Here is a 128,797-nt window from a genome sequence, read left to right as displayed (position 1 = left end):
TATTCAGGAGGGAACTGAGGAGGAAGGGCGTTTTTGTTGCTCATACATCTTTGAAAAAAGTCCCCAAAGTTTTCTGATTTGTGTTTTAACTTCCCATGATCCTCCTGCCAATGTCACCTCATTTCCACAAGTCAGAGTGTGAGCCAGTTGTCCACGTTGATGTTGTAAGGAACTAGCTTGGAGGACGGTATCAGTTGAGAAATGTGTGTCAAATGGCATGGGAAAGCTGCTATAAGGGATGTGGGGATATGAAGCTGTGTTATGTTAGAGAGCAGAGATTTTGTGTTGTGTATGGAAGTAATTAGTGCGAAGGGAGCAGGCCAGCCATAATACCAGATGTCGATTTAGAACCCCCCCATAACCAGAGAGGATTGTAAAGTATTAGTTGTATAATTTTGTTGCTTTTTTTAAAACTTCATTCCAATCCAATCCAATCAAATCAAATTCAATTCAGAGTCCCAACGAGTTGGGACGTTCCCGATCCAAGCTGACAAGACAGGGCTCTCACCTCCTGTCTTGGGCTTGCTCTAGATATTCCAAGCTGATTGGAGTAGGTGTAGCTCCTCCTCCAAGGTTTGATCTTATTTGCATCTTAGCCAAAAGGCCGAGATGCCGCTTTAAAAAAATTGCTTCAAGTGAAGCTGAAATGTAACCTAATGACTTCAACCAAGCGCAGCATGTCGATACTACACTTGATCTTCGCCAAAAGGCCGAGATGGGTGTGCTGGTGCCCAAACCTGAATTTTCTCAAGCCTTATATAGAGTCATAGTTATAAGGCAAGATTTAGCAGCAACATCAGCCTTAGGCACAAATTCCATCATGGCTGTTAAATCTCACATTAGCCAGAAACAGGATTGCACCAGCGAGAATTCAGATCGCAATCTTCCCCTATGACACAATCAGGTTCACGTCAAGGAAGGGCGTGAGCGTGACTTGCATGAATTTGAATCATTTACCATGTACTTAGTGTGGTTACCGGAGCATCTTCAGCCCTCAATGAATCTTCCCACACAACTAGGGGGTGAAAGCACAAATTACTACTGCTTTTAGTACTACTACTACTCCAGGTGCTGTGACCCCCAAGAGGGGGGTGGGGTGGGCGGGGGCAGGGTGGGGGGAGGCGGGGGTGGTGGGGGCGGGGTGGGGGCAGGGGGCGGGGTGGGTGGTCAGGTCATTGAGTGTCTTTAAGACAGGGATGGATAGGTTCTTGATTAATAAGGGGATCAGGGGTTATGGGGAAAAGAGCAGAAGAATGGGGATGAGAAAAATATCAGCCATGATTGAATGGCAGAATAGACTCCGTGGGCCGAGTGGCCTAATTGTGCTCCGATGTTTTATGGTCTTATGGGTGTTGGAGAAAGAGAAGGGAAGGTGCTGGGTGTATAAGGCTGCAGTAGTGCAGCAAGTCTGGGGGGGGTGTCAAGATTGGTGTGGTGGTCTTGAAGACTGCTGTCTGCTGCTAAATGAGCTTTCAGTATAGTGTCAGTCTGCAAGAATGGGCGTATGGGGTGGGAGTGTCTGCGGGGCACATCGGGTGGGGGAGGGGGGGTGGGAATGTGAGAGATAAGAAGCCCGGCCTAATGGTTCGGGTGGATAAGACCCTGAAAGTGAAGGTTACACGTTATCCACCTTGGATGGGGGGGTGGTTTGGGTTGGGGATTTGGTGCACAGCTTCTAGAGTGTCTGTCCTGGTCCTGTCCCACCCCACCACTGCCCTCATACGCTGACTCCATCTCCCATTCAAATCAACCACTTTATGGCAGGTGTCACTGGTCGTTCCCATAAATAGCTCTTGTATCCCCCGTGGAACAGAATACTCAGAAATGTAGCCAGACCAGGAATAAAAACAGGAAGTACTGGAAAAACTCAGCAGGCCTGGCAGCATCTGGGGAGAGAGAAACAGTTAATATTTCATGTCCAACATGAAACCGAGAGAGGCAGGAATGTGAAAAGGGGAGGGGCAGATGAAGCAAAAGGGGTCAGGAATTGTGAATGAAATTATATTACAAAAATATCATAAACCAAAGGCAAAAGGAGTGAGAACGATAGTACTAAAGAATAAAAAATTGGTCATGAAGAGATGTGAATAGCAGAATAAAGGTCAGCACTGTCTGTACACAAATCTTCAGGATCTTTATCATTTTGTTGTTAGTTTAGTAATACCCAGGGTTCAACATTGAACATTGAACTTTCAACATTGATTCAATTATCATTGAATCGCTTGGAATATAGAATGACCTGTCATGTAACGCACTTTACTTTGAAAGATAGAAAGTAATAACTCTACCAGACTGAAACCTTAAAATACTGGATACATTTATTAAACATTAAGCAGGAATAATGCTCAGTGCCAAACAGTATTTTAACAGTAATTACTATTCTTCAGAATACTAAAATAACAGCCACTACTACGTCTGCTAACTAGTAACCATAAAATTGGTCTCCAAAGCAGTCACTACTTCCTATGTGGCTAATTGTTTCATAGAGCCACAGTATCCTACAGTGTAGAAAAAGGCCAATTCACCCATCAAGCCTGCATTGATTCTCTGAAAGAGCATCCCATCCAAGCCCTCCCTTCTGCCCTATCCCCATAACCCTGTGCATTTACCATGGTTAATCCACTTAATCTACACATCTTTGGACATGCCGGGGGAATTTAGCATGGCCAATTCACCATTTTGCATGGCACATTCCACGATGCGCTTTGAATGAGGAGCCAAATGCAGGAAACTAAATACAAATGCACAATTGGAAGCTCTTTGATAAAGAACTGCCTGTTAATAAATCATCTATCCAAATTCCTCACAAACCTTTAATACAGACATGGCAGACAATAAAGCCTACTATCCCCTGTATTTTAAAATGACCCCTATTACGTCAATCACACAATACGTTTGTATTAAATAAAACGTTAGCCCATTCCAAATACAAGTATCAACATGTCAAACCTCTGTTTTAATTGAGAAAAATCAAAATGTGTCCGTCAAGACGCTCCTAAACTACGCATGTCTCTACCTTGTCCTGTGGTGTGAATATCAGACATATTTTTGTATATATTCTGTACTGCTAGGAAAGTGAGCTCACAGACCTAACATTTAACTTGCTATGTACTGTAACCAAAGGGAAAGAATCCATCAAATAATCCATTAGGGACAAAAAGACTTGATTCTTGTCACACTTCTTTTATTCATTCATTCATTCATTCATGACATGAGAGCATCACTAACAACAGCAGCGTTTATTATCCATCCCAAACTGCCTTCTTGTAATAACACTTGTTCACCAGGTAAGAGGAAAAAAACACATTTATTTACAGCGAAGAACAATACAGAGGCTTACAGCCTCATGGCTGCTACCAGCTCCTGAGAAGGTTCTGAAACAGAAACACCTGTTGACCAAGGTGATCCCTCATCAAGTTCTCCAATTGTTTCCCCAACTCACATGACCGTTACTTTGCAGATTGATCCTTAAAGGGACAATCACTAAATCCCTCCCCCTCTGATCCCTTTATACAAATGTCAATACTCAAGTTACACAATCCCAGATAATTCATTTAATACTTGAATCTAGTCCATTATAAGTTAAGTGTTTCTGGTGGTTTCCGATTACTAGTGGCATGAAATAACTCCTTTGTCTGGGGTGCTTCCACTGGAGCGCTGTCTGTAGAAACTACAATCTTCAGGCACAGGCACATCAGTTTCATCCATTTCCATAGAGATGTCAGTTGTGCCCTATAGCAGGATGACCTGGTGCATCAATGCTGGGGTGGTCAACAACATTCCCAGATGGTAATATCGCTCCTGCTGGCTGTATTAGCTGCTGGGACAATGCTTGCTGTTTCAAACGGTCCACGTGTTTCCAGCGGATTCTTCTTTCCATGTGCACTTGATAAGTCAGGGCTCCAGTTCTGGATACAATGACTCCATGGACCTAAAGTGACCCACTTCCAAATTTCTCTCGTACACGTCTTCATCCACTGAAAATGGCCGTGTTGGCTTACGTGAATCATGGTTTGTCTTCTGATTGCTTTGGCTGATCTCTACCCTTCTCAGAAAATTTGGAAACATGAGGCTCAGTCTCATTCTGTGATGATGGCTCATTCACAACACTGCTGGTGGCAGTCCTGCTGTTGCATGTGGAGTGGTCCTGTAGCCCAGAACAAATTGTGATTTGGGTCTCCAGAGTCTCTCCTGACTGCTTCTTTAGGCCAGACATTAAAGGTTTGGATCGTGCATAGTTCAGCTAATTGGATACTGGATGGAAAGGTGCAGCCTAATGTGCTTGATGCCATTGAGGGTGGTAAAGTTCTGAATCTCAGCACTGGTGAAGGCTGCTCCATTAATAGACACAAAGACTTCTGTGGGTGGAAAAACATTGGGGTAATTTCTCAGCTAATACTTGTGGTGTTGGAGACTTCACATCAAACACCTCCATCCACTTTGTGTATCAGCAAGGAGGGAAAATATTATGCATATGAATAGATCAATATAATCAATATGGACTCATACCCATGGCTGACCAGACAACTCTCAAGGGTGCAGTGGGGCTGCAGCAGGCAACCTTTTTACAGTTGGCACTGTTCACAGTGGTTGATGAGTTTCTCAATGTCAGCATCAATGCCAAGCCAACAGACACAACTCCTTGTGAGCATCTCCATCTTAAGTATACCCAGATGGGCACCATAATTCAATTTGGAGCAACATTCTTCCTGGTTCAGAGACGACTAATCTTGATCCCCAAAGTATGATGCATTTTGGCAATTCATCTCATCTTTTGGTATAAAATACGGTTTCATCTCTTCAGAAACTGGCTCATTATCTCAACCTATTAGTATTGTGTTTCTTACTTTGGACTGCAGTGAATCCTGACTGGCCTTGTACTTGATTCTTTTCTCCAAGACTGGCAATGTGTCCAAGAAGGTCAATGCCATGACAATTTCCTGCGGTACGGGGGAGGTGCAACATTTTCTTACAAAGGTAGGTGACTATGTGCATCCACGTTCATTGTATGTGTTCCTGGCCAATGCTTGAAGGTATATTCGTAGGGGGAGAGGATTAACACCCAATGTTGAATTCTTGCCAATGTGATTGGTGGAATCATCATTAAAGAAACATAAAAGTGACTTGTAGTCAGAAACAATGGTAAAGTGCCTACCGTATAAATTCTGGTGAAGTGTCTTGACGCTAGAAGTTACAGATGATCCTTCTTTCTCAATTTGTAAGCCATTTTATCTTCTGAATCTGTTGCTGAGACATATCCTTTTGGCCTATCAGATCAATTGGCATGGTACTGACCCTCACAAAAGTTGGTGGACTGAAAGTTAATGCTGGTTAATTCATTTTTCCAGTGGTGTTGATTTCACACAATGAGGTAGGCATGCAGAGATGAATCAGTCTTGTAGGTGATGCTACAGAAGTCCTTGTAGAAACAGTGTAAAATGGGGCTTGCTATTCAAACATGGCCCCTTCTCTGCAAGGCCACTTATAGGATAGTAAATAGCAAACTGAGCCTGCAGTTCCGCAAGGCAATATTGCTGGTTTCACAAAATAATGGTCCATGTCACATGACTCCCATCTCTCCTCATTACCTTTGATGAAGGATGTGTATTCCTTGACTGGGTCCTAGAGATTGTTAAATGTCCCAACCGTTAAGAATTGAAGGGAAGATTATGGGATCCTTTGTCCTAGCAGATGCGTAACTCCATTTTGCCAGCCTGGGTTATTAAATGCAGATGGGCTTTGTACAGTTCCCTTTATATTTGGTCTGTGCAGCTCCCAGGGGACTGTTTGTGTCTCTTCAGAGATAACGAGGTGTGAGTTTCTTCGCTATTGCTCAGGAACTTCTTTTGTTTGAACGTTGCAGACAGAAATAGCTTCAGCCATTTTAAAAGATTTTTGTTCAGTTTTTGAAACTTTAGAAATAGGCATGAGGATATATATATTATAAAGATATGCAGTGTAAAGTCTTAGTCCCCTCACATGTCTGACAAACCTGTTAGTGTTTTTTGAGGATGTAACTAGCAGAATAGATAAGGAGAAACTCAGTAGATGGGGTGTATTTGAATTTTCAGAAGGCTTTCAATAAGTTCCCACACAAAAGATCAGTAAGCAAAATTAGAGCTTATGGATTTGAGAGTGATATAGCCATATGGATTGTGAATTGGTTAACTGGCTGAAAACACAGAGTAGGAATAAGTGGATCATTCTTAGATTGGCAGCTGTGACTAGTGGGATACCACAAGGATTAGTGCTAGGGTCTCAGCTATTCACAACCTGTATCAATAATTTGGATGTGGGGACCAAATGTAATATTTTTAAGTTTGCTGATGAAACAAAAATTGGCAGGAAAATGAGTTGTGAAGAGAATGCAAGAGGATTCAAGGAGATTTAGGCAGGCTGCGTGAGTGAATCAGCAAAAACATGGGAAATGGAATATAAGGTGGAAAAATGTGAAGTTATCCACTCTGCAAAAAGTTCCTAAAGGTGAGAGTTTGAGAAACATTGATGTCCAAAGGTACCTGGGTATCCTTGTTCATAAGCCACTAAAGCTAACATGCAGGTGAAACAAGCAATTGGGAAGGTGAATGGTAAGTTGGCCTTTATTGCAAGAGGATTTGCATACAGGAGTGAAGATGTCTTGCTGCTGCTTTATAGAACTTTAGTAAGACCACACAAGGAGTATTGTGTACAGTATTAGTCTCCTTAACTAAGGAAGGATATACGGCATAGAGATGGTGCTGGAGGCATTAGTGATGGAGCTGAACAGGAGACATGCCATGGTTTTGATGAAGGGTGGCCACTGGAAGCAGAAGGCGCTCAAGGGCCATGCTATGAAGGGAGTGGGAACAAATGGCTGGGGAAGTCAATGCCCACCTTCTGAAGCCACGGGTGTGGCAAGAATGCCAGGAAGTCTAAGGACCTCACATGGGTGGTCTTACTAGTGAATGTATCTTCCCCAGATAACTCCTACCAACATATTGCCAATCTGACATGCTACTCAATGTACCACACCCTCAAGATGCTGGGTACAATGGATGATTTGCCACTCAGCCTACTGTCACTATCAATGACTATGAATGATTCTGGCTCCAAGTTGTCAGAGGTCTCATGCAGTACTTTCCTGTCCTCAGTCTCTTCTCCGCCTACTCTGATGTGTTGCGTATACAGAGACATTGTCATTGCTATCCCCATATTTGCTACAGCCTTTATGTGGACAGATTACCCAAATCAGCTGCTGTGTCTAGCAGGATGCATCAACATCCTCTGTCAAATCCAGGAACTCACAATACCAGCTTCACAAAAAATACAGGCACTTTGGAAAAAGTAGAAGTTCTTAAAAGTGACCTTACCTGCAAATTAGGTACCTGTCGTTCTAAGGAATACAGATTCTGGGTCCATCTTGCACCTTTATTGGTCAGACCTTAATGATCCAAATGGGTTTTTCTGGCATTTTATTAGCTGCTTGGGCTATGAGATATCAAGATGGCAGTGATTCAGAGCCTTCCGGCATGTATGAGTGATAAATCCTCATAGTCCTGTACCCGATGGGATGCAGTGCAGGCCATGCAGGAAGTGGCTGACAGGGCCTCATGTCCAAGCTTGCACTCATTCCACATGTTCCCTCATCTGCACTAGGCAATGCTACGTGATAAACTTCTACCCCTTATATCAACATTGTGGTAGGTAACAATCACCAACTCACAAACATTGTAAGAGGAAGTCTACAAGGATTGAGGACTTTAAAAATCTTGCAAATTATCAGCTTGGGCAAGATATACATTCTGAAGAAAATAATGAAGCCCTCAGAGACAAAGTCCAGTATATTTAAAACTTTGGGCAGCCAACCAACAGAGAATGTTGACTAACCTCCGATGCCATAGAGACTAAAACCATTTTGAGGGCTAAAATTCATTTAAATAGAACCAGTGACCCACTACCTAAGTGGGCCATTTTTCAGATTAGGGATAACACAAGATTAGGCAGCGCCGAGGCCACCTAGCATTGGTGCAAGGGGATGGATGAGTGGGGGCAGGGGGGTGGTTTGAAGGAGGAGAGCCCAAAGTGCCAGCGCACCAGATTATTTTGTGAGCCTGCAGGAATGGGAGGTAGCTACAGAAATAAGGTAAATGAAGCCATGAAATGGCTTGAACACAAGGATGAGAATTTTTAAATGACAGATACATGTGTTAGGTAATTAAATCCGTACTATTTTTTAAATAACAGATTTATAAAGCTTGAGAAAGTAACATGTCCTGCAACTAACTTCATTATTATTGTTTCAAAATGATCATCTGAAGACTGCATTCAGGGTAGCACACACAGTCCAAATCTAGAAACCTCCACGTATAGAACTTGCTGAGAATTTTGAGCAATACTTATCCAAAGTTGTTCACAATGCCCGACCTTGAAGGTAGCATAGTTCCTATAGAATTTTGTTTTGTATCTGTCCTTTATACTATTTTGAAAACAAGCTTTCATTGTCCAATTCTTACTGAGGTTAACTATGTTGGGTATTTTATTGCCATAGGCCATTGAACATTTAGTGATAAAGATCTCAGGTCCTGGTTAATATTGTGCCACACTGTCTAGGAAGGGTTTTAACCTTCATCAACCTTAGCTTCCTATGTTTTCTTTTTCTGAGCTAGGGCTTTTGGCCTGGGGGTGTCACTGTGATCCGAAGATAGGATCTGCCAGCATACAGTTTAAACCAGTTCTGATTTACTCACATGGTTTAGCCATAGTTGCTACAAAAGCTGTTCTGTTTTAAAATAATGGAAAAGCATATCTACATACTTATATGTAGGGACCAGAAGCTATTGTAAGTTAATAAATGCAGGAATGCTGGACAATTGGGATTTGATGCATGATACAATACAGTCAATAGACATTTGGTGAAAGCTGGCCTTCATTCAGATATTATGAAAAATCTTAATCAAATGGGTAGGTTATGAAAGGAGCATCTTAAAGGTGGAGAGAGAAGTTGACCTGTTTAGAGAGGGAATTTCAGGGTTTAGGACCTATGGTTGTCAAGTGTGCACAATTTAAACTGAGGATGCACAAGAAGCCAATATTGGAGGAGAACAGAGACTTTGAAGGGTTACAAGGCACAAGAAGCTTACACCAACACCCACCTTCAATGTAATTAGACATCCCAAGGCATCTTATAAAGCAAAACATGACACCAAGCTACATAAGGAGATATGCAGGCAGAAAACTAAAAGCTTGGTTAAAATGAACGTATTAACAGGGGAAGGGGAGGTGAAGAGGTGAAGAAAATTAAGGAGGAAATTCCACAGTTTGAGGCCTAGACGACTGAAGGCATGACCACAATTAATGAAACAATTGTCATTAGGACTGCACAAGAGGCTATAATAAGAAGAGCATAGATATCTCGGAGGGTGATGGATCTGAAGGAGATTAATGCATGGTGAGTGCTGCCTGGCTGTGAGGAGTGCTTTGTAGTAGGATGAAAACAGGGAATTCGAAGAAACAGGCAGCAGAGACCACAAGGGAGAGCGCTGCCTGGTCAGTAAGGGAGAGCGCTGGCTGGTCAGTAAGGGAGAGCGCTGCCTGGTCAGTAAGGGAGAGCGCTGCCTGGTCAGTAAGGGAGAGCGCTGCCTGGTCAGTAAGGGAGAGCGCTGGCTGGTCAGTAAGGGAGAGCACTGGCTGGTCAGTAAGGGAGAGCGCTGCCTGGTCAGTAAGGGAGAGCGCTGCCTGGTCAGTAAGGGAGAGCGCTGCCTGGTCAGTAAGGGAGAGCGCTGATTGGTCAGTAAGGGAGAGCGCTGATTGGTCAGTAAGGGAGAGCGTTGCCTGGTCAGTAAGGGAGAGCGCTGGCTGGTCAGTAAGGGAGAGCGCTGGCTGGTCAGTAAGGGAGAGCGCTGATTGGTCAGTAAGGGAGAGCGCTGCCTGGTCAGTAAGGGAGAGCGTTGCCTGGTCAGTAAGGGAGAGCGCTGGCTGGTCAGTAAGGGAGAGCGCTGGCTGGTCAGTAAGGGAGAGCGCTGGCTGGTCAGTAAGGGAGAGCGCTGGCTGGTCAGTAAGGGAGAGCGCTGATTGGTCAGTAAGGGAGAGCGCTGCCTGGTCAGTAAGGGAGAGCGTTGCCTGGTCAGTAAGGGAGAGCGCTGGCTGGTCAGTAAGGGAGAGCGCTGGCTCGTCAGTAAGGGAGAGCGCTGGCTGGTCAGTAAGGGAGAGCGTCAGTAAGGGAGAGCGCTGATTGGTCAGTAAGGGAGAGCGTCAGTAAGGGAGAGCGCTGATTGGTCAGTAAGGGAGAGCGCTGCCTGGTCAGTAAGGGAGAGCGCTGGCTGGTCAGTAAGGGAGAGTGCTGGCTGGTCAGTAAGGGAGAGCGCTGGCTGGTCAGTAAGGGAGAGCGCTGCCTGGTCAGTAAGGGAGAGCGTTGCCTGGTCAGTAAGGGAGAGCGCTGCCTGGTCAGTAAGGGAGAGCGCTGGCTGGTCAGTAAGGGAGAGCGCTGGCTGGTCAGTAAGGGAGAGCGCTGATTGGTCAGTAAGGGAGAGCGCTGCCTGGTCAGTAAGGGAGAGCGCTGGCTGGTCAGTAAGGGAGAGCGCTGCCTGGTCAGTAAGGGAGAGCGCTGCCTGGTCAGTAAGGGAGAGCGCTGCCTGGTCAGTAAGGGAGAGCGCTGGCTGGTCAGTAAGGGAGAGCGCTGATTGGTCAGTAAGGGAGAGCGCTGCCTGGTCAGTAAGGGAGAGCGTTGCCTGGTCAGTAAGGGAGAGCGTTGCCTGGTCAGTAAGGGAGAGCGCTGGCTGGTCAGTAAGGGAGAGCGCTGGCTCGTCAGTAACGGAGAGCGCTGCCTGGTCAGTAAGGGAGAGCGCTGGCTGGTCAGTAAGGGAGAGCGTTGCCTGGTCAGTAAGGGAGAGCGCTGGCTGGTCAGTAAGGGAGAGCGCTGGCTGGTCAGTAAGGGAGAGCGCTGCCTGGTCAGTAAGGGAGAGCGCTGGCTGGTCAGTAAGGGAGAGCGCTGCCTGGTCAGTAAGGGAGAGCGCTGATTGGTCAGTAAGGGAGAGCGCTGATTGGTCAGTAAGGGAGAGCGTTGCCTCGTCAGTAAGGGAGAGCGCTGGCTGGTCAGTAAGGGAGAGCGCTGGCTGGTCAGTAAGGGAGAGCGCTGGCTGGTCAGTAAGGGAGAGTGCTGGCTGGTCAGTAAGGGAGAGCGCTGATTGGTCAGTAAGGGAGAGCGTTGCCTGGTCAGTAAGGGAGAGCGCTGGCTGGTCAGTAAGGGAGAGTGCTGGCTGGTCAGTAAGGGAGAGTGCTGGCTGGTCAGTAAGGGAGAGCGCTGCCTGGTCAGTAAGGGAGAGTGCTGGCTGGTCAGTAAGGGAGAGCGCTGATTGGTCAGTAAGGGAGAGCGTTGCCTGGTCAGTAAGGGAGAGTGCTGGCTGGTCAGTAAGGGAGAGCGCTGATTGGTCAGTAAGGGAGAGCGCTGGCTGGTCAGTAAGGGAGAGCGCTGGCTGGTCAGTAAGGGAGAGTGCTGGCTGGTCAGTAAGGGAGAGCGCTGGCTGGTCAGTAAGGGAGAGCGCTGGCTGGTCAGTAAGGGAGAGCGCTGGCTGGTCAGTAAGGGAGAGCGCTGGCTGGTCAGTAAGGGAGAGCGCTGGCTGGTCAGTAAGGGAGAGCGCTGGCTGGTCAGTAAGGGAGAGCGCTGCCTGGTCAGTAAGGGAGAGCGCTGGCTGGTCAGTAAGGGAGAGCGCTGCCTGGTCAGTAAGGGAGAGCGCTGGCTGGTCAGTAAGGGAGAGCGCTGGCTGGTCAGTAAGGGAGAGCGCTGCCTGGTCAGTAAGGGAGAGCGCTGGCTGGTCAGTAAGGGAGAGCGCTGGCTCGTCAGTAAGGGAGAGCGTTGCCTGGTCAGTAAGGGAGAGCGCTGATTGGTCAGTAAGGGAGAGCGTTGCCTGGTCAGTAAGGGAGAGCGTTGCCTGGTCAGTAAGGGAGAGCGCTGGCTGGTCAGTAAGGGAGAGCGCTGGCTGGTCAGTAAGGGAGAGCGCTGCCTGGTCAGTAAGGGAGAGCGTTGCCTGGTCAGTAAGGGAGAGCGCTGCCTGGTCAGTAAGGGAGAGCGCTGCCTGGTCAGTAAGGGAGAGCGCTGATTGGTCAGTAAGGGAGAGCGCTGATTGGTCAGTAAGGGAGAGCGTTGCCTGGTCAGTAAGGGAGAGCGCTGGCTGGTCAGTAAGGGAGAGTGCTGGCTGGTCAGTAAGGGAGAGTGCTGGCTGGTCAGTAAGGGAGAGCGCTGATTGGTCAGTAAGGGAGAGCGTTGCCTGGTCAGTAAGGGAGAGTGCTGGCTGGTCAGTAAGGGAGAGCGCTGCCTGGTCAGTAAGGGAGAGCGCTGATTGGTCAGTAAGGGAGAGCGCTGATTGGTCAGTAAGGGAGAGCGTTGCCTGGTCAGTAAGGGAGAGCGCTGGCTGGTCAGTAAGGGAGAGTGCTGGCTGGTCAGTAAGGGAGAGCGCTGGCTGGTCAGTAAGGGAGAGCGTTGCCTGGTCAGTAAGGGAGAGCGCTGGCTGGTCAGTAAGGGAGAGCGCTGCCTGGTCAGTAAGGGAGAGCGCTGCCTGGTCAGTAAGGGAGAGCGCTGATTGGTCAGTAAGGGAGAGCGCTGATTGGTCAGTAAGGGAGAGCGTTGCCTGGTCAGTAAGGGAGAGCGCTGGCTGGTCAGTAAGGGAGAGTGCTGGCTGGTCAGTAAGGGAGAGTGCTGGCTGGTCAGTAAGGGAGAGCGCTGATTGGTCAGTAAGGGAGAGCGTTGCCTGGTCAGTAAGGGAGAGTGCTGGCTGGTCAGTAAGGGAGAGCGCTGATTGGTCAGTAAGGGAGAGCGCTGGCTGGTCAGTAAGGGAGAGCGCTGGCTGGTCAGTAAGGGAGAGCGCTGGCTGGTCAGTAAGGGAGAGCGCTGGCTGGTCAGTAAGGGAGAGCGCTGCCTGGTCAGTAAGGGAGAGCGCTGGCTGGTCAGTAAGGGAGAGCGCTGGCTGGTCAGTAAGGGAGAGCGCTGCCTGGTCAGTAAGGGAGAGCGCTGCCTGGTCAGTAAGGGAGAGCGCTGGCTGGTCAGTAAGGGAGAGCGCTGCCTGGTCAGTAAGGGAGAGCGCTGGCTGGTCAGTAAGGGAGAGCGCTGGCTGGTCAGTAAGGGAGAGCGCTGCCTGGTCAGTAAGGGAGAGCGCTGGCTGGTCAGTAAGGGAGAGCGCTGATTGGTCAGTAAGGGAGAGCGCTGCCTGGTCAGTAAGGGAGAGCGTTGCCTGGTCAGTAAGGGAGAGCGCTGGCTGTTCAGTAAGGGAGAGCGCTGGCTCGTCAGTAACGGAGAGCGCTGGCTGGTCAGTAAGGGAGAGCGCTGCCTGGTCAGTAAGGGAGAGCGCTGCCTGGTCAGTAAGGGAGAGCGCTGGCTGGTCAGTAAGGGAGAGCGTTGCCTGGTCAGTAAGGGAGAGCGCTGCCTGGTCAGTAAGGGAGAGCGCTGATTGGTCAGTAAGGGAGAGCGCTGATTGGTCAGTAAGGGAGAGCGTTGCCTGGTCAGTAAGGGAGAGCGCTGGCTGGTCAGTAAGGGAGAGTGCTGGCTGGTCAGTAAGGGAGAGCGCTGGCTGGTCAGTAAGGGAGAGCGCTGGCTGGTCAGTAAGGGAGAGCGCTGCCTGGTCAGTAAGGGAGAGCGCTGCCTGGTCAGTAAGGGAGAGCGCTGCCTGGTCAGTAAGGGAGAGCGCTGCCTGGTCAGTAAGGGAGAGCGCTGGCTGGTCAGTAAGGGAGAGCGCTGGCTGGTCAGTAAGGGAGAGCGCTGCCTGGTCAGTAAGGGAGAGCGCTGCCTGGTCAGTAAGGGAGAGCGCTGATTGGTCAGTAAGGGAGAGCGCTGCCTGGTCAGTAAGGGAGAGCGTTGCCTGGTCAGTAAGGGAGAGCGCTGGCTGGTCAGTAAGGGAGAGCGCTGATTGGTCAGTAAGGGAGAGCGCTGCCTGGTCAGTAAGGGAGAGCGTTGCCTGGTCAGTAAGGGAGAGCGCTGGCTGGTCAGTAAGGGAGAGCGCTGGCTCGTCAGTAAGGGAGAGCGCTGATTGGTCAGTAAGGGAGAGCGCTGCCTGGTCAGTAAGGGAGAGCGTTGCCTGGTCAGTAAGGGAGAGCGCTGGCTGGTCAGTAAGGGAGAGCGCTGGCTCGTCAGTAAGGGAGAGCGCTGATTGGTCAGTAAGGGAGAGCGCTGATTGGTCAGTAAGGGAGAGCGCTGCCTGGTCAGTAAGGGAGAGCGCTGGCTGGTCAGTAAGGGAGAGCGCTGATTGGTCAGTAAGGGAGAGCGCTGCCTGGTCAGTAAGGGAGAGCGTTGCCTGGTCAGTAAGGGAGAGCGCTGGCTGGTCAGTAAGGGAGAGCGCTGCCTGGTCAGTAAGGGAGAGCGCTGGCTGGTCAGTAAGGGAGAGCGCTGGCTGGTCAGTAAGGGAGAGCGCTGGCTGGTCAGTAAGGGAGAGCGCTGATTGGTCAGTAAGGGAGAGCGCTGATTGGTCAGTAAGGGAGAGCGCTGCCTGGTCAGTAAGGGAGAGCGTTGCCTGGTCAGTAAGGGAGAGCGCTGGCTGGTCAGTAAGGGAGAGCGCTGGCTCGTCAGTAACGGAGAGCGCTGGCTGGTCAGTAAGGGAGAGCGTCAGTAAGGGAGAGTGCTGATTGGTCAGTAAGGGAGAGCGTCAGTAAGGGAGAGTGCTGATTGGTCAGTAAGGGAGAGCGTCAGTAAGGGAGAGTGCTGATTGGTCAGTAAGGGAGAGCGTCAGTAAGGGAGAGTGCTGATTGGTCAGTAAGGGTTACTCTTAATTCTCTGAAAATGACAGTGAATTCGGACTAAAAAAACTTAAAAGTGGCATCACAGGAAGGCTGTGATTTCATTGGCTAACAAGGAGCTGTGCTAAATTTAAAAATCCATTTAAATTACCGGATTGAAATTGCATTGAGACTGAGCTAATAAGGAGATTATATTAAAAAAAAGTTTCTTTAAAAAATTTAAAACCCAAATTAAAAACTAATCAGATAAAATAGAGATGGAAGGTCAGGTGATGAGTTGTTCATGCATGGGAGCTGGTGGACTCCATTGTGGTTCCCAGTGATCGTGTCTGTATTAAGTGTTGGTTGCTTGAGGAACTTTGGCTCAGAGTGGCTGAGCTGGATTCTGAGCTTTGGATGCTGCAACACATCAGGGAGGGGGAGAGACACCTGAACACTGTGTTCCAGGAGGCAGTCACACCCATTAGATTAAATATCTTGAATTCGGCCAGTGGACAGGAACAGGAGGGTGTGGCTGTGAGCGAGGCAGATAGAGGGATCCAGGAGATTGGAGCCTCAGTCCCGGAACTTGTCCAATAGGTTTGAAATTCTTGTTCCTTGTGTGGACGAGAGTGGTACTGCAGGGAAGATGAGCAAACTGACCACAGCACTGTGGTACAAGGAGCCGTTCAAATAGGGGAAGAAAAAAGAAATGTAGTTGTAATTGTGGATAGTATAGTTAGGGGCATTGACACTGGTCTCTGTGATCAGAATCGAGAGTTCCGAAGGCTATTTGCCTGCTTCGTGCTCAGGTTCAGGATATCTCATCTGAGCTGCAGAGGAACTTGGAGTGGGAAGGGAAAGACCCAGTTGTCATGGTCCACATAGGTACCAATGAAAAAGGTAGAACAGGAAAAAGGGTTGTGCTAAGGGAGTATGAACAGCTCGGAGCTAAATTAAAAAGCAGAACCAAAAAGGTAATAATCTCTGGATTACTGCCTGAGCCACGAGTTAATTGGCACAGGGTCAATAAGATTAAGGAGGTAAATGTGTGGCTCAAAGATTGGTGTGGGAGGGATGGGTTTGAATTCATGGGACATTGGCAGCAGTATTGGGGAAGAGAGGACCTGTTCCCATGGGACGCGCTTCGTCTCATCGTGCTGGGATCAGAGTCCTGGCGAATCATATAACTAGTGCTGTAGATAGGGCTTTAAACTAATTAGTGGGGGGGGAGGGTTCAGTTTTATGGAGAATTAAAAACTCAAAGTTAAAGGAGAGGGTGGCAGGTTAATGGAGTTGAGGCTTAGGAGAGATTAGTAAAGTTTCAAGACCATGTAATAGAACAGAGAGTATAGAAGGTGGCATGGATCTAATCTGAGGCAGAGCAAAAAAATTGACAAGCATGAGAAGGGAGGTGGTCAATGCAGGACTGTGGATGTTGTACCTAAATGTGCACAGTATATGGAACAAGGTAAATGAGCTTGTTGTGCACATTGAAATTGGCCAGTATGATGTTGTGGGCATCATACAGAAATGGCTGCAAGGGGCTGGGATCTAAATATCCAAGGATCTGTGTCCTATCAAGACAGATGGGCAGAGGGGGTGGTGTTGCATTGTTAGTAAGGAATGAAGTTAAATCAATAGCAAGAAACAATATAGGATCAGAAGGCATAGAATCTCTGTGGGTAGAGTTGAGGGATCACAAAGGTAGAAAGACCCTAATGGGAGTTACGTACAGGCACCTGAGAAGTAGTCAGGATGTGGGGCAGAAAATAAATCAGGAAATAGAAAAGGCATATAAAAAAAAGGCAATATTACAATAATTATGGGGGACTTCAGTGCGCAGGTAGACTGGGAAAATCAGGTAGGTAGTGGATCCCAAGAAAAGGAATTTGTGCAATATCTGAGAGATGGTTTTTTACAGCAGCTTGTATCAGAGCTTGCTAGACAATTCTGGATTTGGTGATGTGTAATGAGGCAGACATGATTTGGGAACTTGAGGTGAAGGAACCCTTAGGGAGTAGTGACCACAATATGATAAAATTTACCCTGCACTTTGAGAGGGAGAAGCTGGAATCAGATGTAACGGCATTACAATTAAATAAAGGTAACTACAAAGGCAGGCATGAGGGAGGAACTGGCCAGAGAAAGGGAGCCTAGCAGGGAAGACAGTGGAACAGCAATGCAGGAGTTTTTAGGCTTTATTCGGGAGGCACAACAGAAATTCATCCCAAGGAGAAGGAGACATGCTAAAGGGAGGACAAGGCATCCATGGCTGACGAGGATAAAAGCAAAAGAAAAAACTTACAAAGTGCCGAGGATTAGTGGGAAGCCAGAGGATTGGGAAGCCTTTAAAAGTGAACAGAAAACAACTAAAAAAGCATTAAGGGGGGAGAAGATGAAATATGAATGTAAGCTAACTAGTAATATAAAAGAAGATAGAAAGAGTTTTTTCCATATAGAAAAGGTAAGCGAGAGGCAAAAATAGCCATTGGTCACTGGAAAATGAGGCTGGAGAAGTAATAATAGGAAACAAAGAAATGACAGAGGAACTGATTAGTTACTTTGCATCAGTGGAAGTGGAAGAAAGCAATGGGATGCCAGAGTTCCAGGAGAATCGGGGACATAGGTGAGTGTAGTTGTCATCACTAAGAAGTTCTGGGGCAACTGAAAGGTCTGAAGGTGAATAAATCACCTGGATCAGATGGACCACACCTCCCAGGTTCCAAAAGAGATAGCTGAGGAAATTGTGGAAGCTGTCAGGGTTCCAGAGGACTGGAAAATAGCTATTGTAACACCACTGTTTAAGAATTGAGGGAGGCAGCAGATGGGGAGTTATAGGCTGGTTAGCCTGACTTTGATCATTGGCAAGATTTTAGAGTCCATTATTAAAAATGAGACCACAGAGTACTTGGAAGCGGATGATAAAATAGAACTGAGTCAGCTTGGCTTCTTCAAGGGGAGGTCACGTCTGACAAATCTGTTAGAGTTCTTTGAAAGGGTAAGAAGGAAGTTAGATAAAGGAGAACGAGTGGATGTGATTTATTTAGATTTCCAGAAGGCCTTTGATAAGGTGCCGCATAGGAGACTGTTAAATAAGTTAAGAGCCCATGGTATGGATAGAGAATTGACTGACTGACAGAAGACAGAGAGTGGGGATAAAGGGGTCTTTTTTCAAGATGGCAGCCGGTTACTAGTGGTGTGCCTCAGGGGCAGTGCTGGGACCACAACTTTTCACAATATACATCAACAATTTAGAAGAAGGAGCTAAAGACTCTGTTGCTAAGTTTGTAGATGATATAAAGATATGTAGAGAGACAGGTAGTATTGAGGAAGCAGTGGATGCTGCAGAAGGACTTGGACTGGTTAAGAGAGTGGACAAGGAAGTGGCAGATGGAATACAATGTGGAAAAGTGTGAGGTTATGCATTTTGGAAGGAGGAATGGAAGCATAGACTATTTTCTAAATGGGGAAATGCTTAGAAAATCAGAAACACAAAGGGACTTGGGAGTCCTTATTTGAGATTCTCTTATGGTTAGCATGCAGGTGAAATTTTAAAACTCAAACACCTAGAATTAAAACCTGAAAACCATGAAACCATTGTCGATTGTTGTATAAAACCATTGGTTTACTAATGTCTTAAGGGAAGGAAACTTGCTGTCCTTACCTGGTCTGGCCTACATGTGATGCTAGACTCACAGCAGTTAGGTTGACTCTTAAATGTCGTAGAAACATAGAACAGTACAGCACAGAACAGGCCCTTTGGCCCTCAATGTTGTGCCGAGCTATGTCCAAACCCAAGATCAAGCTATCCCACTCCCTATTATTCTGGTGTGTTCCATGTGCCGATCCAATAACCGCTTGAAAGTTCATAAAGTGTCCGACTCCACTATCACAGCAGGCAGTCCATTCCACATCCCAACCACTCTCTGAGTAAAGAATCTACCTCGGACATCCCTCCTATATCTCCCACCATGAACCTTATAGTTATGCCCCCTAGTAACAGCTACATCCACCCGAGGAAACAGTCTTTGCACGTCCACTCTATCTATCCCCCTCATCATCTTATAAACCTCTATTAAGTCGCCTCCTCCACTTTAAAGAGAAAAGCCCCAGCTCCCTCAACCTTTCCTCATAAGACCTACCCTCCAAACGAGGCAGTAGCCTGGTAAATCTCCTCTACACTCTCTCCACTGCTTCCACATCCTTCTTATAGTGAGGTGACCAGAACTGAACACAAAATTCCAAATGTGGTCTCACCAAGATCTGATATAGTTGCAGCAGAACCCCATGACTCTTAAACTCAAACCCCCTGTTAATAAACACTAACATACTATAAGCCTTCTTCATGGCTCTATCCACTTGAGTGGTAACCTTCAGAGATCTGTGGATATGAACCCCAAGACCTCTCTGTTCCTCCACATTCCTCAGAACCCTGCTGTTGACCCTGTAATCTGCATTCAAGTTTGTCCTACAAAATGAATCACCTTGCACTTATCAGGGTTAAACTCCATTTGCCACTTTTCGGACCAGCTCTGCATCTTGTCAGTGTCTCTTTGCAGCCTGCAAGAGCCCTCCACCTCATCCACTACTCCACCAATCTTGGAGTCATTAGCAAATTTACTAACCCATCCCTCAGCCCCCTCTTCCATGCACTCTGAAATGGCCTGTCAAGCCACTCAGCTCCAATCACTGTAAAGGAGACAAAAAGGAGTGAAACCAAGCGGACTACCCGGCATCAATGTTGGCACCGGAAATAACAGTGGCAAACCCAGCCCTGTCAACCCTGTAAAGTCCTTCTTACTAACATCTGGGATCTTGTGACAAAATTGCCAAGCAACAGCCTGATTGGCAAGAATTTTCAGCCAGACATGCTGAATGGATAACCCATCTCAGCTTCCCCCAGAGATCCCCAGCATCACAGGTATCAATTTTCAGTCAATTTGATTCACTGCACATGAAATCAAGAAATGGCTGAAGGTATTGGATACAGCAAAGACTATGGGCTCTGATAACATTCCAGCAATAGTACTGAAGATGTATGCTCTTTAATTTGCAGTGCCCCTAGCCATGCTCTTCCAGTACAGTTTAAACACTGGCATCTAACTGGCATTGAGGAGAATTGCCCAGGTATGTCCTGTACACAAGAAACAGATAAAATCCAACCCGGCCAATTATCACCCCCACAGTCTGCTCTCGATCATCGGGAAAGTGATGGAAGGGGTCATCAACAGTGCTATCAAGCAGCACCTGCTCGGCAATAACCTGCTCAGTAACACCCAGTTTGGGTTTCATCAGCGTCACTTAGCTCCTGACCTCATTACAGCCTTGGTTCAAACCATGGACCAAAGAGCTGAATTCCAGAAGTGAGATGAAAGTTAAAGCCTTTGACATCAAGGCAACACTTGAATAAGTATGACATTAAGGACCCCTAGCAAAACTGAAGTCAATGGGAATCAGGAGGAAAACCCTCTACTGATTGGAATCATACCTAGTACAAAGGAAGATGGTTGTGGTGATTGAATGTCAATCATCCCAGCTTCAGCACCTCACTGCAGGAGCTCCTCAGTATCATGCCTACGACCCAACCATCTTCAGCTGCTTCATCAATGACCTTCCTTCCATCATAAGGCTAGAAGTGGGGATGTTCACTGATGATTGCACAATGTTCAGTATTATTTACCTGCCTACCTGCCTCTTCCTTCTCGATGTTCTGCCCCTCAATGCCCTCCTGTATTTATTCTTTTATTAATGGTATCTGCAGCTTTTCTTGACTTCATATCGCCTTCCATACTGACTGTGATGTTGGTACCTTTCCTCAGTGGTGTGGCTGATTAACCACCAGGAACTCTACATTGGCAACTTACAAGCTTACAATGTTATTTAAGATATGGAGCTAGGAGTTTGCATAACTGTGAAATCAGTATTCCTCTGTTGTGTAATAGTGTGCTAGCTGTCGATCTGGGAGGGCTAACAGTAACAGTCTGCAGGATCTTCCACCCTACAGGAACTTGTGCAAAAGGCGATCTTCAAGTTTAAACAGAACTATCAAATAAATAGTGAGTTGTCATTTATTTTTAACAAAACTAGCCATAGTGTCATTGACAAAGAAACAAGATCAAGAACATAGTTCGGCTCGAGCAAGGTTAAAGGGGAGGAAAGATAGGTAAATTGGATCAGGGTGAAGGAAGAAGAGAGCCAGGCACAGAGAGAGGGGAAAGGAGGTGAAGAAAGGAAAGGATAGGATGTTAAAGAGAGAGGAGAGATGGTGAAGGGAGGCAAGAAGAGGAGAAGAAAAGGGGGAGAAACTATTCAGTTATATCAGCGAAGGCCAAAGAATGGTTTAGAGGAGATTGGAGTGCTGAAGACTGGATGCTCTTCAGTAAGACCTGAGCTGAATCCTGCACAATGTGGTGTGTGTGTGTGTGTGTGTGTGTGTGTGTGTGTGTGTGTGTGTGTGTGTGTGTGTGTGTGTGTGTGGGGGGGGGGGGGGGGGGGGCGGGGGGAGCGGGGGGGGAGCGGTGGGAGGGGAGGTGTGGTACGGTTGCGGGGAGATTATTTCAAGGCCAATTGGCTTCTCAGTGGATGTGAGGAGGACTCAAATATACTAGGGGTTGAATTTTGTATTGCAGCCAGCTCCACCTCCCCCACTCCCCACCCCCATAGAAAAGTCAGTTGTGAGCTGACTGACTTTAAAAAAGGCTGCCCACAGTGATAATATGATGGAGATGGCCTTAACAAAGTGAGAGCGGGACGTCTGCCTCTCAGGGACAGGAGGTCACGCCGTTGAGAGCGGATGGCTAATCTGGTTGGCTGGTAGCTGAGTAGTCGCAGCAGCGCCAGAACTCAGTTAGTGGGCTTGCCCATGAAGAAGATCATGGCGACTAGACACAAAGACCCAAGGCTTTGGATGAGTGATATTGCAGGGAGGCACATCCTGGGAGCTGACCTTGGTGCGTACAGGTCACCCCTTCCTTCCCGCCTTTTTATCTCAGGTGATGAAAAAAGCAGGCTGGGCACCTTCCTCGATTGCCCACCACTGACTGGTGGCAGAGGCAGAACTAGGTCTTTAAATGTCAATTAATTGGTCAGTGAAGGGCCTTAGTAGGCCTCAGGGTGAGCAGTTTGGCTGATTCCTTACCCATTCACCATTTTATGGTACATAGTTCACAGGAGGGTGGAAAGGTGGTGGCTTGCCACCCATCCCATTTTACATGCCTCTCTCCACCTCAAACCTGCCTGGAGGGAGACTATAAAATCTCTGCCCCCCCCCAACCAGATTATTGGAGTTTTGAGTTGGAGTTAGTGCCAGGATTGGAATTTGTTGCCAAGAGCTCCAACCTGAAAATTCATTGAAGAACAGAAGCACTGGGCTGACAGGAAGTCTTCTGGATCAGCTAGGTGGGTAGACAAACCAAAGCCACAGCAAGAATGCATGTCAGAGTGTAAAACATTGGGCTGGAACAGGTCTGGGATCTGAGAGGTGACAACATTAGACCATCTAGACAGCAAGGACCTAGATTTTGGCATTCAGCGCAGCAAAGAAAGGATGTGGAAGTTACTATAGCTAAAATAATATCAATATAATAATATTGATTCTACCTGTAATTGAAGATTTTTACCCATTCTTGGTAGATTATTTAAATATTTAGCCTTGCCAGGCTAGCATAGTTCCTGATCCTAATGTCCAAGCACGTGTGCTTTGAAGCACAGGCTACCTGATGCCAGTCAGAAGCAGGAACATTTCACAGAGCCAGACCTGTTAGTTTGTGGCTCCTTCTTATTTCTCACACTTCTCCATGAAAGACAATTCAAAAAACCTTTGAAATTTGACACTACACTTGTAAAATTCTTAACACCTTGACTCAACCAAAATTCAGTGACTATTCTCAATTCAAACCATGTAAGTGATTTGAGACTGATAAAAGCTAAACAATTGGTATGCAGTGCTCACCCCATGCAACAGGTGACACTTGCTTTGCGTAAGGGCCTAAGATCTGTTTGAAGTCCCCACTGCAAGATGCCCTGCTGTAAGGCAGCCAGCACCAGCAGTGTGTCAAGAGGTTTTCTATCGTGATTGTATGGATGGAGTGGGAGAAACTTCAAAAGAAGATCTTATTTTTATCACTGGAGCTTTGGGGTTAAGTATTGAATATTAACCATGTTTGCCCTATTAGAGGACAAGTAACTGCAAGTTAACTTCAAGTGCACCCTTAGCAGCCAGCTCCAGATTGACATTGGCAGAAGCCTCGAAGTGGGTCAGATTACAAAAATGCCTCCAAGAAGTTCTTATTAATACTTGTAATTATTTTGAAATGATACTCCTGTCTAAAACCTTCTATTGCAATTCTTTGTCTCTTCCTTTCTTTGAAGCCTGGCCTGCTTTACTTTTTTTCTGTTGTTTTGACTATTTGTCTGCATCTTGGAGCATTTCTCTTTCCCTGCTTTCTCCTGTAAGATACTTAAACGCTAGACAGCTGCTTATCAGTTCCAACACTCCACTGACTGGCTGTTGTGCAGGCAGCAGATTGCACAATTTACTAAAAATAGAAATATCAAGGGTTAAGAGACAGGCTAGAATTCTCCCCAAATCATTGCATTTAATTGTGCCTTTCATGCTCACACGCTACAGTGTTTCACAGCCAATGAATGATGTTCTGTTTCTATGAATTACGTTTGAAGTTTAGTTGCTGCTGTAATACATGGAACTGCAGCAAATAATTTGCAACAAATAGGCCCCAAGATTCGCACAAAGGTTGTTCTGATACCAGTTGCATTTTCAGTAGAATCCCAAAATAAGCAGGAGCTGAAAATGGCTAGTGTGCCCTTTTTCCAGGGAACCATCAAGGCTACAACATGAGATCAGGGACAATTCTGTGCAAATCCAGAGCTGCAATTTCAAAGAGCGGTTTGGTGTACAGAACTTGAAAATTGCTGAAAAAAGAGACATGTTGTTGAAGCTTTTCATCTCAAACTCATCAGTTGGCAAGATTACTAATTGTAAAGGGAAGAACAGTTGTTCAACAAATCATGCGGACTAACTTGTTGTCCACTTTACAATTGGTATTCTCTTGAATCTGTTATGACGAATGCAAGATGAAAAGCTTTGTTATTTTCTTATGGTGGCAATGTTCTTAACAGAAATTGGATAGCCAGCCTTTCTGAAGATTATCCTATTAATCATTGAGAGATGGAAGTAAATGGCAGTTCCAAAATGGCAATTGAAATTGCACCCCTGAATTTGCACAAAATTGTCCCTGATGGTTCGCCAATGAAAGGACACACTAGCTATTTTTAGCTCCTGCTTATCTTGGAGTTCTACCAAAAATGCAACAGGAATCAGGACAATCTTTGTTGGAATCTTGGGGCCTATCTGTTTTAATATCCAAGTGCATTACTACGCAAAATTTTTATCTGAGATTATCCATGAATGTAAATAGAGTCATAGAGATACAAAGCATGGAAACAGGACTTTCAACTCAACTTGTCCATGCCAACCAGGTTTCCTATACCAAACTAATCCCATTTGCCTGCATTTGACCCTATCCCTCTACACCTTTCCTATCCATGTACCTGTTCAAATGTCTTATAACATTGTAACTGTACCACCTCCTCTCATAGTTCTTTCCATATGGTTAGTATGTTTGCGGCTGACACCAAAATTGGTGGTGTAGTGGACGGTGAAGAAGATTACCTAAGACTACAATGGGATCTTGATCAACAGGGCCATTGGGCCGAGGAATGGCAGATGGAGTTTAATTCAGATAAATGCGAGCTGCTAAGTTTTGGTAAGACAAACCAGGGCAGGTCTTACACAGTTAATGGTAGGTCCTGGGGAGGGTTGGCAAACAGACGGTGTAAAGATAGACATAAAAACAGGCAAAGGAGAGATGGCAGCTTTATAATAGTGTCATTCGACTAGTAATTCAAAGATGTGCAGGTTAGCAGATTGATCGTGCTAAATTGCCCCTTAGTGTCCATAAATGTGTAGGTTAGCTGGATTAACCATTGTAAATTTGCAGGGTAATAGGGATAGGATGAGGGAGGTAGGGTGGGGGGCGTGTTGCTGGGTAAAACGTTCTTTCAGAGAGTGGTTGCAGCCTTGTTTGACTGAATGCCTCCTTCTGCATTGTAGGGATTCTATGGTTCAAAGGTCCAGACCTCTAAGGATCTAAGGATAATGGTTGAAATCCCACCATGGGAGTAGGTGGAATTTAAATTCAATTACTAAATTTGGAATTGAAAACAAATTTCAGGAATGGTGATATTGGAAAAGCTGCTGTCCTCATCTGGTCTGGCCCACATATGACCCACATCAATGTGGTTGACTCTTATCTGCCCTCTATCTAGCATGCCAGCCACTCATTTTGAGGGCAATTAGGGATGGACAACAAATGCTGGGTTTGCCAGTGACATGCACATCTCAGAAAAGAATAAAGAAAAAAATCATTACCAGCTCAAAACAGTCAAACCATTTCTTATTTGATTGTAATACTCTTTGAATAGTACCTCGAAAATAATATTATTAATGAAGCATTTAAATTCATAACACTTTAAAATTCCTCAGTAAGTTAGAAGTTCACATTTTAAATTTGCAAGTTCTCAAGTATCTGCACATTTGCAACAGGCTGACCGATGCTGTGTGTCTGACAGCTCTTTTCAATGGTTATAATGATCTGATAATAAAAATCAATTTATTTTCAAATCTAAGTAGTTCCAGGAGGTGTACTTTCCTGAGCCAAGTTTCTCCATGAAAAGTGCATATTTTATTTGATTGCAATAATGATCAGTCTCATAATGTATTAAGCAGGGAGAATGACTAACACAGCTTGCTGCCAGAGAAAAGGTTGATTCTCTTTGAATCCCTTTGAAATGTTGAGATTAGTGCACGGCACATGTGGTGTTTAAATTCAAGCAAACTTCCTCATTGATATTCACATTAGCTGGAATTTAATCTTGTATTTTCGATGTGGGAGAATCCACCAGTGACTGGCAACTTGTGGAAAATATCGTTACAAAAGTGGGGAGCAGTCAAAATCGGAGCAATGTAGTAGACTCCCATTGGGGTTGGGCCTCCTGTCGATATCTTCTTGGGAAAACTACTACTAACTTCTTTCATAAGCTGATCTTACTTGATTTGTGGTGCGCAACATGCAAGATAACACCACCCAAATGCATTTTGAACCATATATTTCTGTCTTTTGCATGGGTGTTTTAGAAACTGGTGAGTTCCTTAAATCAGCGAAATCACCAGCCAACAAAGGTAGGTAATTCTTAACTCCACAGCTATAGACAGTACTTGTGCTCTGCCTGCACTCCCAGGGATAACTCTCACGCTCCCGCCATGTGACCTCATCTGGAGCCACGTCATCACGTTCTCACGTGACCACTCAGTTTACAGCTGCTTCATCAGTCTCTTTGACAGACAAATTTCATAAACCCAGTTCTGTAGAAATGTAACGTGGACTCGAAACGTTAACCTTGTTTCTCTTTCAACAGACGCTGCCGGACCTGCAGTATTTTAAGTTTTATCCAGTATTTTAAGTTTTCATTTCAAAATTAATAAATACTCTGATAAGACAAGGTTAATGTCAAATCAACAAGTTGGTTTATTTTGCGGAATCTTTTTGCATAGCTGACCAAAATCCAGATTTTATAAAACTTCCTTTAAAAGCACAAAACAACAAAACACCCCGGCCTGTTCTGTATAACGTATGCTATATTCACATGGTTTTCTTTGGGGAGGGTGGGAGCTTGGATGTCAGCTTCTGACTAGAAAGCTGACTCTATTTGATTGATTTGGTCGTGGCTGGAACCGAGCGCTGCAGTTTCACAACCGGTCCTTTGCCATGGATTTCTTTCTCGTTAGTTATTTTTCAGTTCTTTCTTGTCCTCACAGGAAGTTGAAACTTCTTTGATGACCACTCCACCCCCGTAAAGTTTCATGAGAAGACTTACCTACAAGTCATACTACTTATCACATCTGTTGTCACAATTCCCTTTCTTTTGAAACTGGTTACCTATAGAAGTTAACAAGAAGGGATATTTGATCCTTAGATAAAAAAACCTGAAGCCATCTTGAGTAAAGAGGGAGCTTTGATGCATTAGGCTAGACTGTTTCTGGGCTGCTTGCAGTAATGGAGGAGCAAAGTGTTATGAAACTCAAGCACTTAATTCAGAGGTCAGAGATTCCAGTTTCAAGCAGGCTACAGGCGTTTTGTGCATGTACCAACAGGGAACTGGCCACACCTACAAGTTTGTATATTTTACAGAGAATGGGCTCTGCGCATTTGCACAGAAGGAAAGAGGTGAAACTGTAGGTCAGGTGACTTCAAGCAGAGAGGGCCATTACCAAACAATGTGTCCTGAAGAGCAGGAAGGGAACAGGGAAAGGTCCAAGAAGATAGTCCTGGGCTGGGTCAAAGACAGGGATCAATGAAAGGCCCCCAAAGTCAAGTGAAAAGAAAGGAGTAGAGCAAAAGGATCCAAGTTAAAGATGCAGCTGGATGGAGCATATCTGAAGCAAAGCAGACTTGAGAGAAGTCCTGCAGGGTCGAAGGTGACAGTCAAAGGTTGGTGCTGCCTTACTGTGGGATCTTTGGAGCATCAAAGTTCTGCTTTGCACAGCTGAAGATATGAAATTGTGCTTGAAGGTGAAGCTTGAGTGTAATTGGAGATCCAGGGGAAAGGAAGAAAGTAATCTTGGGCGTTGAGATTGAAACCCTGGAGTTGGATTCTTGTCAAAGCAATCTAAGTGAATGTTTGAAGAGAATTCCAAATGTGGAGTTTGGAAGCCTAGTGAGAAAGACAAAGTTTCAATGAGGGTAGTTGGCTTGCAATGTGACAAATGTCTGTGTGGGCCATTGAAAAATCCATGGAATCTGCTTTGGTTTCATCTGTAATTTACTCTGGCATGTGGTGCATCTGATGATAGTTTGCCTGTTAATTCACATGCACCTCTTACTTACCCTGAATATTAGAGTTTCAGATAGATATTGTAAATTGTTTTATCTTTCTCGTTCTTTTTTCTGTAAATATGTTACTAGCATAAAGAAATAAGAATGTTTGAATCAATTTTCTTGTATTTCAAATCTTTTGTCTGGTATAATGTAGTTCATTTTTCTTGTTGAATAAATACATTACTTTTATGTTAAAAGTTTATTGGCAGACTCCTGTGAAGTTGTTCAGTAACTTTCTTCACAGTTTTTAAAAAGTTTAGGGGATGGAATTCTCCCAAAAAGTTCTAACTGTCAAAATCACGTGGAAACTAAAGTAATACACTGTTTATTTCAGTGTAAGTTCAGGGAAGAATCTCCCATTCTGCGCACTGCAGAAGCCACCAGTGTGAATATCATTAAATTTCAGGGGGCAGGGCCTATGCCCACTGGAGAGACTAAAATCAGTGCACTGAGCGGGCCACTGCACATGCGCAGATCGGTTAGTGCCAATGTTGGTGCACATGCACTGATGGCCTCCCGATCGCTGGCCAGTTCCACGACCTCCACAGTGCCAGCTCTCCACCTCCCCCATGGCCCGATTGCTGCCCCCAACCATTCCCAGGCCTAACCTGAATTCCTCCCCCCTCCCACCCCGGCCCACCGCAATCTCCAGCCCCTCCGCGACAGTAACCCACCCCACCCCACAATTCCCTCCCCCACCTTTCCCTCTGCAGTGTCATCCCCCCAGCAGGCTGACCGTGCCCCTGGCTGACCCCCCCCTTCCCATCCTGCCCTGATCGCTGACCTCCCTGCTGATCTATATGTAGGGTGGCAATGGGACCCCCACCCTCATCGATTGCCTTGCTCCCAGCAGGCCCCATCCCTGAGACCATGCCCCCATATGTCCCAACTCCTTGGTATTGTCCCATGCTTAATGGGCAGTGCCAAGGATCCCCTGGGCATTGGCACTTTGCCTCTTGTGCAGTGTAAGGGGGCATAGGCTGGCACTGCCAGGATGCCAATGCCCAGGGGACACCATCCCCCTACTGCCCGACCCTTTAGGAGGGCCCTTATTGCACCACCACCACCACCACCCCCCCTCCCGCCCCCCGGCACTTCACTCAAGTAGTCGGACCACCAGCTCCCCGCTGGAGTGAAATACTTTGGAGAGGTAGAAGATGCTAGCAGGCCCAGAGACTTCAGTCCCGAGCCCTGTAATCGTATTTAAATTCTATTACAATGACCATGTAAATGGTCTTTGTGCCTCCCCACCAATTTCCAGTGCGGAGCAGACACTGCTGGAAATCCGGCACTGGGAGATGCAAGCGGGGCGCGAATGCTCATAAAGATCCCATAAAATCGGCCAACGTGAGAATCTCCTGGCCTGCTACATTGAAGAATTAGCACAGCGGGATGGGAAAATTGCAGCCAGGATCTATCTAACAATCTTCCACCCTGAGACCTGACTTGTTCAGTATTAACTTTAGTTGGGATCATAACAATAGTTTAGCAGTTTTGTGGTGAAGTGGCTGTCAGAGGAATAGGACATAAATTTACCTTAACCACTCCGACCAGTAGGCTCCAGTCCCTCTCCATGTGCCCCTTAGCCTAATCCCTGACACATCCACAGCCCTTTGTGCACTCTTAGGTTTGCCCTTGAGATGTTCCTTTCTTGGCTTTCCATTCATCTTTGCCCTGAGCAAAAGTTGAGGCTAATGATTTTTGAATGAGACCATACACTCATTTTTTTAATAATTATTTTGTTTTAAATCAATGTTTAAGAATTTTGTTAAAAATATTAGCCTTCTCTGAATTGGAACAAAAGTAATTTTCTGAGGGAAACAATTTGAAGTTCCGACACAGTTTCTAGTGAAATCAGTGGACCATTGATAAACATCTGCTCTTGAGATGTTCAGTCAAGTCCAAATTCAACCAAGCACAACCCACACAGCTACTATTATCTGGCAGCTTCAATACTTTAGCCCACAAATGCAAAACTATCTTGACCAAAAAAGGAAAAGAAATAAAAAAAAACCATTGAAAGGAAAACAACCAAAATAACAAGATTGTTAATATAACTTACTTTTAAGAAAAGGAAATGACTTCATAGGAAGTGCCAATGAAGAGTGGCGATGTGAAACATTAACCGACTGCATTTGTTTTAAAACCTTCGAAACTGATTACTTCTGCTGAACTGTACAAAGGATCACAATGACAGTAAAGATTTCAAGAATTCAGCTCTTTACCTGGCTTTCTATTGTTACTGGTAAGTAATACAGGAAACAAAAGGTATCAAAGGCCCTCAGATTGGAGATGAGTTGAAAATGATGCATCAAAATGGTTAGTGTGGGATCCACTTATGCTATCAATATCTGTAGATTATTTGAACTTGAGCATAATTGTCATTAAACTAAAAGTTGCAAAAATTATCAATTTTTATTACAAAAATGTGTGCTAATAATTGTTTCAGTGTCTCCAAAGATTCCAAAATTGAATTTATTACTAAAATTTCAGTGTTTTCATCTGTTACTTTATAATATTTTCTGGTCATTTTAAGAGATGCTTATGTTACCAAAGTATTTTTCAAATTTCTTTCTCACTGTCAGCACCTTCAGGGTCATTGTGTATACCAAGTGTTTAATAAATTCCCCGCTCCCCAAATCTTTAGCACATCTTAGTACCAGTATCAGCATTGTATCTCTTCTCTCAGCACCTGTGTGAATTGTTCTATTTCCCATGCAGTTGAGTGTTATTACCAGTTACTGCTGAATTATGTGCAGAACTACATCATGGAGATATATCAATTCGGTTTTAGGGTGAGAATGTTCAGATCTCTTTATGGAGGTGTTAACTAAGAATAACGATGAAAGGGCGGTTTTCCTTGTGGCGCCACTTAGTCCCCTATACGCTGTTGAACTTGCATAAAGCAAGAATTGACCATGTTAACAATAATAAAACTGGTACATAACCACAAAAACTAACATCATTTGATTTTTAAAAGCATACAAAAAAATCTCTTCTGACTGCTAACTTCCTAGAAGATATTTGTTAATAAAGTCCCCCAAAATGTGTTGCATTCTCCGATTACAGAGTGGTGAGGAGTAAGTCTTCTGGTCTCCGGACTGTCAGCCACTGGATTTGTGACTGGTGATGTTTGTCAGAATCCTATGAAAGTATTTGTGAATGGATCTATGTGGGAATTGCCTGGAACTTTCAACTGGGGCAATTCCTCTGCTCCCCAAGCCCACCATAAATGTCTCTGACTCTGATTGGAAACTTGGGAGTGTTCCACACGGTATACCTGGATACATGCCCAAGAAATGGTAGACAGATTAAAATGTAATCTAACACCTAGGTAACCCCGTGCCTCTGAACTTGACTATTCTCGACCACCCAACTACCCCCGATCAGCCAGCTGACTCCTGACCGAAGCTGACTCCACTAATTCCCCACAACCCAACCTCACTGCACTTTGACACAACCCAACTACTTTCTGACTCGTTTACCTACTTACAAATCTCATCCATGTAGCACCTCACACACCTACCCATCTGGCAATCATTGTCATTGCCCTGAAGATTGGAACCCCTGTTTCCTTTACTACAATCCCCATAGAAACCGATAATGTTTCAAGAGAAAGAAATCCCCATACACCATGGAAATTGCTGAAAGACAGGGTTTCATTTCATAAGGATTTTACTGTAACAAGCTAAAATCAAAACAGATCAAACATTAATTTTAAGTTAACTGATACATCAAACTAAATGAAATGGAACCATATACATTAATGTAAATGCACCCGAAACAGGCTTTACAAAAGATTACTCAATATCATGCTTCTGGTAGTTATGTGGCATCAAAGGGTCAGTCTCAAAGTTGCTTCTAGCTCTCTATCAGAGGTTCACCACACCCCATCATTCTAGGTCAAAACTTTTGGTGTCCCTCAACTATTGTTCCACTGTGTCTGAGTTTTCCAAATTTAGTTATCACCAGCAAGACACACCTCGATGAAAGCCCTACTCCCTCAGGTTATGGCAGTTTTAACAATGCAGAATTACAGAGATTCATAGCCTGCATTTTTAGTATGTTCCCCGGAATCGGAAGTCAGCATATGTGAGTCAACACACCCCTGCCAACTTCAAGAGCACTGCTGCCGTTTAATATTCTAATACACGTTGATAGGCATAAGGCAGGACTTCTATTGCTCAGTCTGGAAGAAATCTGACTTTGGACAGCCAATCAGAATGGCCTGCTGCCCCCCCCCAGGTCCTCCAGAAACAGCGCTACAGTGGCCAGAAGAGACACTGCAGAAAGATTCCTGAGTCTAAGTGCTGGGACCAGAGGCCCAGCTAGATGTCAGTGGTCATAGAGCCAGGAGGGTAGGGAAAGCCATGAGAGTGATTGCAGTCTCTGAGAAAAGATCAGAGGAGAGAGAGCAGTCATGAGGTTGCCAGCCCTCAAGCAGAGGGCACCCCACTGCCATGCCTCAGAAGCTGCCATGGGTTTGTGTATAAGTCTAGCCTTGTGTTCAAACACTTAAAAGGGTTTAGATGACTCTATTAAAATCATTTACTCCAATAGAGGCTTTTATTTCCGTCACCATCAAGAACAGAGAAGACCTTTTCCTAGCCCTGCCTACATCTCAGCAGCAGCTTTTCTCTGTTCTGTCAGCTACTTGTGAGAGGTGCTAAAACTGCCATTCGACATCCCAGTGAGTTTCTATTTGAGTTTCCCTCCCCATGGCAACGTGAGATCACATGGACATTTCTTCAAACCGTGGTGTTTACCAGGAATTCTAGTTACACGTGCGTTTCCAGAATTTTCTGTTTTACTTTAGGTTAAAGGTACGTATTAAAACATATTGTATTGCAAAGTTCATGACACCCTTTTCTACTCTCAGTCCTCTCAGCTTTAACTCAAAAGGTTGTAGATTTAAGCCCCACCCCAGAGACTTGACTGTGTAATTACAATAACATTTCAGTGCAGCATTGAGGGAGTTCTGCACTATTGGTGTCACTGTCTTTTGGATGATTCATTGGTCCAGATTTTCCCATTTCCAGCTAGTCGAAGAGGAGATGTATTCCACAGAATGTGCAATGGGACCCCTTGGAAGTCCCAACACGAGGAATTTTCCCGTCCCTCCCATCACGGGAATTGTAGCAGGTAGGGGTGGATCATGCAAAGGTCCATTGATCTCGGGCAGGATTTTCTGGTCTTGGGGCGAGATCGGCCGAAAAATCCCGCCCCATACTTCATGAGTATTGACTGGAAAGTTTGAACTTCCAGTGGGCAATTGCCCTGTTTACTGGAACCCCATAATAACATTCTGAATTAGAGTGGGAGACTTTGGACATTTTAATTTACTCAGCTGGACAGTTACTGAAATGTTGGATAAAGAGAAACCTACTCTGACTCTGGGGTAACTATACAGCTGATGCCCCAATCACTCACACTAACTGCTCAAACTCTTGATTCCCTAATTACACTCCAAACCGATGTGACCCGACCCTACGACCTGACTCACCTCTTGGCTCCCCGAGTCTCCCCTGATCCTTCCTGACCCAAACCCACCAGATTCCCTGTCCCTCTGATCTGACCTAACTAGCCTTGATATGACCTGACTAACCCCTGACCCAACTACAGCCCAACCCACCTACCCAATAAACCATCTGCTTTCCTGCCATGCTACTGACCTGCCACCCTGCCACCTCACCCACCTGTCCTGCTGCTCTGCCACCTCATCAAACTGCAGTCTACCTACTTATCAGGATCTTGGCGACTAGTGCAATAAAAAGGGGGGTATGGTTTCTTCATGGATTCTGTCTGCTGCTCCCTCGCAGGATTCCTACTCCAAATCAGTTGTGAAGGGTTCTCCATCAGAATGCTGCCCTGTAAAATTGGAGGAAGGTAGGTGTGAACTTTGCCGCCTGTTCAGAATCCAAAACAAAGATCCCAGCCCTGAATGGAAGATTTGGGCCATTATTTCAATGGCCTCTAGTGGGATAGGAACAACAACGTTGTACTTTTGGTAGGGCTGTTCCCCTGGTGTTATGGCCAACATTATCCCTCTTACTGTTTGTAAGACCTTGGTGTTTGCAAATTGGCTGTTAAGTTTCCCATCACTCAAACAGCGACTACATTTTAAAATACTTTGTGGCTGTAAATCGTTTTGGGACATCTTGAGGTTATTATGAAAGGCACAACCTGAAGATAAGATAATTTCTATCCTCAATATCTATCATATTAACTACAATAATATATACTATCATGCAAGTAGAACTCCTTGAATATTCTCATTAGTTGTTTCTCACTAGAATCATGGAAACCTGACAATGAGATATCTGGGTAAGCCGGTCCAAAATGGGCTCACTGTAATCTTGGACCACACTTTATTGATGCTTCAATTCCATCCACAATCTGAGAATTCAGTGTATACCATTTAGGACAGAGGTGAGGAGGCATTTCTTCCCAAAGAGTAGTGAGCCTGTGGAATTCATTACCACAGGAAGCAGTTGATGCTAAAACACTGAATGTATTCAAGAGGTGGCTAGAAAAAATACTTGGGACAAATGGGATCAAAGGTGGTGGGGTAGAAGCAAGATGAGGCTAATGCGTTGGATGATCAGCCATGATCGTAATGAATAGTGGAGCAGGCTCGAAGGGCCAAATAGCCTCCTCCTGCTTCAATTTTTCTACATCTCTATTATACATAACAGATCTGAGTGAAAGAGAATGATGTTACAAGTTGTATTAGAAGCATTACCAGTATGATTGCAATCCTCTGACTTTAATCTTCAATATGTTTTAATGGGAGAGTGAATTTGACATTATTTTCAGTCTCAGTGACAAACTTGATCAAACGTATGTGGGTTTCATTCTCTCTTTGCATTGATGGCAGTGTGGAGGCATAGGGGTTATTGAAACTCATCAAAAATTGACTGAGTCCCCAAGATGTCCATGTGAATGTGGAAAGTATTTTAAAAGACTATTACCCTCCCTTCTGGTATAATTGGTATGTAAGTAGACCTTATTCTGAAATCATTTAAAAATGTCAGGAAAATATTTTGTAAAATAAAGTGGAAATTCATTATTTAGAAATTATTTATCTCTCTGCTTGTTTCTTTGCAGTTTCTGTTAGTCAAGCGCAGCTAAATAAGGTGAATGGGTCAGTCGGGAGAAGTGTGTTGCTCCCGTGTTCTTTCAGTTTCATTCATCACCAATTCACCAGCTTCAGTTGGTTGAAGAATAATTCAGTGTTCATCATGGGGACTGCTGTTAATAATAGCAATTCTAAAGTCAATGTTCAAGATAAAACTTATGGGAACAGGATTCAACTACCAGGAAGTTCTTCATCTGGGAATCTCTCACTTCTAATCACTCAGCTAAGACTGGAAGATCTTGGATTGTACAGGTGTGAGGCACATGGCAAGAACGAAAGTGTCAGATCTAAAGAGACTTTCCTTATGGTCACCAGAGGTAAGATGGCAGGTGTTCAAAGAAAACTATTTTAAAAGACTTTCACTAACTTTCTCATTTTATTTTTCCTGCTGCATGATGTGGGAATGCAGCAAAGTTTTAACATTTCCAATGATTAAAGGGAAATGTTTCCATTGACACGTCATAGAACCTGAAATCATTTGATGGGAGACATCTGCACATTTCCTGGTGCCTTTTATTACTGAACCTTGCTGCAGATAATCCCTTGTAATTGTGACCTTCCTGTGATGTGTCTTGATTAAATTCTTCTGCACCAGCAAAAAATGAGTGGATGGTGGGCAGTGGAGAGAACTTTCCTACTCAACGTCATTGGCAAATAACTTCGTACTCACTTAAGGGCCAGGTAAAAAAATGTATCATGGAATCTTTATTATTTTGTTACTTATGGAGTCATAATGCTCGTCCTAGTCAAATAACAGTTTTCACGCAGCTTCTGTAAACAAGAAGACTAAGGAAATTTGGCATGTCAGCTACAACTGTCGCCAACTTTTACAGATGCACCATAGAACGCATTCTTTCTGGTTGTATCACAGCTTGGTATGGCTCCTGCTTTGCCCAAGACTGCAAGAAACTACAAAGGGTTGTGAATGTAGCCCAATCTATCATGTAAACCTGCCTCCCATCCATTGACTCTGTCTAAATTTCCCACTGTCTCAGAAAAGCAGCCAGCATAATTAAGGGCTCCTCCCACCGTGGACACATTCTCTTCCACCTTCTTCCATCAGGAAAAAGATAACAAAAGTCTGAGATCACGCATCAACTGACTCAAGAACAGCTTTTTTCCTGCTGCCATCAGACTTTTGAATTGAACTACCTTGCATTAAATTAATTTCTCTCCACTCCCTAGCTATGACTGTAATACTACATTCTGCACCCTCTGTTTTCGTTCTCTGTGAATGGTATGTTTTGTCTGTATAATGTGCAAGAAACAATACTTTTCACTGTATCCCAATATGTGACAATAATAAATCAAATCAAAAATAAGGAATAACTGATAGTGTAGATTGTTTACAATAAACTATTCATTGGTCAAAGTTTTATTTCTTCCCATTTTGAAAAATACCCTCTTTTTTTCAGATGCCGTTTCAAAACCCATTGTCAGAGTTTTTCACACTCAAAATATTACCGAACAAAGCTCAGTGGTATTGAAATGTGAAGTTTCAAGAGGCTCTTTACCTATCCTTTATATGTGGCACAGGAAGGCCAGCAAGACAGCAAAAGCCAAGAAAATAAAACATTATGAACAAACGCTGGTGCTTAATCCCAGAGTGAAGGAGGGGAATGGCCTTTTCTTCTGTAAAGTCAGTAATGATCTTGGTACTGAGAAAAGCAACCTAGTGGAAATACCAACGTCTGGTAATCTACCTTATTATTGTATTCTGACATCTTATTTAAGAAAAGTGAATTTCACAGAAAATGATTTAGCTGGGATTTATTTCTGTAGGTTCTGTCACATCCTCAGTGGAAACCACACTCAGCACGTCAAACAATACCAGTGAGACCGGAATTCCATGGCTGGTGATCACCAGCACTTCAGCAGTCGTAATACTTATTGTTTGCATAATCTTGACAACAATAAGGATGGTTAAAAAAAGAATGAAAGGTACTAAAATAGTACTATCAGTTTAATTTATTGATATGACAAACAATTCTACTTTCTTCCCTGTGTCCTGATGACAGGAGGGTGCTGGAATTAATTTTGTCGGTTTTGAGGATGGTATTATTTAGGATCCATCCTGAAATCTGTAAGTGACTTTCTAAGAAAATACTAACATTTGTCTAGATAACCATATTGACTGCACTTCACAATAAAGAAGCATTCGCTGTTAAGCACTTATGAAAGATGCTACATTAATGCAAATTCTCTTTCAGTATTATTAGTTTTTATATATATATATTCATGGATAGGAAGAAAAAATACTTGTTTTCCCCCTGTTTCTTCACTCCCTTTCTCTCTAGTTGTGGCCCAAAAGATAATTGAGAAAACAGCTATTGCTGTCAAGGGAACCACTGGGATAAATTCTCCTTCATTTTATCCTCACTTTTACAGGGAAGAAAACAAAGATTTGAAATGTGTGCCTCCAGAGCACATTTTATCAAATATTATCCTCTCAGAATCGTGCATGAAGTATCCAAATGATCATTGAATTTACTTGACTGAAAGAACTTTTGAGTAATAACTCTGATGACACTGTGGGGATTAATTTGAAAGTTTCTTCTCCTGGAATGCACACTTTGACACTTACCCTTGTGAATATTAGTTCAGTCAATATTTAAAGAGTTTTTTCATTACCACTAATCTCATTTTATAAATGGAGAGACTTAAAATTCTTTATTCAGTTTTCTCTCAAGAATTTTAAGAACAAGGAAAAGATTAGAGTCTTAGCTTCAGTTGTTTTAGCTAAACTAGCTCTTTTAATCAAACAGAAAATACTGGGAATTCTCAGCATGTCTGGTGGATGTGTGAAAAGAGAAACAGTGCCTGTAATTTTCAGGACATGGAGTGCTTGGTACCTATCATTCGGGTAGGGGCCTATCCCCTCCAACTCTGACAGGCCCACTGCCATTTCCCACTCGAATGAGCATTTATTGGCAGGAGGTGGGACTTCCATCTGCACATGGAAGGAAATCCTGTCTTGGAGAGCTGTCAGCCAATCAGATTGGTGGATACCTCTCCAGCTCATCCATGCACAGTGCTGCAGTGGTTGGAAGAGGTACTGCAGTGCCATGCCTGAGACTCAGCACATAGCCCTGGGCTTTGAAATGTGCCAGTCTGCAATACTCGGTCGAAGACCCAACAAGTTTGGACAGACTAAAAAGTGTTTTTCACCTAGTAGATAATCGCACAACAAGAGCAGATGTTTGTCTCGGTGTGCATCCCTGGGAACAGCCCGTAGAGCTCAGAATCCTGCATCACAGAACTGCTCGGAATGAAGCTTGACAAAAACCACCTCATCTCTCTCCAGGCCTTCTTTGCAAGGACACATTCCACGAGGAGGTGGACAAAGATCTCTTCCGCACCCCAGTCACCTCGAAGGCGGACTCCAAGCATGTAGGAAGGATCTAACAGGAAGAGCCTTTCTCACCACCAGCCACACTAGGTCTTGGTGCTTGTTTGAAAGTTCTGGTGATGAGGCATTCTGCCAAATTACTCTGCTAGTCTGCTCAGGGAACCATTCGACAGGATCCACTGTCTTCTTTTCCAGTAGGCCCTCTAGGGTGTTATGTGCAGACTACTGCCTTTTGGACTTGTGGTCAAAGATGTATCTTTGCATAATTTATTCCATGAGGGACATGTCCAACTACTTGCAGCAGCTTGGCCTGACCCATCCTTCACAACACTGAGGATAGATAAAATCTCAGTCCGTAATGCACTTGGTGTTTGCGTTATGAGGATCTAAGCATAACTTGATACAGCCACACACAAAGATGGCCGTCAGGATTATGTTGGACATGTTTTTCCCTCTTTTTCAAAAGACTTGTACATTGTGTCCCTGCAAACATGATCCATTTTTGAACTCTAGATGAAGCGAAAAATGGCTTGGGTGATTGCTCAGGAAGGAATGGGCCAAAACCTGCACTATGTGCAGTAACGTCAAAAGTGCCTCACACCTAATGATTAGATACTTACCTGCAGTGGAGAGGGAGCATCGTTCCCATATAGCCATTGTTTGTTCTATTAAAGCTAGATGCTCCTTTTGGTTTCTAATGCGTGTCCTGTTCCCTCTGAACTATACCCACAGCTCTATCAGGCATCTTTGAGCTATGTGAGAAATGGTGATAACTGACAGGATAACAAAAAATAGGAGATGACTATTGGGCATGAAAGATTAGTGCTGGAGGATGCAAGTTTGTTGTAGCTGACAAAATGATTTGGCCATCAATTGCTCGGATCTTCCCCATTCAGGAAATAGGCTGAATAATATAAAGTTTTTCATTTAGATCCTAAATACTTAACATGTGCCAGTGGCATCTTTGATCTCATATAAAGGGATACATTCATGTTTGCATATGACTGAGTTGCATGATATCAATACATGAACCAAAGAATCAATTCTAATCTCAGATTTGATGATGTTTCCTTTGGCTTTATAAACATTGTTCTTAATTTCCACTCATTTGCCAACAACATCTTCAACTTTTTTAACACTTTATGAAATATGTTAAGTATTGCCTCTGACAAATGTCCACAGTTTCTAACTACAGTACTATACAGTACTCAAGGCTTCAGGTGGTAGCTAAGACGTTCTCTGATCTTAAGATCACATTAATCATTCATCACATTCATCAAAAAGATGTAAATGACAAAATCAGAAACTTTGTGGGAGTGTATATACTACAAGTCCTAAGATGTTTTATGATGTCTAACTTATTATAGAAAGACAACAGCCAAGTTCAATTCTCCTACTCAGAGACCAAAGAGATATTGCCGTACAAACCAATGAAGAGGTAAATCCCCACTTTCCACCTTTCAAAAAATTGTAATGTATTTTATTGAATTGGGTTAAGTAATGTTGCTATCTGTGTTGCTTTTTTAATCATTTCCCTGCTTTCCTCTTTCCATTCTCTTTCCAAAGGTCGATGATGTAGTCAGCAGCTGTCCAACACAGCTATTGTAGACTATTCTTCATGTTCATGTTCAACTTCCTCTGCTTCTTTAAGATACTCCTTAAAATTTATTCTCACCTATCGTAATACCTCTTTTTGTGACTTAGTGTAAAATGTTTCTGATAATGCTTCTATGAAGTGCTGTGGATTTTTTCCCACAATGTACAACCAGTGAAGAAGGCTATTCAGTCCATCATGCCTATGCTGTACTATGATAGAGTAATCATGCTTGGTCCCAGATCCGCATCTTTTCTATAATGAGTAACTGGAGATATTCATACCCTGGACCACGAAGTACCATTACAACATTCAGAACAAAATAATACTTATCTAGATCTTTTTAGCCTGATTCCGCTCTTTCAACTTCAAGACTAAAATTGCGTCAGCACCCGAATTATGTCTTTGAATCCTGACATTTGTAAAAAGTTCAGAAGTTAAAATCTGGTTGGGGAGAGGAAAGCAGGAAGGGGCTAGCATTGAGAAAACATAGCAAGTTCTGCCTGACCACCATCTTAATACTTTTCCCAGACCTCGAGTATCTGGCAGATCATTTAATTGTACTGTGTCAGTGTCAAGCAAAACCCTGGCCTGACCTGACATCTGCATAATATATACATCTCATCAAGGATAGAAGCCAAGAGTGGCAATCCTGGCTGAATTTTCTCCTTACACGGGGCGGCACGGTAGCACGTGGTTAGCTGTGCTGCTTCAGAGCTCCAAGGACCTGGGTTCAATTCCCGGCTTGGGTCACTGTCTGTGTGGAGTTTGCACATTATCCTCGTGTCTGCGTGGGTTTCCTCCGGGTGTTCCGGTTTCCAACAGTCCAAAAGATGTGTGGGTTAGGTTGATTGGCCATGCTAAAATTACCCGTTAGTGTCTTGAGAGGTGTAGGTTAGGGATTAGCGGGTAAAATATGTAGGGATGTGGGGCTAGGGCCTGGATGGGATTGTGGTTGGCGCAGACGCGATGGGCCAAAGGGCCTCTTTCTGCACTGTAGAGTTCTATGATCTATGATCTATATAGGATAGCACTGGATATATTGCATGGAAACAGGCTGTTTGCTGCATTCAAATCTGCTCCCATCTTTCTTCATCTAAGTCTGTCATTATACCCCTCTATTCCCTCATATGGGCGGCACGGTAGCACAGTGGTTAGCACTGCTGCCTCACAGCACCAGGGACCCAGGTTTGATTCCCTGCTTGGGTTACTGTCTGTCTGGAGTTTGCACGTTCACCTCGTGTTTGTGTGGGTTTCCGGGGGTGCTCCAGTTTCCTCCGACATTCTGAAAGATGTGCTGGTTAGGTGCATTGACCCAAACAGGTGCTGGACTGTGGTGACTAGGGGAATTTCACAGTAACTTCATTGCAGTGTTAATGTAAGCCTTACCTGTGACTGATAAATAAACTTTTAACTTTAAAAATACTTTATTTCCCTCTCCCTCATATGCTTGTCTAATATGCACTTATGCTGTTAACTCCTTCTAGTAACCATAGGATTCCTACAATGCAGAAAGAGGCCATCCAGCCCATCGAGTCTGCACCGACTTTTGAAAAGAGGATCCCACCCAGCCCCTCCCCTCTACCCTATGCCTGTAACCCTGTGCATTTACCATAACTAATTCAGCTAACCTACATGTCTTTGGACACTAAAGGGCAATTTAGCATGGTCAAGCCACCTAGCCTGCACATCTTTGGACTGTGGGAGGAAATCACAATACCCAGAAAAAACCCATGCACACACTGGGGGGGGTGAGGGGGGGGGAATGTAACAAGTTCCATGTTATCACCACTCTTTGGGTGAAGAAGTTTCTTCTGAATTTCCTATTAGTTTTCTTGGTAACCATTTACATTTTAAGATTGTAATGCAGTGGTTATGCTCCTGCTTGCAAGAGGAAATGTTCTCTATCCACTTATGGGGAGGTAGCGTATTATCACTAGTCTAGTAAACTAGAGACACAGGATAATGGACCTAGGGACCACAGCAGATGGTGAAATTTGAATTCATTAAAAATCTGGAATTAAAAGTCTAATGGTGACCATGAATCCATTAGGTTCACCAGTGTCCTTTAGGGAAAGAAATCTGCCATTCTTACCTGATCTGACTTACACATGACTCCAGATCTACAGCAATGTGGTTGACTTTTAAATAGCCTCAGAATTGAATGCCGGCCCAAACGAGTGATGCCCACATCACATGAATCAATAAACGATAAAACTCAAAAAAAATCTCTATTATATTAGCCCTCAGCTTTCTTTTTCAAGAGGAAAGTGACACATTTCTGGTAGCACCCTTATAAATCTCTGGGGGATAGGACAGATGAGTTGGCTAGATGGCTAGAGTATGATGCAATATGACACCAAAAATGTAGTTTAATTTCCATACTGGCTATGGTGGTTCACAAAGAGCTGCTACCTGCCCCATGCTTGCAGAGTGATGCCTCTCGAGAGGGATAGTGATGCTTTTTGTAAATAATGGATAATGAGCTAATTACCTTGTAAAGCTTTCCTGCAACTTCTTCAGTACCTCTATATCCTTTCTATAAGACCAGAGCTACATGCAATACTCCTCTGTGTGTTCTAACCAAGATCTAATACAGGTTTAGCATAACTTACCTAATTTATAGTTTCATCCCTTTGGAAATAAAGATTACTGCTTGGCTTTAATTTTGTGGCTTCACTGGCCTGTGATGTAATTTTTAGTGATTGGTACATTAGTACTCTAAGATCCCTTTGTTTCTCCAGCCCACCTATATTTGCACCATGTAATAAATGACCTCCCTGTTCTCCCAACCTAAATGTTATTATCTCATATTGTTAATCTTAATTTACCAATTATTTGTCCACTCTGCAAGTTTATCAAAATTCTCCTGTAATCTGTTACAGTTCTTCTCAGTGTTAACTATCTCCCCTCTCGCCCAATTTGATATCATCCACAAACTTAGAAATTATATTTTGATTCCACATCCAATTCATTAAATTGTGAATAGCAGTGGTCTCAGCACAGATCCTTTTATTTCTTTATGCCCACTCTGCTTTCTGTTTGGAAGCCAGCTAGTAATCCATTCAGCCACTTGTCCCCCTAACTCCATATTCTCTGATGTGAAGATGCTGGAGTTGGACTGAGGTGGGCATAGTAAGAAGTTTCCCAACACCAAGTTAAAGTCCAACAGGTTTATTTGGAATCATGAGCTTTCGGAGTGCTACTCCTTCACCACTCACCTGATGAAGAAGCAGTGCTCTGAAAGCTCATGATTCCAAATAATTCTGTTTTGAGTTTAACCTGGTGTTATGAGACTTCTTACTGGTCCATATTCTCTGACCGTATTCATTTGTCTCTTAGGGGGCAGCTTATTAAAGGCTTTTCAAAAATCCAGGTAAATTACATTTGCCATTGCCATTGTCTACTCTTTTAACTCAAAAAAAGCTGGTTATTATTAAATATTTCATTTCTATGTGTTGCTCTACACTCTTTTAGACGAGATTCCATTTTTCTTACTCCGCACATTAAAATAACTGGTGTATAAACTTCAGATGTGACTTGTCCCCCTTCATAATATAGGAATTATATTAGCTATTCTCCAGCCTTTTGGCACTCTTTTTCAAACAGATTATTCAATTTGTGTAATATCGCTGACATCCTGATATCATTTTAAAATACATGACTGCAGTTCATCTGGACCAGGGCTTTTACTCTCCTTTTATTTATTCAAGACAGCCCTCTTTTTTATTTTAAATGCAATTATTTCATTGCTTAACTCACCTTTCATTTGCAAGTCTACCTGTTCCATCTTCATGAAATACCGAAGGTAAATATTTATTTTGAAACAAAACAATAATTTAACATGTCTGTCATCTATACCTGTGGTATTAACCTGGCTATCCATTAATGGTCCCGTTCCAATCACCATCATTTTAAATTAATGTGCCCATAAATAAGTTATTATATGTGCTTCGATAATTCAAAGCTATAGTTTCTTTCTGCCTTCCTTCTCGACAAAGGGATGCAAAGCAGAAGCCAGTTGTTGAGCCCCAGTTACAATCAGCAGGGAGCAGAATAAAAGCTAAACCTGGGACAGAATTTTCTGTGCAACTTATTACACCATGCAATATAGTGACTCAGTAAGCCATCAAATGAGTTGTTGGTGACAGGGTGAGGGGGTTTACCAGGTATCTCTATCTCCATTTTTACCAGTTTTTTTTTCCCCCAATTACAAGCCTATTTTTGTAAAGAATGTAGCTGTCAACGTCATAACTTTTTTTGGGGAATTGGGCTTTTTTTTTTCTTTTTGCTTCTTTCCAGGTTCTTGACATTGTCAACTTCCGATCTCTGATGATGTCTGGTTAGCATTAGGAATCATGTCCAGTCAATTTCCATTTGAAATGAGATAGTTCCAAAAAATTGTTGTTTGTTCTTTTATTATATAGAGTGTACACTACAGAAGCAGATCACTTAGCTCACTAGTCCACGTCAGCCCTAATTTAATCTCCACTCATCCTTCCCCTAACTTTCAGCAGAACTCTCTGCTCTCTGAAATTAATGTATATACTCTCAACTACTCTGTGTCAGCATGTTCCACTCTCTGGGTAAAGACATTTCCTCTAAAATCACTATTTGACTTCTTGGTGACTTTCCTCAATTGAGGGCTTCTAGCCATAGGTGGAAACACACTGGGTGGCATTTAACAGAGGTGATGCAGGACTCACTAGCTGGCTGGAAAGCCAGTGATAATTCCATGTTCACTTTGTTCAGATCGGCTGCTGGATTAAGAATCCATCAGACACTAAACTCTATACTGATGGGCCTGTAGAATCCACACCGCTTGAGAGTTGCTGGTCAATCAGAAGCCAGCAACTGTGTTTTGCACAGCAGCAGCACCAGGGGGAACTGCTGCCGGAAATGCATTCACCCAAGGCCTAGGATCACTAAGATCCACACCACAGGTGAGTGATGGCGGGATGGTTTGTCCAGTAGCAAGATCACCAAAAATCATATGATTTTGGCAGCATGCCATTGACCAACAAACCCTTTAACCCTCCCAGAAATTTGCAAAAAAAAAAGGATTTGTTTTTTGGTTTCCACATGGCAAGTCCGTTACCTGTATTGGTTGAATATCAGCATTGGCAAGGTATCAGGATAAGACCTTTACCTAGGCATTAATTGCCTTCTTGAGGACCTCAATTGGTATCAGGATAGAAAGGTTGTCTGTAAATTTTCTGGCTGTGAACTTAATCCAGACAATGCAGTATCCCCTCGCACCTGCTTAAATGCATCCACTCTATGGTCAAATTTTAAAAATGAATTCAAAGACCTCCATTAGGTCACTCCCCCATTTCAAGAGAAAAGAGACCCTGACTGATTATACTTTACTGATAAGTATGATTTCTCAGTTCTGCAACACCCTTCTATATCTGTTTTGCATTCTTCAGTGCCTCTATATCTTGTTTTCTCCTTAATGTAGCAGCCAGAATGGCACAGTACTGCAAGCAGGACCTAATCAAAGTTTCATACAAATTCAGCATAACTTCTCCATTTTTCAATTGTATCCCTCTGGAATCAAACCTGAGTGCTTGGTTTGCATTTGTTAGTTTTATTGACCATGGTGACAACTGTTAAGTGATTTACATATTTGTACTCTCCACTCCCTTTGCTTCTCTAGTCTATTTAAATACCTACTTTTCAATATGTGATTTGAACATTTCCTTACCAAAATGTAATACAGGTTGAAATACATTTGCCAATTACATGTCCATTCAAGTTTATTAATGTAATAAATAATATTTTCACATGTTTTATGCACTGTCAATTGGCATGTGACTTGTAAAATACATATATTCTTAACATTCTTTTTAATAATTTCCCATTGAATTGCCACTTTGCTCCTCGTGTAGGATTTGGAATCTAGAGATTTTCGGAAAGAAAATAATGACGTCACTTATGCTACCATTGACCATACTAGACGACTGCCTAGACTACCTGTCAATCCAGGAAGCACTTCAATACAGTTTACTGAAACTGCCTCAACAGTCCAACAACCATATACCAATTTCCATGTAATGTACTGAAGTACAAACTGTGTACTGTGAAGAGCATCAACTACATTGTGCTCAACATCTAAAAACTGTGAAATGAAATGTATTTTAGTGCATTTACTTATCAGACTAAAGATCAAATACTTAACCCAATTGCTTTTCAGTTATCAAAAAACAATATTTGTTCACTTTTATATTACTAACAAAAGTCAAATAAAATGCTTCAAAAACTAACCTATTAAAGTCCTCTCAGTACCAACACCCTTTTCTGGACAAATCAAAAGTGTCTTTCAGAAATTTAAGATTTGAGAGAAAATATTTCCAACTTTTACAGGAAATGCTCAATTTTTTAAAGGTTAAATGGGACCTCAAATAGAACACAGTTGGGTGTTCAGGCTGTGATCTTATGAAACAACAGTTCTGGTAGAGGAATTTGTTGAGATGGAAACAGAATGCAAAGATTCAAGCTATTTAATATAATCATGAAAGAAATCTTGCTAATTTTCTGTACAGAAGGACAGGCATCACTAAACTAGAAATCCCTCACATAGGAGCAGGAGTACCCTTTCAAGCCTGCTGTCATTCTGGAAACCCAGCCGCCCTTAATGTCAAACAATTTTGTGGTGGGGCAGGTTGGGCCAAGGGGCAAACTCACCCTTGCCCCAGTTAAGCCTCTTATGTGGCCATTCAAGGGCCATTTCCTGCCCAGCCTCATTTTCTAGGTTGTGGGCAGATGACATATCAGGTAGGGAGAATGTTAAAAACTTACATCTTGGGCCAGAAATGGCACCTCCATCAGAAACCCTCTTCTGATGGTGACACCCTCCCACAATGCCTCCCTTGCTCCCTGGCCTATCTTCTGGGATCAAACCAGCCCCAATGCTATCCACTACGCTCCTCTCATAGAATCACAGAACTCTACAGTGCAGAAAGAGGCCCTTCAGCCCATCGAGTGCACCAAACACAATCCCACCCAGGTCCTACCCCAATATCCCTACATACTATACCCACTAATCCCTCTAACCTATGCATCCCTGGATACTAAGGGGCAATTTCTTAGCATAGCCAATCAATCTAACCCTAATCTTTGGACTGTGGAAGGAAACCGGAGTACCCGGAGGAAACTCACGCAGACACGAGGAGAACGTGCAAACTCCACAGTGACCTGGGCTGGGAATTGAACCCAAGACCCTGGAGCTGTAAAGCAGCACTACTAACCACTGTGCTGCCGTGCCACCCCATCTGGACCCCCTGCCACTTACCTGTCCTCCATGTCCAAGCTTGTCACTGCAGCACTGCCTGGAGAGCTGCTAGCCAAACTGATTGGGCAGCAGCTCGCCAAGGTATGACATCATCCCCACAAAGGATGGAAGCCCAATTTGCTGCCAAACCATCTGTTAGAACATAAAGTGACAAATCTATTGGGAGTCAGCTGGGATATGTTACCTGCCAACTCTCCTGGTGATGGGGGTTTGGTCCCTGCCATCCAAAAAGGTCAGGCCCTCATTTCAGTTCTAAGTAGCTTCCCCCTTATTTTGTAAGTGTCCCCTGATTCTAGACTCCTTAACTGGGAAACAGCTCAAATGCATGTTCCGTCTGTCCCTTTAAATATTTTGTAGGATTCAATCAGTTTGCCCTTCATTCTTCAAAACTCTAGAAAATACAGGCCCAGTTTCCTAATCTCTCTGCCAACCCAAGATGAGAGAACCTGGTGAACCTTTGTTACGCTCCATCTATGACAGTATCCTTCCCAAAGGTAAGGGGACCAAAATTGCACACTACTTCAGGTGCAGTCTACTCAAGGTTCTATGCATTTGAAACAAGACTTGACTATCCCTCTACTCAAGCCCTCATGAAAAGAACTGTTGCTAAGTTTCTGTACGCAAGGACATATGTTAACTCCTTGCTAGAAATACCTCATATTGGTATTAATAGAATAGACCATTCAAGGCCACCATTAGCTTTCCTAATTGCCTGCTGCACTTGCATGTTAGCTTTCAGTGACTTACTGACAAAGGCACCTAAGGTCCTTTTGTATAGCTACACTTTGAATCTCCTAATTTAAGAAATCCCGTGCATCGGTTCCTACCAAAGTGGATAACCTCACATTCTTCCACTTTATATTCCATCCGCTGTTCTGCCCACTCATTAAGTCTGCCCAAATCCTCTTGAAGCTGCTTTGCATCTTCCTCATAACATATTCCCATCTGTGTTACCCGTGAACATATAAGTATTACACTTGGTCCCCATATCCAAATCATGGATATCTATTGTGAACATCTGGTAGATAATCAGCTTTCTTTTAAATGCTGACACTGTCAATAAATAAATTATCTTTGTGTTCTTTATACATAAAGGGAATTTCTTAAAACATTTCAAATATATTACAAACATCAAAATTCTATTTTGAAATTTAAAAGTGTAAAATTCCACGTATTCATGCATTATGTTGTAAATAAAAAGTGCTATTTCAAGAAGAAATTGAACTTATGTTTTCCCACGAGTTCCATCCCTGAGCATTCATTGTCAGTAATTCTAACTGGGCTGACCCTATAACCAACAAATTTTGAATACCGTGATGTTCACCCTAACATTTTTGATACTTTCATAACCAGCATGGTTAGATGCATGCATTTCGATTTTAATTTTTGGAAAGCACAATTACTGTGAACAAGTTTAATTTTGTTTGGCAAAAGAACTGTGGAATTCTGGAAGACTGGTCAGCTGAGACTCTTAGAAGTATTAAGACTGCCCTTTTCTCTTTTAAATGACTCTATTGCATTCACATCAAAGCCAGAACTTAGTTATATGATGAGAAAACTACAAGATTGGAAAATACACATTAGAACTAGACTCTAGATAAGAAGCTCCCAACATTGATGGCTATCTTACTGTCTTTTTATGAAAAAGTTCACATGTTTAACAAAGTATGATGTCAGGAACATGATGGACAAAGTATTCACACAGTACCACATATTACAGAAGTTATCAAAACATTATACGATGCATTAAAATTAAACCTCAATACAGTCTTTGCCTAATTAGCAGTCAATGCACCTTGAAATTATTTCATGGTGTGAAGTGTTTCCAGGTGTCTCTGCATGATAAGGCACGATATAAACAAGTTTTGTTTTATTATAAACCATTTGTACATGCTCAATGAGTTTTACTTGAATACAAAATATTTTGGTCACCCATTCCAAGGATGTAACATATGGAACATTACAAAGAGATGCCTGTTAAATGTACAGTATTATATTGTGAATAGCTGCATCCCTCAGTTGCTTAGTCTCAGCAAACAACTTTGTCAATTAAATAGGATTTGGTAAAAATAAAATACATTCATAGAATGAAAACTTCGTACTTAAAATTGCAAGTTACAACAGGTAAAAGCACGTTAACATTTTCGTTACCATTTCCCATATACAACACAAAATTTTAAGTACAGTAAAAAGACAGATTTAACCTATCAATACTGACTTCACGTTTCCCTTACGTTACTACAACAAATATAACTTAATTTATAATATACAATGTACATGATAGCTTAACAATTTTGAGTCAGAACAACATCTAGCATTCTTAGTTATCGCCTTGTTCTTTTTGGTGGCACTTCAATTTTATGTTGTCCCCTTCTTCGTTCTCCTGGACTTGCTTCACGTTTGCGTCCTTGTTTAGTCACAGGAGATGGCTGACTCCTTGATCTGTGAAACAACAGAATTGTGACATATAGTAGATATTGTACTTGGATTTAAACGTTCTGTTTAGAATTTTATTCCTGATCGCAATTAACTAAAAGGGTCATATGGACTCAAAATGTTAACTCTGTTTGTCTCTTCACAGATGCTGCCCAACCTGCTGGATTTAGAGCATTTTCTGTTTTTATTTCAGCTTTTCAGCACCCACATCATTTCTTTTATCACAATTTTCTATACTCCATTACTATGTGATCCAGATTTTCCTTAGTGGTTTTATAGCCAAATCTTTGATGGGGCACAATTTCATTCTCACTTCATCAAATTAGTACTCATCCTGTTAAATTGTCCAGTATCAGTCTGATTTGCATTTTTCAAGTGAGCACCCACAGAGATTATTACCTTTAGAAAGATGTTGCTTACACCAGCAAAGTGGGATCGGCCAGCTATTAAGCCGGGAAAACTAAGGTATGGTTTACTCCTTAAATTTCTAAATTGTAGTCAAAAGAAATGAATTGATCAGCAAGTTGCTAAAATTCTGAAAGGCTTTCCACTGATGTTAAAAACAGACTTCCAATGCCATAATCCTTAATTGAATGATCACCATCCAATGATGGTATGAAAAATGGGAGGTTGACCATGAGTGTATATACTTCAGCAACAAAGTACATTTTTCTTTGTATATGAAATTACATGCAAATTGCATTTTTTAAACTGATGCAGGTAATTTAATTCATAACAGATGACCCCAGGAAATCACAAAAATGATTCTGCTGAGCTAAATCCTATTCAGTTTTCGATTCTAAAATTAGGTGACCTGTATCAGTCAAAAAAGCAATTTACACCATGTAATTACTGAACAAAGAGAAATGTACTTGCCACTGAAGTATATACACTCATGGTCAACCTCCCATTTTCACACTGTAAAATGGTGGTCATCCAAAATTCTGCTGCTCATGTCTTAACAATTACTTTGCTACTAATTAGTAGCACTAGCAAAGCACACTACTGATGAACTCAGTAATCATATCAGCAAGTGGTACAGGAGAAATTAGTTCAAATCCCACTTGGCGGCTGGGAAACTTGAGTTCTATTCATAAAAACATTCCATCACCAATGGTGATCATGAAACTACTGGACCATCATAAAAATCCATCTGGTTCACCTATGTTCTTCAGGGAAGAAAAACTGCCGCCTTACCCAATCAGGCTGTTGAGCAACTCCAGACCCATAGCAATGTGGCTAACTCTTAACTGTCTTCTGAAATGTCCCAGCAAGCCATTCACTTGTAGTCAAGGTGATGGCTCATCACTAACTTCTCAAAGCCAATTAGCCATGGCCAATACATGGCAGCAATGCTCACATCCCATGAATGAAACAAAAAAAAAAATCAGGGAACAGATAGGTCATCTGGCCCAAAAATTTATTATTCCATTTAGTTATCCATCTCAAGTAAGTCTATCTGCAGCCATGATTTCTATAGTCTTGCAAATTTGTATAAATAAATATTTTTCCTGAATTTGTATTCAACGATTACAAGCTAATGCCTCTTTTCTGGATTACTTTACGAGATAGAACATTAGAGCATAAGAAATGCAAGCAGCAATAGATCATATGGCCCCCTCAAACATGCTCTACCATTCAATACAATCATCAAGGACCTCTGGCTCAATTCTACCTTCCTGACGTCTCCCCATTTTTCTTGATTTCTTGGGAGATCAAAATCTATTTCAACCTAAAATACATTTGATAATAGAGCATTAGGTGGGGGGTGCTCTTCAGCAATGTGATGGGAAGTCAGGCTTTTTCCAAGTTTGTGTCCAGTTTTTATTTTGTGTATTAAAATGCTGTGTTCATCATACTACTAATCTTTTATATTCTGTTTATTTCCCCTCCACAGAGGCACCAGACAGGGTCATCTATTAGTCCAATTTCTTTTTGATATCGTCATTGAACCACTGTGTCCTTTAGATTTAAGAAGGATGTCACTGGAATTAATAGGTCTCCTTTTATGCTGGTGACGTTTTGTTGGACATAACAGACCCTGTGTGAATACCCAATATTTTTGGCACTCTGCTCCAGTTTGCTAAGTTTTCAAGCTACAAATCTTCAAAAAGGTTTACTGCTTCCAATTAATTCATTTGCATTCAGTCTAGCTTTTAACTTACTCCCCTGTAATTTGGCTTCTGATAATCTTAGTTACTTGGGAATATCTGAGACATGCGAGTTCAACAATCTTAAGTATAACTTCAGACCTTTGGTAGAAAACACAAAGCAAGACTTTGCTCGTTGGCCAGTGCTGGTCATATCAAATCTGTCAAAACAATGATTTTACCTAAATTTTCATATTTATTACAGACCATTCCTATTTTTAAAATATTTTTAACCTCGATTAATTGATTTCCTCTTTCATTTAGGAGAAAATAAACACGCTTGAATTCGTAAAATCTTTTTGAAAAGGCCAAAATTTCAAGAGGGTTTTGCTTTGCAAACGTTTTGCATTATTATTGATCTGCCAGTATTCATAAGCTTACCTAATGAGCTCATTTATTTTTAAGCAATAACAGCCCTGTTTGGACAACTATGGAACATTACTCTTGCCTGTCCATCTCTCTTGTTTCCTTATGTTCACATTTAACTGGCTTGTATATAATGTTACAAATAGCATAGTGTTGAATTCCCTTAAAAAATGGTTCCAATACAGAAAAGGGAGGAAAATGGGGCTGAGAAACTTATGAACAGTATGCTTTGTCTGTATAGCACACAAGAAGCAATACTTTCTACTGTATGTTAATACATGTGAAAATAATAAATCAAACTTTAAAAAAATCAGAGGAACAGATTCAAATAGCCGGGCATCGGAAGTTTTAAGTCTAGAGGAACAATGGAGTGAAACAGGATTTCGGTGGCATCAGAAGCAAGGCAGAGAAATGGGGGTGGAAGAAAGCAATATTAGTGATGGACTGAATATAGGGTTTGAAACTTCAGCTGAAAAAGATGCCCCCCACTCCTCAACCAATATTTGAGACATTGTTTGTATGAAGCTGCCTACAACTTGTGTGCAGCTTAATTTATTAGTGATAGTGGTTTGCTAGTAAAAGATTAAAACAACTGGATCTGTTCTTCCTTCTATTCCTATCGATCCTAACCAAATTTTTCTGCCTTCTCTAATTGATTCAACCTTCCATCTTTGATCCAGATATGGTTTGAAATTTTTGGAAGACCTTTCCTCTGAGGGTTTGCTTGCTCCTTTGCTTATCCAGTAATGGAGCCTTGTGCTCCCAAATTTCATGTTTTTTTTTAGGTACCTGCAGGTTCACAGTTTTGCCAGTAAATATTTTACTTCCTTTCCTTCTCTATCTCCTGACAGTCCCATTGATCTTTGTTCAGATGTTAATCCCATTTTAAAAGACTGCATTTATAACATTATTCAAAAATTCTTTGGTCTGTCTTTAGCTAATATTAAAATATCTTGGGAGCAGGACTGGAACATTAAGCTTTCTATTGGTCTATGGCAGTCAATTCCTTTCAGAGTGCATTCTTCATTGTCATGTCTGTTGTAGGTAAAATGTCAGAATCCGTCATCAAGGAGGAAATAGCTAGGCATCTTGAGGGGAATTGCTTGATAGAGCAGACGCAGCATGGTTTCGTTAAGGGGAAGTTGTGTCTGACAAACTTATTGAAGTTCTATGAGGATGTGTCTAGGGCAGTGGATAGAGGAGAGTCGGTGGATGTGGTCTTTCTTGATTTTCAGAAGGCATTTGACAAAGTACCTCACAAGAGGTTATTGCAGAAGGTAAGGGGGCATGGAGTTGGGGGTAGGGTGTTAGCGTGGACAGAGGATTGGTTGTCAAATAGGAGGCAGAGAGTGGGGGTTAATGGGTGCTATTCAGATTGGCGGTTGGTGACTAGTGGAGTGCCCCAGGGGTCGGTGCTGGGGCCTCAGCTATTTACCATTTATATAGATGATCTGGAGGAGGGAACCGAGTGTATGGTGTCGAAATTTGCTGATGACAACAAGATTGGTGGAATGGCAAATTGTGCGGAGGGTGTGGAGAGTCTGCAGAAGGATCTAGATAGGCTGGGCAAATGGGCCAGGAACTGGCAAATGGAATTTAATGTTGGCAAGTGCGAGGTGGTCCACTTTGGTAGGAATAATGGTAGGAAGGACTATTACTTACGGGGCAAAAAACTGCAGCAGGCGACGGTGCAGAGGGACCTCGTGCATGAGTCGCAAAAACCCAGCCTGCAGGTGCAGCAGGTGGTCAGGAAGGCTAATGGGATGCTGGCCTTCATAGCGAGGGGGATTGAATATAAAAGTAGGGAGGTCTTGCTGCGGCTGTATAGGGCATTGGTGAGGCCGCAGCTGGAGTACTGTGTGCAGTTTTGGTCGCCGTACTTACGCAAGGATATTTTGGCCTTGGGAGGGAGTGCAGAGGAGGTTTACTAGGCTGATACCGGAGTTGAGGGGGTTGAGCTATGAGGAGAGGCTGAATAAACTAGGCTTGTACTCGTTAGAGTTTAGAAGAATGAGGGGAGATCTCATTGAGACATATAAGATGATGAATGGGATGGATAGGATAGAGGTGGAGAGACTCTTCCCGCTCAGAAAGGACAGTAGGACTAGAGGGCACAGCCTCAAGATGGGGGGGGGGGGGGGAAGCGGTTAGAACAGAGTTGAGGGAGAACTTCTTCACTCAAAGGGTGGTGAATCTCTGGAATTCTCTGCCCGTTGAGGTGGTGGAGGCTGCCTCGCTAAGTATTTTTAAGACGCGGGTTGATGGGTTTTTGATAAGCGAGGGGATTAAGGGTTATGGGGAGAGGGCGGGAATGTGGAACTGAGCCACGACAGATCAGCCATGATCTTATTGAATGGCGGGGCAGGCTCGAAGGGCTGGATGGCCTACTCCTGTTCCTATTTCTTATGTTCTTGTGTTCTTATGTATTAGACATGATCAGCTTCAATTTAATGTTTCTTGTCAGCTCTGTATTTCTAGGGCAAGACTTGCCTGAACAGGTGCCAGAGTGTGGCGACTAGGGGATTTTCACAGCAACTTCATTATAGTATTAATGTAAGCCTACTTGTGACAAATAAATAAACTTTGCTCAGATGAATTCCGGACTGGATCGCACATGTGCACAGATGTCTTTTGGCTCTTGCAACACTTTTGGTCACAGCCAAGGCAGCTACTTTCTGGTCCACTGTGTTCTTAGTCTTTTGTACATATGTAGCAAATTTATTGAATTTAACTGAATTATTGGTTACTTTGGGGTAATTGCTGGCACGTTAGCTGTAGATCACCACCAGTCAGATGCCTTGGCCTTTGCCTCACCTCTTGCACATTTACTTATCTTATTCAGTTGGATGCCTGCGGCTTTACCCTGCCACTTACATGAGTCAGAGAGATGACGATACTTCTTAAACTTGAAAAGATTAAATTTACTTCATGCAGATCAATTAAAAATTGATTCAGTCTGGCAACCTTTTATTTGTTACTTTAACAACTTTTCTTTTTCATCTACAAGCTGCGTATTTCTGTCTATTCCTTTCTTCCTTTGTCTCTTTTACTGCTTTTTCTTAGCCTGCATTTTACAATGCACTTTTTTGTAACAACCATTAAAGTTTTAAAAAAGGAGCATCCACACATGAAGTAGAGAATTCTAAAGACTCTCAATCATTTAGATCAAGAGATTTCTCATCACAATCCTAAAAGTCTTGCTTTGTGTTTTCTATCAAAAGTCTGAAGTTATACTTAAGATTGTTGAACTCATGTCTCAGACATTCCCAAGTAACTAAGATTATCAGAAGCCAAATTAAAGGGGAGTAAGTTAAAATCCTTTTACTGCTTTTTCTTAGCCTGCATTTTACAATGCACTTTTTTGTAAAAACCATTAAAGTTTTAAAAAAGGAGCATCCACACATGAAGTAGAGAATTCCAAAGACTCTCAATCATTTAGATCAAGAAATTTCTCACCACAATCATAATCAATCCCTTATCCTGAGATGGTACCAGTGTTCTCAATTCCCCAGCCAGGAGAAGCAATATGTGTCTATCATATCCAACTTCTTCAGAATCTTTTACATTTCAATGATATTAACTCTTGCTTTTCTAATCTCAAGCATATAGGTTCAATTTACACATCCAATTATACTATAATCCTCTCATCCCTGGAGCCAATCTAGTGAACAGTTTCCAATGCAGGTACATCCATTATTGATCCAAGAGATCAGACTGTGCCTAGTACTCCAGTTGTGATTTCACCGAAGTCCTGTACAGTTCTAGCAAGACTTCCTTGCTCCTGTACGCCAATTCCCTAGCAATGAATGCCAACATTATTTGCCTTCCTAATTGTGTGCTATATTTGCAATCTAGCTTTCTGTTCCTTGTACAAGTATGAATAGGAGTTGAATCCTAGAGGTCCTAACAATTTTCTTAATTAAGTTACCCGATGCGATCATTTCTTAATCGTCTCAGCTCCTGTCAAAATAATCCAGGTTTATCCAGTCTACCATCAAAGTTTTCTCCAAAGTCAGTACATCCTTAAGATACACATCCATATTCAAAAATAGTTTGGCTTCTACTCCGTAAAAATGTAGAGGCACCTCATTGTCTTCACTTCAACTATCTGTTCTGATGAAGTCCAGCATCTTAGTAACATCCCTGCTTACTTTTTTGTACCAACATTACCTCCCTTGCCCCCAAAACATACTCGGAAAGCTACATATTGAATTTGGCACCTTTCAGGATTGACATAAACTGTAACTTTAACTTGCTTTTAATTGCAAATTTACTCGACAAATATCACTCGAATCAAGTTTACACCCCAACTTGTTATGGTATGCAAGCACATTAGCTAAAATTGGTGACAAAATCAAGATAGCCTATTTAATAGTTGTAACTTGTGACAATAAATTTAACACAAATGTTCTCCACCCTCCAAAAAATTGTGAATGACAAAATTAAACATGTGGTAACTTTGTTGGCGATAGAGTGCTAAGTCCAAATGAAATGCGTCAATAGAAAGTTAATTTAACTATGCACTACATTTCAACAAGAGGGATAAATAGATCGTTATAAAATGAAGATTTGCTTTATGGCTTTACCTTGTAATCGTCATTGTTGCTGGAGGATTCCCAGCCTTTGCATCAGAAGTTAGTTTCTCTTTTGCTGAAACTGATGAACGTCGGTCTCGTTCAGTTACTGGCAAATGCTCAGGGCTGCTTAGTCTTTTGGCTGCACGAGTGGTTGGTTTATTCTGAATGCTCAAACCAGATGTCTGGCTTCTACAAAATGGATAAAATATCAGAACTGTATGTACTGAACTTGCGAGTAGTCTGTCCTTTGTAGTCAAGATTCTAAATGTCAGTTATGATAGAAGGTTATGGTTATAACATTTTGTTACTGCCAAAATTCAAGCAGTAACATGGACAACTAATTCCTTCATTACTATGCGATTATTACAGTTATTTCCAAAAAGATACTCAACGTTTGAAGGTCAGTTATGTAACTAAGTCCAAAATGGATAAACCTATATACTGATGCAAGAAAAATTACTAAAACCTTGGATCTCTGGAAAATATTAAAATTGCACCAGGAGTTGGTATTATCTGAAACAGAAAGCTCTAGGCACAAAATTCACTGCAGAATTTGAACACAGTTCTGTGTAGGTGCTGTGTTGCAATGCTGCAGGTGCACTTTTCAGTTAATACATCAACCAAGACGTTGACTGTTCTTAGCTATGCGTAAAAGGTGCAATTAGAAGACAAACAAGAATTTGCCCGGTGCCCTGATCAACCTCCTTCTCTCATGAAAGGCCACTAGTTCATACTGTAGCTACTGTATCTGATTACAGAGCATTAGATGAGTTAAGTTTGTTCTTTCTGATGTAAAAGGCAAGTGAAACTTTGCTAACCTATTAGGTCTCTCACAATTCATTGAAGTTTTAGACTTCAAGAGTTAATGGCATCAAGGGGTATGGGAGGAATGTGGGAATATGACATTGAGATAGAGGATCGGCTGTGATCAGAATTGAATGGTAGAGCAGGCTTGAAGGGCTGAATTGCCGACTCCTGCTCCTAATTTCTCTGCAAAGTAGCTCTAACCAAAGACTATGAAGTAGTAACATACATCAGTCTTTCCATGTCATTCAGAAGCAACATTTAAGTAAATATCATTGTAATTGTACAAAGTAAGTGTTGCTTTTAGGTTTATCCCTAAATAAAAAATGAATACATTAAAAATGGATATCAGTAGAAGGGATACAAAAAATGAATTTTTCCCTTTCCAAAGTATGCATCTTGAAATGATAGCTATACAGGAAAATATTACCTTGTTTTTTCTTCAAGTTTAGTAATTTTAGCTTCAGATTGTGTTGGTTTTTCTTCATCTTCTAACTGAATTGGTTCAGCTTCTGCATCTACTTCTTTTTCCTCAACTGCAGTTATCTCCTCTAAAGGCATTAAAGACACAAAGAAATCTCTTAACACTGATAATAGCAGGCTTAGATTCTTTCGATATGTTTTCAATTAAAATCAAACCCTAAAAGGATGTGGAGGCTATGGAGAGGGTACAGAAAAGATTTACTAGGATGTTGCCTGGCATAAAGGACATCAGCTATGAAAAGAGATTGGAGAAACTTGGTTTGTTTTCACTCGAATGACAGAGGTTGAGGGCCGACCTGATAGAAGTCTACAAGATTATGAGCATGGACAGAATGGATAGTCAGAAGCTTTTTCTCAGGGTGGAAGAGTCAATTACTGGGGGGGGGGGGCGCACAGGTTTAAGGTGCGAGAGGCAAGGTCTAAAGGAGATGTACGAAGCATAAAGGGTAGTGGGTGCCTGGAAGTTGCTGCCAGGAAAGTTGTGGAAGCAGGTACAATAGTGACTTTTAAGGGGTGTCTTGATAAATACACGAATAGGATGGAAATAGAAGGATATGGTCCCTGGAAGGGTAGGGGGTTTTAATTCAATCGGGCAGCATGGTTGGTGTAGGCTTGGAGGGCCAAAGGGCCTGTTCCTGTACTGTAATTTTCTTGTTCTAAAAAGGAAAAACGCATGAAGCCGAGATGATTGTTTATACCTGAACTAAGATGTCTTCGCTTGGGGGGATTTTCTACTGGAGTGTATGGGCGCTTGGGTTTTCTTTCTCTTCGAGAGGGTGTTTGCTCTTCAGCAGACTGCTTCACCTACATTGGGAGGAAAACCTGCATTAATATATCATATTTAACTCCTTCAAAAAGCAAGATATACATCTGAGCAGAAAACGGAGTTGCATAAAACATACATCCAGAGCCCTCAAAAAGTTCATCTGCACAAGACATGTGCGTTCTGTTCATTAGAAAGTGCAATCATTACAATGCATTATTTTGCTTATATAACTATGACAATTTCAAAAGTAATTGCGCAAAGCACCGATACTATTAGATGCAAACGCACAAGTATTTTTGATTTCCAGGAACAATTTTAATGAGTTTATGCAGTGGCCCATACTAGCAGTGCAACTGTATGAATATCGGCTGTTCAGAGGATTGGCATCATCTGTTGAATAGCCTGCCAACATTCACCAACTAGGATGCCATGAAGAATGGCTACTTTGGTGGCACAGGGATAGTTGAGAGTGACAATCTTGGTATGGCATAGACTAGAATCTTCAGAAGGATGAATACTGGAAAAAGATAGGCAAGAGTACTTGGCAATAAGAAAACGACTGGCAGAAATCCAAAAGATTCATGTGCAATCAAATCATAATAAAAAGAAAAGTTTTAGATTCAGTCTTTTATGTATCTTTCAAAAACAAATTGCACATTCCCTTTTACTTTAAATACCAGAACACTTAACCCATGACAATGCTGATCAGATTGATATCTATACATCCAACATGAGACCAATATTTGAAAATTTGAATAGAAAACCATTAAGTTTCTCCAAATCTTCCAGATCATTGTGACAAAATCATACAAAGCAAGTACCTATGCAGCAAAATAAATGAGGCTCAGCAAAACAAGCACTCCTACTTGTTGGATTACCTGCACCTGGTAGTTCCTTACAACTATAACAAAAGCCATAAAATATTTTTAAAATAAAAAACTTGCCTCCCTAATAAAAGCAAATATTTTAATAATTAATGGAAAACATTTAATACCAACAACTAGAAAAACAAACAACTCATTGCTTGACAACACAAGATCTGAATTTCTTTGTGGGGACAGGGACAGTGTGCATAAGGTATATTCCTTTCTACTTATTGAAGACGGAGCCACTTTGGTGAGTGAGGGTGTACAGGCATGTGTAAGTGGTAATAAAGCAGAGCAGAGAAATGGTTTATTTCCTAATTGGGATTAAGACCATCTCTGTTTGCTGATTATATGTTTACTTCAGAAAGATATTAGGTAAACTAGTTAAAATAGTGCCATAATAATGAACACTTTAATGTAAATAGTCTTTCAAGGATGAAAATAAGCAGAACAAAAATGAATCGAGAGACATTAACGCAAAATCAAGATCAGGGAAAAGTAGTCAGCACAGAGCACAATTTGGTGCAAGGGGAAATTCAGTACTGATAGCAAATGCGATGCTGCTTTTTGCTTCAAACGTTTGGGGAAGTTTCTGTAAGCTTGAGGCAGAACATATTTAGAATTGCTGTCCTTCCTAATGCAAGTCAGTACACAGAAAAAGAAAACAAATTAAAGTGGATACAAATAATCTAGACTAAGATTTGGCAAAGTAAATTAAGTGTCCAGACTGCAATATGTAGGTGTTTGTGGACAGGTAGGCTGCCCAGAGTGAACACATTCGTTAGTAGATGTCTCAAATCTTGCTTGGAGTCATTGAGATGTGGTAAGTTGAAGGCACCCGAACACAATGGAGGGGGAGCAGCATCTGGACAGTTGCTCCAGGCTTCGATCACACCTAAAGGTGTAGGTTCAGAATGGTTGGTATGGCTGTTAGTGTGCAGTTAAGAGGAATCAAGGAACGCAAGGGATAAAATAGAGAACAAAAAGAGCGATCGGTATCAACACGCAAGATGCATTTGCTACCAGTGAGGATAAGGATTAAGACTGTTGGAAGAACAGCTAGAATACAGGCCCTAGCATCATGGAGCAGGAGTTTGCCCAAAAGGAGGGAAGAGCAATGTGGTAGTTGCATGTGATTCAATACGTAAGGAGACTGATAAACATCCTTTCCTAGCAGGATGGTAGAGCCCCACATGATACGTTGCCTATCTGTTGCCAGAGTGAAGAACATCTCAAACAGACTTGAACAGATACTGGAGAAGGGATAAGATCCAGTGCAGTTTGGACCACAACATGGGGACTAGTAGGCAACAGACCCTGCTTGGAGAACATCAAGAAATGGAAGATAAATTAAAAAACAAGGCGTCAAAGATTATATTCTCTGGATTATTACCTGAGCCATATGCAAATTGGCATAGAGATAAGTAAATAGGAATAAGGAACCTTGGTTCTCAAGGGAGATTGTAACACTGATTAAGAGGAAGAGAGAATTGTATGAAATGTACAGGCAGCAAGGAACAGATCAGATGCTCGAGGAGTATAAAAAATGCAAGAAACTACTTGAGGGAAATCAGGACAACTAAAAGAAAACATGAGGTTGCTTTGGCAGACAGTGAAGGAAAGTCCAAAGAGCTTCTATAGGTATGTTAGGAGCAAAAGGATAGTGAAGGATAAAATTAGTCCTCTTGAAGACCAGAGTGGTAGGCTGTGTATGGAACCAAAAGAGATGGGGGAGATACTAAATGGGTTTTTTGCATCCTTATTTACTGAGGAAATGGGCATGGAGTCTACGAAAATAGGGCAAACAGGTAGGGGGGGTGGGTCACGGAACCTTTACAGATTAAAGAGGTGGTGGTGCTGGCTGTCTTGAGGCAAATAAGAGTGGATAAATCCCCAGGACCAGATAGGGTATTCCCACGGACCTTGAGGGAGGCTAGTGTTGAACTTGCAAGGGCCCTGGCAGACATTTTTAAAATGTCAATATTCACGGGGGAGGTGCTGGATGATTGGAGGGCGGTTCATGTTGTCCCGTTGTTTAAAAAAGGTTCCAAAAAATATCCTGGAAATTACAGGCCAATAAGTTTGACGTCGGTGGTTGGCGAGTTATTGGAAGGTGTGATAAGGGATACGATCTACAAATATTCGGATAGACAGGGACTTATTAGGGAGAGTCAACATGGCTTTGTGTGTGGTAGGTCATGTTTGACCAATCTATTAGAGTTTTTCAAAGAGGTTAACAGGAAAGTGGATGAAGGGAAGGCGGTGGAAGTTGTCTACCTGGATTTCAGCAAGGCCTTTGACAAGGTCCCCCATGGGAGATCAGTTAGGAAGGTTCAGTCGGTAGGTATACAGGGGGAGGTTGTAAATTGGATTAGACACTGGCTCAATGGAAGAAGCCAGAGAGTGGTTGTAGAGGATTGCTTCTGAGTGGAGGCTTGTGACTAGTGGAGTGCTGCAGGGATCAGTGTTGGGTCCATTGTTGTTTGTCATCTATGTCAATGATCTGGATGATAACGTGGTAAATTGGATCAGCAAATTTGCTGATGATACAAAGATTGGAGGTGTAGTGGACAGTGAGGAAGGTTTTCAAAGCTTGCAGAGGGACTTGGGCCAACCAGAAAAATGGGCTGAAAAATGGCAACTGGAATTTAACGCAGACAAGTGTGAGGTATTGCACTTTGGAAGGACAAACCAAAGTAGAACGTACAGGCTAAATGGTAGGACTCCAAAGAGTGCAGTTGAACAGAGGGATCTGGGAATATAGGTACAGAATTCACTAGAAGTGACGTCACAGGTGGATAGGGTTGTAAAGAGTGCTTTTGGTACACTGGCCTTTATAAATTGGAGTATCGAGTATAAAGTAAAAGTTGGAGTGTTATGGTAAGGTTATATAAGGCATTGGTGAGGCTGAATTTAGAATATTGTGTACCGTTTTGGTCATCTAGTTACAGGAAGGATGTAAATAAAGTTGAAAGAGTGCAGAGAAGGTTCACAAGCATGTTTTCGGGACTTGAGGAGCTGAGTTAGAGAGAGAGATGGAATAGGTCAGGACTTTATTCCCTGGAGCGTAGAAGAATGAGGGGATATTTGATAGAGATGTGTAAGATTTTGATGGGTATAGATAGGGTGAACGCAAGCAGGCTTTTTCCACTGAGGCTATGGGAGAAAAAAACCAGAGGGCATGGGTTAAGAGAGAAAGGAGAAAAGTTTAAAGGGAATATTAGGCCGGGGGGGGGGGGGGGGGGGAGCTTCTTCACGCAGAGTGGTGGGAGTGTGGAATGAGCTGCTGGATAAACTGGTAAATGCGGGGTCACTTTTAACATTTAAGAAAAACTTGGACAGGTTCATGGATGAGAGGGGTGTGGAGGGATATGGTTCAAGTGAAGGTCAGTGGGAACAGACAAAAAAATGGTTCGGCACAGACAAGGAGGACCAAAAGGCCTGTTTCTGAGCTGTAATTTTCTATGGTTCTGTAAGATTAGGTAAGTAAACATGTGGCTGAATGAGTGCACTGGGAAGTGGGGGGAGGTGGGGTTCCATTTAGACTAAGACACTGGAGCAGAAGGCAGCCATTTGGCCCACCGAGTCTGCTTCACCAGTAAATGAAATCATAACTGACTATGATAATCCTCAACTGCACTTTCCCATTTTGAAGTTAACCATAACCCTTGATTCTCCCATCTCCATAACCCTTGATTCCCTCGCTCATTAAAAATCTACGTAACGATCCAGGCTCGACAGCCTTCTGCAGGAAGAATTCTACAGACTCACTAACTTCAGAGAAGTTAGTGAGTCTGTCAAATAGGTGGACCCTTACTCTGAGATTATGCCCTCTGGTCATCATCTCCCACAAGGGGAAACAACTCCTCAGCATCTATCCTGTCAAGCCTCTTGAGAATCCTATATGGCTCCCATAAGGTTGATTCTCATTCTTCTAAACTCCAATGAGTGCAGCCTTATCTACTCAACCTCTCCTCAAAGGAAAATCCATCCAAACCCAAGATCAATCTAGTAGCCCCCAATGCTAATGTATCTTTCCTTCAATAAGGTGGCCAAACAACAGTTCACAGCATTCCAGCTGTAGTCGAACTAGTGTCTTGTATAATTTAGCAAAACTTCTCTTTTTTAAATACTCCATTGCGTTTGAAATAAAGGCCAACATTCCATTTGCTTTCCCTGTTACATGCTGAATTTGCATGCTAGCTTTTTGTGATTTATGCATGAGGTCCCCCAAATCTCTGTGCTGCAGCTTTCTGCAGTCTTTCATTTTAATAATATTCAGTTCATTTATTCTTCCGACCAAGGCGCATAACTTCAGATTTCTCTACACTAGATTCCATCCTCACCACTTGCCTTCCCACCCTATTTTTGTGTCATCTGCAAACCTGTCAATGTACAGTCACTTCCCTCGTCCATGTCAGTAATATATATTGTAAACAAATGTGGCCCTAGCACTGATCCTTGTTTAAGTTACATACGGTCACCCTGAAAGTGCCCCTCTTATCTGTCCTTCTATCAGTTAGTCAATCCTCCGTCCATGCTAATGTACTATACCTATTGCCATGGGTTCTTAATATTACATCTAACTTTATCTATCCTGCTCCTTATATAATGATAAATTTGTCAGGCGTTGTATCCCCATTTTCATAGGACTCTGACACCAATATTGGGGCAGGAAGGAATTTTACTACTGGGATGGGTTCCACCTGAAACAGGCTGGGACCAGAGTCCTAGTAGAAAGGAAAATAGATAATAAGAATTAAGCAGAAAAAAATAATTTCCCTATAAGAATAAAGTGACTTCAGCATAAGGGAAGCAACTATTTATTTAAATCTTAAGGGTTTATTTAAATCTTAAGCCTATTTCTCTTAATTTAGTATGTGATTTAATAAATAGAAGCATAGCAGTACACCTCAGTCCCACCAAATTCACATCTTATAGCTTTTGTGAACTCTAGGATGGTTTTCCTGAACAACCACATGTGCAGGAACTGTCGTCAGCTGGAAGGGCTCAAGCTGAGTTTCAGAGCTTGAGCAGTAGCTGGTATCACTGGAAGATAATTGGTGAAGCAATAGTGATAGAGCTCCAGTTAAGGGGAGAGGTGGGTTTCTCTGGAGACACAGATGTGATTCGAGGATGATATGTTGCTTCCCAGCATCCAGGTTTTCACTAGGCTGCTGCAGCGGGAGTGGTGTGGTATTTTACAATCAAAGGTTTAGTCCATAGCAGTACCAAGAACATAGGTAGAGAGGTAGGCAAGGTCCTGCAAGCCAACTTTAGGAAGCTAGCAAAGAGATCAAGAAGCAAGCCTTCAAAGGAAACAACTGCTAGATTACTCCTGGTGCTACTTACCAATAAGTACAGAAACAGAAGATAGTGCAGATGAATGCCTGGTTAATAAGATGACACAGGAAGAAGGGCTTTAGATTTCTAGGACACTGTGAGCAGTTCTGGGGATGTGGGGACTTGTACAGACCTGATATCGAACATCAATAGGCCCAGAAGCAATGCTGTCAGGGAGGTTTGCCAGTGCTGTGGCAGAAATTTTAAACTAATTAGGCATGGTGATGGGAATTACAATGTAGCATGAGAAAAGAGAACAAGGTGCACAAAAGATTGGGAGAGATATATAGCTTTTAAACAAAGAAATACTTCAATATTATTTTGTGGCAGACTGAAAGCAAAGATGATCAAATTCAGATTTACTTTGCATATATATATAAATTGACTGAAAGACCTGAGGGTGGGAATTGTGGAGATACTGGTTGTAATCTTCTAATCCTCTCAGATAGGTATAGTGTCAGTTTGGAGACTTGCAAATGTTAAATCATTCAAAAAATGATGCTATGCTAAACGCAGCAATGATGTGGAGATGTCGGCATTGGATGGGGTAAACACAGTAAGAAGTCTCACAACACCAGGTTAAAGTCCAACCAGTTTATTTGAAAGTAAACCCACAAGCTTTCGGGTTTGCCCCTTCATCAGGTGAGTGGAGTGTTCTGGCCAGAACTATCTTTACTATCAAATAAACTGGTTGGACTTTAACCTGGTGCTGTGAAAAACAGCAACTACAGGCTTGTTACTTTGATTTTGGTTGTTGAAAAATTTTTAGAAAAGATAATCCTGGACAAAATTACGTCACTTGGCCAAATGTGGATTAATCAGGAGAAGGCAGCACATTTGTCAAAGGCATATTGAGTTTAAACAACTTGAATGAGATTTTTTTGACGAGGTAATAGAGAGGGTTTGATCAGAGTAGGTAACACAGTTGATGTGTCCATATGGACTTCCAAAGGGCATTTGATAAAGTGCCAAATATTAGACTTGCCATCAAAGTTGACATGCAGAGAATAAAATTAAGAAGTGTCACAACACAAGGTTAAAGTCCAGCAGGTTTATTTGATAGCAAAAGCCACTAGCTTTCAAAGTGCTGCTTCTTCATCAGGTGAGTGGGATCCTAAGAAACAGAAGAAGCAGTGCTTCGAAAGCTAGTGGCTTTTGCTACCAAATAAACCTGCTGGACTTTAACCTGGTGTTGTGAGACTTCTTACTATGTTTACCCCTGTCCAACGCCGGCATCTCCACATCAAGAATGAAAAAGGAGAGAGGTAGCATTGATACAAAGGTGGCTGAACAACTGAACAGATTAGTGGCCGGTTTTTGGAATGGAGGAAAGTATCCAGTAAAGTTCAACAAGGGTTGGCATTAGGACCACTGATTTTGACTACTTAATGTCCTATACCGGGCATATATAGCAATTTTAAAATTTGCAATGACAAGGATTTGGAAGTATTATGAACTGTGAAGAGGATAGAGGTAGACTTCAAGACAGACAGACAGTCTGACTGAATGGGCAGGCATTTGGCAGATGAAATTTAATGCAGAGAAGTGTGAGGTGATATATTTTGGCAGGAAAAATGAGGCAATTTAAACTAAGATATACGATTCTGAAGAAACAGACACCTGGGGATGTATGTTCATAAATCATTAGAAAATGAGAGTGCAAATTGAGCAAGTGATTAAGATAAACAGAATTCTGAGCTTTATAAATACAGGTATAAGGACATTATGAACATTTATAAAAACACTGATTCAAATGGAATGTTTAATCCAATTCTAGGTACCATTCTATACGAAAGATACAGAAAAGAGTGACTTCAGTTGAGTGGATAGATTGGAGAAGTTGGGATTATTCTTGTCAGCAAAGAGAAGGTTTGAGAGCAAATTTGGTAGAGATGTTCAAAATCATAAAAGGTGTATTTAGAACAGATGGAGAGAAATTTACTCAGCAAGTGGTTACAACTTACACTACCAGAGAGGCTGATGAAGGCAGATTAAATTGTGGCCTTCAAAGACAATTGGATAAGCATCTGAAGAGGAATGATTTGAATGGCTATGGGGAAAGATCAAAAGAGTGTGATAAGTTAGATTGCTCCTGCATAACTGGCATATATACAACGGGCTGAATGGCCTACTTCTCTGCTATGCATTTTTTCACAAGATGAATTTGGATTGTACATTCACAGAGCTTGTTTTCTAATGATATAAATTATCTGATCATGAGGGACAGTCCGTTTCAAAATGTAGAAGTGAAATAAAGTATTCCTTAGAAAATGACAAAATAAAGCAAGATTCTTGATTATATCTTGAATTTACATTTCAGCCAGGCCCCTGCTGGGAGTAGCATGCAGAGCTTTGGGCCCTCCATAATAGGAGCTTGAATAGGAATGGAAAAGATAGTGAGCATTTCACAGATTAATCCATGAATTAAAGGCTATTTCATCCAAACCTGCTAATTCAAAGTCATTTTTTAAATCAAAGTCTTTAAAGAATATCCAAACATTTGAATTCATTTTAACAAATGAGTACATGCCAGGAATGCTAGAAAATATCAAAACATCAAACGTGATCTAAACCTGAGCACTATACAATGCATAATGCATAAATTCATTTTGATATATTCTCAGAGATGCTTCCTGCCAACAGCCAGAAGTATTTTGGCCCCTTCAGCACGCACATAATTATAAAATTGTAGGTAGGAACAGAAGATTAATGGTCATTAGGTTGTTTTGCTGTCCTAAAGAACTTAACTGGTTATTTAACATACTTCTCAGAACAGGGAACCTGCCATGGCTATCCCATCTGGCCTACGAGTTGGATTCACTCTGTCTGACTCTGAAAACTCTTCTAATATTCAGTAGTCACTCAGGAGTTCAAACTAGAAATGAGCAATAAACGCAACGCTTTCAGCATTATCCATGCCCTGAGAACAGTAAAAAAACTGGAACCATGCCAGAGATGGAGGGTGGTTCTCCATCATTGCCTGCTCATCAAATGCACTTTGGCCTCTTCCTCAATCTCATTGAGCAGCAAACACTGCCTTTCCCACAGCATCAATTATTGGGCAGCAATCCCTCAACAACACTGAAAATGAATTCACACTCCAAGTCTATTAACAGTTGCAAGAGAACCCAGAAACTTCCTGCCTCAGAAACGACTGCTTGTCCTCATGTAGAATTCATGGCAGTAAGATAGAGCTGGACAGTTGAATTTACCGTGGCAAAAGCCATTTCAAACAGATCTACTTTTAGATGAGGGTACACTTTTCATCGTTTCTGTAGGTTATACAGAAGCAACAGCATCATGAAAAAATATGTGGGGAGAGGAACTAAACTCCTAATTTGAAGCAGTTTTTCTTTACCACCCCTACCCTTCACGGCAAGTTCGTGCAAACCATAATGTTTTGCAGCTCGGACCTTTTTCCACCTGAAAATGTTTTATTAAAGTTAATATCCTGCTTCGATGCTGTTTTTGAGGGCGGCTCAGGCATTTTATTTAGCCAGTTGTTGACGCTTCCTGTGGAAATATTGTTTACTACCCCAAGTGTCAAATCTTTGGTGAATTCATTCATCTTTTTCTATAAAGTGAGGTTGGGTAGTCCAACTACTCCACCCTGCTTGAATCAGTCTGAATTAAGCTGCAAATTTTGGCGTGGAGAGCAACTTAAATTCAAATGATTGGCTTATTTAATTTCTAGGTAAGCAAAATTTTTCATAAGGAAACATTTTTTCAATTTGAATGAAACAGCTTTGAATCAAAAGTAAACTGGAGTTACAAAGTCTTAAAAAAGGGTTCATTCTCCCACAGGAACAGACAAAAGGTGATTAATACACGTTTTCAAAACCATGCAAAGTTTTGAAAGGATTTTGAAAGATTGTTTTCACAAATGGCCTGAAACTGAATATCTGTAATTCCATTAGATAAGCAGAATACATGCCAGGTGCTGTATCAAAGGCAGACAGAGAAGAGCATGGAAGAGGAAGCACACTTAAGTCACCCCTAATAGTTGAACCATTTGGCATTTTATTTTCCACCAACATGTATCCTTGCTATAAAGCTACTTACCACAGCTTCATCTTTCCACTCACAACTTGCACTTGTGATTATTTCTGATACAACATCCTGCTGAACTGGCAACTCTACATGAATGGGTAAAGAAATTTAGTAAGGAAAACTCTTTGCAAGATTGTGTTATTAGTTCTGTCATTGGTTAAATCCATAAAAAGCAAGCTACCTGTAGCAACGCTGCAAAGAATATGTCTCACTCTTGTGCACTCTTATCCAGTTATCAACATGAAGTTGTTTTTTAAAACGGAATAAGTGCACACATATATTTAACTTTCAGTAGGGTCAATAACTTCAGGGGCACATCCAAGACAAAACAACCTGCTTAATTGACACCCCTTTCAACTTAAATATTTACTCCCTCCACCACGTGTACTGTTTACACAACTCACCAAGGCTCCTTCGACAGCACCTTCCAAATCCATGACATCTACCACTTAGAAGGACAAGGGCAGTAGGTGCATGAGAACACCACCACCTGCAAGTTTCCCTCCAAGCCACACAACATGTTGACTTGTAACAATATTCCACTCTAACATTGTCATGAGATCAAAATCCTGCAATTCTCTAACAGCCCTATGGGTGTAGCTGTACTTGGTGGACTGCAGCAATTCAAGAAGGTGGTTCACCACCATCTTTTAAAGGGCAATTAGGGATGGGGAACAAATGCTTGCCAATGATACCCACATCTCAGAAGAGTAAAAAAACTAATGGTGAAGTCTAAACAGCTTATAGCCTACATACAGTTTCAGAATCACTCAGCTATCCACTATTTTGAAATATATACTGTGGAGATCATGTGAATGTTTCCCCAACCATCAGGTTCAGTTCTTTTCAATGGCAACCTGTAGGTTTGACATGACAGGGAATAGGGAAATAATATAAATATTCCTACTGAACTGAGAAAGCCAAAAGAACTGATCGAAGGCTTGCCTTCAATAACACAGGATGGGGAGAAAATCAAGTTGCTCTGAAAAGGTAACAACACGCAAAAACTCTAAAGCTATACTCCACAGTAAATTCCCAATGTTGGGTCCTATTTCTGAATGAAAAACTCAATTAAACTATTTTTAAAAAAATAATTCTGTGAACACTCAATAGGTGATCTTTGTACATTTTCTTCTTACCTTGCATCTCCACTTTTGATGGGTCACATTTTGTATCAAGTTCTTCTGCTTGTTGTTCTTTACATAAATCCTCTTTAATGTTTTCTGAAGTATGAGATTCTTCCTTTCCAGAACCTTCTACAGGAGGTTCAGTTGCATCTTGGCCAACTGAGGGTGTCTCATAGCTAAAGTTTTCATCAAGTGTTGGAGTAGCTGGTGAAGAAGGATCATAATGAACAAAATGTGCTATACTTGCAATGGTATGTTGAAGACCTGCATCATCCAATGTTGGAGTATCAGGAGAAATGGCCTCATAAGGGGAAAGTAAGGATCCACGCTGCTCTACACTTAGAGGAATATTTAACTCATTTGGCCTTGCTGCTTGGTCAGCAGCTGCTTCCTCAGTTTGCTCTTTTTGCAACAGAGCTGTGGAATCACCAGTTTTGTTCTGTGCAGCTTCATGTTCTTTTTCACCCGGAGGCATGTTGTCCATATGCCTGCCCTCACTCTCTTCACTTTCCAAGGTTTCATTTCTCTCCTCTAATTTATCTTCAGTTTTCAGAATCTTTTTTGCTTCCATCTTGAAGTCTCCTGTGCAATTGTGCGCAAATTGTTTTGAATCCAGTGTGCATTCTTCTGATTTTAACTGGAAACTTTCCATTTCAGTTCCCTTGTCGTCATCAATCTGATCAACTTGTACTTCTTCCTCTGACTTTGATTGCAAGCCTTCAGATTTTTCCCCTGTATCACTCGCTTTGTCAATGTCTTTCATATGCCATTCTGTTAATTTAATTTCAGTATTTGCAGAATCATTTTCCTTTTTTGCTGTTTCATCGGTTCCATCATCCTGCAGATGAGCTTCAGATTTTGGCTGATCATTCTCAGGTTTATTTCCCTCCTCCGTACCATTGTCTTTAGCAGCTTCCACATTTCCACAGTTTGACGCTGCATTTTCCAGCTGACACCTTTCACTTGTTTGAACATCTCGATTATCTACTGATATCAGTTTGGACAGAGAATTTTGAGAGTCATTTTCTCTTTCTTCAGATTTTTCATTGCATTGATTATTTTGCACTGTTTCCACTGATCTCGATCGAGATTCCAAATCATCTTCCTTTTGTATGCTTTTCTCACTGCTTTGTCCTTTTTCTTTGGACTTCTCTTGCACATTTTCCAAGTACTCTTTGGATTTAGACCGGATATTTTGAGAATCATTTATCTTTTCTTTTTCATTTCCAAAATCATGGATGTTTTCCTGTCCTTTTTCTTTTGATTTTGATTGAGGCCTTTCAGAGTACTCCCTGGATTTTAAACACTGGATGTTCTCTGAATTACATTTTGTGTCAATTCCCTTTTGTGTCTTTTGACTATCTTCTCCCAAATTTTCTTTGTACTTTGATCGAGAGCTTTCAGATTGTTCTATTGATTCTGACCATAACTGTTCGAAGTGCTCCTGGGATTTTGTCTGAGTATTTTCAAAATCATGCATTTTCTCTATTTTATTAACTTTATCTTCCTGCGAGTCTTCCTTCGACCTTGATCGTGAATTTTCAGAATAAATGTTTTTAGAATCATGCCTCTTTTCGATTCCTTTCTCACTGCCTTGACCGCCATCCTGCACATTCTCCTTGATTCTCGATCGAGAGCTTTCTGAATGATCCTTGAGTTTTGACGCAATGCTTTCAGAATCACGCTTCTTTTCCATTCCCCTTTCATTGTTTTCAATGACTTTCCACACTTTGTCCCTGGATTTAGGGCAGGTGTTTTCAGAATCATGTCTCTTTTGAATGCCCTCACAATGAAGATCGCCCTGCAATTTTTCACTGGATTTTGATCGTGAGTTTTCTGAGAGCTCCTTGGGTTTCCCCCGAGGATTTCCAGAGTCATTCCTCTTTTCCATTCCTTTCTGATTACATTCAATATCTTCCTTGGGCTTAGACCGTGAGCTTTCACTGCCGTCCTTAGATTTTGACCGTGAGCTTTCAAGGCTGTCCCTGGATTTCAACCGCAAACTTTCACCACCGTCCTTGGATTGTGAACGGGAGCTTTCACCACCATCTCTAGATTTAGACCGTGAACTTTCACTATTTTCCTTGGACTTTGATCGTGAGCTTTCACTGCTGTCCTTGGATTTAGACCGCAAGCTTTCACCGCTGTCCTTGGGTTGCAGCCGGGAACTTCCACCACTGTCTTTATACTTAGACCGTGAGCTTTCACTATCATCCTTGGATTTAGATCGTGAGCTTGGATTACCATCCTTGGATTTTGACTGTGAACTATCACTGCTGTCCTTGGATTTTGACCGTGAACTATCACCGCCGTCCTTGGATTTTGACCGTGAACTATCACTGCTGTCTTTAGATTTTGTCCGGGTGCTTTCACCACTGCCCTTGGATTGTGATCGCGAGTTTTCACTACTATCCTTGGATTTTGATCGGGAGTTTTCACTGCTATCCTTGGACTTTGACCGTGAGCTTTCACCACTATCCTTGGATTGTGACCGCGAGTTTTCATTACTATCCTTGGATTTTGATCGTGAGCTTTCACCATAGTCCCTGGACTTTGACCGTGAGCTTTCACTGCTATCCTTGGATTGTGACCGGGAGGCTTCACTACTATCCTTGGATTTTGACCGCGAGCTTTCACCACTATCCTTGGACTTTGACCGCAAGCTTTCACTACTATCTTTAGACTTTGACCGCGAGCTTTCACTACTATCCTTGGATTGTGACCGGGAATTTTCACTATTATCTTTGGATTTTAACCCAAAGCTTTCACCACTGTCCTTAGATTTTGACCGTGAGCTTTCACTACTATCCTTGGACTTTGACCGCAAGCTTTCACTGCTATTCTTGGATTGCGACCGGGAGTTTTCACTGCTATCTTTGGATTTTAACCCAAAGCTTTCACCACTGTCCTTGGACTTTGACCGCCAGTTTTCACTGCTATCTTTGGATTTTGTCCGCATGCTTTCACTGCTGTCCTTGGATTTTGTCCGTGTGCTTTCACTGCTGTCCTTGGATTGTGACCGGGAACTTTCAACAACTTCCTTAGATTTTGATCGAGACCTTTCAGAATCGTGTCTCTTTTCTATTCTCTTCTCATGTTTGTCTTCCTGTAATTCTTCCTTGGACCTCGACCGTGAATTTTCAAAATTCTTTCTTTTCTCTTTAACTATAACATCTCCCAGTAAACTTTCTCTTGATTTTGACCGAGAGCTTTCAAATTCATTTTGTATCTCTTTCACTTTCTCATGACTCCTTGTATCATCCTGCATTTTCTCTCTGGATTTTGACCAAAAGATTCCAGATTCACCCCGCCTCTCTTTGCTTTTCTCCTGGCCTTTCACAGTTTCCTGCAAGCTTTCCTTGAATCTTGACCGTGATCGTTCAGACTCATTCCTCTTTTCATTGCCTTTATCATCTTGTTCATTTTCTTTAATTTTTGTTCGACTATGCTCAATTTCATTTTTCACCTCCTTGCTTCTCTCATGGGCTTTAACATCTTCATGTATACTTTCCTTGAATTTGGGCCGAGAGTTTTCAGAATCATTCCATTTCTCTTTCCCCTTTTCAGTGGCCTTTTGATCTTCTTGTGAGTTTTCCTTGAATTTTGGTCGAGCGCTTTCAGCTTCATTTCTCTTTTCTTTGTTTTTTTCATGGCCTTTTGCGCCTTCCTGTGTATTGTCTCTGGATTTTGGCAAAGAGTTTTCAGCATCATATTTTTCTTGCTGCTTTATTTTTGAGTGCTCTCTAGATTTGGCATCTTGGCTCTGTTCTATTAAAGGTGAATCTAAAGAATTAGAAGAAACCAGAGCTTTGTTGTCGCTCTTTGAAACAATAACGTAAAGGCAATTGGACATGGCTTTCTCATCTGAAATATCCCTCATCTTCTGATCAGCATCCAAATGAAAATTGTCTGTTCTGAAGCCACTTTTACACACCACTTCACTTTCTTTTATATGATTGACATCATGTTTCTGCTTAGATGACTCCGTACTTGTATTTCCTCCTTTTTCAAAATCATTAAGTTTATTATCGGCAGTCAATTCCAATGCCTCCATAACTGAGTCTTGGGAGGACGAATTACTTCTTAGCTGCTTTCGACAAGGCTCATGATCAATTTTCAATTCATCACTGCTTTCATCATTTGACTGAATAGATTCTGAAAGTCTCCTAATAGGCTTTGATGGCAGATTCGTGGGCACTGTACTCTTGGAATCTTTTGAAGCAAAGGAAGCAACAAGCTTTTCTTTATTCTGAAAAAAAAGATCAAATTTTAGTGGTGAAACAAGAAACAAAAGTAGTTTCAAAATAATCAACTCGGCACTATGTGGAACAGAAATACCTGCCCATCTTTTACAGGATGATAAAGATGAGCACTGAACTGAAAAACTATTTGTTTTAGATGATTGAGCACAACAGTGCAGAAAAACATTTATGCTGTACAATGGCTTACTTTGGTTGAGTTACTCTATGCAGATAACATACAAATGAGATAAAAAGAGCACTTTCAAGTGAAATCTTTGGAAAAGTATCAAAAATTAAGATTCAATATTTATCGGTTTATAGAATGAAATGTATTCCCTTGAGCACCAGATAAATAATTTGTCCTTGAAACTTGATCAAATATCGACTTCTACACAGAATGCAACAACCTTTTCCTCAATTTTTGGATAAATGCTAGATATATCCTTGAGACAAAAAATTAGTTTTCAATTTTAATTCAAGCTAATACTTCATAATTGCCACTTGCACATTAGAATAGAACTGGCTATTTCATCTATGCTATTGCAAAATGCACAAATTCTAGATAGATATTATCTACCTCGGTTTTAACCTGTGTCTCGCTAAATTCTTCTGGTTGTTCACGCTTCCTTTTTCTATCTTCATGCGAAGCAAGTTCCTCTGTTAGATTTCTGAAAATAACGGATAACAACATAACTCCCAATACATGTAAAATTTGCATATTCTGTTTATTTTCCAATATTAATTATATTGACAAAAAACGGATCCAAAAATCAGTCCATGGTGTCAGAGCACAAGTTTGTGGTGGGACGTATATTCACATCTACAATTCCCAATGCCAGAGTGGTCAGTGTTAACTTACACTAATGTGGAAGATTTGCTGCAGGCTACTTTTAAACATCTGACAGCCAGGCCATGAACCAGATATGGACTTGGCTATTCTCACTTAACTGCAGTACTAAACTGCTGTTAGTGCAGGCTCAATGGGCCAAACGGTCTCCTTCTGCGCTGTGCAAAATTCTACGATTCTACGCCTTTGGACACCCCAAAAATGTTAATACAGGTTGTAATCATCTTTACCAAAAGAAGAACGAATATACTCAGATTATCTATTCATCACAAGATGTAACGTGGCTAAAAAAAAAATCATGCAAACGTGCCTATTTTTGTCATTTTATTTTTAAAACCACTCCACGTATCAAGTAACGACTGAAGGCATGGGATGCTGCAACTGGTATGTGCCCTTACTGCCCAATTCACCATACCTGCATCACTTATCTCAGTGTTAAATTACATTCTAGACTTGCACCTAACATTCAGACACACCACCTTTCCCACATTTATTGATACCCCTAGTCTACCTCCCACTACCTCCAGCTAATCAGTCATATCAGTCAAACACAATACAATACAATTAGTGCATTTTACCCTCTCTCTCTCTCTCTCTCTCTCTCGCAGAACAGGGTGACACAGTGGTTACTACTGCTGCTTCACAGAGCCAGAGACCCAGGTTCAATTCCGGCTTGGGTCACTGTATGTGTGGAGTTAGCACATTCTCTTTGCGTCTGCGTGGGTTTCCTCCGGGTGCTCCGATTTCCTCCCACAGTCCAAAGATGCGTGGGTTAGGTTGATTGGCCATGGTAAATTGATCTTAGTATCAGAAAGATTAGCAGGGTAAATGTATGGGGTTATGGAATTACAGCCTTGATGGGATTGTGGTCGCTACAGCCTTGATGGGCCGAATGGCCCTCTTCTGTACTGTTGGAACTCAATGATTCCATGAACAAAGTGATGCACAATAGATTGGGGAGCGAAACAGAAATGGTGGAGCAGTATGGTTCCTTATTCTCTGGGAGTTGGTTTTCTTCACTATGGGACTGACTGTTAATGGTGGCGCAGGCTCGTTGGGCCGAAGGGCCTGTTTGCCATGCTGGGTTGTTCTTTGTTCTTATGCTGGTTTTTATACGTAGTCAAGAACTTGCCCATCCCTTTGCCAAGCTAAACAAAGCTATTCCTGATTCGCATTGGCACAATTAACAAGAAATCATCTTTATACTGATTTGTTCCTGGTTTTAGTTTCTTCTTTGCAGGCTGTTCACCAGAAGCCAAACGCGCGGCCCAGTGCTCACAGCAACACCGCGTGGCCCAGTGCTCGTTCACAGCAACACGACTCTGCCCAGTCATGGATTCTCTAGAGCACCTCTCTCCAGTAGATTCCTATGCAAGATCCTAGCCAGTAGATGCACTACTTATTAGTGTCTCTGGCTGTCTCTTTTTTGTCACGACATGATGCACGTCCATAGTTTGCTTGCCTTGTTCACAAGTGAAAGAAGCTTGTGTCCAAGCCAAAAGAACATGCGCCCTAGATATAAGGTGCCAAGTGCACATGCAGGGCTTGCTGACCCGCTCATTGTTGCATCCTATGGCCAGAGACTACAATTAATTATTAAGATAAAGGCAAAGTACTTGGATGCTGTAATCTGAAAGAAAAACAAAGTGCTGGAGAAACTCTACAAGCCTGACAGTATCTGTGGGAAGAAAACAGAGTTGACATTGGGAGTCAAGATGATCTTTCTGGTCATCTAGACTTGAAATGTTGGCTCTTTCTCTCCATAGATGCTGTCTGACCTGCCGAGTTTCTCCAGCAATTTTTGTTTTTCCTACTATTGATTATGTTTAATTCCACTTGCGCTGCACAGGAATTGACTTCTCCAGCCAGTAGATATTACAAAATTTCTCCTCCTGTTTTAGACACGCACCCACTGGACTTGGTACATTACTCTATTCATCCTCTCTATGGCTCAAACAATTTCCAAAAGAGTAAATAATTGAGACAGTGGGGTTTTGCTGCAGTTAGAGTGGTGTGCAGTGTTGGCTTCTAAGTTAGGTGATCTGTGAGGAACACCACAACCCTTTTTATGCCCACCCTCAGGTCACAACCCCCCATGTAAGCTTGACCTACAAGATGCACTGTAGGGCCTCACCAAGGTTTCTTAGGCAGCTCCTTCCAAACCCACGACCATAACTATTTAGGACAAGAGCAGCTACCTGGGAACACCACAGCCTGGCAGCTCCCCTCCAAGTCAGTCACCATCCTGACTGTGAAACATATTGCCTATCATAGTGTCTTTGTGTCAAAAATCTGGAATTCCCTCCTGTGGGCATAGGTACATAAGATCATAAGAACTATGAGGTGTAGGCCATCTGACTACTCGAGCCTGCTCCACCATTCTATAATGGCTGATCTTTTCTGGACTCAGCTCCACTTACCCATCTGCTCAACATAACTCTTAATTCCTTTACTGTTCAAAAATCTATCTTTGCCATGTCAACATTCAGCAAGGAAGCTTCAACTGTTCCTCAATGGTCCCACTATAAAATTTTTGTTCCCAGTCTACCTTAGCCAACTCCTCCCTCATCCCATTGAAGTCTTCTTTGCTTAAGCGCAAGACACTGGTATTAGATTTTACCTTCTCACCCTCCACCTGTTTTTTAATTCAACCATACTGTGGTCACGCCTTCTGAAAGGATCCCTAACCAGATGATCATTAATTATTCCTGTCTCATTACACAGGACTAGAACTAGAAATAGCTTGCTCCCTCGTAGGTTCAAGGAAACTATCATGGATACATTCTAAAGCTCCTCCTCAAAGCTGCCTTGACCTGATTTTACAAATTGACATGTAGACTAAATCCCTCATAATTGCTGTACCAGTTTTACATGCATCAGTTATTTCTTTGTTCATTGCCCACCCCACTGATGTTATTATTTGGTAGTCTCTAGACTACGCTTCAGTGACTTTTTCTCCTCACTAATTCTAATTTCCACCAATGGATTCAACTTTTTTCTCCACAGAACCTATATCATCTCTCACTACTACCCTGATATTATCCCTAAATATCAGAGCTACACTACCTCCCTTACTTTCCTGTTTGACCTTCTGAATAGTTTGATACCACTGGATATTTAACTCCTAGTCGTGACCATCCTGCAACCATGTCTGTAATGGCCAATAATTCATACCCGCGATGACTTGTGCTGCAACTCATTCATCTTGTTTCGAATGCTACTAGCATTTAGGTAAAGTGCCCTTATTGTAGTTTTTATACTTTCTTTTTGAATCCTAACACCTCCATTAATATCATTGAAACCTCCTCTCCACATGCTAACCTGCTGTTTTATAAGAACATAAGAAATAGGAGCAGGAGTAGGCCATCCAGCCCTTCGAGCCTGCCCAGCCATTCAACAAGATCATGGCTGATCTGAAGTGGATCAGTTCCACTTTCTCACTTTCTCCCCTTAACCCTTAATTCCCTTGGCTATCAGAAACCTATCTACCCGTGACTTAAATATATTCAGCGAGGTAGCCTCCACGGCTTCAATGGGCAGAGAATTCCAGAGACTCACCACCCTTCAAGTGAAGAAGTTCCTCCTCAACTCTGAGCTAAACTGCACCCTCCCCCTCACCTTATTTTGAGGCTGTGCCCTCTAGTTCTGCTATCCTTTCTACGCGGGAAGAATCTCTCTACCTCTACCCTATCTATCCCCTTCATTAACTTATATGTCTCTATAACATCCCCCCCAGCCTTCTAAACTCCAACGAGCACAGACCCAGTCTACTCAATCTCTCCTCATAGGCTAATCCCCTCATCTCTGGTATCAGCCTAGTGATCCTTCTCTGCACTCCCTCCAAGGCCAATATATCCTTTCGCAAAATGTGGCAACCAAAACTGCACACAGTACTCCAGTTGCGGCCTCACCAGTACCCTGTACAGTTGCAGCAAGACCTCCTTGCTTTTATATTCTATCCCTCTCGCTATGAAGGCCAACATTCCATTCGCCTTCTTGATCACCTGCTGCACCTGCAGATTGGGTTTTTGCAATTCATGCACAAGGACCCCCAAGTCCCTCTGCACCGTAGCATGTTGCAGCTTTTCGCCCTTTAAATAATAATCCCTCCTACTATTATTTCTACCAAAGTGGATAACCTCACATTTGCTAACATTATACTCCATCTGCCAGGTCCTCGCCCACTAACTCATCCTATCCAGATCTCTCTGCAGACTTTCTGCGCCTTCCATGCAATTTGCTTTTCCACTCATCTTCGTGTCATCAGCAAATTTCATTACCCTACACTCAGCCCCCTCCTCCAGATCAGCTATGTAAATGGTAAACAGTTGAGGCCCCAGCACCAATCCCTGCGGTACTCCACTAGTCACCAACTGCCAACCAGAATAGCACCCATTGATTCCAACTCTCTGCTTCTTATTAGACAACCAATCCTCTATCCACGCTAACACCTTACCCCCAACTCTGTGCACCCTAACCTTTTGCAGCAACCTTTTGTGAGGCACCTTATCAAACGCCTTCTGGAAATCTAAAAATACCACATCCACCGGTTCCCCTCTGTCTACCACACTAGTCACATCCTCGTAGAAATCCAATAAATTCGTTAAACATGACTTCCCCTTCACAAATCCATGCTGCGTCTGCTTGATCAAACCGTTCTTTTCTAGATGTGTTGCTATTTCTTCTTTGATGATGGATTCTAGCATTTTCCCAACTACAGACATTAAACTAACCAGCCTATAATTCCCTGCCTTTTGTCTGCTATCTCTTTTAAACAGCGGCGTAACATTAGCCGTTTTCCAATCTTCTGGCACTTCCACAGAGTCCAGCGAATTTTGATAAATAATTACTAAGGCATCCCGCTATCACCCCTGCCATTTCTTTCAGAACCCTGGGATGCATTCCATCTGGTCCCAAGGACTTGTCTACCTTCAGTCCCATTAGTCTATCAAGCACTACATCTCTAGTGACAGTAATTGCATTAAAGACCTCATCTCCTACCATCCTTCTATCTTTAATATCTGGCAAGCTATTTGTGTCCTCCTCCGTGAAGACCAACACAAAAAACTTATTTAAAGCCTCTGCCATTTCCTCGTCACCCACTGCTAAATTCCCCCCTCTCATCCTCCAAGGGTCCAACATTCACTCTAGCCAGTCTCCTCTTCTTTATATATTTATAAAAACTTTTACTATCATTCTTTATATTTAGAGCTAGTTTAGCTTCATACTCTATCTTTCCTTTCTTTATCACTTTCTTAGTCATTCTTTGATTTTTTTAAAATCTTTCCCAATCTTCTAATTGCCCACTATTTTTAGCCACTCTGAACGCATCAGCTTTTAATTTAATACTCTCCTTTATTTCCTTCGATAACCACGGCTGGTTATCTCTTCTCTTACAGTCCTTCTTTACCATCGGAATATATTTCTGCTGAGTGCCGAAAAAGATCTCCTTAAAAATCTTCCACTGTTCTTCAGCCGTCCTACCAACCAATCTGCACCCCCAATCTACATTCGCCAATTCCGCCCTCATCTTATCATACTCCCCTCTGTTCAAACAGAGTTCACAGGTTCGGAACCTACTTTCTCATCCTCCATCTGCATCAGAAATTCAACCATACTATGATCACTCACCCCAAGAGGATCCTTCACAAGGAGATCCCTAATTCTATCTGCCTCGTTATACAGTACCAGATCTAAGATAGCTCGCTCCCTTGTAGGTTCTTGCTTCCCATTAACCATTATACTCCCTGTAGTTATACCTTTCCTCTCCCCGTCACTCTGGTACACCTCAGAAACTGCAGTAGTTCAAGAAGGCAGTTCACCACCACCTTCTGAAGGGCAACTAGAGATGGACAATAAATTCTGTTCTAGCCAGTAATGCTCACACCCCAAAAAAATGGAAAAAAACATGTTTTTTGCCAACTGACATAGCTGAAGCACATGATGAGTTATTTCATCAGTTACTACGGGCACGCAAATATGCTTTTATCAAAACCAGCTCTGTGTTCTAGGAATTATTATACCTTGATTCTCCTTTTCGTTTTCTTCTTAATGCCACTTTTTTTTCTAAGACCTTTTGTTCTTTCAAGGTGGCTTTCTTTACTTTTGGAATTAGGATTGTCGGTTGGTGCATTTTCCTTGAATTCATTTCAACATCGGAATTACTGCTAAAACCTGGAATAAAAATTAAGGTAGAAAGCATAAAAATACTTAAAATTTAACCTTCAGGCACTGTCATTAAATTAGATCACGGCTGATCTAACATAATGTCAGGTTCCCACACTATCCCCATATCCATGATGTTTTTACTATCTAGAAATCTATCAGTCTGTCTGCAACATATTCAACAACTGAACTACCACAGGGTAGAGAATTCCAAAAATTTACTACCTTCTGAAGAAATTCCTCCTCATCCCAATTCTAAATGGCTTGAAGTTAAAGTTTATTTATTAGTCACAACTAAAGCTTACATTAACACTGCAATGAAGTTAGTGTGAAATTCCCCTAGTCACCACATTCTGGCAATTGTTCGGGTCAATGCACTGAACCTGCATGTCTTTCAGATGCCTTTCTCTTACTCTGAGACCACGTACCTTCGTTTTAGACCTACCCTGCCGGGGAAACATACTTTCTGCATTGATCTAGTCGATACCTGCAAAAATTTTGTTTGATTCAATGAGATCATCTCTCATTCTTCTAAATGCTGGAGAACACAGAGCCAGTCTCCTCAATCTATCCTCATAGAACAAACTGCCATCCCAGAAATCAGTCTGGTAAATTTTATATGTAATCCCACTCTGACAACTATATCCTTCCTTAGGCAAGGAAATCAAAACTGTAACAATACTCCAGGTCAGTCTCTCTAAGGCGCTACACAATTGCAGCAAGGAAATTTACTGCTGTAGTCAAATCATTTTGCAATAAAGGCTAAAATACCATTTGTCTATCTATTACATCTGCAAAGTCATCCTTGAGGCCTCCCCACTCTGAGGTCTCCACATATGGGAAGTTTAAATTTTCATTGGGCAGTTACCTTGCACTTGGAACCATCTGATATGAGATTTTACTTGGCAAACTTCAGATAGTTCCAACTGTCTTATAGGAATACTTAGTCGTGAAAAATTAGAGCAATATAAACCACTTCTAACTAGTGTACTGGGCCTCCCGACTACAGCCCCCACTGTACTGTCCGACTAATACCCCAGCCCCTCAACTATCCCCCACACCTCAAATTACCTGCATTGGATTCCTTGACTATATCCTCCCCCCCCCCCTCCAAAACCCCCTCTGGAACCCCTCACTTCTCCCTATGACCCTCCCCCACACCCTCCCACTATCATCCACAATCTCGTGCTTCCAACTGCCCTTCCCCGCCAATCACTTGAATTACCCACTCTCAACACCCCCCTCCAACAATTCCCCCAAAATTTCTACTGACCACCCCCTGCACTGACCACATGATTCCTGTCTGTCGACCATGCGATCCTCCCCAGTAAGCCTTACCTTCTCCCTGGCTTCTCAAGGTGGCTGGGCCTTTAAGCCTATCTGCTTTATGACAGCTAGTGCTGCTAAAATGGGGATGTGGCTTCCTTTCTCCTGCACATGATTGAAGACCATGGGAACCTGTTGCACTGCCCAAGTTGGAAGATGGGGTGACAAAAACGCAATTGCATTTCAACGCAAGTAAATAGTGGAGTATCAATCTGGCTGTGGCTGTCAACCAGGGAAACTCTAGTCCATTTCATTCCACCTGCTATGACTTGCCCATTAACAGCTTATTCAAATTCCCTTGAAGCCTCTTTGCATTCTCCTCACAATTAACATTCTTCCTAATTTTGTATCATCAAATTTGAAAATATTAGAGTTGGTCCCCACATGCAAATCATTAATATTAACATTAAAGGATGACAAACACAAACGATCAAATCCATGTTCTTAACCTCTACAATTTCACATATTTGATTTTCAGTTATAAGCACACGAACGCCTTGCCTAATTTTGTTTAAAAAGTTCTAACGGTTCTAAGAGAGCCCATTTGCATGGAGTAGCAACTGATGGAAACTGAAAAACATCTGCAAGCCTGTAAAGGCAGTACTGAGAACTATCTTGTGCTGACTGCATTAAGTAATGCAAATTGCAACTGGCAAATCTAGGACAACATGACAGTATATTGAGATCCATGCCAGTTCTAACTAACCAATAAGGTCAATGTTTTCAATGCTGACAAAAGCAATCAAACATATTGCAGAATCTTCAGCCAACTATTAGGGCTATTGATCTCAAAGGCTAGTATTTCCCTAATAATGAGACAGGTGCGTTTTTTTGAAGAGAAAATTTAACCCCATACATTGCAACTTGGCTGAATGCTTTAGTTTAAATTTAATTAAATTGAACTGTTAGGAAAACACACAATAACCATTAAAATGCAACCACAAATACATATCTTGTTTTGCAGCTCAGAACTGAAGAGTTAACTACCTTTTTCCAGCATCTGGCAATCTTCTTCTCTCCACCTCTCGTCTGGTGGTTTTTCTTTTTCATTTTCCACCTGTTTGAATTTGTCCTCACCCCTTTCTCTGTTCCACTGCCGCCTAAGTAATCGCTCTGCCTTCTCTTTCGCCTATGTAAATAGATGGTAAAAGTGTAACTATACCTAGCATAGAGAACAACCAGCGAAATCTCTGTTCCCTCAAATTCTGTTCCTAGCAGTATTTCTTCCATGTCCACTGATTATTATCTTCAGTTTGGATATTTGGTGCTTGCTTACACAAACAAAAGACGACTATGATTCATGCCTTGCACAGCATGTGGACAAAACAGGTGTTTCACAGAGTTGGATATGGACTTGTATTCCATACCTGTTCAAAGTGAAAGCAGCAAGAGGCCTTTGAAGCTCAAGCATAAATTATTTCAGAATTAAATATGTTTGCTACAGATTCCAGACATTATGAGATTGGTACAAAGCAAACATCTACTTTATCCTTGGTTCCTGTACTCCAATTTACACAATCCCAGATTAGCATCTTGGCATTCACACTCCAAATATTTCTCAGTTATGTAATAAGAAAAGGTCACAGGCCATGAGTGAAGTACATAACTGTCATCTGCATCCGGGAATTAGATGGAGTTTCAAAGCAACATACCAGATACTGGGAATCAAAGAACAGGAAATGCTAGAAATACTCAGGTCAGGAACAGCCATGGAAAGAGACACAGAATTAACTTTTCAAGTTGGAGACCTTTTGTCAAAACTATAAAAAGTGAAGAGACATTCCAGGTTCTAAGCACGTTGAAAAACAGGGAAAGCGGACAGGGGTAAGGGAGGAGAACAAAAGGGGAGGGTAGCATGGAAGGTGTTCAGTCCACAAGCATAACCACAGGCTTCCAGCCCCATCATTTTAATTCTCCTTCCCATTCTGATCTCTACGCCCTTGACCTCAAGGAATGGCACCTTGTCTTTCAATCAGGCACTTGTAGCTTTGTGGACTCAACATCGAATTCAATTATATTGTATCATAATCTCTGTCCTTTTTTTTCCCTGATAGTGGCTGTTGATGATTTGGTGATTTCCACCGATACCCTCTTCAAACCTTTATGTTGTTTCTTGTCCCCTTGTGTTCCATGAGCACTCGCTTTTTGCCTTGCACCGTCATCCTACTTAATCTCTCTGGCCTTCCGCCACAGCACAGGTGCTCCTTTGTTCTCCCCCAACTTTGCCTCCATACTTACTTAAAAATTTGTTACATCTATAACTTTTTCAGTTCTGATGAAAGGTCACCAAACTCAAATGATACTCCTATTTCTCTCTCAACAGTAACAGTTTTGGTAGTATCTGAAGTATTTACAGCATTTTCCATTTTTATATTAGATTGGAATCCCTGGTATCAAAAGAAACCGGCAGTATAGGAACTAAACCAGCAAATGGATAAGATTAAATTAGTGAAGTAATTCTGCAACAAATTGCATGCTCTTATTGTCAAAGCCTGCAATTTCACCTAGCCAATTTCCTAATATATCAATACCACACAAATAAAATAAAAATTTCAATCACTTTTATTGTTCCATTCACTCCGCACCCTCAAATTCAAAGTGCAAACTTTCAATCCAGACACAAGAGAAAGGAACAGCTCTAACTTACGATTGACTGTCGACGCTGAACTACTGTTTCTTCATCATCTGAATCACTGTAATACTTTGAATATAGAAATGGTTTGTGGACATATGGATGGCGCCCAAGTTTCACTCTGCCCTCCTTTTGCTCCTTGTTTCTTTCCAATTTGTTATCATTTTCTAAACAAAGATAAATGTTTAATCAAAACCTGATTTCCTGTCCAAAATGCTTTATTTTGGCTTCAGCTTTCTGAACCCATTGGTCGCAGTCCAACATATCATATTCATAAAATGGGTGAAACACCAAGCATCAAGAGCTTCCTGATCAATTTCAGGTATTCCTTAGCTGCTGACAGATGATATCAAATCATTAAATTGTTTCAACAACTTGAAGTAACTTTTCATAAACTGGATGGATTTCTGATAATGGCAGCTTTTTTGTGTGTGATATTACCGAACTTCTCCAAAATGCATGGAATATGGGAAGGAACCGAAGGGAGACTATGCCAAGTCAGACAGACTATGAAGTGGGGAGTTTGGTTCATGTGGGAATTTGGTGCAGAAGGGAAAAGAGGCTTTTTTTATTGTTAAGCCTCCTGTAGTTATAGAAAACATGTTACTTCCCAGAAATAAAGGGGAACTGGGAAACAGTGGTTGAGTTTGAAGGGGTGGCGGGGGGGCACACGAGTTCATTCCAAAGGAAATCAAAATGCGATGTCAAAGGAAAGAAGGCAAGCGATTGATTGGTTGGTGAGCATGTTCTCTTATCTGAACTAAGTGGGGTAATTGGGGGGGGGGGGGGGGGGGGAGACAGGGGGTGGGTGGGGAGTTAACATTCATTGAAATAATAAAAATGCAGGACTAGAGGCATTAGGATTTAATGAGGAATATAATTACTTAGTTAATTAAAACAGAATGAGAATAGTGGTGGAGATGATGCGCTGCAGAACATAGAACATAACAGCACAAACAGGCCCTTCGGCCCACGAGTTGCACCGATCACATCAACACCTATCTATAACCCCCAATCCCATAAAACCCCATATACTCATCCAGAAGTCTTTTAAAAGACCCCAGCGAGTTCGCCTCCACCACCACTGACGGCAGCCGATTCCATTCACTCACCACCCTCTGAGTGAAAAACTTACCCCTAACATCACTTCTGTACTTTCCTCCCCGCACCTTAAACCTGTGTCCTCTTGTAGCGACCATTTCAACCCGGGGAAATAGCCTCTGAGAATCCACCCTATCTATTCCTCTCAACATTTTATAAACCTCTATCAGGTCGCCTCTCAACCTACGTCTCTCCAGGGAAAAGCGACCCAGTTCCCTCAACCTAACTTCATAAGGCATGCCTCCCAGTCCAGGCAACATCCTTGTAAATCTCCTCTGTACCCTTTCAATAGCTTCTACGTCTTTCCTGTAGTGAGGCGACCAGAACTGCGCACAGTACTCCAAATGAGGCCTGACAAGGGTCTTATAAAGTTGCAGCATTACCTCCCGACTCCTAAACTCAATCCCTCGATTTATGAAGGCCAGTACACCATACGCCTTCTTGACCACCTCTTCCACCTGCGAGGCCGATTTAAGAGTCCTGTGGACCCGGACCCCAAGATCCTTCTGCTCCTCAACACTACCAAGACTCCTGCCCTTGATAGTGTACTCGTTCATCCCGTTGGTTCTGCCAAAATGGACGACTACGCATTTATCCGCGTTGAAGTCCATCTGCCACTTCTCCGCCCAGTCCTGCATCCTATTTATGTCCTGCTGCAACTTTTGCCATCCTTCCAGACCATCCACAACACCACCGACCTTCGTGTCATCAGCGAACTTACTTACCCATCCTTCCACTTCCTCATCCAGGTCATTTATGAAAATGACAAACAGCAAGGGTCCTAGAACAGATCCCTGGGGCACTCCACTGGTGACTGACCTCCATTCAGAAAAAGACCCATCCACAACCACTCTCTGCCTTCTGCAGGCAAGCCAGTTCTTGATCCACAAGGCCAAAGGCCCTTGGATCCCATGCCCTCTCACCTTCTCAAGAAGTCTTGCATGGGGGACCTTATCAAACGCCTTGCTGAAGTCCATGTACACCACGTCCACGGCACTTCCTTCATCAATGTGTTCAGTCACATTATCGAAGAACTCAACTAGGCTCGTAAGGCACGACCTGCCCTTGACAAATCCATGCTGACTATTCCTGATCATGTCAAACCTCTCCAAATGGTCGTAAATCTTGTCCCTCAGAAGCCTTTCCATCAGCTTACCAACCACTGAGGTCAGACTCACCGGTCAGTAATTTCCCGGGCTATCTCTGTTCCCTTTCTTGAAAATAGGGACTACATCCGCAATCCTCCAATCTTCCGGAACCTCTCCCGTCTCCACTGACGACGCAAAGATCTTCGCCAGGGGCTCTGCAATCACTTCCCTCGCCTCCCACAGTATCCTGGGGTATATCCCATCTGGTCCCGGCGACTTATCAATCTTGATAGAATTCAAAAGTTCTAACACATCCTCCACCTTAATATCCACAAACTCAATCTTTTCCATCTGCTGCAAATCCGTAGCAAAATCTCCCAGATCAGCTTCCACCGTGAATACTGAGGCAAAGTACTCATTAAGCACCTCTGCCATTTCTTCTGGTTCCACACAGACCTTACCCACTTCACCTTTTATAGGTCCTATCCTTTCTCTTCTCATCCTTTTACCTTTCACATATTTATAAAAGGCCCTGGGATTCTCCTTAATCTTACCCGCCAAGGTCTTCTCATGACCCCTTCTGGCTCTCCTAATTTCCCTTTTAAGCTCCTTTCTACAGTCCTTATACTCCTCAAGATCCTTAACCTCTCCTAGTTCCCTGAACCTTTTGTACACCTTCCCTTTCCTCCTGACTAGGTTCAACACAGCCTTCGTGCACCACGGTTCCCGCGACCTACCAAAACCCCCTTGTCTCATCGGAACGTTGTCACGCATAGCTCCAGACAAACATTCCTTGAATATCCGCCACCTTCCTTCGGTACTTTTCCCTAAGAACGCCTCCTTCCAGTTTATTTGTCCAAGTAACTTCCTGACTTCTTCATATCTCCCCTTACTCCAGACAAACACCTTCCTAGCCTGCCTGATCCTATCTCGTTCCAATGCAATTGTGAAGGAGGTAGAATTATGGTCACCATTCCCAAGATGCTCCCCTACCGAGAGATCCATCACCTGCCCTGGTTCATTCGCCAGTACCAGGTCAAGTACAGCCTCTCCCCTCGTAGGCTCATCCACATACTGTGTCAGGAAACCTTCCTGAACACACCTAACAAACTCCTCCCCATCCAAACCCCTTACCCTAGGGATATTCCAGTCGATGTTTGGGAAATTGAAGTCTCCCATCACAACTCTGTTATTAATACATTTCTCCAGAATCTGTTTCCCTATCTGCACTTCAACTTCCCTGTCACTATTGGGCGGCCTGTAGAATACACCCAAAGTTTTTGACCCTTTGCTGTTCGTAACTTCCACCCACAGAGACTCTGTAGATAGTCCCTCCACGGCATCCTCTATCTCTGCAGCCATGACACTGTCCCTGATCAACAGTGCCACTCCACCACCTCTTCTGCCATCCTCCCAGTCCTTCCTGAAGCATCTGAAACCTGGCACCTGAAGTACCCAGTCCTGTCCCTGAGACATCCAAGTCTCTGTAATGGCCACCACATCACAATCCCAAGCAGCAATCCACACCCTAAGCTCATCTACCTTATTCATTACACTCCTTGAACGTGGGAGGTATTGAGACAGCAGTGAGATCCATGACAACCACGTCTGTAGTTTTAGAGTTTATGAGCTGAAAACTAAAGTTTGAATGCTGGCATGGATGGGGGTGGGGGCGGGTGGACGAGAAGACGACGAAATTACACTTTGAACCCGGAGGACAGGGCTGTCTGATTTGGTCAGGAATTGGGCAGTCTAATTGTCAGTGAGGCAGGTAAGGGGATTGAGAAGATAGAAGCGGAGGAACCTTAGCCCTTGCAATTGTTCAGTAAGTTCAAGCTTGTATGTGTGAGATAGGATGCTTTTTAAAAAAAAGATAATTTAAGGGATGTGGTCTTCGCTTTATTGTCAGTACGCAGGAAGCCATTCAAGTGAGGGGAGTAACTAAAAATGTAGACGTGGTAGATCACAACAGAGGTGGAGACAGTTCTCTGGAATTGAGAGTCCAGAAGGTTGTGTTGTCTTCCTGGCACATTTACTTAGGACTGGAAAAGAACCTGCAATGGAAGGGAAAGGATCCAGTTGTTATGGTCCACATGGGATCCAACAAAAGATCGGACTAGGAAAGAGGTTCTAAGTAGAGATTCTGAGCAGCTAGAAGCTAAATTTAAAAGCAGAATTACAAAGGTAATAATTTCTGGAATACTACTTGAGCCAGGAGTGAATTGGCATAGAGTAAACAAGATTAGAAATGAAAGCATGTCTCAAAGATTGGTGTGGGAGAAATGGGTTTTTGACACATTGGGCACTGGCAGCAGTACTAGAGAAAGGGGGAGATATGCTGTTGACACAAAAACAGAAAAATGCTGGGAAGTCTCAGCAGGTCTGACAGCATCTGTGGAGAGAGAATAGAGCTAACATTTCAAGTCTGGATGAGCCCTTGTCAGAGCTGAGGGGAGAGAGAGTTGGCAGAGATTTATACTATGAAGGTAGGGAGGGGTGATGCAATTGGACAAAGGGAACGTAAATGCTATCAAATTGAAAGCAAAAGCTTGCAATACAATGCAAATTATTCACAGGTGTGTAGATTGTACAGACTTTAGAAGTCAGCAAAGAATGACTAAAGTCAGCCAGAAATATAAGTTTCTACAAATACTTAAGCAGCAAGACGTTTAGAAGGGAAATCGAGTTTAACTAATTTATTAGAGTTCTTTGAGAAAGTAACAAGGTGGATTAAGGGAAACCTGTAGATGTGGTGTACATGGATTTCCAAAAGGCATTTAATAAGGTGCCACATCAAGTTATGATGCAAAATAAGAGTTCATGGTGTAGAGGTACTATATCAACATGAATTGAGGTTTAGTTAACTAGCTAGAAGCAGAATGCAGGGATAAATGGATCATTTTTAGGTTGGCAACTGCTACTCATGGATTGCCACAGGGGTCAGTGCAGTGGTTATAACCACTTATTATATCAACGACTTGGATAAAGAGACCAAATGTATGGCAGCTAAATTTGTCTATGACACAAAGAAAGGCAGAAAAATAGGTTAATCAGAGGACTTGAAAATTCTAGAGGATTGGATAGGTTAAGTGAGTGGGCAAAATTTTTGCTGATGGACTGTTATGTTGGAAAATGTGATTTTGGCAGGAAGATTGGAAACACAGTATATTATTTAAATGGAGAGAGACTGTTTATAATACAAAGAGGTCTGTGTCCTGGTAAATGGAATGATGGCATTTATTGCAAGGTAAATCAAGGAGAGAGGCCTTGCTGCAGCTATACATGGCTCTAGTTAAGATTACATCTGTGCACTGTCCTCCTTACTTTAAAAAAAAGATACAACTGCACCAGCAGTCCAGAGAAGGTTCATTTGACAGATTTATGGGATGAATATGATGAAGGGAGTATCTTATAAAGAAAGGTTTGAGCAGGTTGGCCTATACCCTTTTAAGTTTAGATGAATGAAACATAAGATGCTGAGAGGACCTGATAGAGTGGATCCTGAAAGCATGACCCCCTGTAAGGGAATCTAGAACTGGGACATAGAGTTTAAAAAATAGGAGTCACCCGTTTAAAATGAAGATAAGGAATTATCGTCCTTAGAGGGTCAATTGTGTGTTACATTTTCTGCCCACAATGGGCTCAACATTTCCTTCTGGGCTGTTAACATTCCATGAGTAGCATGGTAATGGTCTAATGTATAGCCAAAGTAAACACTGATGCCTAACAAGTAGAGACAGGAATCACTATCAAGGGGAATGGTGAAGTGACAGAGATGTTGGACAAATAGTGTGTCTATTTTTATAGAACTATATCCAAATTTGCTGATGACACAAAGCCAGGTGGAATGTAAGCTGAGAGGAACAAGATCTGCTATGAAGAGATCTGGACTAGTTGAGTAAATGCGCAAAGTGGCAGTGGAGCATAACGTGCGGAACTGTCATTCACTTTGATTGCAAAGAATAGAAATGCAGAATACTTTTAAAGAAGCATGAAACTTGTCAATGTTGGTATTCAGAATGACTTGGGTGTATCGTACAAGGAACAAGTATTCTGCAGTGCAGCACGTGAAAAATCACCTAAAATGTCTTTGATGGAGTTTTAGCAACTTGCATTTATGAAGCAGCTTTAAAAATAGCCTAAAACTCTTAGCAAAAGAAATAAAAAAAATTTGAGAGAGGCACAGAAGCAGCAGCACAGATGACAAAAAGCTTGATTAATGAGGTAGGCTTAATAGAGTTTCTTAAGAGATAAGCTGAGGTACAAAGGCAGAGATATTTAAGAAGGGAATTCTAGAGCTTAGGGAAAAGGTTTAGATCTGAATAGTATCTTTCACAACCTCAGGACAACGCAAATTCCTTTACAGCCAATTAATTGTATTTAATAGTATTTTTCAAATGTAGTCACTGTTGCAATATAGAAATCTTGGCAGCTAATTTCCAGACAGCAAGCTCTCTCAACAAAGTGACATTAATCAGCTAATGCTTCCTTTGTGATATTGATTAAGGAATTAAAATTGGCCAGGACACTGGAATAATGCCCTTGTCCTTCTTCAAAATTTTGCCATGGAATCTTTTTACACCAATCTGATATGGAAGACAGGGCCTTAAATTAATTTCTCATCTGAAAGACAGCACCCCCAACAATGCAACACTCCTTCTGTGTTATATGACTGCATAGAGTCATACAGCACAGAAACAGGCCAGTCAGCCCATCAAGTCTACGCTAACCAAATACCAATCTATACAAATTCCATTTATCAGTACTTGGACCATTGTCTACTATGCCATGGCAACGTAAATGCTCGTCCTGATGCTTAAGTGCTACAAGAGTATCTGCCTCCACTATCCCCTCAGGCAGCATGTCCCAAACTTTAACCACCTTCTGGGTGAAAATGTTTTTCCTCAGATCCTCTCTACTCAACTTAAAATTAGACACTGCTCCAGAGAAAACAAACCCAGCCTATCCAGTTTCTTCTCATAGCTCAAACTTTCCATTCCAGGCAACATCCTGGTGAATCTCCTCTGTACCCTCTTCAGTGCAATCACATCCTTCCACTAGTGTGGCAACCAGAACTGCACACAATACTCCAACATCTTATAAAACTGCACCAAGTTCTCCTTGCTCCCATATTCTATACCATGGCTGATGAAGGCAAGCATTCTGTATTCTGTGCTGCCACCTTCTGGGATCTATGGACTTGTACACCAAGGTTCCACAATACTCCCCAGGGTCCCATCATTGATTGTGTATATCCAACCCTTATTTTCCTTCCAAAAGGCATTACCTCACACTTATCAGGATTAAGTTCCATCTGCCATTGTTCTGTCCAATTTACCAGCTAATCAATATCAGTCTGTAGCCCAGGACTACCCTCCTCACTGTTAACACTACTAATTTTTGTGTCATCTGCAAACTTGCTAATTATACCTTCTACATTCACATCAATGCATACAAACAGCAAGGGTCCTAGCATCGATCCTGTGATACACCACTGGTTACAGGCTTCCAAGCTCAAAAACAGCCCTCTACCATCACCCTTTACCTCTGATTGACATACCAATTTTGGATCCAATTTGCCAACTTACCTTGCAACTGATTACCTTTTGGACCAGCCTTCCATTTGGGACCTTGTCAAAGCCTTACTAAAGTCCATGTAAACACATCAACTGCTCTACCCTCCTCAATATTTAGTTATCTTTTCAAAAAACTCAGTTAGACAGGATCTCCCACCAACAAATCTGTGCCAACTATCCCTCCCTGATCAATCTCTGCCTTTCCAGGTGCTAATTAATCCTGACCCTCAGAATTTTTTCCAATAATTTCCCTACTACTAACGTTAGACTAACTGGCCTGTAATTACCTGGCTTATAAGTGTTGCCCTTCCTGAAGGTACCACATTAGTTATCCCCCAGTCATCTGGCACTTCCATCAGTGGCCAAAGATTTAAATATCTCCATCAGAGGCCCTGCAATTACCACTGCAGTGACAATCTAGATTTGTGTTCAAGTCCTGACAAGGACTTGAAGTCATTTGAACCTTTTGACATAGAAATGTAAGCAACCACTGAGCGAGCAACTGAATCACAGCTGACACTCTAGGTCACTGATACTGGCCAAGGCCATTGCAGCTGAAATCAAGGCCACCAGTGGTGCAGCAATTAAAATTGGAAATGTGTAACAGACCAGAATCAGAATAGCGCAGAGGCTTGAAAAACTTGTGAGGCTGAAGGTGCTTACAGAGGTGGGGAGAGGCAAGGCCACTGAAGGATTTGAAAAGTGAACATGAATATCTTAAGGCTGAATCATTGTCAGAGTGGGAGCCAGTGTAGCTCAAAAAATACAGGAATGATGGATGAATGAGACTCAGAGCCAGTCAAGATCAAGACAGCAGGGTTTTGGATGATCTCACATTTATACAGTGTGGAACTTGTAGGACCAGCTAGGACAACACTGGAATTCTCAAATCTAGAGTTAACAAAGGCATGAATGAATGTCAAAAGACAAGCCAAGTAAGTGCCAGAATGTGGAAACGTTATCAAAGTCAAAACTGATGATGGGGTAGGTAAATGGTCAGAAGCTGGGGAACCAAGAAATAGAAAGAGCCAAGGATAGATCTTTGGGAAGTCTGGAGACAATATTAAGAGTAGGAAGAGAAGTTGATTGGTGGAACTCAAATATGGAATTGCAGTAAGGATGGGCACAGTTTTAGGTGGTGACAGTGTGTTCAAAGACTCGAGAGAAAAGGGAGATTAAAAATTAAGTGGCAGCTTGCAAGAACAGAGGGGTCAAGAATGAGTTTTTGAAGGCGGGGGGGGGGGGGGCACGGCGCGATGGCAGAAAATTCATACTTTGAGGAGAGGAAGCTGTTAACAATATCAACTAACATGGAGTCCTGTAAGGGAATTTGGGTAGTCAATGGTCTGAAAAAGGTTAGGGAGGAGGTGGTTCTCACAGTCATGACAAGCTCGGAAAGAGCAAGGAAATTTATGGGATAGAATTTATAACGATGGATGAAAAATCAGGATTAGAGGAGGTTTGGCCCTGTGAGTAAGTAAGGTTATCAGCCTGAAGCATTCACACTAATTTTTCCCTCCATAAATGTCACTTGATTCGTGAATACTTCCAGCATTTTCTATTTTCATTTCAAATTTCCAGTATCTGCAATATTTTGCTGTTGTACACATGCTGTCAAATACACATCCAGTAAAATACAGATACAAGAAAAAACAAGAGAATTATCAGAAAATATGATTTGCATGAGCATCATAGACAAAGCTGTCAAGATTTGATACCAGAGATACAACTTGGGATATAGGAAAAGAAGCAAAACTAGAATTAAAAGGACATACACAGCTGAAGAGATCAGAAGAAATCTCATGAGTATGTTTCATGTAAACATACACACACTTATCAAGCACAAATAAAGACACAAAGATATTCAGCAGATTAAGATAGATAATACTATCAAATTGTATTGCTGGCAAGAAGAAACTGTTTCAAAGAAAAATTGGTGAAGAGAAGTAATACAATAAACAAGTAACCATTGCACTAAAAAAAATGTACAGATTAGGGGCACAAACAGATCAAGAAGAGATTGACATTGGCATCGGCAACACGTAGATCCATCAGGACAGAATCAGAGAGGAAGGTTAGGGAGTCAGACAATGTTCTGTGAGCAACATGGAGACATCTATGAGCATCGATTAAAAATAAACTTGAAACACTACTTTGCAAATAACATCTTGGACAGTTGTATTCAGATCCATATAACTTTAATTTTGCAACTCTCTATGATATCAGCAGTGATCATGCTTTCAGCTGTCAAGGTTCTAAGCTCTGGAATGCAATCTCCAAACTTCTCTACCCCAAAGCTCCTTTTCTCCTTTAAGACACTCCTTAAAACAAACAACTTTGATCAAGCTTTTGGTCATCTGCCATAGTGCCTCGCATCTCACTCACCCCTCCCCCAGACAGACTGAAAGCTCTCCATTCCCCCCATTGCAAAAGGTGGCTATTTGGTCCATCAAGTCCACAGTTTAGCATTCTTTGCATTAAGAACTTCTAAATATAAATTTCCTTAAAGACTCTCATTTGGTATTAGCAAGCCTTTTTACTATTAACACCCAAATGGTGAATTTAAGCAATATTAAGCAATAAATATTTTGGCACAAAGTCTGCTAGGCATTATGTGGCTCCACCAATCAGTGAGGTCATAGAAAGATATATCAAGAAATAACGCAATAATGTTAAGGACAGCAAGAAAAAAATCTAAAACTAAAAGAGCAATGAAGATGGTAGCTACACATAAATGCCTTTCAGATCATCAGCAGCTTTTCTTTGAATTTACAGGATTCGACATGTTTTAAAAGTATTGCATGAGGCAGCTTTCAAACCAGTATTACAAGCTCACTTTAAATTTATAGTTAGATTAGCACCATTGAAATATTAAAAGCAGAAAATGCTTGAAAAATACAGCTGTTCCATGAATAAACACATTAAATTTTATGTAGTCCCTGAAACACAATCATAAAAGAACAAGTTGTGATTAAAATAAGTATTATTTTAACTCCTTCCTTACACTCAATATTCAGTTTTGAAGCACAATCCACACTTTAAAAAATTAACTTTGGAGACAGGCTATTGTGAACCTGACAATGAATGCAGAATAAATTATTTTTTGGCACTTTGTTCTTGCTATATAGCCTAACGTTCGGTTCATCTTGGTAAACTGGCTCATGTTAAGTCCTGCAAATATTTCTGGTTATTGAAGACAGTTGTCGTACCTTCTGAACTTTGCCCCTGGTCTTCTTCATTGCTGTCAGACTCGGGAACCTCACCCTCCTCCTCTTCATCGTCATCCACATCAAAAGAAGAGAGATCACTGGTATGGACGGAACTAACAGTGATGTCGCTGAGGCCTTCAAAATCTGAATCCTCCAAAGAGTATTCTGAAGAATGACAATTTAGATCAAGTTAGAACAAGTTAAAAATCCAACAATATAAAACTTACTTTGAAATTAATTTTCAATAAAGTTAACTTGACAGCATTATATTACATTGTCCCATGCTTTATCTTTCTCTCATTCAGGCTTATTACAAAAACTCTTGCAATCAAACAAAACACCTCCCAGAGAGATTGCAGAGAATATACTGAACCCTTATTTAACCAGTTAGGTTGTACCCCACAGCTGGAAGACTGTGCAAAAAAGCGTGAGACTGAGAGCGGGACAGAGCGGAGCCATTGCCAGTGCTGCTGTGTCTCATTGGATGACTGAATTTGGAGAAAATCAAGTGTAATGCCACAAGGTAGGTTTTCTTGTTTTGCTAATTAATCTTTTAATACTGGTACATATTATTGGTAACTGCAAGGTTTTCTTCACAACAGGGTTTTTGTAATAACAGTAACAAAGCTTATTCGGAGCAGTAGGAATTATTGAATAAGGATAAATATGAATAAAAAGTACATTAAATACGTATGTATAATTTAAAAATGTATAACTTTTAGCTGTAGCTTTAATAAGAACAGTGTTATTATATGCAAAAATTATTCAAAGTTAATTAGGAAAGTAATTAAGCTAAAGGAACTAAACATAAGCAACATTAGTTAGACAGGTGTTGTGTTGCAACTATGGAACATAAGAGTTTCTGGACATCAAGGCGATCCAGGACAAATGCTAATGCAGAACGCGTAAGCAGCTAGTGCAATTCTGGATCAGGATTATTCATCTGCACAATGTAAGAGAGGGGGAGAAACACCCTGACACTTTGTTCCAAAAGACCACCACACCACTTAGAATAAGATCAAGTTTTGGACAGCAGGAGGATGTGACCATGAGTGAGGCAGGTAAAGGGACCAAGCAGATAGGAGTGAAGGAGCTCCACACTTTGCAACTGTCAAACAGGTTTGAGGTGCCCACAACTTGCATGGACGAAGGTGACATCTGCAAGCTGGATGAGCTGGCTGACCACGACACCGTGGTTCTGGAAGCTGACGGGATGGGGTAAGGGGGGGGGGGGGGGGGGGGGGGGGGGGGGGGCAAGAAAAAGATGTAGTGCTAATAGGGGAGAATATAATGAGGGGGTTGATTCTATTCTCTGTAGCAAAGAGCGCGAGTCCAGATGGCCACATTGCTTGTCCGGTGCCAGGGGTTGGAACATTTGAGAGGCCCGGAGACTAACCTACAGGAGGGATAGGATCCAGTTGCTACGGTACATATAGATAACAGTGACATAGGCAGGACAAGGGAGGAGATTCTGCATTGTCGTTATGAAGAGCTAGGCATCAAATCAAAGAAAAGCTGAAAGGAAACAAACCCTGAATTATTACCCAGAACACATGCAAATAGCATTAGGGACATGAAATGCATAGCCCAAAGACTCATGTGGGAGAAGTGGATTCTGGTTCATGGGTCATCACCATAGTAGGGAAAGTGGAAGCTGTACCTTTGGGATGACTTACACCCGAACCGAGCTGGGACGAGTGTTCTAGCAAATCGCATAGCTAGAGAAATGGAGAGGGTTTTAAGCAAGTGGGATGAATGATCAAGCTTGGGTAAATGTAGCAAATCAAGATGCAGGAGAATCAAGGCAGAAGGGCAAAATAATACGAAAAATGATATCAGAAAATGGCAGGAAATGACTGCAGGGGAAAAAAGCTAAGAATGCACCAACAGTCAGGACTAAATGTTACGAGCATCAAACCTGATGAAAAAGCATGCAGTTATGCTAAGATAAGTGGCAGGTCAGATGACTGATCAGAGAATGACTAAAAGGTTAATCAGGAGAAACAAATTAGACTATGAAAGGAAGCTGGCTAAAAATGTAGTAACAGAAAATAAGAGATTCTATCGGTATTTAAAAACTAAGTTGATCTTCAAAAGAGTGACAACAGGACATTAATACTAGATAGTAAGGAAATGGCAGATAAAATGAACAAATATTTTGTTTCTGCCTTCATTATAGATGATACAAAAATCATTCTAATAAAAGCTATAAATCAGGAGGTGGAAGGGAGAGAGGAACTCGTTGAAATTACAATTAGGGACGCAGTACTGAGCAAACTGATGGAGCTACAGAATGACATCATCTTTGGGTCCAGAATGACTTTATCCAAGGGTATTAAGAAAGGTCACTAAGAGGTTGTTTCGTGTTAATTTTCCAAAATTTGTTGGATTACAGAAGAGTTGCAACAGGCAGGCAGGAAACAGGAAACCATAATCCAGTTAGCTTCATAGCGACCATGAGGAAATTGCTAGAATCAATTATTAGGATGGTTATGGCTGTACATTTAGAAAAACTCAAGAGTCATTGTGGTTTTCTGAAGGTGAAATGTTTAACCAATTTATTGGAGTTAACCTGTCAGAAGGTGGTGGAGGCGGCGTCATTTTATATTTTTAAGGCAGAGGTAAATAGATTCTTGTTAGGAAAGGGTATCAAAGGATATTGGGAATATGGAATTCAAATCACAAACAGATTAGCATGATGTTATTGACTGGTGAAGCAGGCTGATAAGACCATAAGCTGTAGGAGCAGAAGTAGGCCATTTGGCCATCAAGTCTGCTCTAACATTAAGTGACATCATGACTGATCCGATAATCCTCAACTCCACTTCCCACCTTATCCCATACCTCGATTTCCTTACTGCTCAAGGAGTCAAATAGTCTATTTCAGTTCTTATTTTGTATGCCTGTATACTACAGTACATTATTTATTCTACAAGGAACTGAGTTACTCAACAGGATATCCAACATAGGGTAGGCCAGTTAAAACGTAGTAGAGACAAACTGAATTTAGTATGAGGGAATGGCAGATACCGTGTACAGCACTTATTGATGTTATTGTTCATAGAGAAATAGTACTAAAGCTGGACAAATCACAGGAATTTGAATGTAATTTCAGGAATCCCAAGGGAAGAAACAAAGGAGGCTCTAATTTTACAAATTGTTATGGAAAAGAAAATTGTGCTTGGGAACTGCATAGTGGCTTACGTGACTCCTCTTAACGAGGCATGTACGAATAAGCCAGTAATTTCTAAGGCAATTAATTTTTCAGGGTCAGTCAGCATAGATTTCAAAAATCCAGGTCATGTTTGCCTAGCTTTATAGAATTATTTGAAGTATGCGTTAGAAGAAATGCAATGAATATAGTTCGTGAGGATATTCAAAGAATATTTGATAAGATATCACAAAAAACGTGTGGCAAATGTATACTTGGAATTAAGATGAACATTATCATGTGGATCAACATGGTTGGAGGTCAAAAAGAAACAAAAGTAGGGAGACCTCTCTCAGGCTAGAAAGATGAGAGCAATGTTCTTTAAGAGATCCACATTGAGGCACTCTTATTTACTACATATACTGATGAAGTAAATTTAAGAGGGGACAAAACTATATTCAAATATGGATCAATAGCATAATCTAAATTGAAATAACTTGCAAATTTAAAACACGCATTGATGGTTAGATGGAGCACATTAAAGCTTCTTCAGTGCTGGATGTTAATTATAAATATAACAGTTTATGAATATCTTAACGGTCTATTCAGTGTAAAGTTGCTCAATTTGAAATTATGCAAAACTTTGTTACATTATGTTGTATTGCCAAGTCAGTAGAATTTCTAGTACAAGTGCCATTCAGCCCATCACGCCAGTGTTGGCTTTCCAAAATAGCAATTTACTTAGTCCCATTTTCATTGATCAAATGTTTATCCATTTACTCTTAAGTTTTACTGGATTCTCCTTCTTTCAGCTTTTGCTTGGACATTGTGTGACCAATGACTCATTATTTAAATAAAAACATTCTGACATCATACTTCATTTCTTCAATTACACAAATTATTTCTGACCAATGGAGATTCTTCTCTTCTGCATCATTGAGCAGCATGCCTCCCACCATTTTGGAACAAGATCATCTTTGCTCAGAGAAGAGCCCAAGTTTATCTTCCTCAATAATATCAGATCCCTGGTAGAATTTTAGTGAATTTCTTCAGTAGCTTCTAATGGATTTCATTTTCAAAAACATAAGCTTTATTAATTGGTCCTCATCCTCTACCGTAGGCTAATTTGTCTGTAAAGCCACTTAACACTTAACCACACTCGTGGAAAATTCTAAATTTGAGCTTCTGTGGACAGAAAAAATGAACTTGACCTGTAAATTTTAATTTTATGCCTCCGTAACTAAGTCTTGATCCTTTATATACAAGAAACATATACTCAATATATTCATATATTAAAACACTTATGGCTATCCAACACCTTTACATCTCTTCAGTCTGAAAAATATGCATCAATCACTCGTCTGGTTTCCATCTCAATCAATCTCCTGTCTAGGTTACCATCATGCTGCCTCACAGGTTAATCTTTAACCAGCAAGCTTTGTACTTAGTATGTCATCAAAAGCCTTTAAATATTCATATACTTGACATTCAGTGCATTTCCTTTGCCAATATATTGATAACTCCTAAAGAAATAAGACAAAATAAGGTTTGTCACAACTTACCTTTCACAAATCCATGTCTGCTCTCCTAGCTTAATCAAGAGCAGAGGTATTACATTGGCAACACTCCAGTCACCTGTATCAAATGTTATTTGAATGATTACATTAAAACCCACTCCCACTATAACATCTCAGTATTCTATGACGACACCATGGAGTTCTAATTTTTTAAAATTCAGTATCTAAACATATGTACATCAATACAGTCCCTCAGCATTTTGTCTCAAATTTTGTTCATAATCTTTGTGTAATTACATATATAACCAAAATTCCCATTTGGAAATGTTATTTTCCTATAAAAATGGGCTTGATAAAAATAATCAGTGTAGCTCTGTCACCAATTTGTCAATGATTAAAATTTTTACTTGCAGCATTGAGCCAAGCTTTACAATGCTACAGGGGAAAAGGAAATTTGAGACATATTTTAACATTGCAGGATGCTAAATAGGAATCTTTCTTTTCTAGATGCAAGCATGCAAAGGATACTAAGAAATTAGTGAACTTTGATTATTGATTTCTGCACACACTTAAATATTTAGAATTTTCCACTTATTATAGAAAATACTGATGAAAAATAACTTTATGTTTATCAGCATGCATTAGTTTCTAGACATTGATTAGTATTTTACTGATTACCTAGCAAGCCACTCAATTCAAAAGCAACTAGTGATGGGCAATAAATGCTGGCCAGTCAGCATTGCCTAGGTCCCACGAATGAATTAGAAAACTTGCTGCTGCTTTATGCACACGTATCACAAAATAAAGCTCTGCTTTGTGAAAACTAGAATAATGCATTCTCATTACCTTTCTTTAAGTTTTCCTTTGCCGTCTGCTTAATAGTCAGAATAGCAGTGACAGGTTTCACAGTTTCACATTCTTTCCCGTGTACTCTTTCCTCTTTTGAAAGCCCAAAATGTTCATCCTTTCTTAAAAGTACATCTTTCTTATCCACCTTATCAACATTGTCATTTGTTGCAGTCATATCTTCAACGTGTTCCTCAACATTCTCCATTTTTTCATCTTTTTCGTCAAAATCCTTCACAGGTATCAAAAGATTAATTGATCCTTCTATTTTAGGATAAAATTTTCCATCATCTGCTTTGGTTTCTAACACATGCCTTTCTGTTTCCTCAGTAGTACGGTCTTTCTCCATTCCCAAATCAAAACTTTGCTGACACTTGATTTCTGAAATAAGACTTTTCTTGGAGCTTTTTTCACCATTTTTACTAGATGAATTTTCTATTGTAGATCTGGCAGCATTAGCTTCCTGATTAAGTGAGGTTATTGTGTCCAGGATAGAAAGAGCATCATTAGCTTTGCTTGTACTTGGACCACTAGATGAAAGACCTGCAAGTTGAAAACACAGTGTAATCTGAAGATATTGAAAATGAAATACCATTTTAATGTGCCATGTAGATCATTTTAACACTTCAGAACATAGTGCATTGGATACAAAGCAGTAACTGGAAATACAGCAACTGGATATGCAAATTGCAAAAACTTGATTTAAGTATGGGGAGATACTATTACACTCTTTGAAAAACAATCATTTGCTACCATGGTATAAGCAAACATTCTGAAAGCATCAAAAACAAAGCTGGTCAAACAGTCTGGTGACAGCACTAACACTTGCTGGATGGTTCACAGAAGACTGACAGTCAGTATGGCTGTAGGCCATTTAAAATGTTACTGTCAAAAATATTTAACTATTCACTGACTAGAAGCTTTAGGAAAACAAAGGTAGTTTTAAGGTATTTATAAATATATGGGGAAACATTAGAAATAAGGTTTCATTTTAGATGGGTTTAATTCAGTATGCACACCTGGAGGGACCTATAGTTAGATTCGTGCTGGATAAAACTGTTTTTAGGTATGGGGGGATTGGTTTAGTTCCATCTGTGATTTTATTGTGCTTAGAGTTATGGCATGAAAATAAATATAGTAGCAACAGGATGCTCACTTCCCAAAGGAGAGAGCTTTCCTTTGTTCTTTAGTTTTAGGTGGAAGCCAGAGCAGTTGGAGACACATCACTGAGGAATGAGCAGTTCTCAATTCTACCAAAATACATATAGAACAAGGAAATTGCGAAGGTGCAGGCTTCATAATGAACAACATACAATCCAGACAACTAGGGAACTTGGGTAGAAAAAAGGTTCCAGACAACTGGAATGAACACAGACGAAGGTATTGTTCAGAAGAATGCAATGGAGAGTAAACAAACTGAGTTCATTAAGTTTAAAGAGTGAAGCAGATCCCAGAGGTAGCTTAAATGCTTGATTTTAAGAATTTTTGTAAGTACTTTTAATAAGAATCTGGGAATTGAGAGTTAAAGCAATTGTAACCGTTTGAATAGTACTCAGGGCAAAGAAATCCTTTGGTGTAAATTCCTGGACTGGATTCGCTGTTAAGTGGAGCAGAAGCTTTATTTAAAAGTGTCATTTGAAAGTCCTGGATTTCAAATGCAAACTGCTAAATTCAACTATTACTACGAAAGAAGATTTTAAAGCGTGTTTTTGGGAGTGGAGTTTGAAAACTCTCACATGACAATCATATAGGGGCATTCTGAGGAGAAATTCAGACACTAACTTGGGTTTAGAATGGATTGTTTGATCACAGCGAATCTATGTTTTATAGAAAGGACATTGTGTGGCAATGAGACCATTATAGCTTCAAATGTACTATGTCATTTGTGCTGATTTAAAACCTATGAGTATTTGTTAAGCTAAGAGGGACTAAGTATTATAATCCATTTCTTTTCATGTTTAATAAATGTTCTTTTCCTTTGTTGTTAAACTTGACACTGTTCCTCTATGTTTGAGGAAGGAGTAAAAATTATGGTCTTTTGAGTCAGGCTTCCATTTTGTGATTTCCTATCCAGTTATAACATCAACTGGGATTGTAACAAAAGGTAGCTGAGTATCTTGGATTTTACATTCACAGGCAAATGAATGGTGCTAATAATTCATTACACTCTTTCCACAGACCTTCTACCAGCTTTTGCACTGGAAACTTTGGAATTATCAAAAATTCAAGTGGCAAGGTGCCCTCGCATGGGAAATGGGACCTACGTGAACTGGACAAGAAAATTTTTTATTTCTTCAACTAGATTGAGGAACCTTTACTCAGGTACTCAGGGCAAAATATTCTCACAGCCTGGAATATGGATTGGGACATGGTAGGATGGCAAAATAACAAAGGACCATGCCAGTACGGGTCAGAGAACATGCTTGTATGGAAGTCCAACATGCTCATACCACTGGTGAATTTGCCAGTGGCGGCTGGGTTGCCAAGTGGAGGGGGTGTTTCTTCACAATGCATAGGCAATTGGGCTTATTAAGGAGCCATTTGCTAGGTATTTCCATAGGATTTGAAATTCTACTAGCGGCACAAGTGAAGATCAGATCCTCACTCTACAAGGAGGTAAGAGTGTTGGCTGGAGTTGGAAACCATTAAAAGCAGTAGTGTTTCAGTGCAGGGATGACAAGAGTGAATTAAGTCATGGAAGTGACAAGTTAGAAACTGAACAAACACAATGAGCACATCAGAGGATTGTACTATTTTCAAGGTGCAGCTTGCATATGCAGAGTAAGGGGAGTGAGATACTCAAAGTGAGTGCTGCAAATGACAATGGATCCCATGCATTGTAGTTTTAAGACCCCCAATGAAGGGCACGAGAGGGAGAGAGAATGAGATGCAGGCAACTACAGCAGGCAACACCCAGCAGGATAGATAGATGGAAGAATGTGTGGATATGGACATGCAACTAGTCTTACGTGTTCAGAAGGTGGTATCCAGAGAGAGCTTATGGATAGAGGCTCTGCTTCTTACAAACCTCACAGCAGCAGTGTCACCAATGACTGCACCACTGAGGGAAAAGTGCACTGTGATGGAGTAGGATCTGAGCCCAATGTGAAGAGGTTGGCATTACGGCTTGTGGCAGTGAAGACCACAGTAGCATCAAACTTTTACCCCTCAATTATTCCAGGCACCCACTGGGAGATTTTCCACATTTGCAGCTCATTGCTACATTGATCTGATCTGATCTGAATGTCGCTTTCAAGAAGGCGAATTTGACCAGTCAGGAAAAATAGGGTTCAGATCATTGTGCAAGTGGCCATCAGGTCTCCTGTAGAACAAGCAGCAGCCTTCATCAACGTCCACTTGTTCAATGTACAAGTGGTTTCTGACCATTACAAGTAGCTTCTTCTTAAAGATTATCTGGATTTCTCCAATTGGACGATGCAATATTTGTAAAATAGTGCAAAAGAGGTAGGATTCTTTGTACACAAACATTAAAACTATTGGAAATGCAAACTATTCACTAAGGCAACACTTCAGAAGTTGGTTTACATGGTACCATTTCTGACGTCAGAAATATGGATGTTATGTTTCTCACCATAATTTGCAGTTTTTAGTTCATTTTTAATTTTCTTGCAATAGCTTACACTAAATGCATACATCTCAAGTCTCAATTGCTAATATTCATCCAAATGACTGACAATAGTAAAGTGCTTGCTACTTTAGAGATTTTTGAAACTGAACGAAGAGAACCAATCAGGTTGTGGTATTTCAGGTAGTACCTGGAGTTGTTGGTTCTGATTTCTCAGAGTTTGGTACAAAACTCACAGCAGCAGGCTCTTCTTTGTGGTCCACAGTTGCTAGAAACTCATGAACGGCTTTCTCAACCTGAGGCCGGAATATGTGGTTAATTTTTGGATCCACAACTTGAGAAATGATCCTGTCAACACCGACCTCCAGCATACCTGATCTGCAAATGCACAAAAGATAACTTCCTGCAGTATAAGTTATCCACTGAGTCTTATTTTTAACGCATTGAATACTTGAATTTTCAATCTACACTGCTTAACTATGAAACAAAATTATCTACATCAGTCCTCATCAAACAATCATATCACCAGCAATCCATGCTGCATAGATGTGTTTTGTTATGGATTACAATTGTTCCTGGGTTGCAGTCTGGAGTTTTAATCACAAGCAATTAGCAGCGATATTATAATAAAAGACTCACTAAATATTTAGGATATGGAAACGTAGAAACGACATGGTTTAACAATAAAGGAAGAGAAGTGGAGAAGCAAGTGGTTTCAGGAGGGTAGCTGAAGGCTCTGTCACCCAGAAAGCATAAGTTAGAATAGTTATATCAATATCAAACTATGTACACAAAGAAAAATAAAGAGATAAATTAACAGAGTTGAAAGAGACAAATGAAAAACTAAGAAATCATTAAGTTTTTTAAAATTCATAAATGAAGTTTGAAGGAATGAGACTCCACCCTTCTAAAAATGAACTTGGCCAAGGACAAAGCAGCAGCTATTCATGGAAATGTAACTGGAGAATATTGCAGAAATAGCGCGATGCAAGTAGATTTACAAATTATTCATTCAGAGCAGATAGGTCTGTGAATTCATTCACAGCATATGGGTCACATTCTCCTGCATGGGTTTCCTCCCACAGTCAAAGATATGCGGATTAGGTTGATTGGCCATGCTAAAATTGCCTCTTACTGTCCTGAGATGCATACGTCAGAGGGATTAGCAGGTAAATATGTAGGGATATGGCGTGGGGCCTCGGTGGGATTAGGGTCAATGCAGACTCGATGGGCCAAATGGCCTCCTTCTGCGCTTCAGGGTTTCTATGATTTTATGGGTGTCACTGGCTGGGTCAGCATTTGTTGTGCACCCTTGAACCGAGTGGTTTGTGAGGCTATTTCAGGGTCAACCACAGTACTATGGGTCTGGAAATCTTGGCTAGGCCAGTCCAGGTCAGGAGATTTCGTTCCCGAAAGGACATTAGCAAACCAGATGGGTTTTTAATGACAATCAACAATGATTTCATAGTCATCATTAGACTTTTAATTCCAGATTTTCACTGAATTCAAATTTTCACCATTTGCTATGGTGGAATTCAAAACCAGTTCCTCACAGCATTACTCCCAGTGGATTACTAATCCACTGACTATGCCATCATCTTCCCTAAAAATGGCAAGAACAAATTAAAGTTTAGTGTAATAAATACGCAGGAAATTATCAGTCAGGTGGTGGTTATGGAGACAGAGAAGTTTTCATGTCTTTCATTGGAGTTCATACAAAAAAAAAGTGATCACAGATGCTGCCAGACCTGCTGAGTATTTCCAGGATTTTCTGTTTTAATTTCAGATTTCCAGCATCTGCAGCATTTTGCTTTGCATTAAAGTCTTGGGAGCAGAGAGCCAATGGCTCTCACATCACTGAAGACAGGTGATGGACAAGTAAAATTTTGTTGGGAGGAAAGGTGCAGCATGCTTTCGTACACATTAAAGTTTGTGAATAAGGCATGGTTGTGTATGGATACAACAAAGGCATCTGCAAGGATGACAGCTGTGAATTGAGAATCTGCTGAACCAGTGCAACAACAATAATCTCTCCCCCAGTGTTGACAAGGCGAAGAAGTTGGTCATTGACTTCAGGAAGCACAGTGGAAGACATGCCCCTCTCCACATCAAGTGTCAAGTAGAAATGGTTGAGAGCTTCAAGTTTTTAGGTGTCCAGGTCACTAAACCTGTCCTGGTGCCTCCATATTGACACTATAGTTAAGACAGAGCACAAATGCCTCTATTCTCCCAGAAACCAAGGAAATTTGGCATGTCCACTATGACTTTCACCAACTTTTACAGATGCACCACAGAAAGCATTCTTTCTGGTTGCATCACAGCTTGGTATGGCTCCTCCTCTGTCTAAGACCACAAGAAACTACAAAGCATCATGAAGGAAGTCCAGTCCATCACCCAAACCAGCTTCCCATCCAATGGCTCTATTTGCACTTTCTGCTGCCTCGGAAAATCAGCCAGCATAATTGAGAACCCCTAGCATCCTGGACATGCTCTCTTCTACCTTCTTCCATCAGGAAGATACAAAAATCTGAGGACGTGCACCAACTGACTCAAGAACAGCTGCTGCCATCAGACTTTTGAATGGACCTACCTTGCATTAAGTTGATCTTTCGCTATACCCTAGCTATGAATGTAACACTACATTCTGTACCCTCTTCTTTCTTTCTCTATGTACAGTATGCTTTGTCTGTCCAGTATGCAAGAAACAATACTTTTCACTGTATCCCAATACATGAGACAATAATAAATCAAATCAAGGAGCTACTGGCAGGAGTTAGGGCAGAGATAGCAGTAAACAATCTTTATGATGGATACAATTACAGGACCCAAAGTCTTGCCCTGAGCCAAAAAGGAGCCACATTTTTGTCTGTGAGAATGACTAGAAAACAAATGGTGTGGGTGGGGATTGGAAGCTGTAAACAATGTTTCAGTCTTGCCAAGTGTTGAGGAGTAGAAGTTATAGCTCACGCAAGGCTAGATCTTACATATGTCAGCGGAGAGAGATGTCAAAGACATTAAGACAGCAAGCGTTGACGGATTTATATAGAAAAGCAGCATTTCAAGACTTAAAGTAAAATTTAATACTTGCATCTGAAATCAAAATTTAACTCATCCAAAGTTTCTGCATGCAAATCCTATATTGTTGCTTTCTGGTCATACATCAATCCATTCCCTAACCTCCATTGTTCCTGTTTCTTAATTCCAAAGACTTGCTTATAAAACACACAGGTACTCAACTTGTCGCTGATACCTCTTCTGGACTCAACAGCCAGCTTGCATCATGTAGTCCTCCAGCTCTAACCTGTTGTGCATCTCCCCTTCTACATTCCTGTAGTCGAACTTTCAGTGTATGGCTTCTACCATATTGAAAAAAGCCTCCTTAAACTTCCCCATCTTATTGCTTCCCTCCCATCTTCAAAGCACCTTTAAAAGCCAAATCTTTTGCAACCTCTAATACTTCTAAAGGAAGAAATGCATGAATGCCACATTATTCTGTCCTCAGGAAGTGCCAATGTGTTTCACAATAAAATAATTAATTTTGAAGCAGTCATTGTAATGCAGCCAATTTCTGTACAAAATCGAAACAAACAGCAAAAGGACACAAATAAACATTCAATTGCATAGAATGAGAGGGGAATGTTCACCAGAAAAACCAGGAACACACTTTGCTCTTTTGAGTAGTGCATATACTGTAGTCTATCAAATCCACTTAACATCTTGTCTGAAAGATCTGTTCTATCTAGAGTCTCCCAGCCTCCCCCCTCCTCTAACCTAAAAAACAGGGAGAAAGAAAGACTCGGAGTGAGAGCAGGTAAGTTTGTCTTTTGTGAGCTGTAAGGGCTTTGGCTCGCAGGGCTTAAGCGAAAAGGGCAGGGCAAGGTAAGTTTATAAGTTTTTAATTACTTTTTTCTCTCCTGTATTTCTAAAAAGGGCAATTATGAGTGTGAGGCCAGTATGTTGTTGCCAATGCAATATGTGGGAGGTCCTGGAGGCTCCTGGTCTCCCAGACATCCATATCTGTGCTGGGTGTGTGGAGCTGCGGTTCCTAAGGGACTGGGTTAAGGAACTGGAACTGCAGCTCGGGGACCTTCGTCTCATTACAGAGAATGAGGAGACAATTGATAGGAGATACCGGCAAGTGGTCACACCAGGGCAATGGGAGGAAAGCAAGTGGGTAACTGTTAGGAAGGGGAAAGCTCATGTGATGGAAAGCATGCCGAGTACTGGGGGAGGGAGGGAGGGAGGGAGGGAGGGGGGGAGGGAGGGGGGGAGGGAGGGAGGGAGGGAGGGAGGGAGACAGCTCACCTGGGGGAGGCAATGGTGGCCGGGTCTCTAGAGCTGAGCCTGACCCAGTACTTCAAAAAAGGAAAAGAGGAGAAAGGCAGTGTTAATAGGGGGCTCCATAGTGAGGGGGTCAGACAGACGTTTTTGCGGACGCACACGGGAGTCGCATATGGTGGTTTGCCTCCCTGGAGCTGGGATCTGGGATGTCTCTGGTCGTGTCCCAGACATCCTGAAAGGGAAGGGTGAAGAGCCGGAGGTTGTTGATATACATAGGTACCGCTGACGTAGGCAGGAAGAGGGAAGGGGTCATGAAAAGGGATTATAGGGAATTAGGTAGACAGCTGGGAAAGAGGAACGCAAAGGTAGTGATCTCAGGATTGCTGCATGCGCCGCAGAAGAATGAGAGCAGGAATAGAATGAGGTAGAGGGCGAATGCGTGGCTGAGGGACTGGAGCAGGGGGCAGGGATTCCCGTTCCTGGATCATTGGGACCTCTTTAGGGGCAGGTGTGACCTGTACAATAAAGATGGGTGGTACTTGAATCCCAGGGGGATCAATATCTTGGCGGGAAGGTTGGCTAGGGCTACTGGGGGGACTTTAAGCTAGAAAGGTTGGGGGGAGGGAATCAAGATGAGGTGACAGAGCGAGGAGGTTAGCTCCCAAGTAGAGAAGGACTGTAGACAGTATGAAAGGGAGGTTAGACAGGTGACGGAGAAGGGGAAGCGCCCAGACCGAGGGTCTGAGGTGTGTCTATTTTAACGCCAGGAGTGTAGTGAATAAAGTGGATGAGCTTAGGGCATGGATTGCTGCTTGGGAATGTGATGCAGTGGCCATTACAGAGACTTGGATGTCTCAGGGACAGGACTGGGTACTTCAGGTGCCAGAATTCAGATGCTTCAGAAAGGACAGGGAGGGAGGCAAAAGAAGTGGCAGAGTGGCTGTAGAGAAGGTGAATGCCATGGAGGGACTGTCTACGGAGTCTCTGTGGGTGGGAGTTAGGGACAGCAAGGGGTCGATAACTTTGCTGGGTGTTTTCTATAAGCCGCCCAATACTGACAGGGAAGTTGAGGTGCAGATAGGGAAACAGATCCTAGAGAGCTGTAGTAATAACAGAGCTGTCGTGATGGGAGACTTTAATTTCCCAAACATCGACTGGAATATCCCTAGGGTAAGGGGTTTGGATGGGGAGGAGTTTGTTAGGTGAGTTCAGGAGGGTTTCCTGAACACACCTAACAACAGCACGTGGATAAGCCTACGAGAGGAGAGGATGTACCTGACCTGGTGCTAGCTAATGAATCAGGACAGGTGTCGGATCTCTCGGTGGGAGAGCATCTCGGGGATGATGATCATAATTCTATCTTCTTCACGATAGCATTGGAAAGAAATAGGATCAGGAGGCTAGGAAGGTGTTTACCTGGAGTAAGGGGAAATATGAAGACATCAGGCAGAAAATTGGACGAGTAAATTAGAAGGTGTTGTTCTTGGGGAAAGGTACTGAAGGAGGGTGGCGGATTTTCAAGGAATGTTTGTCTGGAGCTCTGCACCACAATGTTCCGATGAGACAAGAAGGTTTTGGTAGGTTGCGGGAACCGTGGTACATGAAGGTTGTGATGAACCTAGTCAGGAAGAAAAGAAAGGCGTACAAAAGGTTTAGAGGACTAAGAGATGTTAAGGATCTAGAGGAGTATAAGACTTGTAGAAAGCAGCTTGAAAAGGAAAGTAGGAGAGCCAGAAGGAGTCATGAGAAGGCCTTGGCGGGTAAGATTAAGGAGAATCCCAAGGCGTTCTACAAATACGTGAAGAGTAAAAGGATGAGAAGTGAAGGGATAGGACCTATAAAAGGTGAAGGGGGAAAAGTCTGTGTGGAACCGGAAGAAATGGCACAGGTACTTAATGAGTACTTTGCCTCGGTATTCATGGTGGAAAGTGATCTGGGAGGTTGTACTGCAGGTTTGCGGCAGACTGAAATGATTGAGTATGTGGACGTTAAGAAAGAGCACGTGTTGGAACTTTTAAATTCTATCAAGATAGATAAGTCACCGGGACCAGATGGGATGTACCTCAGGTTACTGTGGGAGGTGAGGGAAGTGATTGCAGAACCCCTGGGGATGATCTTTGCGTCATTGATGGAGACGGGAGAGGTTCCAGAGGATTGCGGATGTGGTTCCTATTTTCAAGGGAACAGGGATAGCCTGGGAAATTACCAACCGGTGAGTCTGACCTCAGTGGTTGGTAAGTTGATGGACAGGATTTATGAGCATTTAGAGAAGTTTATTATGATCAGAAATAGTCAACATGGCTTTGTCAAGGGGTTGTGCCTCACGAGCCTAGTTGAGTTCTTTGAAAATGTGACTGAACACATTGACGAAGGAAGAGCAGTGGATGTGGTTTACATGGACTTCAGCAAGGCGTTTGATAAGGTCCCCCATGCAAGACTTCTTGAGTAGGTGGGAGGACATGGGATCCAAGGGGCTTTGGCCTTGTGGATCCAGAACTGGCTTGCCTGCAGAAGGCACAGAGTGGTTGTGGATGGGTCTTTTCCTACATGGAGGTCGGTCACAAGTGGAGTGCCCCAGGGATCTGTTCTAGGACCCTTGCTGTTTGTCATTTTCATAAATGACCTGGGTAAGGAAGTGGAGAGATGGGTTAGTAAGTTCACCGACGATATGAAGGTTGGTGGTGTTGTGGATAGTCAGGAGGGATGTCAGAAGTTGCAGCGTGACATAGACAGAATGCAAGATTGGGCGGAGAAGTGGCAGATGGGCTTCAACGCGGATAAATGTGTAGTGGTCCATTTTGGCAGGATCAATGGGACAAAGGAGGACAATATCAAGGGTAGGAATCTTAGCAGTGTTGAGGAGCAGAAGGACCTTGGAGTCCGGGTCCATAGGACTCTTAAATCGGCCTCACAGGTGGAGGATGTGGTCAAGAGGCATATGGTGTACTGGCCTTCATTAATCGAGGGATTGAGTTTAGGAGTCGGGAGGTAATGCTGCAACTTTATAAGACCCCTGTCAGACCCCACTTGGAGTCCTGTGCGCAGTTCTGGTCGCCTCACTACAGGAAGGATGTGGAAGCTATTGAGAGGGTGCAGAGATTTGTGAGGATGTTGCCTGGATTGGGAGGCATACCATATGAAGGTAGGTTGAGGGAGCGAGATCTCTTCTCCCTGGAGGGACGAAGGTTGAGAGGTGACTTGATAGAGGTTTATAAAATGTTGACAGGAATAGATAGGGTGGATTCTCGGAGGCTATTTCCCAGGGCTGAAATGGTCGCTACGAGAGGACACAGGTTTAAGGTGCTGGGGAGCAAGTACAGAGGAGAGGTTAGGGATAAGTTTTTCATTCAGAGGGTGGTGAGTGAATGGAACTGGCTGCCGTCGGTGGTGGTAGAGGCAAACTCACTGGGGTCTTTTAAAAGACTTTTGGATGAGTACATGGGATTTAATGGGATTGGGAGTTACAGATAGTTTTATGGCCTGGTAGGTATGGATATGATCGGCGCAACTTGTGGGCCGAAGGTCCTGTTTGCGCGGTAGTGTTCTATGTTCTATGGTATTAATAAGTCAGCCGATTTTATGTGCTCAAGATTCTTAAGTATTATTACTCTATGTGAAGCAGTTTGATATATTTTATTACATTAAAAGAACTAAACAAACAAATATTTTGTGTGCAAAAATATCAAATTTGAATAAGTGGGAAGAAAAGTGCATTCTAAGAATTAATGCCCCTAAATAACAGGTTAGCATGTCACTAAACAAATTCATAAATTGAAGTTTTTCGGCCCAACACAAAGTCACTCCGAGAACTGCCTTGGAATGGGCATTTTTCTTGGTGTTGTAAAAACCTATCAGCAAGTTCATGATGACAACATTTTCAACAACAAGCTGCATTTTAACAGAACCTTATTCAACAAATCAAATTTTTAAACAACAATTATTCTTATCAAAAGTAAAGGATCTTTGTGGTTTTCTCAAACCTACTGTAGGACCATCTGTCTAAGACTGTTCCTTAGCTGATTCTTGTTGAGATGAGGGCTCCACGTGTGACTTGCGAGATGGTTCGACACAAAGTTATCCACTCGCTGCCGTAAATTCTGATATGCAGGCTATAATCAAAAACAAACACAATTTACTACTTTGCATATATGTCAGTATTAAGCTTGGAACAAGAGTGAAGCAGACTTCAGTACTAGCTGGTAAAATGTTAAAATAGATCAAGTAAGTAGAAGTTATACTACAGGTACTGGTTTGATATCCAAAATCTACTTTCAAAGCAATACAGGCATGTAAAACTGCTTAGAATTTACTCCTTTTCGACATTACATTTAAAGCAATCAGGTCAAACTGCTTCAACACCGTCAAATGTTGCTATGAAATTTTCACAGCAATATTAAAAGATGCTGTCTTGGCTACAACATTAGGAACTAGTATGAGACATGAATTGGCCATGATGGGCTGGGAAACATTACTGAAAGGACAAACAACGAAAAGCATTTGAAAAATGAATAGGCCAACTCCAAAAGTTGTTTATTCATGTTTGGCGCAAGAGTGGTAAGGGAATTCTAACCAAATCACAGTGTATAAGGGAAATTTGAGATAGTATCAGATTCAAGGAAGAAGCATACAAATTGGTAAGAAATAGCAATAGGCCTGAGAATTGGGAGCAGTTTAAAATTCAAAGAAGGGCCAAGGGATTAAGAAGGAAAAACAGAATATGAAAGTAAACTAGCAGGGAACATAAAAACTGACTAAAAGTTTCTCTAGGTATGTAAAGAGAAAAAGATTGACAAAAACAAATGTAGGCCCCTTACGGTAAGAAACAGGAGAATTCTTCATGGGGAAGCAAAAAATGGCTGAATTAAATTTGTACTTTGCTTCAGCCTTCACAAATGAAGACATGAAAAAACGTGCCAGAAGTGCTGAGAAAAACACGTTTTAGTGAGTTGAAAGAAATCAGCATTAGTCGAGAAATGGTTTTGGGGATATTGATAGGATTGAAGGTGGATTAATCTCCAGGTTCTGATCATCTTCATCCCAGAGTGCTTCAGGAAACAGCCCTGGAAATTGATTCATTGATAGTTATTTTCCAAAATTCTTTGGACTTCAGAATAGTTCCTACAGATTGGAGGATAGTTAACATAAGCCTGTTATTCAAAAAGGGAGGTAGAGAGAAAACAGGAACTATAAACCAGCGATACTGGGGAAGTTGTTGGTGTATTATCAAGGATTTCATAACTCAACATTTGAAAGGCAGTGGTATAATAAGCCAAAGTCAGCATGGATTTACAAAAGGGACATCATGCTTGATTAATCTATTGGAATTTTCTGAGGCTGTAACTAGTAAAATTGACTGAGAACCACTGGATGTTTCGTTTTTAAACTTTCAGAAGGCTTTCGACAAGGTCCCACATGACAGACTACCATGTAAAGTTAATGCACATGGGATTGCAGGTAATGTGTTGAGATGGATAGAAAGCTAAGAGTCAGCATAAATGGGTCTTTAAACTTTTTTTCTGATTGGCAGTCAGTGACTAGGGGGGCTCCGCAGGGATCTGTGCTAGGACCCCAACTGTTCACATTATATATTAATGATCTGGAAGGGGGAACTGAATGTATGACCTCCAAATTTGCAGATAATATAAAGTTGGGTGGGAGGGTGAGCTGCGAGGAGAATGCAGAGATGGTTTAGCGTAATTGTATAAGCTGAGTATGTGGGCATCTGCATGGCAGATGCAGCATGATGTGGATAAATGTGAGGTTATCCACTTTGATAGCAATAATAGGAAGATAGATTATTACTTGAATGGGGGTAAGTTGAGAGATGTATGTACTCAATGAGAACTTGGAGGCCTTGTGCATTAGTAATCGCAAATGTACAGCAGACAGTAAAGGAGACAAATGATATGTTGGCCTTCATTGCGAAATGTTTCGAGTATAGAAATAAAAGGTTTTATTGCAATTATATAGGGTGTTAGTGAGGCCAAACCTGGAGTAGTGGCGTCCTCATCTAAGGAAGGATGTCCTTACTATTGAGGGAATACAGCGAAGATTTACCTTATAAAAACACAAGTAATTAATATTTTTGTACAGAACTAGAATTTAATTACGGAACTGAGTAATTATTGGTAACTAATTACCGATTTATTTAACATCAAGCAAGATCCACCTATTTAATAAATCTAGAACTCAAGCTGCTCATTAGTTCAATGAATTAAATAAAGATAACCAACAAATAAATGAAGTAATCACTAAATAAACTGAAATATAGGCAGTGTCAGGGTTGGAGCATGAGAGCGCTTGTGGACAAAACTCCCACATTTACAAGGAATTTGCCTACCTTGAGACATTCAAGATGATCCTGGGATGGCAGATAGGTCATCTGAGGAGAGACTAAGGCAGTTGGGGATTATATTCGCTGGAGTTTAGAAGAGAGGGGATCTCATAGAAACTTTTAAAATCCTAACAGAGTTAGACAGGATAGATTCAGAAAGAATATTCCCAATAATGGGGGAGTCCAGAACTAGGGGTCACAGCTTGAGAATAAAAACAAACACAGTTTATTACTTTGCGTACATGTCAGTATTTAGCTTTTAGAATTGAGGTGAGGAGAAATTTCTTCACCCAAAGGGTGGAGAGTGTGTGCAACTCAATACCACAGAATATAATTGAGGACAAAGTGCTGTCTGATTTCAAGAAGAAATTAGATATAGCTCTTGGGGCTAAAGAGATCAAGAGATATGGGGGAAGAAGCTATCAGGTTATTGAACTCGATGATCGGCCATGATCAAGATGAATGGCAGAGCAGGCTCAAAGAGCCAAAAAGCCTATTCCTGCTTCTAGTTTCTATGTTTAACTATAATCACATGATTTTCAATAGGAAAAAGAGAATGAACAAACTTAAACATTTATCATAATCAAAGTAAAATTAATAGATAATATCTCATGGATAATTCACAGAGCTGGGAGAATTCAATAAATGAAGTGACTAGCTAAATAAATTGTGGCTATGAGAACTTAGAGCAAAGATATAGAGGCACCAAGTGCTTTAAACCAAGGGGCAGTAAACAATTACACTGGCAAAAATTAAAAAATGATATACTCAATTCAAAAGAAGGGTCTGGTTGACCTCAAAAATTTAAGTATATACCCAAGTATCTAGCTCCTTAAGTGCTTAGACTTAAGCTTGACTTTATAATGACAAGTGCAAGTAACTGCAAGTTGAAAGAAAAAAACACAAGTAATTAATATTTTTGAATAGAACTAGAATTTGATTACTGAACTAAGTAATTATTGGTAACTAATTACTAATTTATTTAACATCAAGCAAATCCACCTATTTAATAAATCTAGAACTCAAGTTGCCAATTAGTTCAACGAATTAAAGATAAACAAATAAATGAATTCATCACTAAAGAAAATGAAATATAGGCAGTGTCAGGGTTGGAGCATGAGCACTTGTGGACAAAACTCCCACATCTACAAGGAATTTGCCTGCCTTGAGACATTCCAGTTTAGAGTCACTCCGACACAAAAAGAATGAATTACTTAATTAATTCCAGAGTACAGTCACAGATCAGAGGAAAGCACGGGTACAGGAAGGGAACAGCAACTTTTAGTCAGCACTATAAGTGGAACATTGGATGGATAGTGAAGAAAAACTTGCAGCCAGTGACAATATCCTGCAAGGATAAGGAAAAAGATTGTCCACACACTACAGAGCAGGAGACTGTCCAAGAGGTGCAATTTCATATCAAGTAGCATGGTTATCGTAACAGAAGTTTCAGCGACTAGATGGGTATAGTATTTTTGAAATCAACATCGAGTCCCAGAGTCTGTTGCCTGCTTGGTGCCAGGATGAACGTAGCCAAATTAAAACTGGAAAGAGTATCCAGTTGTTGTGCTCCATGTCAGAACAAATGACAATATGAAAGATTTGGGAAAGGTCCTGTAAAGTGAGCATCAGGAATTAAAAATCTCATGGGCTGATATTATGATCTACAGATTGACACAGGGTCAAATAGTGACTCTACAGAATGAATGGAAAGAAGGAGTACCAGCACTGTACAAGGCTGCAACAAACCAGGTGGTGACCAAGGTCTTGGCCAATAATATAACAGGGACTATAAATAAGACCGCTAGGAATGACATAAATCAAACCATAAAAGAACCACCGAGACAATGAAGAACAAACTAAGAAAATACAAATGACTAGGGATCAGATGAAGTCAGGTCAAAAAGGTAAAGTAACAGCTAAAACAGGGAGAATTACTAATTAAAAATCAAGTTATGACAATACAGCATACAGTATCTACAACAAAATGAACGAACTAGGGGCAATTTGTAGAGCGGATCTGAATATACTACGGTTTACAGAAACATGGCTATGTGGAGTACATGTTTGGCAATCAAATACTGCCAAAAAGAGGTGGAACAGCTGCAGTTATAAAACAAAAACGGTGGTAGGAAAAAGAGGCAATAACTAGGAATAAGATAGATCTATGTGGATTGAGTTAGAGATAGATTACCTTAATAGGAATGCACTGCAGACAAGTGAAAAGGAACAAAAGAAAGAAACATCTAAGCAAATCCAGGTGAGTAGCAGACATTGAATAATAGTCCTGGACATTTTAATTATCCACAAATCACATTAGGAAGAAGTAGCGAAGGAAGAAATGTAGATCAAGTTTTTAGTGTCTCCAAGTCTCCTTTCTCATTCAAGATGCAAGAAAGCCAAAAGAATCATCACTGGATCTTGTAATGGGTAATAAACCAGAATGGAATCAATAGCTGTAGTAGTAAGAGTGGCCACAACATAGGACAGGTTCAAGATTGTGAAGATAAAGAGGCTGAAAAAGATTTAAGTATGAGGAAATAAGGGTGATAAGGTTGTAAAAGATGATAACCAGAAAAAATGTTGCAAATGAAAAAAATTAGCATTTAAAAAGGCAATCAGTAAAGTTAAAGAAAAATACATTCTACTAAACATCAAAAACTAATAAGCGGCACAATGGATGAATAAACAAAAACTGAATCAAAAGAAAAAAAAATGCAAAGACCACATGGACAGAAAGAAATATAAACATAGGACGGAAGCTTAAACAAAAAAAATCAAACGCAAGATTACAAAATGAGAGATTCCAAACTTTTGCTGAAGATAAAAGAACCTTCTAATAGGGGATCAGCTTTAAAAGGGTAATATAATTGGGATAAAAGGCAGAAAATAAATGACCAAAATTGAAAAAGGATTAAACCTATGTATAGATGATATGCACCGTACATATCCAAAGAAATAAGAGAGTGGGGTGTGCCAGAGGGTGTAAGTACGAGAGAGGCCAACTCAACGGACAGTTGACAGGACACTGAAATCAGGAACTTGGTTGTAAGAGAATTCTATGTGTTTTAAGGGTTGATCCATTTCTTTAAATGTCACAAGAACCGCTTGTTATAACGTGAACATTGCAAAGTTGAGTTACGACAAATTTAACTTCAACCTTAAGTTGTATTTTCTTTCGCGGTGTTAGTAATAAATAAGCTGTGTGCCAGTGGAAGCTGCACAGTTTATTGAGTGACTAGTTGAACTGGTTACCTGGTCATTTGGAACTGACAGGTTTAAGGATATTTCCTTAAGGCTGAAGACAGGAAGGATTCAGTCGTCATGGTTTGCTTGGGTACCATGTGGCTAGGATCAGGAAGAGTTTCTTCTCAGGGAGCACAAGAAGCTCAGGCCTAAATTTAAAAAGCAGAGCCACAAAGATTGAGTCTCTGGATTTCGACCTGAGCCATAACAGAATTGGCATGGGGTTATTAAGATCAAAGTTAAGTGCGTGACTCCAAGACTGGTATTAGACAAATGGGTTTGAATTCATGGGGTATTAGTTCCAGTAATGAGTAAAGAGAGAGCTATTTCTTTGGGAACAGGTTTCACTTGAATGTGCCTTGACAAATTGAATTAAGACTACAAAAAAAAGGTTTTAGTCAAAATAGTGATTCCTGCATTCCTGTATGTTTCAGAGACATGGATGACCCACAGCAGAAACCACAAAACACTGGAGAAGTACCACCAGCAGTGCCTTTGCAAGCTCTTCCAAATTTGGTGGCTGACTCTCAAAGCAACTATCACACCCAGAACTCAGTCTTGATAGGAGATTCCCAGGACAGCAGAAATTTACGGATATCATTAAAGAGGAGATCAAACATCCCCACCAGCACATGGAAGACCCTGGCTTATGACTGGCAAAAATGGAGAAGATTTGTTCCGGAAGACACCAAACACATTGTGAGATGTTGTCAGGAACATATATGAAATTGAGATATCGGAGGAAAAGCACAAACCTCCGAACAACTCATCTACGCAACTCTTCAAGCACCATCTGCCCAGCATGTAGCATACCCTGCATATTGAGTATTTGGTTCTGAGATGGCCGATAAATTCAATAAATCAACAGGAAATGACTAAACAATGGTGCAGGGTAGTGATCTGAGTAATAGTAACCACAGTGACAGAAAATCACAAAGCTGAAGAGTGCACCAGCAATGGTCAGAGTTTGGAAAAATACTAAAGACAGAATTGAGGTATTCACAAGAAAATCTATGAATTAACAGGATAAATAGAAATAAATGGATATTTGGCAAGTAGAAATTGCCAAAGCATGGCTGCAACTTGACCAGAGCTGACAACTGAATATTCATGTTTATCTGACATTTTGGAAGAATGGGAGGAAAGGATAAAAAGGTGGTGATAGCTATTTTAGTGCGATAGTGAGAAAATAATCTTGGCTGGAAAGATAAAGATGTGGAATCAGTTTAGATAGAGATAACAAAAGCAAGATAAAGTCGTCCCTGGTGAGATTAGTTTGTAGATCGTTTTCACAGGAGCTACACTGCAAGACAGCACATCAAGAAATAACAAGGTCTTATAAAAAAAACTACACTAATCATAGACCGAACAATCAAATTGGAACATGTAGCCTGGAGGATGTGTTGATAGAGTGTATTTGGGATAGATTCTTAGAAGGATCCATTCTGAAAAAAAAAGCAAGGCTACTTTTAGACCTGGTAATGCATATGAGACAGGGTTAATTAATGGTTTCATCATAAAGGATCCTTTCAGCAAGAGTGATCATAACATGCAACAATTTCACCTTCAGTTTGAGGATGGGAAACCCAAATCTGAAACTAAAAGTAAAACAGTGGATAAGGAGTGGTAGGCATTGGAGGAGACATTTCATAAATCTCAGCAAAGATATATTCCACTGAGAAAGAAATACACTACTAGATGGATGTACTACATTAAAAACAAGTATTACTGTTGATCATTTTTAATTATGATCCATTTCTAACACAGAATATACTTCCATGCTTGCAATTATTTTTCATTCAGCTACTAACTGTAACAAATTTCAATGTAAATATTTGACTTTAATTTTTCTTTTGGATACTCATCATCTTATTTCTGCTTCTGTACTTGGATCAGCATTACATTCATACACCTGGATTTACATTCCTCAATCTTTCTGAAGTTTATTTCTCAATTCTTCAATCTGATTGGTTAAGATGTGCATGTTTGGTTGTTTATTTTTCATCTACGTGCTGCCCCTCAGCGATATCTTCTTTAAAAGATAATCCACTTCCACATGTATGCATTTGACCACACCAATTTACACATGCATGCAAACAATACCTAGTACTATCCCATCATGACCACTCCACTATATGATATCCAGTGCAGGATGAATAGAAATGCATTCAATTACATACTGGGAAGACCAAACCCATTTGCTTCATCCTTCACAAACTCTTCTCTAGCCACCAGTTCCATTCCCGCTCTCTGCCAACCACCTGAGGCAGAACCTGAGCATTCACAACCCTGTTGTCATGCTTGACCAAGATGAGTTTCATAGTTTGGACACGTATTTTCAAATTCCTCCATGCCCTCATCTCCGTATCTCCAGCAGCCCTACAACAAAGAAAGATCCATTCCTATTAGTTGTACATTCACCATGCCAACCATACTTTTAGCTGCTGAAGGCCTAAAATCTGAAATTTACTATCTGAACCTCTTCACATTTTTCTTTAAAATACTTCTTAAAGTCTATCTCTGTAATCAATCTCTTGGCCAGACACCCTCTCATCTCCTAATGTGGTTCAGTATCAAACTTGACACTTTTTGAATTGCCTTGGGACATTTCACCGCATTAATATCACTACATGAAGACAAATTATTGTACTTCTATTAAGTTATATTTTCAGCAACTTAGTGGGCAAAATAATTTGAATTAAACTGTGCAGAGGCAAGTTGAATTGACAGATGTCTACAGAGTAACCTGTCTGCAATCAAAATATATTTATGAGCATACAGACTCCATCTAGTGGCAGTTGTACCCACTTCTACTATATCATAATTTGGTTACATATAACCAATAACATTTGAGTGTCTTAACATGACTTAGGGAAAAACATTGCAGTTAACTATGTATCGGCATTTTCAATATATCTCAAAGCCATACCTTGTTCAGTATCAAATCACTATTCTGGATTACAGCTTAGATTCAACTTTTTACAGTTCCAATGCTTCATAAATGTAATCAACTGTACACATTTTAATATAGTTTTTAGCTTCGGTGAGGTCCAACTAATGCTCTGGGGACACTGCTTCAACTGGCACCACTGCAACTGTCAACTTAAATGTGAAATAACATTTGCCAGGAGACAGAAACCAACCATCATCACCTTCACATTCAGTGGCATTATAATTGACCAGAAATTGAACTAGGTAAACCATATAAATGTTCTGGCTGCAAGAATGGATCAGAGACTGCCCAAAGCCTGTCCCTGATCTACAAGGCACAAGGAGTGTGACAGAATATTATCCATTACAAACCAAACCACTCAGGAAGCTAGATATCATCCAGGACAAAGCAGACTACCTGCCTTAAACACTCAATCTCCCTTCTACTGTTGCAGAATGGCAGTACCTTCCAAATCCACAACCTGTGCCCCACGGGACAGGGGCAGCAAATGCATGAGAACTATACCATCTGCAAGTCTCCCTCCAAACCACATAAAATTTGGATTTGGAAATATATTGCTGCAGCCAAGTTAAAATCCTGGAACAGCACTGTGGGTATACCTGCACCACATGGACTGTAGCAGTTCAAGAAGGCAGCTCACCACAACCTTCTCAAGGGCACCTAGGGAGAGGCAAAAATTTCTTCTCTTGCTACTGACACACAAATGCCATTAAAGAATAAATCTAAACTCCATGCTATCATCGTCTTGAACATGTTCAAGCTTACTGGAGAAGATCTGATGTACGCTATTGTTATTTCATGATTAAGAATTTCCTAGATCACCATTTGTTTTTGTCCTTCACCTCACCATTTTAATGCAATATAATCCTTTTGTCTTCAGGATTTATAAAATCATAGAAACCCTACAGCACAGAAAGAGGCCCATCGAGTCTACACTGACCACAATCCCACCTGGGCCCTACCCCTGTATCTCCAAATATTTACCTGCTAATTCTCTAACCTATGCATCTCAGGACACTAAGGAGCAATTTTAGAATGGCCAATCAGCCTAGCCTGCACATTTTTGGGCCCAGAGGAAACCCATGCAGACACAAACAGACTGTGCAAACTCCTCAAGACAGTGACCCAAGCCTGGAATCGAATCCAGGTCCCTGGAGCTGTGAAGGAACAGTGCTAACCACTGTGCTACAGTGCTTTTTCCTTAGCTGTTTACTTTGATTTTCTCTTCCTGTCCTTTCACTATACGTATCCTTCTTCTACTCCATTACCATATTATTCTACGTGCGATACCATTCTACGATTTTCTGAAGCAGTTCAGCCATACCGGAGGTATAGTTTCCTCTAGTCTGAAAAACATCCATTCCCCAAAGCTTTCGCCTTACTGTCACTTCTTTCCCACCTTCAGTCTGGTTTTGTTCCCTGCAGCACTCAAACAACTTATAGCTCTATATTTTCATGTTGAGTCTCTCAGGCCTGTGAAAGTAGGAAAAAGGCATGAAAACCCAGGCCTGGGCATTGAGTGCAGGGCCACAATGCTAGACAAGTGTCCCAGGTGGGAGAGGTTCCAGTTAAGGCAAAAAAAAGCGCAGAGAAAGAGGCTTCGATTAGAGAGAGGGTTGCATCTAGCCGACTTTAAGTGAAGTTAGTTTCGGAGCAGCCTGAATAATTGAAGACAGCTCAAGAGAAGCCCTGAAGTTCCAAGAAGACTGACGACTCTATGCTGGGGGACAAAGGCACCCCTTTGGAGCAGATGTATAAGATGATGAATGGGATGGATAGGATAGAGGTGGAGAAACTCTTCCCGCTCAGGAAGGATAGTAGGACTAGGGGGCACAGCCTCAAGATAAAGGGGGGGCGGTTTAGAACAGAGTTGAGGAGGAACTTCTTCACTCAAAGGGTGGTGAATCTCTGGAATTCTCTGCCCGTTGAAGTGGTGGAGGCTGCCTCGCTAAATATTTTTAAGACGCGGGTTGATGGGTTTTTGATAAGAGAGGGGATTAAGGGTTATGGGGAGAGGGCGGGAATGTGGAACTGAGCCACGACAGATCAGCCATGATCTTATTGAATGGCGGGGCAGGCTCGAAGGGCTAGTTGGCCTACTCCTGCTCCTATTTCTTATGTTCTTATGTGCCTGTAATTTGGTGCTTGGTCATGTATATGGGAATCCAGGGGAACAGAATGTCAGGAGATTGAAACCCTGCGTTGTTGATGCCATCTGAGTTTGGTAACTGAACCTAAAGACCACAAATACAAGTTACTATTAAATCTAATTTTAAAAATTCCAGTGCAATTTCTTTTTTCAGAACAGTGAGAATGGGGAATGTGTTATCTTGGAAAGGTAAGGCAAGTGCTCCCTCAAAATGTAAGTTTAAAAAAATGCATTTAAGGAGAAAAGAATAGGGCAATATCATGACAGGGAGAAATTAGGTAATTTGTTCACATGGATGCTAGTTACAATACCATTCAAGTAAAGACGTCTGTTTCTACACCTCACCAACAAGGTAGAAATCTGAATTTCTTTCTATTCTATGGCCCAAATCTCCCAATCTAAGTAGCAGCAAATACTGCAATGGCATTGGAAATTTAGGGGAGCCAATTTACATCAGAACATACATAACTGAGCAGGCATCAGATAGATGGTGGCACAGCGGTTAGCACTGCTGCCTCACAGCTCCAGGAACCTGGGTTCAATTCCTGGGTTGGGTCACTGTGTGGAGATTTGCACATTCACCCCCATGTCTGCATGGGTTTCTTCCAGGTGCTCCAGTTTCCTCACACGTTCCAAAGATGCGCAGGCTAAGTGGGCTGGCCATGCTAAATTGCTCCTTAGTGTTGGGGGACTAGCTGGAGTAAATGCATGGGTTATGGGGATCAAGCCTGGGTGGGATTATGATCAGTGCAGGCTTGATAGGTTGAATGTGCACCATCTGCACTGTAAGATTTTATGATTCTAACTCTGAACTCATGCTAGTCTCCCGGGATCTGTTGCTTTTTTTTAAACACTTAGTTACTTAAAGCTGGTCCGAGCTTGTGTAATGGTTGTGCAGCTCTAAGTACATCAGGTAGAGCATTAAAGCACTCCAACACCCATGGCAATGCCAACACTGCTCATCCCTACCTTACGCCCAACACTTCTCACCAGAGTTGCAGTAGGGTGACAATTGTTTGTGTGGACGGCAAAGGTACAAAGTAGTTGGTGCAGGTGTGCTGAGCGTTGCCAAAGTGTGGTTAAAGGTGGCATGCCAAGCTTATAGGTTCAATCATGACCAGGAACAGGGGGTGTGTGAACATAGGGGTGGATGGGGGTATAGGGCAGACACTGCTGCAATGTTTTGGCTTTAGCACAGCCAGGAAATGCAGGGGTTAAGCACTGTCAGGAGTTATCACATAATCATGGAATTCCAAGTGTAGGAAACCATTCGGCCCACCGAGCTCACACCAACAACAATCCACCTAGGCCTATCCTTTTAATCCCTCGACACTGAGGGGCAATGTAGTGTGACTAGTCCAACAAATCTGCACACTTTTGGACTGGGATGATGACCAATTTCAGGAAAGAGGCTGACCAATGCTGGAGTGCAAGATTGATGAAGGAGAACTTAAAGGCAGTACTACTCAAACACAATGGATGGAAGGCAGATTTCAAGAACAGTGTCTTCAGCTCATGATGAAAGATTGCATTGCTTCACTGAAACTGCACTTTGTCACAAACGCTTCTCACTCAGCTGGAAGAAAGAATAAAACTGGAGCTGGGGCAGGGAAACAGTAAAGCTGTGGCTGTTTCAGTGCAGTTTGAAATGGGGTGAGGGTCACACCACAGATCAAAAAATCTGGACTGTTATCCTTAATACATGTATCTTTCTAACTTTATTCATAATAACAATTCTGCAATTCCTACCATTATTTTTAAAAAGCTTATTCAGTGTCACAAGTAGACTTACATTAACACAATTAAGTTACTGTGAAAATCCCTAGTCGCCACACTCTGGCACTGTTCGGGTACAAAGAAAATTTAGCATGGCCAATGCTCCTAACCACTCTGTGGGAGGAAACCGAGTACCTGGACAAAACCCACACAGACACAGGGAGAACATGTAGACTCCACACAGACAATGACCCATACTGGGAACTGAACTCAGGCTCCTGGCACTGAGAGGCACTGTGCCATCCCCAATGGCATCTCATATATATCCCACCCCCTAAAATACTGTAAGACCAACATCCTCCTCTTGGTCCCAGCCATGACTTCTGGCTGTTACCCTTCCCTTTCCTAGAGATTCTTCACCAGATATGTCCTTTTAACAGCAGGCTGGAAAGATCATGACAGGCATCATGGGCAATTTAACCCCAGAATCTGCTCCACCATTCAATTAGATCACGGGCTGATCTGTCTGTCAATTCTATGGAGTTACCTTGGCTCCGATACCTGAATAACTAGTATGTGTGCAGCACCTTGTACACAGCGGATAACCAGACGTAGGAGCGACACAAAGAGACACCGGGACAGCGGAGTTACTCAAAGAGGAAGCTTTCCAGCAGCACTGCTGCGCGATCTCGGTTCTCCAGCCTCGGGGACTCTTACCGCCTCCACAGAGCGGGAATGCGGTGAAGCGCCAGCCAGGGCTGGGCCGGCAGTGGGGGTGAAGCCGCCCCAGGAGCCCGGCTCCCTCTCTCGCCACCTCCTGAATGGGAGCAGAGCAAGCCCGCGGCTCCAGGCCGCAAGCCCCCGGCTCCTTCACGCTTACCTTGGTGTCCACGTCGGCCAGGCAGTCGCGGCGGAACTGGTCGAAGAGGCCCTGATTCTTCAGGTGATTGACGATCATGGAAACGAGTTTGGGGTCTCCCGGCGCCAGAGCCGCCATCCCGAGCGAGCTCCGTCACCAACCGCGGCCTCGCGCCCCGCCGCCGCCCGCTGGATCATGGGAGCTGCACTTCACTTCCGACGCCCTGACCTCACTTCCAGGACCAGCCGCCCCTCAATGGTGAATTGGGCGCAAGCGCAAAGAGCACCAGAGTTTGACGGCCAGAGACTGGAGCGCAGTCGCTGACCCTGCTGGAAACACCGGCACTGACCCTGCGGTAAATACAGGCATTGACTCAGCTGAAAATACAGCCACTTAACCAACTGGAAATGCCGTCACAGACCCAGTTGGAAACACAGGCACTGACCAAGCTCAGAATACAATCACCGACCCAGCAGTAAATACAGGCACAGACCCAGCTGGAAATACAGTCACTTACCCAGTTGGAAACACAGACATTGATCCAACTGGAACTATAGACACTGACCGAACTGGAAATACAGTCACTGACCTAGCTAGGAATACAGTCACCGAACCAGCAGGAAATACAGACACTGACCCTGCTGGAACTATAGACACTGATGCAGCTAGAAACACAACAACCCAGCTGGAAATACTGTCACTGACCCAGCTTCATATGCAGTCACTGACACAGCTGGAACCATAGACACTGACCAAGCTGGAAACACAGGCACTGACCCAGCTGGAAATACAGCCACTGATGCAGCTGGAAACACAGTCACTGACTCAGCTGGAAATTAAGCCACCGACACGGCTACAACTACAGTCATTGACCAGCTGGAATTGGACTTCTTTTGACTACTTTTATTCCTGTCAATGATTCTACCTCCTACGTCAGTACACATAGAACATTACAGCGCAGTACAGGCGCTTTGGCCCTCAATGTTGCGCTGACCTGTGAAACCAATCTAAAGCCCATCTAACCTACACCACTCCAATATCATGCATACGTTTATCCAATAACCATTTAAATGCCCTTAATGTTGGTGAATCCACTACTGTTGCAGGTAGGGCATTCCACACCCTTACTACGCTCTGAGAAAAGAACCCATCTCTGACATCTGTCCTGTATCTATCACCCCTCAATTTAAAGCTATATCCCCTTGTGCCAGCCAACTCCATCTGAGGAAAAAGGCTCTCACCGGCCACCCTATCTAATCCTCTGATCATCTTATATGCCTCTATTAAGTCACTGCTTAACCTTCTTCTCCCGCTTAACCTTCGTAAGAAAACAGCCTCAAGTCCCTCAGCCTTTCCTTGTAAGACCTTCCCTCCATATCAGGCAACATCCTGGTAAATCTCCTCTGCACCCTCTCCAACGCTTCCACATCCTTCCTATAATGCGGCGACTAGGACTGTACACAACACTCCAAGTACGGCCGCACCAGAGTTTTGTACATGACCTCATGGCTCCTAAACTCAATCCCTCTACCAATTAAAGCCAACTTTCAGGGATCTATGCACATGGACACCGAGATCTCTCTGCTCAACCACACTATCAAGTAACTTACCATCAGTCCAGTACTCTGTATTCCTGTTACTCCTTCCAAAGTGAATCACTTCACACTTCTCCGCATTAAATTCCATTTGCCACCTCTCAGCCCAACTCTGCAGCTTATCTATGTCCCTCTATAACCTGCAACATCTTTCCGCACTGTCCACAACTCCACCGACTTTAATGTCATCCGCAAATTTACTAACCCATCCTTCTATGCCCTCATCCAGGTCATTTATAAAAATGACAAACAACAGTGGCCCCAAAACAGATCCTTGCGGTACACCACTAGTAACTGAACTCCAAGATGAACATTTCCCATCAATCACCACCCTCTATCTTCTTGCAGCTAGCCAACTCCTGATCCAAACTGCTAAATCACCCTCAATCCCATGCCTCCGT

The 128,797-nt window shown here is 41.9% G+C and overlaps 1 protein-coding gene across 2 annotated transcripts; it reads right to left on the bottom strand.

The window, feature by feature from the left end:
• Positions 1-45,469: 45,469 nt before the first annotated feature.
• On the bottom strand, positions 45,470-126,983 carry bod1l1 (biorientation of chromosomes in cell division 1-like 1). 2 transcript variants are annotated; one of them, XM_080190018.1, is made up of 15 exons: positions 126,823-126,983; positions 113,529-113,653; positions 105,454-105,641; positions 101,678-102,220; positions 96,164-96,328; positions 85,205-85,356; positions 83,545-83,686; positions 81,090-81,240; positions 74,797-74,887; positions 69,991-74,227; positions 68,864-68,937; positions 58,525-58,630; positions 57,774-57,894; positions 56,549-56,728; positions 45,470-49,452 (listed from the first exon to the last, which is right to left on the bottom strand). In XM_080190018.1, exons 1-15 carry the CDS (start codon positions 126,937-126,939, stop codon positions 49,335-49,337), a joined length of 6,510 nt encoding a protein of 2,169 aa, XP_080046144.1. In that variant the 5' UTR covers positions 126,940-126,983; the 3' UTR covers positions 45,470-49,334. The 2 variants fall into 2 exon arrangements, with proteins under 2 accessions (XP_080046144.1, XP_080046153.1); XM_080190027.1 differs by lacking the exon at positions 126,823-126,983 and adding an exon at positions 115,534-115,587.
• Between the last annotated feature and the right edge of the window lie 1,814 nt (positions 126,984-128,797).

The sequence above is a fragment of the Carcharhinus amblyrhynchos genome, chromosome 1 (assembly GCF_965287045.1).
Source record: "Carcharhinus amblyrhynchos chromosome 1, sCarAmb.v2.hapA, whole genome shotgun sequence".
Lineage (NCBI taxonomy): Eukaryota > Metazoa > Chordata > Chondrichthyes > Carcharhiniformes > Carcharhinidae > Carcharhinus > Carcharhinus amblyrhynchos.
The sequence above is the reverse complement of the archived record's forward strand: the minus strand, read 5'-3'. Positions and strand labels throughout refer to the sequence as shown.

Bases quoted from the DNA above. Each gene is read 5' to 3' on its own strand.
- bod1l1 (XM_080190018.1), bottom strand. From the start codon at position 126,939: ATGGCGGCTCTGGCGCCGGGAGACCCCAAACTCGTTTCCATGATCGTC. The intron at 105,642-113,528 runs GTAGGTTTGAGA...GTGCATTTGCAG, and splicing joins CTTAGACAGATGGTCCTACA to ATCAGGTATGCTGGAGGTCG. The intron at 74,888-81,089 runs GTATAATAATTC...CGTTATTTTCAG, and splicing joins AAACGAAAAGGAGAATCAAG to AAATCTAACAGAGGAACTTG.